Source organism: Platichthys flesus, chromosome 2 (assembly GCF_949316205.1).
Source record: "Platichthys flesus chromosome 2, fPlaFle2.1, whole genome shotgun sequence".
Lineage (NCBI taxonomy): Eukaryota > Metazoa > Chordata > Actinopteri > Pleuronectiformes > Pleuronectidae > Platichthys > Platichthys flesus.
Window position 1 is genome coordinate 13,469,725 of NC_084946.1, and position 112,406 is coordinate 13,582,130.

The window sequence follows — 112,406 nt, forward strand, 5'->3', positions numbered from 1 at the left end:
GAGAAGAAACAGAGAATTGGGTTTTGAAAGAGAAAAGGGGGAACAATATTTGAGGAGGCCACAACTAAAAGTGAGAGAAACCCCCTGATTCAGATGGAGCTGGTGTCGGAGAGCAGATGCGGGGGCAGGAAGAGGCCCACATTAAGCACCACACACAACATGAGACGGGCTTCACACATGTTTTCATTTAACCCTCTACAACATGGAAGGTCGATGGAGAGGAATGAAGAAAGTTGGATCCGCCCCCTTGGAAAAATCCTTGTCAGGGAGTTAAAGAAAACAAGTACTATAATAGCTTCAGTAATCATCTTTGGAAGATTTCCTATTGCACAGAGCTTTAGCATTAATAGGACAAAATGTTCTAGACCCATTAAATAACTGTATAGTTAAATTAAAAAGTGCCACTAAACCCGCTTATGCCCATGTTTGGTACAAAATCGTGCACATGCAGTTTTGGCTGAAGATCGAGTTGTCTGACTTTATTGGGAAGAGATTGATTCATCCTGAGTGATTCCTCCCGAAACCCTTATAGCAATATTATAAGTAAAGACTCACATCCCAAATAGTTTTACATATTCCAGGGTTGAAACACCGGGTAAATTTGTTGCATTCAAAAACACGTATGTCTCCATATCTGTCGTCCATTTATGTTTTTTAAGTTCACAGCAAAACAGGTATAACACCTCTGTTGCTTTTGTGCAACGGTCAGCATGTGGCATTGTTTGCTTTACGTCCAGAAAGGATAACTAACATTTTAAAATGTTTAGTAGTTTTGATCCAGTGAGCTTTGGTACCAAAATCCTCTGTGCAAATACTATGGAAATAGTATGTTTCAGCTCAGAGGGGTTGAATATACTGCACACAGATGGAAAAATCCCCCTCAGAGGCTCTGCATCTCACATCCCTGGTATTGGTGGAGAAGGAGGCTCCAGACTGCGGGTGAGGGGTGTGTGGTGCACTGGGCCGTGCCTGAATGAACAAAACGGGGTGCAGGAGGGCGGATTATGGGGTGGAAGCAACCAACAGAAAAAGAATGGAGAGGGGTGGAGAGGGGGGTGGCAGAATGGGAAGGAGAGAAGGGAGGGAATGAGAGATACTTTTGTGTGACTGCCGAAGTCCCCTCCACTCCTGAGCTCACTCTGAGAGAGACAGAGGGGACAAAGAGGGCCAGGCTACCTCTGATCAGGTAGGTGTGTGTGTGTGTTTGTGTGTGTGTCAACATGTGTCTCTCTGTCACTTCAGTGTCTTTCTGTGAAACCTCATAGGGGAAACATAAACACATGATGATAGAGACACATTTTGTGGGGCGCTTTTTCGTCTTCTGCCAAATCAGAGGGTCATTATTGGACGTTGTCCCACATTTCTGGCGCTACAGAGAGAAACATTTACAGAGGTGGTATTCATGGTCTGGTTTTTCCTTTTTTCTACGTTTCCTCTCTGGATTAAGACCCTTAAGAATGTGCCTCTCTGCAGGTTGTTTCCAAAACAAGGCCAGTGCCTTCACTGCTCGACCCCAAAGGTGTGAGACAGTATGCTTTTGCAGTTGAATTCTTTGACTTTGCTGCTGAATGATCATTAAATTGTTTCATTTGTCATGTACCTCTACATTATATAAGAGAAAGAACTTTGAAACAGAAAGACGTTTTTTTCCATCTCTTTACTCTGAATTGAGTCAAAATGTTTAAATTTGAACAAAATGATTATGGTTTGTGACTCTCTGTGTTTTTTCTAAATGTTCTTGCCATGTCTGTTTTTGTAGATTACATAAAGGTTCTGTGTGACTGCAACAATGTTCCCGGCGACCATCTTCTTCTTCTCTGCCCTGCTCCCGTTCTCGCTTTCCCATCCACGGGACCCCTTCGCTTGGCTGTATGGCCGCCAAGGAGATGCTTTCGCCTCCCTGCAGGGTGCCTCAGGAGGCCAGTGTCCTGAAGAGTGTGACTGTCCCCCCACCTTCCCAGTGGCCATGTACTGTGATGGGCGGGGCCTGACAGCCATGCCAAATGTTCCTGCCCATATCAAGTACTTGTACCTCCAGCACAATGCCATCACTTCTGTGCCTGAGTCGGCTCTGGTCAATGCAACCAGTCTGGTGTGGTTAATGATGCACTACAACCAGCTGACATCTGAAGCCATTGACAAGAAGGTAAATCTGCACCAGATTTACCTACCTCAGAACCAGAAACACATGAGCTGCAATGGAGAACGGCAGCTCTTTATGGATGTCAGATGGCTGGCAGCTGGTGAAGAGGCTGAGTAATTGCAGAGGGAACGTGACAGCTTTATGTTTGCATGTGTGAGGAGGAAAAATGGGGATTTTTATATGTTATTCTTTCATGTCTGATTCCCCCTTTGCTACAGTCGACATGCTGTGTCATACAGATTCTAAAGCACATAAATCTGGATCAGATTTTCATCTGAGGGAAAATGTGACAATGAAATGGAAACATATATCTTTGGCTGATGGTTGGACAGAGAGACAGACAGACAGACAGACAGACAGACAGACAGGCAGACAGGCAGACAGACAGACAGACAGACAGACAGACAGACAGACAGACAGACAGACAGACAGACAGACAGACAGACAGACAGACAGACAGACAGACAGACAGACAGACTGACGGACGTCCTGGAGGCAGGATGTCATGCTTATAGATTTGAGTGACGTGCGGTTCAGCCTGCCACACATTAACCCTCCCCTCCAGTGGCTGAGAGGATATGGAATATTTTTGACATGACCACAAAGTTCTTTTTTCTGTAATTTTTTATGAGGAGAACATATATTTAAATGGCTAAATGTGATGTTCGACTTTTTCAAACCTTTTGATGGTGAGTTTGGTTGAATTTACTTTGATGTCGCTCACCCTCTGCATCATATTTAGGTGTTTCTGAAGTTGGAGGGACTGGAGCGTTTCTATCTACAGCACAATAATCTAACCAGCATTCCTTCCAACCTCCCCCGCTCCCTGCGAGATCTGAGAATCAATCATAACAAGATTGAAAAGGTAAAAGTTTGCATGGGCTGATCTTCATGCAGAGCTCCTCTCTACATTTAGATTTTAAAGTTATCACACTGTTGCCTAGGTATCACCTGCAGACCTAGAGGGAATGGATAACCTCACTATCCTGTATCTCCATGATAATGCGCTCACAGACATGAGCACATCACTGAAGGCTCTGACCTCTCTCACACTGCTGGACATCAGTGGCAACAAGCTGACAAAGGTAAACCAATGTTTTAATATATGTCACATTAAATTTACAGACAAGATTCAGATTTCCAAGAGAATTTTCAAATGAATGATCCCAGGTCCCGGGCGCCCTCCCTGACCATCTGCACCAACTCTATCTGGAGTCTAACTCCATCGACTCAGTGCCAGAGGACTTCCTGGGTGGTCTGACACATCTGCAATATGTCAGGATGGGCCACAACCAGCTGACGGACAAGGGCATCCCACCCAACACCTTTAACGTGACAGGGCTGGTGGAGCTGGACCTGAGCTTCAACAAGCTGGAGAGAATCCCCATAGTCAGCACCACACTGCAGCACCTCTACCTGCAGGCAAACCAAATCAAAGGTAACATCCATGAAAATCCAAATGTAAATATCCCTTTCCCAATGTTTTATTAGATTATTTTTGGAATTCTACATAAAATAATTAGACTCAGGACATTAAGGTTGGAAATGTCCGAAATCAAACCCATTAAATGTGTTCAAAAGGTCCTGGCCCCAGAATTGTAGCTTTTATTATTTGTCACATGACATCACGATGACCAACATTTGCATAACTATGATCAGTAAAATAAATGCTAATCGGCACGCTCTCAACAAAGACGAGGAAAATCAACAATAGATGACTTAATTTCCTACAAGCACTTGAAGTTTTTGACCAATCACAACAAAATTGGTTAGCTGGCCAACCAGAGCAGACTGGGCTTTGTTGGAGGTGAAGACTTAAAGAGACAGGATCTCAAACCTAGCCTTTTAAACAGCGGCTGCAAAGTGGAGCTGCTGCAATGGACAGTATGATGAAGGCGTTGTTAAAATTTAGAAGTTAATATTTTGTCAGCATTAAACTCGTAAACCTGAATATGAGCATAATGTGTCACAATTGAAGGTTACAGTCATGAAAATTAAGAAATATTTGATAATGATTTTAAAAATAAACTTTATGAAAGCAGAATAATGACACTATATAATACTTTCGTGGTCTAATTTTGACTCGGACAAGTGTTGTGTTAACGCTGAGTTTTCTTTTTTATATCTGCATTATGTAATCATCTCTCACTCTGTTCTGTGGCTGTAGAGTTCACTCTGGGGAGTTTCTGCAGCTTCATGGATGTGACAAATTTCTCCAAACTGCGGACGGTGCGATTGGATGGAAACGAGATCGGACGTCAGGACATCCCCTCAGAGTCATCCATGTGCCTGCGGATGGCTTCCGACATCGAGGTCTAACTTTGTGAACAACACAGCTTGTGTGCAACATAATGTGCAACACATTCTTTTTGTGAGATGAGCAAAAAGCTAAGCGCAGCGGGATGATGTGATTTGACACCAGCATGAGAGGGAAGGAGCTCATATCTTCTATACAAAATCCTATGAAAAAAGACTGTTTGGGTAAACTTAATTTCAGACAAGCTTAAAAATGGCCTGGTCCCCTTTCAAAAAATATAAATCTAAATTTGACTTACATGCTTCAATTACGTCAATAAATATCAGAGTCTCATTATTTTCAATGAGCAACAAAATGAGACCTTGATTTTATAATCCATAAGTTGCTGTGAGGATCAATGATCTTTCTATGTTATGGTATATATAGTGTTTATATCTCTCTTTCTCTGTGTCTTGATTTGTGTTTTTCATTGCTTTTCTCTTATGATAAAAGTGTGTATCACGTATGATATGTTCATAAGCTGTCGCTGAATCCTATTACACAATACTGTCCGCAACATGACATGACCTTGTTTGAATGGTATGCATTATATCAAATATTAATTTCATTTGTTTAACACGTGCTGTGACTCCTTGTAGAGGACCCTGCTTTTGCACAGTGAAATCAGCTTTCCTTAGAAGATTAGAATCCATGTACAATTTGAAAATATCTCCATACAGTACTGTAGTGACTCACATACATAGGGTGCTATGATTATGGAGTTAATGTATGTATTGCATGGTTGATAACCATATTTATGTTTACAAGTCTGTCTTAGAATAAATAAAAGTAAAAAAGTACTCTTGCACTTTATGTTCAGTTTCCTGTATTTGCGCACCTTTGTGTGAGTATGTGTATGATTCACCATTATTATGGACTGTAGCGCAGCACAGGATAGAGCCACCGAGTGCTGTAACAATGAAGCTTTTGTTGAATGGAACTTTATCCAAACAATAAACCTGCTACGTATTGAGTTAAGGCTCAGGCAGGCACCGTGTCCTGCTGTTAAATACAACACATGCTCTTGTCTGAGAGGTTCATGAATGAATTTTTATTAATTCAACATATCCGGGTGATTAAAGATGTCGGTCACTTCCTGCTTCACATCCAGATTGTTCATAGTGTGGAATGTGACTAAAGTTACTCAGGGCAGTCGAGTACATGTTCATTGAGTGGTCATAAAGGATTTGGAGGATGCACAGTCGTAGGCGTAATAAAAGAAGCTTGAGACAAGAAAACCTCAAAGAATTGAAACCCTTTAACTCTTGTTATTTCATCTAATAAACAAAGCTGAATAGGATGTTGGCACAAAGTGGATAATAAAGGCAATGAGCCAGAGGAAGAAAAGGCTTACATTGTGTGGGCTAGTGGGTCAGAGTTCGGAAAGCCTTTTTTTTTAGATATTAGAAATCTAATATCTAAAAATAAAAATAATCTGGCTCTTCGTCACCTTCTATTCTCAATACTTTTTGTTCCCTACAGTCATGTCATTCTATCTGTGAGAGGCAACAAAGACTTGATGTCTATTGACTGTGAGGTGGCTGCACAGGCAAGTGATTCATAAGGCTGACCTGTCCCGCTAGAGACAGAGAGCTGACCTCAAGTCCATCTGGCTAAACTCTTAAAACAGATGTTCGGACTCAAAGGTATTTTCCTCATCCCATCCTCCCACATCCAAATCCAGCCACTCTACATCCCTCTGAATGGCCGCTATCTTCACATGGAGGATACGGATCTTCTGTCTTCCGCACTGATTTCTTAGAAGAATCCCGACTGATTCCTGCATGTGTTTGTGTAACCGGGGATTGAAACATCACCGTCAGCTGTTTTTGTAATCTGTGGACACGCCAGTCATCACAGCTAATGTATGTTATAGGTATACAGTGGTTAGTCTGTGGCTGAACGTCATTGACCAAAATGCCTCAGGAACTAAAAGACTTCTCACTTCACACCATTTAAAACTTAGACATCAGAAGTGTGGAATCAGGTTTGGTCTGATAGTGGAGTGGTTGGTGCCCACACTCGGCGGGCAGGTCCCCTTTTTGACTCCTGGTCAGCCAGTCCTAGAAATTGTGATATTGATCACAGTTAATCTAGTGATGCAAGCATTTGAATCACTTTTAAAATGTTAAAACCAGTCTTGCGGATCAAAATTATCTTTTCGAAATATTTGTTGAATCTTTATCACACAGCCAAAGTGAATAGGTAGCAGAAGACAAGGGGAGGAGGGAAAATGTATCAAAGGCTCAGATTTATCTTGTGGTTAATAGTAAGCACCTTAAATTACCACAAGGCCAGTAGAGGCCTATTGAATTATCAGAATCTGGTCCATAAGGCTAGATAAGGGCTAACACGTTCATGAGACAAAAAATAGCTTTTTGAGGTCACAGTGACCTTGACCCTTGACTTGAAAAATCAGGTCTTTCTTCAGTCCAAGTGAATGTTGGTGCCAAGTGTAATGAAATTCCTTACAGATATTCTTGATATATAACATTATCAAGACCTTTGACCTTCGGTTGCCAAAATCGAATGAGTTCATCTTTCATTCCAATTTTGAAGACATTCTCAAAGATGTTCTGAGATATCGTGTTCACAAGAATGACAATCTTGGATCACCCAAAAACATAATCCCTCGGGCCACTGGTTGTCGCCGGCATTGAAAAGTTTGTTCATATCCTACACTGTATGTTCTTATATAAAGTTACAGTTACAGACTTATTTGTTAACAATGCACAGAGCTTTTATTTCTGCAGAAAGGAAGAAAATCATGTCACAGTGTTATGACATCTGACTGTGATTACAGGCAACACACACCCAGACCCACACCAGCTCACCAGTATAGTCATTATACATAGATGTCACTAACCATAATGAGGTCTGTCCATTTTCAGTGGCTTTAGGGATCAGGTGTTACAACATGGTGACTGTCATCGGGCTAGTGACTCTCTGGGAAACATACACAGCATACATAACACACAGCCATCATTGTGTTGTGTTACTGGATACTACAGCTCCACTGCTTTATCTGGTTATCAATACTGATGATATGATGTAGTGAGTGAAGGTAATTCATTAATGTTATCAACAGGGAAATATTCTTTACTGCAGTGCATGAAATCATGATTTCATTTTTATTATAAGAGTTCATTTACTCACACGGTCAGGTCAGTGGTGTCGTCGGGGAGGTATCTGAGTAGATGATTGGTTGGAATACATCACTAATTTTCAGGGGGGAGGGGGCTTTAAAACCAGCCTTCGTGAGCTTTTTAAATTTCTTATACAGACCTTTAACACACAGGTGACAGGACATCATGAGGAAATACGGCTGGAACACTTTCAGGGATTTAATATACAGAAATCCTGCAAAGGTCAACCAGGTAAGATATGTCAGACTTACACTCCATCATTTAGTGCTTGCAAAATATTGCTTACTTTATTATTTAATATAGAGAAATACCTTGATTTGTGTTTTAATTATAAACAAAATGAACAAAATCTCAATTCAGTATTTAATTGAATTGAGGGGCCACTGTAGTTGAAATCCCTTAATAATAAAGGACTTGTTCACTTGCAGACATCGCCCCAATTCAGTTTGAATGTGATAAGTGGAAATGATGTAAAGAAGATTGTGTATCTTGAAGGTGTAATAAATCGGTTTAAATTAACTTTTGAAACCGATTGCCACTAAAATGTTCTTTACATTGTAAACTTGTCACTGAACAGGATCCACATGTTGATGATGGGGATGAGAACACAGAACGAGGGAACTGGGCCAGTAAGAGAGAATACATCCTCTCCACTATCGGCTATGCTGTTGGACTGGGAAATATCTGGAGATTTCCATATTTAGCCTACAAGAATGGAGGGGGTACGTAGATAATCAGTTCCTAGTCCATTCAGTATATGGCTCACTTTTAATGACATTGCTGTTATTATAAGTAACATAGAAAATGTTTCTCTCATTATGACTTTGCTCTATTGAGCAGGTGCCTTTCTCATCCCCTACTTTGTGATGTTGGTGGTGGCTGGAATCCCTCTCTTCTTACTGGAGAGTGCCCTGGGTCAATTCTGCAGCCAAGGTCCCATCAACACATGGAGAGCGGTGCCTCTCCTGCAGGGTGAGGCTGCTATGAAAGCTTTGTTAAAGCTCAGTCAAGTATATTGAAGATGTCAAACCTGAGGCATTTAAAGAGGATGCTGGTTAATGGTCAACTGTGTAAACCAAATACCAGGTCTTTTATGACCCCTGGCTTCAGATCAACAGCAGATGTAGGATATTTCTAAATCCGGGGCCGTAAAGGGGCCTCAATTTACACAGAGGGGACAATTATATTTCCCAAATCCCTGCATAATTCCTGATTCCGTAAGGTGCACATTCAGGTCATCTGTTGTTTACTGTTAACTTACAATCTAGCAGAGTTTGATGGGTTGAACCAGGACATCACCCTGTAGCAGACTTGTTGACTTGGTTGGAATATCAGTTGGCAGGAAGCAGATCCACAAGCTATGCCCTGACAGCATTATTTTTTTCACACAAACAGGACAAATTGAAAATGATATATTGACCAAAAAAACTTGGGTGGGAAAAGTGGGTGATGGTCCTCGATCTATAGGGAGTGTTTTGCTGGACACAGGAGACTCTCTATTCTGAAGTGCTGTTGTTCTCAGGGCCGTCAAATGCTCATTCGCTAAAAACTCACCCAAAAATAGTTAATGTTTTATAATTATATTTTTTTCACAAGAACTTTCTGAACAGCAACGGCTCCTTAAAACCTCTCTTCTGTACCTCTGCAGGTGTTGGCATTGCAATGGTCATGGTGACGCTGATAGTATCAATTTACTATAACGTCATCCTCACCTACAGCCTGTACTACATGTTCGCCTCCTTCCAGTATCCTTTGCCGTGGTCCAGCTGCCTCAGCTGGGCGGACAGTAACTGCAGCAGGACACCCACAGGTATAATCATTTCATTCTGACATGAAATAATGATGACAGAAATATAAATTCTGATGTGATTAAATATGTGAAATTGTCTGAGAAACACTAAAGAGCTTTATATCCATCCTGTGGTTTTTAGCAAGCTATTTACTGGTCCTCTTTCCTTTTCCAGTGTCTTGTAATGTAAGTGGTTTTCTAGTGGCCAACTGGACTCAGGAAAACATCACTTGTCCTTCAACTGACGTGATCACATTTCCAATGCAGAGTCCAAGTGAACAGTACTGGGAGTAAGAATCACAAAATCCAATGCAATCTAACACAAATACCTGCATTTGTCATGGTGTGGTTTCATGACAGTCAGATTTCTCTTGTTCCTCAGTCGTGTGGCTCTGCAGAGATCCAGTGGTCTGGATGAAACAGGACCAATTGTCTGGCATTTGGCCCTTTGTCTGCTGCTGAGCTCCATCCTTGTTGCTGCAGCGCTTTTTAAAGGCATCAAGTCTTCAGGAAAAGTAAGTCAGCTATTACTTCTTATTTCCTTATCCACAGAAACTCTTCTTACATTAATTTAGTTAAAGGGATAGTTCAACGAAAAATTCAAAATTCACTCACTACCTACTCACCACTGATGGAGGGGTGGGAAAAATTGTCCAGAAAAATTACAACATGACTCCATACTGCCAATGTGGTGTCTTCCAAGTGTCCACAATTCACTACATTCATATTCCACTCGAACCCAGGTCATTACACTTTGTTTTAAGCCTTAAAGTCCACTACCGGAAGTGGTAATGCTTGCAGATGTAGCCACACGATGGAGTTCCCGAGGGTACATGAACGCACCATGTGGAGTATATCAGAGGACATTTACGCTAAAAACATGGAGTGAATGATGCTGTTTCAAGTCAAATATGTATGATGGGGCTTCCGAACACTTGGATGACACCACACAAGCAGAATGGAGGTATGTTGTGTTTTTTCTGTTGTTTTATTATGTCTAAACAAGGGGTCCCGCTTATTTCAATTTTATTGGATTTTTCGATGAACCTTTAAGCAGTGGCAACATGCTACACCATATACTAAAGACCGGTTTCGGCAGTCCGTCTTGTTGCATTGTGGTAAACGTGCATCTTTTACACTGTGGCACTGGTATTGCTCTGTGGACAGATTACATGTTCAGTGTGTGGGTGTCAGACTTTTTTCTCTGCAGGTCATATATTTCACCTCTGTTTTACCTTATGTTCAGAATAATTACTGTAGAGGGAGCTAATGTTTATCCACATTTGCAATTTAATGCAAGCGAACCTTCACACTGCAACATGCTTTAACAAAACACTCCATGTACAATGCCTATATTTGTCATCACACTTAAACACTAACGTTATTGCATCATAGTACAACATTTTATAAGGTCTTCCAATTTACATTAATTTGCTTTAAACTCAGCACCAAGGACAGAAAATCAAAATAATTTCATTACATTTGTACAATGTTCAATCTTAGCTTTTGTCTCCACAGGTTGTCTACTTCACAGCTACATTTCCATATGTGGTGATTGTCATCCTGCTGATCAGAGGTGTGACTCTAGAGGGAGCTAGAGATGGCATAGAGTTCTACATTGGGTCACAATCTAATCTGACTAAACTCTCTGAAGCACAGGTGAGAACTGAACTATCATTGTTTAAATACAACGAATAAGAGAAGTCCTAATTTCCTCCAAAATATATTTTAACATGACTTTGTGTTCTTAGATCTGGAAAGATGCAGCAACTCAGATCTTCTACTCTCTCTCCATTGGCTGGGGGGGAGTCATGACTCTTGCTTCCTATAATAGCTTCAACAACAATGTGGTCAAGGATGCATTTGTAGTAACACTGACAAATGCAGGTGGGAGCAAACACAATTTGAAGGAAGCTTTAATTTAAAACCTGTGATTAATAAATAACCCATGATAACCCATCAATAAGATACATTATAAAAATCTAACAATACAATGCAACAGTCAGATACAACATGACGCCGCAGATACACATGTAAACTAAATCACATACGACAAAGTGGAATAATACCAAATGATCACAAGCTTTGGTGTTTCAAATTGCAATATATTATATCAGAGGTATTTCATGATCTAAAGATTTGTGTTATTTGTTCTTCCCAGGCACCAGTGTGTTGGCAGGCTTTGCCATATTTTCAATTTTGGGTCACATGGCTCACATCTACAAAATGCCTGTTGGACAGGTTGTGAAAGAAGGTCAGACCGACACACCTTGTTGTTGCCGTGGTAAAAATGTATTGTCAAGAAGAAGTGGCACTTGATGTGTTGTGTCTTTTTCTTCCTGCAGGGTTTGGCTTGGCATTCATAGCATATCCAGATGCTTTGTCTAAGCTTCCCATATCCCCGCTGTGGTCCATTCTATTCTTCTTCATGCTCCTGACTGTAGGTCTGGACTCACAGTTTGCAGGAATAGGTGGGATGTGATGCCGCCACGACACTCAGACCACTCCTCTTTCAGCAGGTGCTCACATCATGTGTCCTCACATCTCTTCTTGTCATTAGAGGTGATCACCACCTGCCTGTTAGACGCCTTCCCAAAACTCTTCAAAAACAAACACGCCTTACTGACGGTAACGACATGTACCATCCTCTATCTCCTTGGCCTGCCATGTGTCACACAGGTAAACCTCTCAGAGTCAACCTCTCTTTTTGCTACTCTTGTCTGACAAAGGTTAAGTTGATGTGCCCATTGTGTGTGTGTGTGTGACTGTGTGTATGCGTGTGTGTGTGAGATAGGCAGGAATATACTGGGTCACCCTAATCGACCAGTTTGTCGCCAGCTGGGTGCTGCTTATTTTGGCCCTCTTGGAGATCATTGGTGTTTGCTACATATATGGTAAATATGGTAATTGGAGACATTTGCAAATAAATGTGAATTAAAAAAATCTGCCTTAAGCTAAAACTGTGTTCTCATGCTTTACAGGAGGGAACCGTTTTATTAAAGACATTGAGATGATGATTGGAAAAAAGAGTTTCCTTTTCTGGTTGTGGTGGAGAGCGTGTTGGTTCTTCATCAGTCCCTGCATCATAGTGGTGAGTACTGTCGTACTGCACAGGCATAGATATCAGTCCTCTGAATATGCCCAATTATTTTCATCCATATCCAAGAAACATTTCCTGGGAAATAAGTGAAAAAAAAACCTCTAACAAAAAAAAATACAGCCAATCTTGAAAGTGAAAAAAATAATCCTGGATCTAACTTTGCTGGAAACATAATCTCCTTGGTGAAGCACTTAATAGCACTGCATTAAAAGCCACGTAAAGAAAGTTAGAAATGTGGCTGATATGCCACTCCATCACATTTGTTCATGTCTAATGAGTGAAATGTTTTGGCTTTGCTGTCTAGATGATCCTGGTGTGGTCTCTGATGACATTTACACCCCCCTCCTATGGGGCAGTCCAGTTCCCCGTCTGGGGCTTGGCTCTGGGCTGGTGCATTGTCCTGTTCATCCTGCTCAGTATTCCTGTCATCGCTGTGTACAAGCTGATGAAAGCAGAGGGAAGCCCCTGGAAGGTGTGTGTGATGATACCCGGAAAATAACAATTTAAATGTTGCTCGGCTGCAGATTGTTTCCATAAATGTCTGGAGGAGGTCTCTAGAAAAAACAACTCCTAATCATGAAATCTTCATCTCTTACATTCCACAGCGTCTGAAGTCATTGTGTTCTCCATCCAAAGAGTGGCATCCCTACCTGGCTGTCCATCGAGGAGAGCGCTACTCAGAAGAACGCAGCTGCCGCATGAAGAATCTCAAAAACATGCCGGAAGTAAACGTAAATGTGATCGCTAGCTCCTGGCTCTGATGTGTCTCTTTGTATTTTTACTGTCAACTTCTCCTATTTGGCAGAGGAGTGTATTCTGTGTAAAAGAGTGGATGTAAGTAAAACTGCTGTGAGTGATGTTTGACACCCCGAGTGGGAGAGAGTAATTAAAATGTAAACCCATCACAGATTAGCTGAAGTGTTCAAATCCTAACCTGTATATTAAGATTGAAGACATACATTCCCAAAAGTGAGGCCAATGTGTTTAGATCACTCCCTGGTGGCTGGCTGCATTAAAGGTCATACAAATATATTTTCTCAAAGATTGTTGATGTAATTCTAGTTAACTATGGTAGGTTTATTAACAATTATTTGATACTTTAAAAAATGAAACATCATGATTGACAGCTGAGACTGACTGGCACTTGGTCAAGTGTGTGTATCGCCAAACCTTGGCCCCGGGACTCTATCCCCCAATCACTACAGTACAGACTCTTTCTCCATAGATGGCAGCATTCATAACTGGAATATTTTTCATGTCTGGATAGTGGGAGGAAGTGAACATAAATTGTCCATCTTTATTTACAGTCTATGGTTCAAAAATTTGCTTGTTTTTCTCAACAGAAATAGTCGAGCATTAGCATCATATTGTTGTCTTCATCCCTGTTCAATATTCCACTTTGCAAATATTCACTGTTGTGTCATCTGAGGCTTGGTCAGTTACCGTCTGGATTACATTACCTGCTGGGACAGGTAGTTTACAACATGGCAGCGTGTGTGTGTGTGTGTTTGTGTGAGTGTGTGTGTTACACACACACACAAGTGTGTGTTAGTTGTCCTTGGTGGTTTACTTTTCAGCTGCATCAAAAATATTGAGTGTTCTATCAGTTATGATCATTTTGGTTTCAGTGATCACAGTTCTCTTATTATGTCCTTTAGTTTCTTGTTAACTAACTACATCCTTTGTATCTCACCTCTGATATTCTACACTGATTATCTCCTCTTTACCTGTCTGGTTTGTGGTGAAATTATTTAAATCAATAAGAAAAATATCAAAGGTAAACTGTTTTGAAACCCTTTCTCCAGGGGTTCTCAAATGTATTTTCCAAGGTTCATTTTTTATTCAAGGTCAGACCTCCTACAAATTGGAAATAATAAAAAGATATTATCTCAAGTTCAAGACATTTAAATATAATCAAACTTAATGCAGAAATGTTTTTGTTTGCCTGCCTTGCTTGAACCCATGCCACATACTGATCCAAATGTTCGTCAAGCTGCTGCAGTATAGGGTTGGTGCTCTCACTGCTGCATCGGTTGTTGCTCAAGTAAAGAATGTTATTTCACTTAACTTTGCACAGTCGTTGGTTCCTACAATGCCAAGCACTTGCGTGGGTCAGCATGGAGTCAAGGCTGAATTTACATTGATTTAATAAGATATAAAATTGGAAATTATTCAAAGTTTTTTCTTGAAGATCATTTTCATTATTATTGAATAATTTAATCACGTGAAAACATTAAATCATGGGATCATTAAAGTGTGTAGAATTCATGAGGGATCTTTTGGCAAATTAAACATAATATTAACACTGTGTACAATCACAAGAAACTAAGAATCATAACTCATGTAGAGCAGGTGCTGTTCCACTGAAGCTGCCATGTTGCACCACCATGTTTCTACAGTATCCCATAGTGGATAAAACAAACACTGGCTCTAGAGAGGAGCTTTCGTGTTTTTATGTCACCTGGAAGTTCTCCTACACCCTGATTCTATAACGATGACACCTCTCACCTCCACACGAGAGAAGAAAAACCAGTACAACTGGGACAGGAGCTGGAGCTGACGTGACTGTGATGGCTGTCTGCCCACCACTGTGCAGGAGACGTGGAGGGAGAGAGGGTCGAGACTAAGTCTAATCTCCCGACCTGATAGTATTTATTCAATCAATATATTTGTTTGACAGGAAGGCTGCACGCAAACAGGAGTATAATATTAATTTATTAATAATAATAAAATCCACCCCATGAAAAGGGCTAGGGCTATGTAACTGTGTGTGCAAGTGCCATGTTACCTACAATATGACATTCAAAATCTAGAAAATAGGAACATGACACAGACAGGACCATAACCAGTATGTAAATGTTGTCTTTTGTGTATTCACGCAGGAGAGTCAAAGCTGTAGGCATAAGGAGAGACTTCAATGATGATAAGGTATCGAGTGGATATCTGTTATCTATTCTGTATCTATTGATTTCATGGATGTACAAACACTCTCTTTCCATCAAAGGAGATTAGCCTCTGATTTTATTGTGTTTATTAGGTTTTTGTAGATGTGTGCGATTTATTTGCCATGCGTACACATTCGTAATCCATAAATTCCCAAATCTCCATTCCCAAATTTGCTCATCTAAACAACTGCAGAATCACCATTATTTATTAATGTACAGGCTGCAAAAGCTGTAAAAACCCACAAATTGTTACTGGGACTCGTCTGTGAGAGAGAGGTTTGTTCATTATTCCAGTATGTGAAGGTTCATATTTAAACAAGAACTTTTCAGTATGTGTGAACAGAGAAAGGATGTTTGATGAGCCTCTGGGCTGAGGTAAGCCGCTACAACAGGTGTTTGTGCGTGTGTTCGTGTGTGTGTGCGTGTGTGTTTTGTGATACAGTTGAGAGAAATGTTTTGTTAGCACCAATATAGCTGTAGGGACTTTTTTACATTGCACTTTACACCCAGAGTGCTTCAAAAGTACATCAGCAAATTTCTAATTAAATTTCTGAGAAGTAGAAGTTAACAATAAAAGTTTGTTTGTGTACAATATGCTATTAGTGATGTCGTCTGACATCGCTGAACAAATAAATCTTTACTTTTACCCTTTTTTAACCAGACAGGTTAAAAAAAAAAGCAACACTCGTAGGAGTAGTAAGTACTGCTGGGATGAACATTTGTGTTTAGATATCATGCACAAATATCTTAGGGCAGTGCAGTATAGAATAAATAAGTTTCCTACAGTTTTTTTTACATAAATTCAGAGAGCGACAGTGAAGGCACGTACGCAAACAGATGACAAAAAAACCTGTCTGTCACAGGAAGACAGAAATCCTGTTTTGTTGCAGTGAGATGAGACAAGTTTTTGGTTAGTTTTAATGTTCTTCTGCAGCACGGCTGAGGATCAATCAACATGTGGGATTGTTTTTCAAAAAAAATCCAAGACGACCCTATTCTTTCAGATCAGGTAGGATTGTAAACTGAGTAACTACACATGCAACCTACTTTAATGTGGACAGCAGTTTGTGTTTTTGTGTGTCATTTCTGGACTATTTATAGACTATATTTAGCACACAAAATGATCTGATAAAATAAGGTTGAACATTTGTGTGCGAATAATAATGCCGGGGTAACACTTTATACAATCATTAAATAGTTGCGTATTAGCATGCATTTTCGAAGCATAAGCAGTAATTCGGAAGTAATTGAGAGAAAACTGTTAATTAATGGCCTAGTAGTTGTAGAATAAGATCATGAAGCATAAGGTCCTAATAAGTGCTTTATAATAAAGAGCCAATATGCTACAAACATGCATGCTAATACGCAACTATTTAATGGTTAATATGTGTTCCCTCATATAAAGTGTTACTGTTGCCAAGTGGCAATTATTCAGTGTATGAAATTATGAACCGACAAAAAGTGAATTTTCCTGCAACATCTGGAGATGTGAATGCCACCTGTGTTGATGGATGTATTTATTGATCCACTGTTTGTCAAGGTTTTTGTTATTATCTGTATATTATTTCACAGTAGACAATTACAAATGTCACAGCAATTATGTATATCGGAAAAGAGCTATTTAAAATGTTTTATTTTAATTGCAAGTAAAAATTGCTCCTGTGCATAATGCAATTGATGCAAAGCAGAGCCCAGCACACACGACCAAACTATATAACAAACCATATTTGTATGGCTTATGTAAATTAAATATTTGGATTGTATTTACCTTTAATCAAGATTAAACAAACAAAATTTCCTACACAAGTTTGTTTAGGTATACAAAGTTTACATTCTGTCTAAAATAGCTACAATTCATCACACATCAAAGCTTTTTATAATCTAAACATTAAAACATTTTTGGGGGAAAAGTTTCAGCATTAGTTTGACAGTCATTCATTAGAACAACAATTTAATTCAATTTATTTTAGGGAGAATGTGCAGCAAGGGGGACAGTAGACAGAGGCCTACAATGAATCCTGATGAAATGGTGAAATAATGTTGAACAGGCTTACACGAAATTGGAGAGAATCCTTTTGTTTTAAGATAAAATCCCACCATACCACAAATAATATCATTATGTTGCCCTAAATATTTTGTTACAATTTCAAGACCTCAAGTTTACCCACTGTCACTATTGGTAGCAGAAATGAATCAATCAGCTCTATACATATACTGCTAAAGTTAAGGTAGTGTTTAATAATCACCATTATTTATTAATGTACAGGCTGGAAAAGCTGTAAAAACCCACAAATTGTTACTGGGACTCGTGTGTGAGAGAGAGGTTTGTTCATTATTCCAGTATGTGAAGGTTCATATTTAAACAAGAACTTTTCAGTATGTGTGAACAGAGAAAGGATGTTTGATGAGCCTCTGGGCTGAGGTAAGCTGCTACAACAGGTGTTTGTGCGTGTGTTTGTGTGTGTGTGCGTGTGTGTTTTGTGATACAGTTGAGAGAAATGTTTTGTTAGCACCAATATAGCTGTAGGGACTTTTGTACATTGCACTTTACACCCAGAGTGCTTCAAAAGTACATCAGCAAATTTCTAATAAAATTTCTGAGAAGTAGAAGTTAACAATAAAAGTTTGTTTGTGTACAATATGCTATTAGTGATGTTGTCTGACATCGCTGAACAAATAAATCTTTACTTTTACCCTTTTTTAACCAGACAGGTTAAAAAAAAAGCAACACTCGTAGGAGTAGTAAGTACTGATGGGATGAACATTTGTGTTTAGATATCATGCACAAATATCTTAGGGCAGTGCAGTATAGAATAAATAAGTTTCCTACAGTTTTTTTTACATAAATTCAGAGAGCGACAGTGAAGGCACGTACGCAAACAGATGACAAAAAAACCTGTCTGTCACAGGAAGACAGAAATCCTGTTTTGTTGCTGTGAGATGAGACAAGTTTTTGGTTAGTTTTAATGTTCTTCTGCAGCACGGCTGAGGATCAATCAAGACAATTACAAATGTCACAGCAATTATGTATATCGGAAAAGAGCTATTTCAAATTGTTTATTTTAATTGCAAGTAAAAATTGCTCCTGTGCATAATGCAATTGATGCAAAGCAGAGCCCAGCACACACGACCAAACTATATAACAAACCATATTTGTATGGCTTATGTAAATTAAATATTTGGATTGTATTTACCTTTAATCAAGATTAAACAAACAAAATTTGCTACACAAGTTTGTTTAGGTATACAAAGTTTACATTCTGTCTAAAATAGCTACAATTCATCACACATCAAAGCTTTTTATAATCTAAACATTAAAACATTTTTGGGGGAAAAGTTTCAGCATTAGTTTGACAGTCATTCATCAGAACAATTCAATTCAATTTATTTTAGGGAGAATGTGCAGCAAGGGGGACAGTAGACAGAGGCCTACAATGAATCCTGATGAAATGGTGAAATAATGTTGAACAGGCTTACATGAAATTGGAGAGAATCCTTTTGTTTTAAGATAAAATCCCACCATACCACAAATAATATCATTATGTTGCCCTAAATATTTTGTTACAATTTCAAGACCTCAAGTTTACCCACTGTCACTATTGGTAGCAGAAATGAATCAATCAGCTCTATACATATACTGCTAAAGTTAAGGTAGTGTTTAATAATCATTCTATACAGACATAAATTGTTTGCATTTTAGCATGTTGAAAGATAATTGGTTAACAACATATTTCCACACTCTAAACCCTTAGAATACTGTTCACCTCGACTTCAGACCACATATTTGTTTGTCATCTCTTTCTGATGCATCAAAAGCAAGGCACACATATGGGCCTGACCCACTTGATATAAAGCCCGACATGCCCATGGATAATCACATGGGTGAAAGTTCAATTTGCCACAGACACAACATGGCACTGACAGGAAAAAGTCAGTCTGAAACTAGCATCGACACTCGGTACCATGTTGCGTTGGGTGGAAGATAGAGCCCAATATTTTTTAACGTGTGAAACTCGGTTTTGAACAGGATTGTCCTCTGGATAATGGTGATGAGAATCCTGAGCGTGGGAACTGGACAAACAAGAGAGAATACATGCTCTCTTTGATCGGCTATGCTATTGGCCTGGGAAATATCTGGAGATTTCCCTATGTTGCCTACAAGAATGGAGGGGGTAATTATTTGGAATCAGTGTGAAGAAAGTCTCTCAAGCTAACAGCTTTTTAAGAATAAAATAATATGACGACTTTCTTTAACATTTTGACTAGGTGCCTTTCTCATTCCTTATTTCCTGATGTTGGCTTTATGTGGAATTCCTGTTTTCTTCCTGGAAAATGCCATTGGTCAGTTCTGCAGCCAGGGTCCAGTCAACATGTGGAGAGCTGTGCCGATGCTACAGGGTAAGCCTCAAACAAATACCTGTAGTGTTGAAGATTTTGTGGTGTCGGACATTTACTGTTGATAAACATGGAAATCCTGAAAATATTGTAAAAAAAATGTCTGCATCCAGTGAATGAGGTACACTTTATGCGCTATTGATAATTTAGTTGATTCCGTTTCAAACATTGACTTTGTAAATGAGATTGAACATTTTCATGGCAAGCTATTGTGTGAAATAGAGCAGGATGCTCTCATCACTGAGAGGGAGAAGAGAACCAACACTAGAGACACTCAGCCAACACAGGATGTGCAATCGCTACCCTATGCAGATGTAGAGGGCTCAGTAGGGTCAAATACAGTTTTTTTGTGCTGTAATCTGTTATCTTCCTTTTTCTGTTTGTTATCCAGGTCTTGGCCTCTCCGTAGTCATAGCAAACACATTGACGGCAATTTATTATAATGTCATCAGCTCCTACAGCCTGTTCTACTTCTTCGCCTCCTTCCAGTCTCCTTTGCCGTGGTCTAGCTGCTTCAGTTGGGCGGACAGTAACTGCAGCAGCACACCCAGAGGTAATGTTTTTATCTGTAGCCCTTGTGAAGCGTGAAGAGTTGTAATCTCCAAATTCTAGGGGGAGGGGGGGGGGGGGTGATACGATTATGTCATAGCCAGCGTTTATATAGTGATATTGGTTCGCTGAAACAAATCAGCGTATGTATACTGGATAGAATAAAGATTCATTGTGAAACTGTAGCCGGTCGTCTGCTCCTCCATTTGTGTTGCAGGATGCGTTTGCACTCACGTAGTGAAATGAATGAGGCCAAATGTTTAAACTCCGAATGTGGTCTGAGGGAAGGGATCGTAGGACACATTCAGGACACATTTTGTTATGTTTAGACTGGAACTCAGGATCGATGTTTCTACCAGGTCTCAACGAGGTCCTGGAGCCATATTAGGTCAACACTGCTTCTCAGGACATGTCTATTTTAAACAAGATGTTCACCAGTCTTTGTTTCTTTTTCAGTGTCTTGTAATGTAAGTGGTGTTCTAGTGGCCAACTGGACTCAGGAAAACATTACTTGTCCTTCAACGGACGTGATCACGGCTCCAGTGCAGAGTCCAAGTGAACAGTACTGGGAGTAAGAATCACAAACTCTAATGCAAACAAGCACAAATACATTTGTCATGACATGGTTTCATGACAAGTCAGATTTCTCTCTTCCTCAGTCGTGTGGCTCTGCAGAGATCCAGTGGTCTGGATGAAACAGGACCAATAGTTTGGCATTTGGCCCTTTGTCTTCTGCTGAGCTCCCTCCTTGTTGCTGCAGCGCTTTTTAAAGGCATCAAGTCTTCAGGAAAAGTAAGTCACCTACTACTTAATTTTTTCTTATACACAATTTGTGAAAATCGAATTCTTCATCGTTCACACACTTATTCTTAGAAGCAGTGGAACCATGCTTAATCATATGCTAAAGACTGGTCTGGGCTGTCATCCTTACTGCATTGTGCTAAATGTATCTCTTTCACACTGTGGCATATGCATTGCTCAGCTCGCATATTCAGTGAGAGATTTTAAGATGTTTTTCTCTGCAGGTTGTATATTTCACAGCTACATTTCCTTACGTGGTGATTTTGATCTTGCTGATCAGAGGTGTGACACTAGAGGGAGCTGCAGAAGGCATAGCTTACTATATTGGTTCAGGATCCAATTTCACTAAACTGACGGAACCAGAGGTTAGAATCCATTAATCACAATGTAAAACATTAAAACACTAAACATTTGCGATGTACGTCTTAAATCCCCATTATAGAGTATGTTGTATTTCAGGTCTGGAAGGATGCAGCAATTCAGACTTTATATTCCTTGTCCCTTGGAACGGGAGGTGTTCCGACCCTTGCATCCTATAACAATTTCCACAACAACATGCTTGGGGACTCAGTTGTTGCATGCCTTACTAACCATGGTAGGACAATTTTATTTCAGATGAAGCACTGATTTTAAAGCAAGGTCATTTATTTTTGCAGCTTTACTGAGAAAAATCTGGTAAGATTTGACTGTTAAGTAGGATTAGATAGTTGTCGATCGATAAGTATAGAAGTTGGGATGCTTTCCACTTAAGCATTCCCAAAGTGATAGTATCTATTGTGGCTAACCACATTCTACAGGAAAGTGTCTTTCAATCTCTGCTTTCATGTTCTGTAGTTAGATAACTGCCCTTCAAAAATTATGTAAATGAAACTTTTTTCACAATGTCATCTTTGGTTCAAATAGATTTACAATTTGTGTTTAACTTACTGTTTTTAATTCTTTAGTTTCCAGTGTGTATGCAGGCTTCGCCATATTTTCGATTTTGGGTCACATGTCTTACATCTATGGAAAACCTGTTGAAAGTGTGGTGAAGGAAGGTCAGATACCAATGATACTTCTCACTGTACTTATCAGATGTCAAATGGCTGCTGTATGTTCTCTGATGTTTTGTTTCTTCGTCTTTGCAGGGTTTTCCCTGGCATTCATTGCATATCCAGATGCTCTGGCTAAAATTCCCATTTCCCCCCTGTGGTCCGTACTGTTCTTTTCAATGCTTACAATAGTTGGCCTGGACACTCAGTTTGCAATGATAGGTGAGATTACAATTTGCCAGTGGAGGGGCTATGCTGTCATATCATGCTAACTGGCATAAATCTTGAATGTAAACTATAGGATCTGTGTTGAAGCAAACAACCAGTCTTTGCTACTCAGTTTACTCACTGATTTCCATCTCTCCTCTTTTTGTTAGAGGTGATCAGCAGCTGTTTAATTGATACCTTCCCTGAAACCCTTCGATCCAAACGTCCCTTTGTGAGTCTAGGGTCATGTATCTTCATCTTCCTCCTGGGCCTGCCATGTGTGACAACGGTAAAGCAGATCTGCCAACAGAGACTACTGTCCGAAATTATTCGGGCTGCAGCCTAAATATGCATAATTTTTGCTGAAACTTTGGACAAAAGCGTCAGCTGAATGACATGTAATGTAATGTAGTGCAGCCCATGAAAATTGTTCTTTCTCTCGTACTTTCTAAACGATCTCCAATCAGCACCAAACTTCACGTTTGATAAGAGTCCAGCCCTGAACACATCTCGATGCCAACATTCAGCCCTAGTCAACTCGACCCCTACTGGCATCAAGTAGTTAAATGTTGAAAGTTTAACTTTTACCTTGAAACAGGAAGTTCTTCCAACTTGACTACATATCCAATCCACACAAAACCTCACAAGAACAGATCTAGATCAAATGTTGTCCAAAGAGCCCTAAGATAGTTATAAATACATCCTGTGAACGTTGCTCTGTTGAACTCTGTTGCTGTAGCAACACAAACATGTTTGAAGTCTATCTTTTACAGTTGACCACATTTTTGGGAGGCTAAACATGCATGAGAACTCATGGAACTTGGCAAACACATTAGAAATGACATTTACTTCCAATATGGGTTTTGCATATGGTTTTTACATAATGGATCAATAGTGTGTGTGTGTTTGTGTGTTTGTGTGCGTGTGTGTGTGTGTGTGTGTGTGTTTGTGTTTAAATAGGCAGGAATATACTGGGTAACTCTAATCGACCATTTTGCTTCGTCCTGGCTGTTGCTTATTTTGGTTGTTATGGAGGTCCTTGGCTTCGCCTACATTTATGGTAAATATACCACATATATGGTTTATCTTCATGTCTGTCTGTGGAACCTATATTGCGTCAACGGCTCATCTTATTGTCTTTACACTTAGCATGTCTATGCCCAGAGAAGTGCAGTGTACAATTTGGTGCTTCAGTCTTCAGATAAACCACAGGATCGGTCAGTAATGGGTCAGACCTAACGTCAAAATTCCCACCAGTTTGTTTTGATAATAAGATTACTATAGCTCACCAAATTTAGATAATACAAACATTGACAGGTGCAGCAGGTGCACATTTGACACTTGTCTTCAAAGTAAAAGCATGTTTGTTTTGTTTGTTTCTTTCGAGCTGAATTGTACATGTGTATGTACCATACATATAAGTAGTAATTAAACAAACTCAGTTTAATCTTGTGAAAAACATTAACTATAAAATCATGAGTTACATAAATCAGATAGGATGAACACAAATATATCTAACTTCCCTCTGCACCATAGATGTTTTTAAAAAGCTCTTCACACAAACAATAAAAAGTGACAGTGTAGTGGAGAGGAATCACTACTGGCTCTAGACTAGAGCATTACCACATGCCAAGCTAACAGCCCTCTCCAAACATACAGGTTTAAAACTCCAACTGTACCGGTGCTGTAAATGTTAGCCATAGTCATATAGAAGTAACATTTAAATAAAATCAAATTTCAGGATATTCTCAGTGTCTGCGCATCCCATTTAAAGACCAAAACCAACAATGTGATTAGGTCGTATCAAAAGTTATTCCAAAAACAATATCAATACATTTGTGTGGTATTGAGCATGTGCCAAAATATTTCAAACAATGGTCAATCACAGATAAATCCCCAGTTTTTTTTCGAGGTAACAGGACATTACAATTTGGTCGCCGTTTTATTGTGACAAATCCACTTTACCCCCATGCATGTATCTGCTTTAACCTCAAGCAACGTAAGATGATGAAAAAAAACAACACCTTCCCACTTAGTCAGTCAGTTGATTTTTGCTGTAACTGTTTTTATTTGTCACTTGTAATACTTTCATCCATGAACAGTGTGGTCGATTTTCATTGGCAATGACGGTGGAGACCAAAACTCCCATGATGCTTGTGTTTGTTTCAGTTGCATAGCTAGCCTTTGCTAAACATGTGGGTTTTGGTATTTTTCTGGGATTTGTTTAAATTATGTAATCTATAGAATATAGAATATCCCCAGTTTTATGCTTTATCATTAGTTTATCAGTTGAGGATCATTACATTTATTCAGATTTTAGTCACAATAATAGAAAAATAATTGCATTGTTGAAACCTTGGCTAGCATTTGATTAAGTGCTTGATGGATGTGAATACAAGACAAACCTTTCCAATGCACTAAACTGTCTCCTTTGCGCATTTCTTCTCATGCATTTCAGGAGTAAACAATTTAATTAAAGACCTTGAGATGATGATTGGGAGGAAGAGCTTTTGCTTCTGGCTGTGGTGGAGAGCATTTTGGCTCTTGATCAGCCCCTTCTTCATTTTGGTGAGTAATGAGTACAAATTTAGTTTGAAACAAAGTTTATTTGGGAAACTATTCACGTAAAATATGAAATTCACTACTTCAATGTGACCTCAAAGAGGAAATTATTAATATTAGAAATTAATATAAGATTCAATGCTGCTCTGAAAGACTAACTTTTAATATCTTGCATCAGAACCAATGCTTTACATAGCATTACATTATTTCTGGTTTGTACTGAATAGGTCTGCACTCTCTTTTTATACCTCTACGCTGGCAGCAGTAAGCGGCTGGAGGAATTATGGTTTCATGTTGTCATCTTATTCTTGTGAACACGATATCTCAAGAACACCTTTAGGGAATCTCATCAAATTTGGTACTCAAGGACTCACGGATGAACTGATCAGATTTTGGTGGTCAAAAGGTTCAGGTCACCATTACCTCATTTTTATGACTGTGCACCATTAACAGTAAGTGGCCAGAGGCATTTTTGTCTGTCAGATTCTTCTGTACACAGTATTTCAAGAACACCTTACGAAATTTCATCAAATTAATAAAAAAATTCACTTGCACTCATTGTTGAAGTGATTATAATTCAAAGGTTGAGGTCACTGGTAAAGCTTTAGCTTAGTTCCAGTCCTGCCGCTCCAACAGGAAACAGTTTGTTAATATCAGAAACATCTACTCATTCCTTGCACCAATCGACCATGGCTTTCCTCAAGGCAATGTGCTTGGCCCCCTCCTCTTCACCATAAAGATACTACCACTTGGTCAGATCATTCATCACCACAGACTGAATTTCCACTCTTACAGAACCCTCCTCCTAACTTCCCCCACAGTCACTTATCTGACGCTGTGACAGTAATCCTGTATTACAGCCAATTTTCTTAAACTTAACAGCAGCTCTTGGTTGTGGCTACCAAGGTCCTCCTTCAGAGGTTGGCGGACTTGCTTCTCACTGTTGAGGGCTGTACCATCTACTCATTCATTTAAATCCCATTCTGTCACCAAAACTGCCTTCCACCACCTCAAAACCATCTCCAGACTCAAACCCTCACTCTCAGACTCTGTGGCGAAATGCTCATCCATGCATTCATCACCTCCCGCCATGACTACTGCAATGGAGTCCTGTCTGGGGTACCCAACAAAGCCCTGGACAACAGGCTCCAGTATGTGCAGAACTCATCTCTCACAGTTCTTACCTGTTCCAAAACCCTGGCAGCACATCAACACGACCCTCATCCATCTTCACTGTCTGCCAGTTAAATCCTGGATCACCTCCAAGCTCCTCCTGTTCACCTACATATTCCTCCAAGGCTTTACTCCATAATGCATATCTGACCAACCTAGACGCTTCAAGCCACCCAGGAGTCTGCTCACCGTCCCCCATACCGGACTGCAGACTTTTGGAGACAGAGCTTTTAGCTTGGCTGCCCCCACTCTCTTGAATGCTCTGCCAATAGAGATCTGCAATGCCAAATCCCAGAGGACATTCAGAAGCTAACCGAAACTAGAAAATGTTTAAAAACAAATGACCTGGTCTGATAAAATCTGTAACCTTAAATATGTCCTTCTTCCAAAAATGTGTGTCCTTGGGTCCCTTGAAAGGGGCTATAAAATAAATTAAGTTACTATTATTATTTTTAGTATTGGGAATGTATTATATTAAGAACACCTTGAGAGAATTTTTTCAAATTTAACATTATGTTCACTTAGACATAGCGGTTAAAGGTCACAGTGGCTTTACAAAACATGTTTTCTCAAGACTGTCTTTAGGGAATTTCATCAAATTTTGATTAGTTGTCATTTGGAGTCAAATATGAACTCCCTTTGTCGGTGTTGCCACCATGTACATCTTAATAAATAGGTTTGAATGTTACAGTCTATTAACTTTTCATTATTTTGTCTAGGTGATCTTCATCTGGTCTCTGATATACTATGTTCCCCCAACCTATGGAGGAGTCGAGTACCCAGACTGGAGCTTGGCTCTGGGTTGGTGCATGTCTGTGTTCAGCCTTATCTGGATCCCTCTTGTTATTGTGTATAGCTTGATGAGAGCAGAGGGAGGCCTCTTGGGGGTGCGTATTTTGTCTTTGTTAATTGTATGTTCGGTAAATTACAGTTTAAGAGTATACTTATATTCAGGGTTACTTCTAATTGTGTAATATTGTACTTTCCACAGCGTTTGAAGTCAGTGTGCACTCCCTCTGAGGATTGGCATCCATACCTTGAGATCCATCGAGGAGAAAGGTACTCAGAAGAAAGCTGTCGACAAAGGAAAGCATTGTCAACAAAGAACAAGCCGATATAACATGACATTGTTACTGCAATTGCAATTCTAATATTGATTTGTGTGTCATATTTTCTTGTGTTCAAGGTCATATTCAATTATGAAGTAGTAGTCAATATAAAATCCATCCAGACTGGGTGCAGTACTGGGCTTTGCAGCCCATTACTTCTCAAACTGAACTGAGCGGTTCTGTTCTATCAAATTACGTTTTCAGGTATTAAAGGGAAAATAGTTTACAATTTACAAACAATACATGCACATGTCAAAGCTTCATTCAGGAATGTAGTGCTAGTAGTTAAAATAAATAATCAGACCTTCAACACAGACATATATATCTCTTTTCTTCAAGTCAGGTTTGTAGTTAAAGCTAAAACTGTGTTATAATGTGATTACAAAACGGTCTCATTAGTTTCCTTTAGAGACAAGTGCTGCTATTGTCATTGTGTACAGGGATTCACTTGCAAGCATTGCTGTGATGGTAGGTGTATACCATTATTAGGCTCTGTTGGTTACAGAACATCTAGCTCAACAATTACATAAAGTTTAAAGTGGTTCAAATTTTCAACATGTCATATTTTTTGTCTTCACAATGTATCTTCACTAAATGTTTTTCATTGTTTAACGATAAGGTTCAACCTGTTTACAGACTGTCTACATATTTCAAGAGGTTATTGCAGCTTTTTAACTGTTCTGTTAATAATACATTCCTGCCTTTGCTGCAGATAGTCTTTTCCTCCTCATTCTTTTAAGTGCTTCATCTGCTGGACATTATGATCCTAAAAAGTACAGTTTCTGTTCCTCACTTTGTACTATTTTCATTACAGATCATATTTCTGAAAGTACAATTTAATTTCATTTAACAAAAATATACAGTATGAATGGGTTAATGTGCGACAACTCTCCAACATGACACTGCCTTGTAATAGGTAAAAGCAGTTTAATAATTCTCTGTACCAAAACATGTTTTGTTAATGTGTTAACCCTAAAACTTTATTGAAGATTAAGAGAAAGCTTTTGGAGGCATATATTTAGCAGAATGCAAAAGGTAACCCCTAACAATGAAACAAAAACATCTAACCCTACACCACAAACTATAATTTAGAAGATTCACAAGAGAATTACCTAATTATGTAATAGTTATGGATTCGCTCCATAGTGTACTACCTCAGGACTGATGTGCTACTGAATATAATGGCTTGTATAAGTTGTAAACCTGGTCTTGTGGTATTAGTCACAAACCTGAATGAAACCTGTGGTGCTGTCTTTGTTTTGACAACTTTCTGAATAATAAAGGCCTAATGTGAGAGTCTGTGGCAGCATTTACTTTCTCTTATAAACTGTAGTCATCCATTAAGGCATTACAAACTAATCAAAACTGATGGGTCCTGATAATTCACCTTGTCACCATATACTGAGGCCTGAGGCCTCTACAGCGGTCGCAGGTTCAGGAGAACTTTGTTTCGTGTCTTCCCTGTTCTCTCCCACCTTTACCCCTTAGATTCTGCCCTATCAATAAAGGCCATGGTTTCAAAAAATACAAAATAAAAATAAAATAAAGACTGACCATTCCTGTAAGAGGGGTAGGGGAGAGCGGGGTAATGTGAGACACCCCCTGTATCTAGGTAACGGGACACATTTGTGGTCATGTGACAATTATGTTTTCAAGCCCCTCCCATTCCCCCCTTGCCATGAAGGATAAGATGTAGCTGGTGGTGTGGTAAGTTAGCCTGGATGCCAGACGATCTTAGCCCCGCCCACAACATTTAAAGTCGGGAAGTTCGGTCTGGCATCGCTCCATATAGAAGAAACTATGCCCAAACAGAAGCTGTTCAGACCAATCAAATCCTCAGGGCGGGCTTTATACGATGATGGACAGATGATCAACAGTAACGTAATCAACCATGTGACTAAAGAGCGCTTGGGCCTCCGGTCTCTTTTCTCTGGTGCCTCAATTGAACACACTTCTTCAGCCTGGTCTCCTTCGTCGTCTGTCCATTTTTTAAACACGGGAATGTAGCGTTCCAACCGTGTTATTAAGTTCCTACAGTACCGACAAATGCAATATGATTTGTTTGATGTGTTGTGGAGTTGTAATCCTAAACGAAGAACTTGTTCGTATGTGCATTCACCTTTACGCCGGGTTCACGCCCCTCGATGAAGCGACGCCAAAGCAACGCGTAAGGGCAGCGCCAAGCCTTAAATAATAGCTGGCTCCCATCCACTCCACTTTTGTGCGGGTCACACCCCAAGGCTGAAGCGCTGCGCTGCACCAAGGCTGCCTAGCGCTGTGCAGTGATCGTTTCAGCGTCTAGTCTATTTTTGGCGTTTTTTTGCGAGTGTATCACGCCAGGAAACACACTGAAAAATTATTTTAAACGATATTGATGATATATTTTATATGATATAAATTATCAAATATGCATCCCATACTTTTAATTCCCCTTCTGTTACCAATTTTACCAATGACATTATTACATGTCCCCCTCTTCCCATTCACTACAGCCACACAGGCAGTCATAACGATAAAAAGAGAGAGGGGGGGGGGGGGGGGCTACATATTCTCCACATAGGCTTGAGTGGAGAATACGAAATTTACAACACCGGCAACATTTGTTACTGATTTTCTTCTTCTACTTCTTCCAGCGTGCGTGCAGTTGAGTTCTGTTGACAACATCTATGCAAGCGAAAGCACGTGTCAACCCTCGTCCTGCCTGGGGACCTGACATTTATCATGTGCCAAGCTTGTCCAATGCTGCTTACAAGTTTAATTTTTTTAAGTTAATCATTGATAAATAAACCTTTGCTAATTTGTAGTGGAATTGTTTTGATTGGAACAAACATGAAATACACAAAACCACAAGGGATGTGAAATTGCTTTAAATGCCTTATTTATTCAGGTTTAATGAGCAGGTGTTACACAGCTGTTCCTGAATTCCTGATGATTTAAGCCCAGTTGCAGCACTTGCAGCTGTCATCGAACACCAGGCCGACGGCACAGTGCTGGTTGTAGGTCTTTCCCTGGCTGCACTCATAGAAGTGGTTCTTGTTGGTTGGGTCTGGGAAGAGTCCATTGGACTTTCCGGCACAGAAGCCAGATCCTCCGCTGCTGCCGCCGCCGCTGCTGCCGCCGCCGCTGGGCTGAGCGGGCACGGCTGGTGTGACTGGAGGCAGGGGGTTAGGACGAGAAGCACAAGCTGAGGAGAGAAATAAAGTATAGGTCAAACATGGAAATATTCTCGTTGAGATTTTTTTTACAGACGGATGTGTTTTAAATGCGTACAAGCTCCAGTTCCCAGTCCACTCTTGATGGTGTTGATCAGAGGGTATCTTCCCTGGCCACAGAAAGTGCCACTGAAATCGTCCAGATCCAGACTCCACACCATGGCTCCACCGAAACCGCTCTGCTTCAGCCACTGAATCTGTAGAGCGGGTGAGAGGTTAAACCAAGTGTTAAAAACACAACATTTGGAGACATGAATGTGAATAATGATATTCAACTTCATACCTTGATTTGGAAGCTCTTCACATTGTCATATCCAACCCAGGTTCCCTGGCTGTAGGCGTATGGCACGTCCTGGGTGCTGTCCCAGGCCTGAGTGGCTCCCTGCTTCAGGAAAGTGCAGATCTGATGGCAGAGAGAACATTTACGTTAAGGATCCACACAAGATTTAAGTAAACGTTGTCCATGGAAGAAAACAAGAAGCACTAACCTCATAGTAGGCCCAAAAACCAGTCTGACGAGTGAAAGGTCCAGCAGGTCCAGGTCCACTGGCAGGAGCTCCCACAGCTGTGTTGGAGGAAGCCAGACGGAAGGTGTGGCCATAGGTGGGGAAACCAACCAGCAGCTTCTCAGCTGGGGCACCGTTGCTCTTCCAGTAGTTCATGGCATAGTCCTGCACATGAGAGAGTTCAGACCAGCATGAATGTCTCCTCCTTGATGTCATGTTTATTAATTTACAGCAAACAGAGACAAATAATGGTCGCTTCACCCACCACATTGAAGTAGATCATGGATCCCTGGTCAGAGGATCCTTTGTAAAGAGGACTGTTCTCTCCAACGTTGTGCTCCCAAGAACCGTGGAAGTCATAGGTCATGACGTGGAAGTAGTCCAGAACACTGGTCAACACACAAAACGATTCATGTTTAGCGCATTGTAGAACAATTGTGAGGGTGTGTAACGTTTGCATGCATATGCACACACTTACCTGCCAATCTGAGCGATCTGGTATCCAGAGTCAATGGTTCCCTTGCCAGCAGAGACAGCAGCAGTCAGCATCAGACGGGGACGGCTGGTCTTCTTGCCCTCAGCCTCAAAGGCACTCATCAGTTCCTTTAGATGGACAAAGAGAAAGAAACAGCACAGTTGCATGTTTTTAAAAAGTATAGATAAATCCATCTATTGATTGATAGGTCACACTCTTAACACTGCAGCACAGTTAGTTGCAGGTTTTGCCAGTGACATGTCACCACAATAGCATTGGTCTACAACCTGGATTCATCATAGACCATCAGTAAGACCCACCTGGACCAGAACGGTGTAGCGCTCCTTATCCTGAGCTGGAGAGCCACGAGAGCCGGGGTACTCCCAGTCAATATCTAGACCATCAAACTCATACTGACGCAGGAACGTGATCACGCTGGTGATGAAGGTCTGACGATTGGCAGGGGAGGAGACCATGGCTGTGAACCTGGAGGAGGTCAAGAAGACAGTCAGAGCGACGTTCCTGCAAGTGTCACAGAATTATTGATCCTTGTGACATCACTTACTTCGCAGTACCAAAGTTCCAGCCTCCGATGGCCAGCAGAGTCTTCAGGTTGCTGTTCCTGCAAACGAAAACAACATAAACTTAAAACTCTCTCATTATCAAAGTACTGTAATGTGTGTTTCCATGTGTTCTGGAGTCTCACTGTCACTACAGAGCATTTTTTACATTACTTGACATGTCATTTGGCTGACGCTTTTGTCCAATGCGACTTACAATTAGTACACTCAACATTCATGAGGGGCCATTTAGGGGTTAAGTATCTTGTCAAGGACACTTCGGCATGCAAATGAGAGAGAGTGGGGTTTGAACCGGCAACCTTCTTGTTGGAGAACCATCACTCTAACCACTAGGCGACACTGCCCCTAGCATTTGTGTTTACTTACTGGTTCTTCAGAGCCTGGAACTGTCCGTAGAGTTTCTCATCATCCCACTCGTAGGTCTTGATCATGTTGCCGTCCATTCCAGCGAAGGCATAGATGAGGTGGTCACAGAGACATGGGTCAATGTTGGTGGGGAAATACTTGCCTGCTCCAGGACGGTACTGTGCCCAGTTGGTGAAATAACAGGAGAGGATGTAGGATGACCCTGCGGCACATTGAACAATCACTCTTACATTAGGTTACAAACCTCAATACGCATGAGCAACACTGAGTGGAGAGAGGATATAATTACCTAGCTGCACGTGCAGCAGGAGTGCCAGTCCTGCAGAGAGAGGAAAACCGATTAGGAGAGAGGGAAGAGGCAGCGGGTTGATAAGTTAACATGAAGTTAAATTGTGTTATTACAAAGTTTGAAAGCTTTGAAAGGAGCTCAGCTTACCAACGCAGATGAGTAGCTTGCCCATGTTGTCTCTGTACAATGAGCTCAGGCTCCTCTGACTCTTTTATACTCCTCAGGTCCTCCTCCATATCTGCAAAATCGGTGAAGTTTGTTTGAAGAGGCCTGAAGACACAGCAAAAGTAAAAAGTCAAACTTGATATTTAATTTTTCAAGGCTGATAACCTTCATATGACTTTTTGATAATGATATGATCCGATATAAACTAATTATTTCCAAGGCTTTTAAAATTGGCATAACAGTGTCCTACTGTCTCACATGGCTTCATATTCAAATCAGGTTTTTCACTGTTTCACTTTCAATGGTTTACAGGTGTTTTAAAAATGCTATTTTCCATAATCGGTCCTCATGACGTAAGTTAATTACCAACCTTTTCCCTTGACACGAGTTGTTTGATAGCGATGTTTGTTGTTCTTAACTTCCCTGCTACACGCTTTATCACCCCCCACATGCAATCAGTCATGACTGATGTTTGCGTGTCCTTCCCTGCCCTTGGATGTGGATCAGCAGTTTGATGATATGCGATGTGGATTGTAAATTCAATCTCACACTGAAGGTGCCATCGCTCTGAATGCCCATTATCACACATTGAATGATTATTTTTAATGATGGGCATTAAAAGCTACCACTTAGTCTCCATCTGTTAAACTCCCAAAAATTTGAACTACAAAAGCTTGGAAGTTACTTTGTAGACTTATATAAAAGGAAAATGTAACTTTTTGGATGTTTTAATGTAAATTAATCAGGAGTGCTCAAAATTAAAAACAAATTAAATGTACGTAGGTCGAAATTAATGCTATTCGATGGAATGAGGCCCAAACCAAATAAAAACAAATCATCTGCATAAAGTGACACCTTATATTTGTCATCATCTTTGAATGTTTATTATGAAGAATAATTTGAGACTGGACAGGAATCTATGGTTCTTTCTAGATCGTATTTAGAAAAAATGATGATTTGAGTCCTATAGGAGGGCTTCAAGGTAAAAGGATCCCAACTAATCAGTTTAGTTGACCTTTTAAGTCCTGTTTACATGTGTTATATTATTTATATGAAGCTCCGAAACACTTAGAATAAAGCAGGAAGAGAGGAAAGGAAAGAAAATCGAAATTCCTGTTAAGCATATGCATATATACATTCTGTATAAATTATACTTTTGGGTAAAATTATTATGCAGGACATATTTGTATCTGTCTGAGTAAATTCGACAACAGCCCTGCTTCACATTCAGAGTTACATCACATCAGGGAACAGCTCATGTTGACACCCTTTCAAAGACAACACCCATGTTAATGAATTATATCATATCGGAGAGAGGCGTTAAACTTGGACTATGGGCAGAAAAGGTCTCTGGTTCGTCTTTGGTTCGACTCCACGGAGAAAAAACAAAAAGACGAACCTGGATTGATCTGTCCAAAAATCCAAGAGGATTCTCCCTACCCTGTCTAGTGCCCCTGAGCAAGGCACCCTACTCCCCCAACATCTGCTGCCTGGGCGCTGTACATTGTTGCTCACTGCTCTGTGTGTCCTGCACCAGGTGGGTTAAAAGCAGAGGTTAAATTTCTCTACAATTGCATGAGTGTGCCTGTGCATGTCTGTGCATGTGTTTGGGATAAATAAATGTATCTTAATCTTGATCTTAATCTTAATCTTTAATCTTAATCTTAATCTTAATCTTAATCTTAATCTTAATCTTAATATTCCAACCTGTGAAAAAAATGAAACATGGCATCAAGCGAAAACCCACTGTGTGAGTGTAAGGTTGACAGGTTGCATTTAAAGTTGTCTCTTTGGGGTTTTTACATTTTAAATTTGAGCAGAATTTATTTAAAGTTTACAGTTGGCGGTATAAATGATACATTTAATGGAAAGCTAATATTTAAAGTTATACATACAATGTTTTTGTGAGAAAGAGCAGAGTGTTTGATGCACTACCGAATCTTACCACCAGAGAGAGCGCGTGAGCTCTCTTATCGCTCAGATCCATTTGGTAGAAGATGTTCAAGAATCTGAGACAATTTATAATTTCCTCTGCAGTGATGTCTGCTTTTCAGCAAGGTCAAATCACTGCAGTACTCTGCAATCAACATAGCTCGTAGCCTCCGACACAACAGAGCTGGTTCTTCATCACTACGGAGAACTATTGACTCTTAATTTAACTTATTTAACCTCTTCACAGCCCCTCTGTCTCTTTCACCATGGCAACCATGTACAGGGAAACAGCAGATAAACAAAGACTTGTTGCCATCCTCACATCAGGCCACACACAGCGATGGGGAGACAGGATTTAGCTACTGAATAGCATCCATCTGTACAAAATGAAATACTGCAGAATAACACTGATAATACTCTATAATTAAAATACATCAGTTTTTCATTCCCAGCCATCACTCTGCTATCTGTGATGTTGTCTAGACTGTGTGAACTTGGTTGGAGCCGTTGTGCATAACAAGCCTCCTTTTGTCCTCGGTTTGACAAAAAGAAAACACTTAAACTGTAACGTATGATGTCACTCTGCACACATTTTAAAAATGCATTCAAAAAGTGAATGCAGTGCTAAATGTGAGAGGCACTCAGTGTTCATTTCCCTCTATCTGTCTCTGCTCCCTCCATCCTCACCCGTCACCCCTCCCACCAAATGCAGCCCGTTGCCATTAGATACTGCTGGGCTTGTCACCATGGCAGCAAATACTCAATCATTTTCTCTCTTCTTTGTGCACACATCCACGTTCAGCTGGAATGTGAAAGATTTGTCCCTGAGTCCTTGAGAGTTCCCAGGTTCAGCTGGGGAACAGTCCACCTGTGAACAGAATTCAAAAGCTGTGCCGGGGGAAGGGGAGGCTCCGTTTCACACTGACACGTTCACATGGCGACGCAACCTGTCGAAAGATATCGTGCGTTACTGTATATTCTATAAGAAGATATGATGTGTGTGTGTGTGTGTGTGTGTGTGTGTGTATGTGTGTATGTGTGTGTTTGTGTGAGTGTGCACGCAAGCATGTAACAAAGCTCCTTCTCATAAATGAATCACATTCCTAAGCTTGATTTGCTTCTTTTGAGCAATTATTATTATTATTATTGTTGTTATTGTTGTATTCTTAACATCACTGAGTGTGACTCAATGTTCTGTGGAAACACAAAGTCAGATATTTGGCACGCAACAGTGTTTGTATCCCCATTGTTGCAATCTCTTATATTTATTTTATATGAAACACAATGTGTACACATTGTAAGGAAACTTGAACAGATTAAACTGCAGAATCATACAAGATGCTGTCTCTTCAGCCCCGTCACGAGGTGAAAGTGCTAACGAGAGAGGTCTTTGACACTAGACCTGACTTGAATCTTCACGTCTTGTCGACGTCACACTTAGCTGACATCAGCTCATGGAGGATGAAGTGCACATGGGGAGAAAGAAAGGTGAGAAAGAGAGACAGAGGGACGACTTGACTTGACAGAGTGAGGAGTGAGAGATGATAGGATGTAGGCAGAGCGGATTTTTCTTTCGCCAATAAAAGCAACAGCCCCCCGAGTGTTGCCATGGCGACCTCCTCTCGCTCCCTTTCTTTCAGTGAGCTAGCACTTATCCTTGCTGCCTCTCAGTCGGCAGGGCATGTGGGTGTGTGTGCTTTTGTGTGCTGGCTCCTGAATGAATCAAGTAAATGAAGAGAAAAGCCATTAGAGGCCAAGTCTGACTGTTTCTCACACACTCAGACACACACACACACACACACACACACACACACTCACACACACATGCACATAATACACATTAATATAAGCCCTAAGGTTGCAGAAATATTTCAGACCACTGAGTTAGCCGACTTCTTCCTTCGTCTCTACGTACATTCTGCAGTGGCTCCTCGTGTCCTGTCCTCTACAACCACTCCAGTAATTGATTTTCAGTGACCACACACCCACTCAATACACACATTCTTCATACTTATACTGTCTGTAAATGTGAACTGCGATGAAAAGAAAAAAGATAAGGATGAATGGGACTGTATCAGTATTGTTTTTTTCATTAGTGTAAGGTCAACGATTGCGTAAGCAAACAAGGTGAATCATATGAAACCAAATGACCTCCAAAGCCACATGAGGAAGTAGTGTCCTCAAATTGAACTTAAACTGAACATTTTACTATTTACACTGCATCTACGAATAGTGAAACACAATACAATATTTTTGTAGTTCCAGTGCAAATAATTCACCAATATATTCTGCTTGTGTGACAATGTTTTCTTAATGGTTCTTAATAAAGTTCCCTTTGTGTTCTTGAATTGAAAGCACGTGCCGGTCACTCTTTATTAGCATAAATGTCAAATCCCAGCCAATGTCATGTCCACAGGCATGAGACTGCAGGACTGTGGTCAGACAACTTTGCAAAACTTAAAATGTGCACTGAAACCTGTCTTTTTTTTGTGATGCATTTTTCTTGCCATTTATTTTTAAGCCATAAATAATCCCAAACCATCCAATTCCATGAAATGAAAATATTATATATTATCAATACTTTAAATCCTTTACTATTATACATTTGTAAAATTAAAGAAACATAATAACTGCTTATTTGGCACCAATTTATTCTTCATCACTGACCAGAGGCTCCCCTCCTCACTATTCACAAGCTCTTTTAAATAATAAATGTATCTTTTTATTTCACCACTCAGTAATCAGAGAGGAGGAGATGTGGAAAAAGTTGTTGAAATTTAAGATTTTGTGTCGATCTAAACAGAAGTGATTCTACATGTTTACTCAGAATCCACCAACGCCAAATATGTATCTTTTAGGATGTGCAGGTAATGCAAATTTTAATGGAAAAAGTAAGTTGCTTTAAATTAGATCTGAGGATAGTGTTAAATCACTAAACTTAATTCCATGTGACTTCTCTGCACAACCATTACATATCACTGTTGTGATAAGTTTAGTGATATAACATGAACAATCCAATCTGTTTGATGACATCATAATATCACCATGGTGAAGGTTTGCTTGATTAAGAATCTGTGAGCGTTGTCATCATGGTTACAAACAATGCATTGTTTACATTGGTCACCTGAACACTCCAGAGACTTTCCTGTTGTTCTGAAAGCCTCAATTTCATACATTTTCACATGTGAGAAGCATTGGCTGTGTTTCCAAACTCTGCCACTCAATCAATAACCCCTACCTCAGTTGTAGTAAATGCACTCTATAGTGAGCTAATGGTTAAAAGAAAACACACTAGTTGCACATTTTCTCTGCACCAGGATAATGAGTGGTGAGTGTTTTCAGATTCAGCCAAACTATGGAAAATTACTCAATTCTGAGGACATTCACTGGAGTTCCTTTCTGAAAACGGCTTAACATTGACAAAGCAAGTTGTGGCTCATTCGCTGAAACACACTATTCAGTATTTTTTTTAATAATTGAAGTTGAAATAAAAACATTTGATCATAGAAAATGTGAGAATGTCTGACTCAAACCCATTTCTGAGTCATGTTTGGTAGCAAACTTACTGAGATGTAATGTGAAACACAGTTCAGTGAAGCTGTTTAAGCTGTCCACCCTCACATGTCATCATTTGACTTAAATATCTTGACACTGAGCCAAAACATTTGTAATTCACAGCTGTAACTGTATCTGCTATTTGCAGAGACGGACACTTTCATTTCCACGTGGTTTACAGTGTTAGTTTGAAGCAGTGAGCGTCTTTAACATCCAGGTTTGATTCCACAGAGGATTATGTTTAATGCTGCATACCTGATCTTTATTGTGTTAATGCTGTATTGCTGCAGCCTGGATCAACACACAGAGTAGAGTTATACCTCCATTCCAGTGCAGTCAAAGTGGATTCCACTATTTTCAGTGCAAAACCAAATTAATGGCATTTTCAAAACCGAGCAATGGTGGTCTCATTGAAAATGTATTCACGCTGAAGTATCACTGAGCCTCTCACTGTCTGTACACATACTGGACTAAACTTTCATTCATTAGTTACCACCACTTGCCACCATGTACAGAAAGTAAGGGAAACACTAACACACTATTGGAATCAGAGACATGAAATAAACAGCTGAAAACCCAGAGTCAGTTCAGCATCCACATTAACATTATTATCTTATTGCTTTCTCTTTCAAGCACCATTTAATAATAAGCCCCATGTCAATCTCATTGAAGCGTGAAAGGAAGTTAACATGGTACAAAATTGACATCGGAAATCCTGTGGTGAAGTTTGCACTGGAGAATTGTAATGGTGTTGAGTCAGGATTAGAGAAGATTCCACATTGAAATCTAACAGATACAACAATCACCAAGTCTGTTTAATGAAAAAGACAGCAGCAGTGTATTAATTATGTAGTGTAATGTAATAATATATTAATGGATTATTAAAAAACTGAAATAAAAAATGCTAAAATGCCATTAGGAGCCAGAGAAAAACTTATCATCCAGCAAAAATAGCACCATAACTTAGACAAAGCAATTTTCCTTTTGGCTTGTGACACAGGGAAAGACAACAAGTGAGAGAGTGAGGCACAAGCAGAAAGAGAGGAGGAGAGAGGAGAGGGACAGAAGCTCTGCTGCAGAACAGACCTCATCTCCTCTGTAGCTGGAGGGATAGAGGGATAGAGAGAGAGGGAGAGAGAGAGAGAGAGAGAGAGAGACAGAGAGAGAGAGAAAGACTGAGTCTGTGCCACTTTTTCTCTTCAGCCCCAGCGAGAGGGAGAGAGCGAGGGAAGTGATATTTCAGGAATCTTAAGAGATCCAGAAAAGCGAGTGACTGGCAGGGAGAGGAAGAATCACAGCATCCCTGCACATGAGGCTGACGGCGAATGGAGGAGGCAAGAGAGATGTAGTTGATGCTTCCAATGCGGTAAGACCAATGTGTTGATATCATTTTCTGAGAAAGCTGCAGCACTCACACAGAAATGCAGTTACATGCAGGACACCCGCTCTGAGTGAGAGCAGCAGAAGGTGGTGGTTGCAGGTGTGTGCTACAGACAGAGGAGCATGGAGGTCTGTGGTTGCAGATGCAGGAAAGTGCCTCGGTCTTTGTATTTTGTGTTTTTTCTCTTTTAATCAGCGCCTCTACCTCTGTCACACATCCCTCGCTTTCCGCCCTGTTGCAGTCTCTCTCAGTGTCATATACAGTAGCACAGCAAAAACAACCCTTATGCAATGGATCATCTCATGAAAAGATGTATTTCTCCTCCTTCCTCTATAATCTGTGGTCTATGCTCCTCTCTGGTTGCCTCATTAGGTTTAATTGGATAAAACTAAGTCAAATGGAGACGATGAACAGATGATGAACATTTCACTTTAACTTCTGCAGAATGTCTTCTACATGAATGTGTCTGATCCACAACATATCAGAGTTATTATTTTCTTTTTTCACTTTAGTAAGGGTCTGAAATCTTTCAAGCAACTGACCCAATGATGATTGCGCACAAGATTACATTTTGAGTATTTAAACCATGTAAAACGGACTCTTTTTTAAACCTAGAATTGCACAACTTGTTTCATTGCAAGAAGAAAGAAAGATCTTTACTGTAGAGCACATATAAAAATCGAAACGTTAAAAAGTAAAGATTTGGAATTTAGCGTCTTTATGGTTGTAAAGAATGACTTGAAGCCTCCTCATTCCATCTCACTTGTTTTTCTACTCTTCATTTCCTCTCTATCATGAATCATGTGTCCCTGATCGTTAAAGTACCAGACAGACTTGAAGGTCAACATCAACTCGAAGTTTGAGTTTCTTGTATAAGTCAAATGAGGAGTACACCAAATTACAAACAGGCCAAACAAATGCAACCAGATGAATGGAGTACTTGTATTTGATTATCTTCTCTTTAATTGGTCCCAGTTGAGGTTCAGAAATCACATATGCAGATATTTTGAGTGTGCGTGTGAGTGTCTAAAGGGAAATAGATAAATATATGTGTATGAGATAATAATGTTCAGAGACAAGAAATATCTGCCCAATAGAAACATTTATAGATCAGTTATTGATCCAGAAACTTGAACGATACATATCTTTTTTTTTTTTGCTCTGCAAAAAAGCTGGATTGAGAGGTTTGGGACATTTCTGTAAATTCCTCATTAATGCATATTTTGTTTAGTATAATATCTAAACAGACGTTCTGGTCGAGCTATGTTATGTGCTGAGAACATATCTATACCAAACGTAGTAATTGTAATGATTTTGTTGTTCACAGAGCAAAGACACAAGATGCTAAATTATTTGTAAAACACGGGGGTGGGGGGGGATTTGAAATTGAGGTGAGATTGATTTTAATATTAAAGGCCCGGTGTTTTGGACTTCAGGGTCCTTTTAGAAATGCTGAAAAGAATGAGCACTCTTCCATAGAGGGAGCCATATTGCACTGCAATGTTTCTACAGTAGCCAAGAGTGGACAAATCAAACCTTGGCTCTGCAGGATCCCTGTAAGGTTTTAATTAGGCCAGTGAAGGTGCCACTAAATCCTCCAAATTGAATCTTTAACAAAACTGAATGTGATTGATTGATTTTGATTAATTCTACAACTAACACATATTTAATTGAATTCCATTATTGATTCATCATTATTCAACAATTTAATTTTATGTCTTATTATTGCAGCAAACTGTTAAAATCTTTTTTAGAATTACCCAGTGTCAAGACAACATCTTTAAATGTCATGCTCTGAGATGTGAATTGCTGGAACCATAAATTGATTCATCAGTTCAATCGAGTGGACACAGAATCTATATACTGTAAACTAACAGAAACAACCTGAAAACCTTTTGTGTATCGGTATCATGCAGACAGTTTTTTTTTTTACCTTAGTTAAATTACATTTCCAATCGCTATTTTAACTTAACTCAAAAATTAACTTGCAGTGTTTAGGTAGCTGTTGCCATTTCAGATTGTGGATTAAGATCATTGCATTTAGTCTTGGTGTAACTATCCTGCAATAGCCGGCAGGGTTACAGCTGCGGATCACATACAGTCCAGTCACACTAAACTTCCATAGAAATCCTAAGAGTAAGAGGTAGAGTAATAACGTCCAGTTAGATCAGACAATATTCTCTGATTATCCACGGTGAAGCGACGAGGGAGGAGACGGAGCTGTGAAAGTAGCCGCCGTCGTATGCAGCTGTTATTTCAAACCACTTTTCTGAATTGTTCATATTTAAAGGCAACAAAAGTCCTTTCTGCACACCCATCGGTGCACAGCTCTGCTTTCCTGAAACTGCTCTCGCTTTTAAAAGACTGTGACAAAGGCGAGGTGCTTTACAAAGAAATGATGGCTCCATTATTGAGGGGGTTGCGTGAAAAGATGAGAGTGGAGATGAAAGTGAATGACTGATATGCGAGTAAGAAGAACCACAGGAAGCGAGAACTGCAGCTCCTGTGTTTTACTGTTACTGCACACACATTAAATTGACTCATTACACTGCACACAGACACACACAAAACAAAGTGCTCACTTTGTTTTTGCTCATACAATTCAACAGTGGTTTATAATATGACAAGTTGTCTTATTTCTCTAATGTGCTTCACTGAATCATCTGTCAGTTCCCTCTCCTTTCTTTTACTTTGGAAAACGAGCATCTCTCCTCACTTTGTCCTCATCACCTGACAGACGTCAACATCCTGCAGAGCTGTTCCGGGTTACTCATGAGAACTGCGGATGCTTCATATACTACCTTTCTTCCTAATGAGACCAAACTTCATCACAGACAGTGGACGGTTGTTTCAATATTATAAATAAAGACGGATGAAGGAGGAAAATGTAGTTTCTTGTGCAGCCTCATAGCTATAGTCATGATGAATGCAGCGTCACCTCAGTCCAGTCACTGTTGGCCATCAGTGTTCTTGTCAACGGATGCACAGATTGGACCAAAACAAAGTCCAAACTAAATCTCAAAACAGTAAGACAGTGAGCGAATGGGAGATCTGTTTCCATGGCAACTATGCATCAAGCCCTGCATGGCTTCTCAGTGTGTGTCAGTGGGTTTTTCCCACGCAATTGATTTTAGATACCAGAACAAATGACAGTCAATACTTTGTGCTCATTATCCAATGTTGTTGATATTTCTTTAAAAAAAAATGAATACAAGCCACAGTGGGTCATGCAGTTGTAATGCATCAAACAAAAGATGTGTGTGAGTGTGTGTATGGTTAATAAAGACATTTCAAAACCACTATATACCACAATATAGGTTATGCAAGTGCAGTTAGCATCCTGTAAAAAACACATGCATAGTGGTAATCGGATGAAAATATTAGGGCAAAATTCAGTGATATAAAGCAATTTAATAATCTTGTAAAAGCCATTATTTGTTAAAATAGGTTATACCTACCTAGTTTTGTAATCATCTTGTAACATGAATACTGAGCAGTATGTCACTCCGTGTAAATACTGATGTAACCCTTGTTTGTGATTGTGTGTGTGTGCAGAGGCAGATAATACAAAGACCCTTGGTTTTTATTTATATATAGTGTAAGTGAATGTTTTATTTATTTGACATACATATTAACCATATCTAATCTCCTGTAGACTAAAGGTAGAACTGCCAGATAACCGTATATCTCTTCATATCATTTACTATCATATATCATTTCCTCTCGTATCCTCTGTACTTTATTTCTTTCTGTATTCTTTTTCTAATCGGTGTTGAGAAGCTTGTACTTCTTGTACTAAAATGGCACTTAATAGAGCCTATACCTCTGCCAAGGCCCAGCATACCCCTTTAATTCAATGAATCTGCACCAAATTGCCTAAATTCAGATCTAAAAATGACTAATTTTTCATTCCATTTATTTTTCATTGGGAAATCAGAAATATTGTCAAAGAATGCTCTATCTCACAATCTATAGTGAAAAAGAAGGTCTTAGATTCAATTCCTAATCTGCATCAAAATTGTATGGGTTCCCCCCTGACCCATATTTCATCTTTCCACCAGGTTTTGTATTATTTTGTGAAGTAGTTTTGGCTATATCTTGCGAACTGAAAAACTAAAAACGTAAACATTTAGTTTGAAAACATTGAATTAAAAGGCAGGTTATAGTCTTTCGTTTTTTAATCTGAGTTTTTTTCTCCTCTTCTCTCCAACAGAACAGTAAGCTGCCACGCTGTGAGCTGTGAGTCCTGCACCTGGGCCAGGATGTGAGATCGATGGTGTGACAACAAAGGCCGTTATTGAGCTACAGCCATCGTGCATCCTCTGATCACCACAACACATAAAAACATTATTTGTGTAGTAAAGGAAAGAGACATTATGTCTATGTGCTGTTGATAATTGAATCCCTCTTGGCTTCCACTTAATGATTGATGACACTGCACCTCATCTTTTACAGTTTGCAGACACAACTTAAAGAACCCTGGTCCAAATGATTAATCTCAGCTCCTCATAACAAACTCATACGTCTAAATCAGCTTCTGTGTAACTGTGGGGATTATGAGGCCAACTTTAGAGCTTCTACAGTCCCAGTGTCTCCTGTGTGTGTTTGTTGGCGTGTGTGTGCCCACTGTTGTGGGCTCACTACCTCACACGCTGCCATGGCACGTCTCATGCCCGGTGCGGTGTGTGTGTCAGATCAAGCCGTGGTTCTCCCCTGATTCGGTCTACCATGAAGCTCCCACTGTGGACTGCAACGACCTGCTGTTGACCACGCTCCCCTTGCCTATACCCCCGAACACGCACACCCTGCGCCTGCAGAGCAACCTGCTCTCTGAGCTTGACACTGAGGTGTTGCACAGGCTCCCCAACCTCACCGACCTTGACCTTTCCCAGAATCGCTTCAGTCGTGTCAGGCCAATAACTCAGGGCTCTTCCCTGCCCTCTCTGCTGTCTCTTCATCTGGATGAAAACCATCTCAGTCACCTCCCTGAGTCCTCTTTCTCCTCACTGCCAGCTCTGCAAGAACTCTTTCTCAGCCACAACAACTTGCATTCAATCGCCCCTGGAGCCTTCATTGGTCTGGACTCTCTACTGCGTCTTCATATCAACAACAACAGACTCGCCACCATCAACCCTTTGTGGTTCAGGGCTTTGCCCAGCTTGGAAGTTCTCATGCTTGGGGGAAACCCAGTGGCGGCTCTTCCTGAAAAAGGCTTCCTGGCTCTAAAATCCCTCAGGAGTCTTGTGCTTGGGGGGATGGGTCTGAGAGGCCTGGCTGAGGAAGCGTTGGACGGGCTGGACGGCTTGGAGAGCCTCTCCTTCTATGATAACCTGTTGACCAAGGTCCCCACCAAGGCGCTGAGGAGAGTGCCCGGACTGAAGTTCCTCGACCTCAACAAGAACCGAATCAAACTGATCGAGACAGGAGATTTCCGAGATATGGTCCACCTGAAGGAGCTCGGCCTGAACAACATGGACGATCTTGTTTCTATTGAGGAAGCCGCTCTGGAGAATCTTCCTGAGCTCACCAAGCTGGAGATCACCAACAACCCTCGTCTGTCCTACATTCACCCAAAGGCTTTCCTCCAGCTAAGCAGGTTGGAGAGTCTCATGCTCAACTCCAACTCTCTCAGCGCTCTGCACCAGCACATCATGGTCTCTCTGCCCAGTCTGCAGGAAGTCAGCCTCCACTCCAACCCACTACGATGTGACTGCTTGTTTCACTGGGCGGCCTTGCAGAAAGACACACAAACGGATACAGTGGCAGCTCGCATGGTGCGTTTCATCCAACCACAGGCCACCTTGTGCTCTGAACCACCAGAGCTCAGAGCTCGCAGAGTGAGAGAGGTGTCTTCTAGGGAGATGTCAGCCTTCTGCCTCCCTATCATCCCTGCCAGCTCCCTCCCATCCTATATGGGAGTAAGAGAGGGAGGCAAACTGGTTTTGCACTGCAGAGGTCTTGCTGATCCACAGCCTGATATGTACTGGGTGACTCCCTCTGGGCTGAGACTTAGTCCTACACCCAGACTCGCAACCAAAGGTTTACAAACTCCGGCTCCCTGCCCCAGGCTGACACCCTCTGAGGGACTCAACCACACATCCTCCTCAAGCCATGCTAGAAATGATACTGCCTGTAACCCCTCCAAACACTACCGGCTACTTCCTGAGGGAACGCTGGAGATCAACAAGGTCACTCCCAGCGAGGCCGGATTATATACCTGTGTTGCTGAGAATGTGCTAGGAGCAGATACACGCAGCGTAACTGTGGGTGTGCACAGCAGAAAAAAGAACAGAAAAGGGGCCAAGTCCGCTAATCTGAAGGGATTTCCATTATTCAGAGTGGATGCGGGGTTGGAAGTGAGGGAGGTCGAACAACATTATGCTGTGTTGTCCTGGCTGAGTAGGCGCAACCTCCCTTCCACTCGCCTTTCCTGGCAAGCCATATACTCAAACGCCCACACTCCTATATACACTACACGCATCTTGGCTGGCACGCAGAGTTTCAACCTGACCCACCTGCAGGCACAGACCTTTTATCGCGTGTGCCTCCATTTAGGGACTGTCCACGATGTCAAGCATGCCAACAGGAGGTTGAGCGAGAGTGGTAATTCTCAGTGTGCCTCATTCAAGACGAAGGATATCCCAGAGCCCAAGCCCAGCCTGCAGCTCAGCCCGGAGCTGACTTCCACTGCAGTCACACTTCTGCTGCTCACGCTCATATTGCTGCTGCTTGCAGGTCAGAGCTGGGACACTCTGCCCAAGGAGGGGGCTCAAGAGATCCACAATACTCTTCTGCTGGAAATCAAAAGTCCCAAGGCTCTGATCATCAATCATAACACACAAGAGAGCAACGGACATCAGGCCAAGCAGAGTGAGAAACTGCTTTTACATGAGGATTGCTGAGATCATGTAAATTGGAACATGACATGAGTAAAACACGGACAAAAACACTGACACACACGCAGACAGGCAAGCTATCAATGTAAATAACAGGTAGAAGAAAGGAGTCAGAGATCAGAGAAATGCAGACAGAGATTTGTATTTATTTTATATAAAGTATATATTGACATTGTTTCTGTGTTATGTAAAGAAGGCCTAAACCCTTACTGGGGAAATAAAACGGGACAATCACACTCCTGCGGTGAACACAGGCGAAACAAATGAGTCTGGGCAGCTGATGATCACTGGACTGAAACGGAAGAAATCCAACCAAGGACAGATCTTTTACAGAGAAGAGCTGCTCAGACCTCCAGGGTGTTCTTAATGATTCCTGTGTACATGTTCTGCAGACTGAACCAAGCAGACAAAACTCTGCCTTCGGAAATGACACTGAGTGAAATTCCTGCTCGTTCTGGCCTTTGTAAATCAACGTGATTGATGTCAACAACCCTTTTGCTTCGCTTGTTCATATATGTATACAGTATATATACTCATCCAGAATAGCAGCCTAACATCCGAGCATAAACGTGATCCAGAATTGATTGTGTTATAGTCTATTTTCAGCTATTAAACAATAAATGAACAATAAAATCTTTTTAATATATAGTCTTACTGTTTCATATCTACTCCTTACCACAATCTGAGTTGAGATTTCACTAAAAACTAAAATGGCACTCAGTACAACGCATAAGTCCAAATGTTGACAAATTTGGACTTCTATATTTAAGAAAAGTGGGAAACCAATTTCACTTCCTAATCTGGATCTGCAGCTAAACCTTATGAGTTCCTATGGCTTTTGATGTTTTTACAACAGACAGGGGTGAAAACATAACCTCCTTGGCTGAGAATATGATCATTAACCAGCTGTTGATCACATCAGTGAACTGCACTAAACATAAAGCGAGGGATGACGGACATTAACTCCCATCATACAAATTGCATTATACTGATCATCTGCAGCAACAGCTCCTTCTTATCTGTATGCAGCTGATGTTGCTCCACTGTAGAAATATGTCCAATAAAAGCTCAGGATCCCCGACTCCTACTCATTAAACACAAGAGAAAGTGTGTCCCCCTGCTGGATAAGACCAGGAACTGAACAGACGCTGCAGTCAAGACAAAGCCAAGGTTCACATTTTTTAAATCTTAATATTATACTCACATGTTTTTAACAATTGTATAACAAATATAATCCTAGTACAGAGATGAATTCAGATCAGCCACATGTAATATTTCCTTTTTGTGCATTTACAGAGCTGAGTTGTAACACTGAGGAGAAATAGCCAGTAAATAATTTATTAAATTAAAACGATTTTGTACCTGATGTACATCAGGTACTTATACTTGAATTTTTTCATGTAAGCTTCTTTTTACCTTGAATCCACTATATTTCAGAGGGACATTTTATAATAAATTGTAGGTAAAATTACTTCCAATGAAAAAAATTAAGGTTTTACATAGTAAAATCTAAGTTGAGTTTATAATATGGGATTCGGGTTAGAGTAAAACTTCTTATATCAAAATGAATACCAAATCAGTTAGTTAATCCAATGATTTATTTATTTAATGTAATGACAGGGACCAGTCTGCCTTTACAATGACTGCTTTTATTGTGATGCTTTTGGCCATAAACTACCATGGCCTTTAAGTGCAAATCACAAATGCATAAACCTCAAACGGGAAAAGTAGGTACCTACAGTCGACAATGGTCATCGCTGATTGGATGAAGGAGCTGTATGTCTGTTAAACAGGAAGGACATGCTGACAGAAAATGTTTTGTTTTGATATTTATCATTTGTGGTGTTTTGTGATTTGACATTGTATTTTGCACTTCAGGGTTAGGGTTAACTCTATTAATATCTTTTGAAATACTTTATACTTGTGATGAAATACTTCTACATCTATTTTTACTTAATCCAAAGATCTAAACACTTCTTACAACACTGGTTCAGGTTCAGTTATTTGCCTTGAAAAAAGCAAATACTGAATTATCATCTAAATTTACTCTTCAGTTCTATTTATGAACAACCCTTCAATCACAGACTGAGCCTTTAATTTAAAAGGTGCATATAACAAAGTACCTGCTAATAAAAATGAACTTTCACCACTAGTTAGACTTTGTATTTATTCACACAAAACATAATACATCTCTTTCAATAAGGCAACACAATACTGTATATACATACAATTATCCATATGTATACAATATTTGATGTTGTTATTTCCCAACTAACAACAAGTCATTCTGAACTGTCACTAGCAAGTGTAAATAAATATTTTAGCGAGTCATGTAAAAGAGTACAAGATGCGAAAACTTCAAGTTGTACTGTCACGTCCGATGCAACAACTCTTTCCACACTGGAAACTTTGCTGAGTTTTCTGGATATATTTTAGCTGCGTTTTTATTTTTATTTTCAGAGAGCAGATAAAAGGTTGACTGACCTGCTGGAATATAAAGCAAACTTTTTAAGCAGTCGAAAAAACGAAAAGAAAACAATTTGAAATAAACAAATCAAACAAATATGCCTTTTCAATAACAGTAACTTCCATTTGTAATCTTTACATTAACACTGACATCATCATTAGGTGCTGGAGTGGGCGTCGTCCCTAAATGATATGAGGTGATTGTGGTTTGAAAATGTGAGTGATACGAAAACAATTTGACACAAAAAATAAATTCCAGTGTGAAATGTTCTTCCACAGTGACGTGCGTGCTGGATGGTTCGTACATGCTGATGCAAAGTGTCATGTTAGCTCAATACCCCTCCTCTTCACAGCTGATTAGATTGTACAATCACTTACAAAAATATACTTCTATTCTGCATTAACAGATGACAGCAGTGTTTAGTACCACAGTAAGTCGACAGGACATTGAGTGACTTGAATGAAATACGAAGGGAGTTTAGAACCAATGAAACTGGGAATAAAAAAAAAAGATATCAAGCTTTAAAACTCTAATCGAGACCACTGTATACAAAGTACAAGACTCTGACTGCTCATATGAGCCATACTAAATGTTCCTGATGCCCACGGCTCGTCCCTCTGTGGCTTTTGACCAGCTTCCATTCATTTGAGGGCAGTAAATCTGGCACATCGACTAAAAGAGGCCAACAGAACTGCTGCTTAGTCCCTTTGAATTCAGCTCTGCCTGCGCACAGTGCGATAAAAAGTCTAAATTTGAGCTTAGAGAAGGCTGATTAATTCAAACACCAGAGGCGTCAAACACTCTTGGAATGTGAAAGTAAGTTTGCTTCAAACAAAACCACTGTACAGCTGAATAATACCATGTAACTCTCTGTATTATATTTCCCCATATAACACTTTAGCAAGCGTATAAACAACTAATAAATGGTTTACAGCACACTATCATGTAGTTGTAGCACATATAAATCAAACAGTACATGAATGTTTGATATCTCATCTTTATGTAACTAAATCTTTAGTTTAATTCCTGCTGTTTATATGCGAAACACTTAATGAATGCATATACATATATATATATACCAATAAATAACAAATGTTGAAAACTGATATATACTGTGTTATCAAATGTTCATTATTTGTTAATGTTAATACACCTGTGTTAATATATGTATATTAATAAATGTTTCAAAAGAAAAGTTAAAGTTGTTACTAAAAACATTTATGAATGCTTAATATTCTCCTGCTATTGGCTACGACTGCGTTATATTGTGTGATTTTGTGTTTTACAGTAAACCATTCATATACTACTTATTAATGCTGATATGCAAAATATGTTGATAAGGCAATGCAGTGACTATGATTGGAAAAGAAAGGTTTGTATGTGTTGGATGTCAGAGGTTTAATCCTGACTTGTATCAGTTTTGTTACAATCTATCCACTCACATACAAACAAATACAAAACATACACACTTTTGATAAGCAGGCGCATCTTCATAACTCGTCACCTACTTGGATAGTTTCATTTCAGTGGGATATATTGACATGTTATTGAAAATGGCTACGAAAAGGTTACTCAATACTCTGAGCAGAAAAGTGAGTGAAACAAAGTGAGGCAGCATGAATGAGTAAACAGACACTAGAACAGTTACTGTATTTAGTTTAAAGTGAATATGTATTAGTCAGTTAAATGATCAGTTGATCAGCAGACAATTAAAAGATCTGTCGATAAGAATGTGAAGCAGTTTACAACTTTCTCCATGATCCATTAACATCCTTGGGAGAAGTTTTCTGTGAAAACCTAAAGAGCCTAACATGCCCTCTCCTGAGCGTCTTCTGTTCTTTTCCCCTACAGCACTTATCATTAAAAAGTACAGAGACATGTTGCTGGACCTCTCCGCACATCGCATTAGTGCAGTGAAAGTCAAATCTGGTCTAGAGCCTAAAATGTAGTTTACAGTCAAACTATAACGACGAGAGCAAGCATCAGCATCATTTATAATGATTATTTTTAATGGTACATTTAAACTGTTAGAAATATAGTTAGTTTATAGTTTTTCAGCTTCTTAAATATTACCCTGCTGGTTTTCATTAGATTTCATTACAGCGCACTGAAGATCTTTGGGCTTTGAAACGAAACAAGTACTCTCATTATATCAAATCGGGCTGTGGGGAAAGTGATTCCTATTTTCCCACGATTTTATAGATTCAATCTATCAATAGATTATTAATACATTAGTGAGTGTTAAACTGATAAATAAGATCCAATCACTAAATCTCTACCAGCTCCAGGAGAACTTCTCTGTAAAGGAACCCTGACCTCTGACCTCCCTCTGAAGCTATAAACACATTTCTTCTATATGATGAATCATACGGCATCAAGAACACAGAAACGAGGAGAAGGCTCCAATGTTGTGAAAAGTAAAATTCAAAAGTAGCCTTTTTCTGGGGGAAATACTTGAAGGTAAACTCGTCAACAGAGCAAGTATTCTCATCCTGAACAAACAAACACATGCAGTGCAAATGCACACTCGCGCCCACTCGCACACACACTCACACACACATCTCAGCTGTAGTTGTAGGTGAAGTTGTACGAGCTAGGCTCCTTCGGGACAGGGGGAGGCGCTTCCGGGATTGTGATGTTCTCAAGGTCAAGGAGGCGGAGCTTCATCTCCATGCTGATGAGAGTATCAAGGTCACTGCGCGTGAGGTCGCTGCCCATCTCTCTGCCCAGCAGCGCACACAGGCCATCGGTCCAGATGCAGTACTGCTCCAAACAACAACAACACCCAACACAATGCAAGAACACACATTAAGGATGAATAATTATTTGTCATAACATGTGTCGTGAGCTACAGTATAGAGAATACAACTGTGTGTCTGTCCATACGTTGATTTGTGTTTGTGTAGACATTTGGTTCTGACTGAGAAGATATTGTCCCCGTACACACCCAGTACCAAGACAAGTCCTGAGAGATGTGTGTGTGTGTGTGTGTGTGTGTTGACACGAGCAAGCAAAAGAGAGGTAGGCAGACGAGTCAGGAGAATCTGAATGAATCTTGTGCGGCTGTGAGATTTTACCAATTGAATCAAAGTATCGATCATTATGTGGTGATCAGTGTTGATATTGTGGCGGTGATTACAAATAAATCATCAAGAAGAGAAAAAATACGTTTGACTCGTATTGAAACTGATGACGTCAGCTGAGCATGCACTGTTTTATGGTGGATGATAATACTAATTCTAATAAATTCTGGCAATTATAGTTTACATACTTTAAGTCAATTTGCACGAATCGGAATCAGTTAATAAGTGTCTAAACTTATATCTAAACTTGAATCTAAGCGTGTCGTTTCTTTGGCTACGTTGGGTCAGATTGAGGATACATAGCTTGTTTACAGTATTTGCAACTGTCCAAACAAATCACACCAAGGGGGAAAAGGCGGTTTGACTTTACCAGACTAAAAATATCCCAACAACAGTGTAGCTGTAGTAGTGTAATAGTGTAGCTTTAAGCCTTAGAGTTGCAGAGCTTACCTCATACTTGTTTGGTGCAACAAAGTTGAGCGTCTCATCGGGATCGTAGAGGACAGAGAAGGCCAACTCCAGCACCTCCTGAGAGAGCGAGACAAAACTTTGTATCTACACTGGGTCACAGTAAAAGAATCGAGAGAACAACTCGAATGACGAGAAGAAAAAATAACAGTAACAATAATACTACCTTGTTTTGTTTGAGAGCACTTTTTTCTTTCATATGAGGGCAGTCTTTCCCAGTTACCACGGACTTGATATCTGATACGGGAACTATGAGGAATCCAAAAGATATAATTAATCCATGGTCTGTGTGACGTTGTGTTATAAAAGGTCTGAAAAATGAAGCCATGAAAAAGGGTGTGAATGTGTCTTACTCTTGTCACTGAGGAGTTCAAAAGCCACCTCACCCTGAGGCGACTCATCCAGGTCCCCGTAGTGCAGCACTTTGTGATTCAGAGAGAGTCTGCAGAACCAAAACTTCTCTACAATCGAGACAGGGAACACAAAGCTTAGCTGATAATCAACAGCTGCAGTAACAAGCACAGTGATGGCGGATGTATACCTTGCCTTCGGCGGTTCCCCAGCTTACGGAAGCAGCTTCCCTCACACAGCCGGTTGAATCGCTGTTGCTTGATGAGCTCTAAGATCTCGGGCTGAATTCTCTCCCGCAGCTCGCTGTGATACAAGCACAGCTTCAGCAACATAGACACACACACAAATGTGCACGACACTATACTATCTACAATTACACTTATAGAGCTGATTGTGGATTTGAGCAGAAGTCTGTTTCTAATGATGCAATACTCTAACCATTTAGTTAAAATCCACTGATGTGAATGTCCAGGGAGGATAGAAACAAACAGTTAAAGACTATAGCAGTTAAACACAGATTGTGTTGGAGACACAGACATACATGATAGGTGGAGACTGGAAGTCATCCTGGCTCATTCTCTCCGACTGCCGCAGACGCAGGATCTCTGAGTAGTTGAGGCCTCTCAGTTTATTCTTCAGCTGGTCTAAAGATGACGGCTTCATGGCCAGAGCTCTGGTGATCTGCTCACGCACCACCTGCATCACCTGGGTACGGTTAACACGCACGGGCGCACACAAGAAGGATTGAGGAAAAGACGTGATTAGTAACATTTTCAAATCTGCTTGCGATGGTTTTGAGTGAACCATGACAGTTCTTGAGCTGCAATTCACAGAACCCTTATTTTCCAATTTAGAAAGTAGAAATCTTTGCCTATCAAAAGGTATAATTATTTGAAATGTAAACTTCATTGCTGAAGAATATGAAGCACTTTCAGAAAGTTTTGCACACTTGATTATGATTAAATCTAATTTTAAATGGATATAATTGCCATTTACTTCCATCAATCAGCACGCAGATACCTATAATGACAGATTGAGAACATGTATTAACAATAGTTTGTAATTCAGACTTCAATTCAGTAATTTCTAAAAGTCTCTTGGGTAGCAATCACAGCTTTATTCTTAATAGGCAGGTCTATTCAAACCCTCTACACCAGGATTGAGAGAGTAGATCTCTTTCTTCCTGCCACATCCTATTTAGCTTAGATCGGATAAAGTGTCTGAATCAACGTCAGGTCCCTGTACAGATGTTCTGTGAGCTTTAAGTCTGAGCTTTGGCGAAGGCACTCAAGTGCCTGGACAGTCAGATCTATAAAGGGTTCCTTGAACTTCATGACTTCACGTTCGACTCACATTTAATATGGAACCTTATGTACACAGGTGCTTTACTAAACTATGTCCTAAACTATACTTAAAAATATGTCTTAACTACTCAATTGGACAAAGTTGGACTCCAGTCAAGTTCTCAAAAAAACTCAAGGAAAATGTATGCAAACATAGATGCACCTGAAATCAATTTGAAGTGTCTGACTACAGGTTAGAATTTCATTTTAAAAATCCAATCTACTGCACAGAGTGAATGGGTTCTGATTATCTTCCGGGGGCAGAGTGCTATATATCTGTGATGTTTGCGTTAACTCCCAAGTACACAATGAAAGTTAGGCTGGAGATTTAAACTCGTATATAAATATGAATATATTAAAGAAAATTGTGAGTTCTTTAATCCCCCACCTTGTTGAAGTCCTCGGCCGTGGCCCTCATCTCCTTCCAGGTTTTATTAAGCAGCTGAATGCAGACACAGAAGAACTCCTCCCACGCCCGGTCATGGGTAAAGAACATGGGGTGGTAGTCGTTGCAGCCCTCGTTAGCTAAGAAAAGAAACGATTTCAGTTGTATAATGAAAAAAATGGAGTGAAAGAAGAATCCTCCAACATATTTCAAAGATCGCAGTATAGAAGGAGACAGAAAACAAGGTCAGGGAGTTTTTCCTGGCCAGGAAATCGATCGGTGAACATTGCAGTTATGTGGTTTGTTTCTTTACCCTTCGGACACTAGACACGTGTTTATCCCATTTCGAGTCAACGATTTGATAGAAGAACAAGAGCTACATATCCTGTTACACACACATCTACTTACGTAACTCTCCAACCTGGAGGATCTCGCACAACATTCGAGTGAGTTCGATGGCGCACCGGCCAAAGGGACATTCGTGCTTGTCCTCTCGGCTACTGTTCTCCAGGACAATCTGTCAGGGGTGAGGGGACACGTTAGGTGTGGTTGACTTCTACGCCTTCGTGAGCTGTGAGAAGCGATGCCCTAGGCCAGAACTCACCCTGATGTACGTGTCCTGGTGAACTTTTGCCAGGTACAGCATGTTGTCCAGAGCCAGCATCCCTGGAGGAGTCTGGGTGAAATCCATCGCTGGGTTCACATGGTTCTTAACACAGAAATAATATGAAGAGACAATAAAGCTGTTAAAAACATACTTTTTTTTTCTGTTTAATCTTAAGAAAAGTGTTCTCTCCCCAAACAGAAGCAGCTGCGATATGGAGACTCACAGTGAAACCCAGCATCTTGTAGTCCTTGGTGTACATGGCCTTTCTCTTCTCTGTGCCTGTCGGGTCATTTTCTCCATCAAAGGCAATCCTACGCAGCTCAAAAATGATATCTCTCTGGGTCTGAGGCAAAACAAGAGGACATAACATTAACAGACAGTTGTTTGAATTGAACGGCAGAAAAACATTAAGTGTGAAGCAAACAAATTTGGATGGCAGGACACATTTTGGGCAGGGGGGGGGGGGTGCAGGAATCAGTTTTAAGAGGATTAATCAGCATTAAGAAAAGAAACAGAAATTAAAAAAAATTCTTTACCTGGTCATTAGGATCCATTTTGGTCATCATTCTCTCTTCTAATAGGTTAAAGGTCAACACCTGCAGCACATACAGCTGGTGTGCCATTTCAGCTTTAATTGGTCGATTTCCTCTTATAACATGCTAGAAAAGGAGAACTTGAGTTAGGAACAGAATCTCTACATAGGTTGCAATTTGTGCACCAACAACCTATGAATAATTCAAAGAGCACTCATACCAATATACCTCTAGAATGTAAAATTAAAAGCTTGATTGATTGTTCTTCAACGAGCTGAAGAGCATGTGCAATTGTCGGTCAAGGAAATGTTAAATGATTTTTTTAATTCTGCCTTTTAACAGGCGATAACAGAGACAGTGGGAGCATCCAGCAGTTAACCAGGTCTAATTAAATCATCCGTCAGAGCATGCAGGGCTGCAGAAATGTTTCTGGCTCCAGGACTCAGGAGTGCAGCGTCTTCCTCACTAATATTTGCAGCCACATCCAGATGAGTTGGTGCCAAAAGGAATTATATTCAGAGCAGACTCTGTTCCACTTCATGGATCTTCATGCCATATCACATTTGCTGGTTTTGTGTCACAGCTCCCCGAGTGAGTACAGCTCTATCGCCTTCTCTGCTTTGTATCAGGGCTGAAACTTTCAGACCTCCAATGACCAAAAACCCCAAGAAGGCTGAAGAGACGTAATCTGTGTTTTTATAAAGTTTTCCAGAGTTTTAGTAGTGACTAGATTCAAAGTGTCTTAAAATTGACACCCGTGTATTTCACAGCTGTCTGGAAGCTTAACAGCCACTGGAGCAGAGCATCAACTTCATACTCACGTTGAGGATGATGGATCGCAAGTGTTTCTGGGCCAAAGTGCTCGCCATTTCCTGAGAGGAAGAGATACAATAATCCAACACACAGGTCAGAAGAAGCAGGAAGGGAGGAGCAGAAAAGTAGAAAGACCTCACTTTAAATCTACCAACAGAAAATCTGAATTTAAAGCGATTACTGAAATGTAGCAACATCCTGAAGCTATATTTCTATCTCTCGTTTGAACTCTGAGCTCCCTCCCTGATACATGGCAACAGGGTCTTACTTCAATATGTCAACACAGTCTGTCTGCTGCTGGGGCAAGCTATGGTTCTTTCTCAATTTGCATGGATTACACAGCGGCTGTTCATGACTCAGAAACACCAGGAGAGAGTGAGGGAGGAGAAGGAATGTGGGTGGAGAGGACGGTATGAGATGCTGCGGGATGTGTACTCACAGTGAGGTGCTGCTCCAGTGGGTTAGTATACTCCTCCTAAGGGTTGGAGGGAGGGAGGAGGGACATGGGAGTAACAGCAATGGAAACAAAAAGTGCACACACGAACCATGAGATACAGGGATACATCACTGGCACAGCATGCAACAGAATACAGACATAGAACAGCACTACGTCGAATAAGAACGCAAAGCCACCTTACATGCTTTAAACAACCATCTGAGGAGAAGGGGACCTTTTTATCAATATTTTAATAATCATGGAGCCACGGGGCCTCGACTACGAAGTAACTTCTGGTTTAACACACACACTCATCTCTCCTCTCTGCTGTGGCAGCAGAAAAAGTCTGACATCACTAATGTAAACAAAGTAAAAATTAAACAGGCTACTAAGCAGTATGTACATTCCTCAAATTATTCACAGTTAATATTTAATATTCTTTTAAGATCAGGCTTCTTTGCCTTTCTACTTCTATGACCATCATTTCATTTATATTTCACTGTGTTGAAAGTCCCTATTAAAGGTCGCTATTACCGATTCAACCTGCGTTACTTCTTATATTATATCAAGAACTTTACTCTTAGTTCAGACAATGTCACCTCGGTCACATGAACGTGCTTGTAGCTGGATAAGAGAAGCCAGCGTTTCCTAAGACTGTTGATAACCAGCTTCATAGCACAGGAAATCATGTAAACAGGTGGTAGGTTAAGAGAAGCTGGATAATGAAAAAGTATTCTGGTAAAGGCCTCTGATAAGTTGGGGTTTATATGAAGACTCAAAAGTGGAGAGACCAAACAGCTATCTGCAATTTCTTGTTCCCAAAGTTTTGACCGAACTGGAAAAGAAACCCATTAAATTTTGCTAAAGAATCCAGAGAGTGGGGCCTTTTTTCAGCATCTCCCATAATTATATTTGCAGCTTGATGAAAAGACTACTATTTATAAGTGTGTGAAATTTGCTGTAAACACAAATGAAAATCGGGATCCAGTGAATTTAAATGTGGTTTCACGAGGGGACTGTTCGGGCTTTGGCGGAGGAATGTACTCTTGGAATGTGATTTTAGTTACCATATGTGTTTGTCTGTTAAATACTTTAACTGCTTAAACTGTGATACTGCGATTGTTGGACAGGTCTCTCTTGTAAAGGAGTGTATTAATCTCAATGGGACTAAGCTGGTAAAATAAAGGCTGAAATTAATACATAGATAAATTATACATTGCTTCAAAACTTTCAGATCAATTTTCACACATCACTTCTTTGACAATTATATAAGTGAGAAGAAAGTATTTAACAGTAACCTGTGTATTGATTGGGCTGTAAACTGACTCAACTGAGCCAGACAGTATGTGCTGTATTTAACTCACTAGAACTGACTCAGATCACCCTCCAGTGGTCAAGAGCAGCAACATGAAAAGACAGCTGTACTTCTTAGTTAAATTTTAAATTACGGAAACAAATATTTTTACCAGAATAATTTTTCAACCTAATTTCCCATATATTTTATGTCAAATGGTGGTCGACACTCACTGAGGTCAAAACAGCTTTCACAGTGAATCCGAATGACAAATAACAGATGCCTATTTCATCCACTTGGAATAGTGGGGGCTCGATAAAGAGGCTGGAGCTGATTATTAAAAATTAACATTCAACGCGGTACACATTCATAAATAGAGTTGTTGTTTTCTCTTAAGTGTACACACACTGCATAATGTCAACACTTAATGAAATACAATAATTCAGTCTACATTATCATTCCTTTTAAAGTAGTAGTAGTGAAGTGTTGTCTTTTAAATCTTAGGACTTAAGACTTAAGACTTCAATGAGTAAAAAAACTAAACTGATCGTCAGTGAAATCATAAATGGCTCGTCTCTAGTGAGGAGAAAACATGGTTGCCATGGTAACACAAAGTACAGTTGGCAGGTTAGAGCAAACAGAGGATTAACGGTCTGTCGATTTACTCAACAACAGCTCATCTAAAAAACGTTATAGTCAATGCAGCACATTCATGTTTCATCAGTATTACACCTGCAGAGTTTGAGGTTGAGTGGTTGTTGAGAAAATCCAAACAGAGACAAACAGACAGAAAATCCTCCATTGATATTTAGATCAGATATAACATCTTTTAGAAATAGCATACACACTGACACACACGGAGACAAAACAGCATGAAACAGGATGAGGCACTGCAGTACGTTAGGGCACTAACTGAGCTGGGATAAGAGTGAGCACAGCTCAGGGGGGTGAGACACTAGTGTTCAGTGACAGCTTTTAAAAAGCCCTCACTCCTTTAGTTTTTGTACATTTGTTTTGTGTTTCAAAGATATTTCAGATACAGAAAACGCTTTGTTTTTGCATCTCTTACATCAAGATGGACAATCGCGACATAATGTGAATATAGACTTCCACCATTCAACATTAGGTTGCTGTATGTGGATGGTGTTTTTAATGATAACTGACTTTTGAATTCATCTCCTTCTGACTGTTTGACTAGTATTACACACTCTACATTGTAAAGTGAGTGAAAGACCATGGCATTAAGGTAAATCCTTGACTTTAACAGAACTAATGAATCCCCTCTGAACTCTTTCTTCGTATAGGCTACTGTAGCTGCTTTCAGACATGCACAGAAGGCCGACATTCCTCAAATTATTTGGGGGAGCAGTAAATGAAAATCGAATGTCAGAGCCAGTTGTGACGGACAATTTCCGGTGACTTTTCCTGCCAGCACCCTTATAAAATGTCAGTGTGAGCCCCTCTGAATGTTCTGGACATTTTCCTGTTGTTGTGAACCGACTGACGTAAACAATCTCCTTCTGCCGTCTTCATATGACAAAGGCAAACTCCAGAAAATGTCCTGACCCAATTTGGCTATTTGCCATGTCTGAAAATGGCTTATGGTACTCGGTCAGTTATGGCCGGAGGGCTGCTGTGAACTATTACTATCACTACAGCAAAACAAATGTAAAAACCTAAAAGGAAGCGGAGTTCTACTTAGAGAGAGTGTGTCATTACAGCAATGACTGTCAGACAGAATCCACAACGTGTCAGCTGGCAGACAGACATCTACCCATGAGATTAGCCTCAACTAACCTACTGCTGCACACAGGAGCAACCAGGGTGAGGCAACTCTCTGGTTCCGATAATAAATAGGACTACTATGACTAAATGTAAAATGATTATGCATGGGTGGCTTTTTTAATGTAATGTGCAACTTGAACAGTATTAGTATTCCAGTCAAGTCTATCTATAAAGTGTACTCAAGTCATTTTCTCTGTGACTGCTGTTCACTGACCTGTCGTCTGTCCTCTGGCGCCTTCAGGAAAAGTGCATTGATGAGAGCGATGGCGTACGTCTGGATCTCCTGGTTGGACCTGAAAGATCATTCAGCATCATAACAACCAGTTAGAAGCATCGTGGTCCACAAATCTCCACAGATCTCAGGCTCACAACTAACCTACATCACACTTATTCTTACTCTTTCACTATAACTATTGCCATAGACTGAATATTAAGATGGCTGAGATGACAGCCAATACATCTTTATTCCTCCTCGTCCATGTTAGAGGATGGGAGATGGACCAAAGTAAAAGACAGGATATTTTGATATAACAGGAGGAAGTGGAGACACCTCGTCCATCTTAATTACCAGCCTATGAATATTTCTGAGGTGAGTGCAGGATTTTTAGACACCACTCTAACACTCAATTTTACGTTAAATGTTTCGTGGACATTTCTTTATTACCATAAAAAATACTCAAACAAAAAATTCATTTATCACACTAACAAACAATGTCTAAGTAACTGAAACGTTATAGTTTCATTTAAGTGGACACTGACACGATCCCAGATGAGATGTTTAATCATTAGGATTATTGCATGCTCTTTATTTTTTAATCAAGCTCACATTTATTGCTGCCTTAAATGCTGACTAGAAAACAATAAACGTGTCTTAATCCACAGCTGAAAGTAGTACAGACACATCTGCTGAAACTTGGTTCAAGTTGGTTTTGGTCTTTTCAGTGGATTTTGTGACAAGAGAATAAAAATAGACTGGGTTCATCTAAGAATCCTGAACGCACCCCTTAAAAAAATGGCAAGAGCATCTATCAACAGCAATTTTTATTAAATTTTATTTTTTATAGCCACATTCACTCCTCGGCCCTAATATCAGAGTGCGGAAAGCCCCTGTGCATGTGTGTGTGCTCACACTTGCAGGTGCCCGATGAGCTGTCCCACGGTGATCTCCTGGGCCACTCGGTGGTAGAGGCTGTGGCTGTTGAGGACCATGCTCTCCAGGATCGCCAGAGAACGCTGAAGGATGGACACATCCACCATTGGCTGGTTCACATAACCCGCAATCTGAGTTGGAGGAAGAGGAGATGCGTTAAAGGTGTAATCCAGTGAATGTCAAAAGTCAGAGTCTGAGCTCATTCAGTGTTTGCGCAAGTTTATGCGATCCTTAAAAGTCAAAAAGTGTTTCTAAAGAAAAAGAAAATGTATCAGTAAAAAAAGGCCCCACTCATTTCCATCACGCAGGACAAGAGGAAAGTAAAGTAAATAAAAAAGGAATAAAAGGGAGATTTGTCAAGCAATGTCTCTGTGAAAGTCGAATGAGTCAGATGGATGACTCTAATGTTGGAGCAGGTACCTGTTTGATGAAGGACAGAGAGATGAGGTCCCAGGACACAATGCCATGATCCATTAGCTCCAGAAAGGCAGTGAGAGTGAAGGCCAGCATTTCCCCGAAGCTGAAGGAGGTGAAGAACGGTTTGTCATTAACTGTTCACATAAGCTCACCTCTTCTAAATTCATAATAACTTTGTGTAAAAGGTTCCATTGGAAGTTTAATTTACAGATTGAATTAATATCACGTTGTCATCACAAAACAAAACAGACGCTGTGCTCACTGGGTGCCGCTCTCGACAAGACGTGCCAGAGTCCCGATGCCTTCCATGTTGATGAACTCTGCGGCAAAGGTTGGATCTGCAGACAGCTTGGCGAGCTCTTTCAGAGCCTCGAGGCGTGCGTCGATGCCGTGGGACTGGATCCTCTCCAGGAGCTGACGAGCAGCACGCCCCTGATATCCAGATAGAAAAAACTGAAACCTCACATCCATGATGAATTTACAACTGAATGATGTTTTTGATGCTGTGCCTCGGCTCAAAAGCACTCATGACAGGTTAGCTGATGAATTTGTGCCTTTACAGAGGAAAAGCTAGTGATTCATCTTTTTAATTGTGTGACTTGAATCACATCAAGTCACACAATTCTTTTGTTAACAGCAGTGTGTGTTCATTTAGTTTTAGGGTTACTCTCTGTACAGTTCATCTGCCTGGTCACTCTGATGCATCAGGTATTTAGATAAACAACTGTGCTTAAGACATCATCAGTCTCCAGAAAACCTTCATTCAATCTCCCTGAAAGATTTTCCTCAAACAGTGTGTCGTAAAAGGTAACTCATAACGTCACATTTTAGAGATTCAAAAATCGTTCACAGACCTGCACAAACGTAGAATTTGATTTGATGTGTGCAAACCCTGTGTAGTTACTACACAATATGAATTAGAGAACGAGCACTTCAGTTACTAGATTATTCTCCTGTTGAAAAGGAAAGTTTGAAACTGAACAGGACTATGAAGGAGGTTCACTCACAGGAGAAATGGCTAATCGAAGGATGGTCCCGTTTTTGATTTCACCACGGCTCTAAAAAGGTAATAGAGAAGGAATTTATGTACAAGATCAACAGCGATTAACAAAGATATCAACACAAGTTTAGGGAGAAAACAGTGGCGCTAACCTGCTCAGTGATATAAAGCTGAGGGCCGTCAGCATAACGCAGGGCAAACTGCTCTGCGCCTGACAAAGACCAGCTGAGGACAAACGCAGAGAGAAAAAGGTATAACTCATTGCAAGTGTATCTATCACAAACTCAGAGGAACATAATGCAGCAGTTTTAAAATGCAGCATAGTACACATGAACAAAAGGTTGCGGAGAGTCAGCTTCCTCCCTGCAGCAGTCGTATTTACACAAGCCGTGAGCAGAGAGATTGTGGAGGAGAATTATTCCGTGGGTGTGTAACAGTGAAGTGCAAAGAATTTTCAGTTTCCAGAATCATCAGAAGATGACATATCTCCACCCACAGAACTCGACAGAGCAGATGAGGTGGTGCTAACACAGTAATCTGAAGTCGTGAGACAGTATTTTCCCCCAATAATAAAGAACACACACAAATCAGAAAGGTACAGGTCAAAGTTAGGTTATATTGTTTTGATTTTATTAGCTGAGTGTTCTAGTTTTCATCGGCTCATCACCAGTTTTCAAATAAGTCATCAGATTTAGGGAGCTATGCGGAATTGACCAATGCAACTTTTGCCCTAATAATAATAATAATAATAATAACCAAACTGACTGCTTTTTTGGTTAAATCTACATAAAATCTCATACATATAATTTGTTCAAGAGACAGAGGGTAGCCAAAGGCAATGACACGTTGAAGATTTTAACAATATTCAGTCAATGGTGATTGAACAAAAAAAAAAGTAAGATAAAGACACAACTACTGCCCAGTGGTTGTATGCCTCCACCAACCAGTGCAGATTCTGTGCATATATTTATACATCCTTTTTTTTCAGATTCATATAAATGTCACTATGACCTCTGAAAACTAAAACATGATCACTTTTATCTTTGACTCCCTTAAGCTGATCTTAATATATCATGTTCAAGAAAAACATAAACATACTTTGTGATGCCACAATGACCTTGACCTTTGACCCGAGGCTACAAAAATCTATTAATCTTTGGATTAATCTTTGAGTCAAAGTAAATATTTGTGCAAAAAGGATTCCTTGATGGTGTTCAAGAGATATCACCTTCACGCGGAGAAAATGTGCCTTGTGAGGTCACTGTGAGCTTGACCTTTGACGGCCAAGATCTAACAATTTCATCCTTTAGTCAAAGTGAATATTTGTACCAAATGTGAGGAAATTCCCTCAAGGCATTTTGGAGAGATATCCTGTTCTCAGGAATGTGACTTACAGACGTACAGACCTACCAACAACCTGAAAACATAGTACCTTACCCATCACACACTTCTCGTATTATTGAGGACAAAGGTCTTTTCTGCAAACAGAAAGAAAAGAAGAAAATGACAATATTAAATAGTTGAAATAACACATCAATCTCTGATTAAATGTTTGATTGACATATCGACACTTCACAAGTTTGTTGCACAACCATATCTAACTATAAATGGAGGAACCTCTGTCTGACTGTTTATCAACAACCCTATTGCTGAGGGCCTCGTTCAACTTTAGATTGAGGTTTTCTTTCTAGCAAAACAAAAGCTGCTAGAAAAAACAACAGCAGACATAACATAATCTTCAATAAACAAAAATAGACCCATTCAACCATGAACTGTTCTTCTATAGTTTCCAGTGGTGGTAACCTTTTTATTTATTTGGAACTGAGTTACAACCTACAACCCTCATGCTCCAAGTTTACAGGCACTAGTACATAAAAAAAAAAAAACATATATCTCTCCTGATGTGTTTGTTGTCATGACAACCACAGCACACTTGACCGTATTCTGCATAACTATAGCACAGCTCGGCAACACTCATGTCCTCAATTGTAGTGCAGAAGTTTTATTTTATCTTACATTCTACACAAATACCGACCTGGTCCATCTCTATGAGCTGAGCATTAGCACCTGGCCATTCAATAGCCACCTTCACGATGTCAGCAGGGGGCGGCATGGCTGTTACTGTAAAACCCTGAAGAAGGAAAGAAGTGATATGTGTTACATCTTCATCTCCACTGTGTCAGGATACCGTGTTTTCTGATCATTGATTAACTTGAGGATTATATGAAGGAGAGTTTATACATCACCTAGGGGAGAAGTGTTGAGGGGTCAGTCACTCTCACAGCTCTGCTGTATCCACCACTGTGTCAGCTCCTGTGTCAACACACAAACCAACATGGTGGTCATGTCAGTGCAAAAACCAAATCACTCAAGTTTGCTACATCTCTGCACTTCCTCTAATCTGAACTGAATCTGTTCGTGAAGGGATCAATAAGCATGACAAAATCCACCCAAACACACATTCACACATAGACATCTAGACTAAGTTAAGCCTTCTGCAGACTGGACTCTGGGTCTGCTGTGTTTCTATGGACCTGGGAAATATTCATAATGTTTTGCACTTAATCGCTAAAACTTAACCCCTATTTGCACCTCTTCACAAACTCTTTAGGTGTGTTCGCCATTTCACATTTATCTTTCAGACGTATGTTATCATAATTCGAATTAATTTCCCTGTCAACAATCTACTTTCAACGCCACATAAGACCGACACAAACACAGATGATAATCTTAGATGAAAAACTTAAGTAACATGTATATGTACTGAATATCATATTACATAAAATAACATGAAACTGCAGCACAGAAAAGACAGAGATTACATTCAAGCTAATTACAAACAGTTTTATCATCAGATATTTAGTTTCTCTGGTAAAACTGACAAATCCATTAAAACATCAGGATATACAATCTGCTTATTGTTGTGACTATATTTGGAATATCATTAACCTCAGATTTATTACGTTCCCTGCTGCTCTTAAAATTTAGCTTTTTTGGCAATGAAAAGATTAAGACAGACATTAAGACAAACTCCATGTATATATCCAAAACCTGAGCAGAGATGTTCACAAATTAGAATCAAATGAGAAGTAACCTTCTAGCTATCTGCTCAAACTTTCATGATGAGCCTATACTAGACATTCAAGTGTATTACTTTTCACTTTAGAGAGGCAAACTGCTATACTTTTTCTGTTAGGCTTCAACTTTACTACTACATTTCACTGGGGCACTGTTTTATCAATCTTATTTGATTATTTGCAGCAACAGCTCTGACAAAAAGAGTCAGAACAACACAGCCGGATGCAGTGTGTGAAAACAGAGAGATCCCTCAGCTCTGACATGGAGGAAGAATAACCAAGTTGTCTGACAGACTCTGCTGCTTTTGGGAGGAAGGTGGCAAAGAAGAAAAGATGCTACTACTCTCCATATGGCTCTTTGCAGTCAAGCTGCTTTCAGAACACAAAACACTCTGTGTGGCTCACAGCTGCTCATTTGAAAAGAAATCTTAATCATTACCAGATTGTTACAGGTCAAATAAACCCTCTGAATCTAACCAACAGCCTGAGCCAGAGCCTTTAGTCTAGAGATTTACCAATTACAGTGAATTCCAGCAGCAGAACCTTTTGCACCTGTTTGTTTTCTCCATTACTCTCTGGAGGAAATTGCATCTGTATACGTTTATTATTGTAGTGCAGACACTGGGTCCTCACAACAAAGATATCTCTAAAGGTAATAAAAAATAAGCCGTTGTAAGAATATAACTATCTGTGCAACTATACACTGCATTATCATTGAAAATCGTTCCCACTGAGACTGAGATAAGGTGACGTACATGAGCTGAACATCATCCACAACAGATTGAGGTGGATTCTGCTGCTGAGAGAGTCAGAGTGAAAGCTGCCAGCTGATTTCAGATTCCAAGCAGCCATCTGATGGAGAGAGACTGCATATCCTTACCTAACGTTCTGTCAGCCTGACCTGCTGAAAATGTCCCTGTTTCTGTTCAAATTTGCAATTTACATCACAGACAACTGGTGGAAAACTCACAGAATGTTGCACAGACATTTAGTACAATCTTATTATTTATGCAGCACATTTATTTGATTGTGGAGCTGGAGACAGTGTGTCCATATGATCCTGAAGGGAAAAAAGGATTTTCTATAAGTATAATTAATTATTAAACACATTCATTGGAGTCTCAAGAAACTGCAAAAAAACACTCAAGCAGATCCAGGTTTTTTCCCCCACTTTCTGTAACAGCAACCAAATTTCTGCACCTTAGCTCCGCATGTGCCCAATAACTTATTGTTTTTTCTACCGGTATATATATATTGTTTTCTAGTTATATATATTGTTGTTTTATATCTGATGCACCAACCTCACAGAGTCAATTTCCTGCATGTGAAAATACACTTGGCCAATAAAATTATTCTGACGTTTCTCAACATCTCACAGTTTTTTTAGAGAACAATTCATGGATGATGAAAGAAATCAGGAATTTTAAAGGGACTGATATTTGTGAGTGTGAAATGTGTCTCTAGTTAATTAAAATGTGGGTTCATAAGGGGACTGCTAGGCCTTTGCGCAGGCATGAGCTCAACTGAGTGCCATTCTAGCTAATAATGAAAACACTCATTTGAGACCGCAAATGCATTTTGACATCAGGATCCACCCAAAGTATTTCAAATCGGATCAGAGAATAAAACTGAAAATGACAGTCTGACTCAACATCTTCACCAAACTAAACCATTATAAAACGTTTTTGTATTGACAGTTTAACATTTAGCTACTTAGAATGTTTCAGATTTCCTATACGAGAGCTAGATAGTCATTAGTTATGACTGAGATTTATTTGTGTGTCCCAATGGAATTGTGATGGTGCACCAACGTCCCAATGTAAATCCACAATAATTGCTGTAAGATAAACTGGTCTTAACGTGTGTTGAGAGGTTCAGTGTGTAGAATTTAGTGACACCTAGTGGTGGAGTTGCATGTTGCAGCTGAACACCCCGCACCTCCCCTTCCAAACATGAAGGAGAACCTGTGGTGGCCTTCAGTTGTCAAGAGGACCAGCTCCTGATGTAAACATAAAGTATTTAACTATAAAGGACCAATTCCAGATTGAAGCAAACCACCATTTGCACAATTGAGATGAAACACACTAGTGAAACCTCACTAGGATTATTTTATATTCAATAGATCCCTTTCAGCCACATCCTACACACTGGGCTCCTGCTGTATGGCATCACAGTGTGAATGTGACGCTCTCTCTCTCTCTCGCTCTCTCTCTCTCTCTCTCTCTCTCCTCCACACCGTCTCTCGTGGTGGCAGCTATGGGTGGTAGCTTAGCAACAGCTGAATAGAAATGCCCCAGTGTGATCCGAGGAGCCTCTTCTCACAAAGACCCCCCAACTTCTTCTTGTCGCCGCCACCAGCTCCTCTCACACCACCACCCGGATGCTTTCGACGCCATTTTAAACCTGCCTCACGCCGTGGTGTGGTGCGTGCGTGCGGGGCTGGTTCGAACAACACGCTCCCGCTCCGTGGATGAAGCCCCAACTTTTCTGATAGCACGTTAGCTTGTTGAATATGCGGAGTGGCGCCCCCTCTGGCGGCGCGACGCTCATTAGGAGAAATGGCTGCTCCATTAGTGGATATAAAAACAACTGTTTTCCTTTATCCTGTCCACACGTGTATCACACATTCACTGTGGGGGTGACAGTTTGAGTCTGTTAGTGTTTTACATGAATCGATCATCCTGTGTGTCGCCTGCTGTTATGATCCGTTAACGTTAGCTATCCCCTCACACTACCACACTTCTCCTGTGGATGAAGCGTTAACGCGGACTTCTCTAGATGTATTATTGATTATGGGTGATGGATCGGGCTCCGGAGCTATGGCAGCTCCACACAATGATGAGGCGGAGGCTCCGTGGTCAGCCTCAAACTGGATCAATCATAGCTGCTGCTAATGGCGCTGCGCTGGACAGATGCTAACAGGGACAGACAGCTCCGTCTCCTCCCGGTGAAAGTCACATTAAACAGCATCACACTCACTCGTCGTTGCAGCCAGCGGCAGCGTCGATCCCCACCAGGCGGCTAATGGTTTCCAGTCATCCAGTCCGGTCCAGCGTCTGCTCCTCCATTGCAGTGCAGCCACAGCCTGTCTGCTTCACATCATGTCCCGACTCTGTCTGGATCTGTGCTCCGATCAGCTGTGGGGCTCAACGCTACTGTTAATGTCGATGCTCTGTTTCACTCCCCCTGTGGTGGACGGGCCATCGATGGTGATGATGATGCCCTCAGTGTCCCGCCCTCCCCGGTGAAATAGTTTTGGAGAGGAGTCTAATTTCCACGCCCTGTAGGCGGGACGCAATGTAAATATGTCACCTGCATCATTTGTGCACCCACGGACTGACACCTTTGTCCTGTCACTGGGCTGCAGCTGGGAGCCATCTGTCCTTCTGCACCGATTGACCTGTTAAGGTGCAGCAGGAGATGATCAATATCTTCAACAGCCTGTATTCAAGAGTTCCCTTGAGACATGCTACACACAGATGTGGAAGCCTGCAGTGCATTGAGAGTGTTGAGACATTGTGTCTGTGTCATTCAAGTCCATTGAATGTATCACAGCTGTACACGACTCAGAGAAAAAGGAACTGGGATGACACTCAGTAGAGCACAAAACTCCACCAAGATACCACTGTCCCCATCATCTCAGTCAAGCTGAACCAAGTCCAACTCACTTGTGGATATCAGTTCTCTAAATGTGTAGGATTTTTTTCATCAAGATTGTTGGGAAATTGGTGGAATGGCTTCTTCCACCAGGTTTCGTCTAAATCTGCACTGTAGTTTGTGTGTAGTTCTGCTGCCAAAGCCCAATAGTCCCTTTGAATTCAATCAAGCTGAATAAAGTGCACACATTTATAGATATCAGTTCCATAATACAGATGTCTTTTTTATTTCATCAACCTCCATGAATTATTCAGAAAAAGGCAAAACAAATTAAAAACAGTCCTATCTTACAATGTTAAAGAAAGAGAAAGAAAAAAGCTTCCTCAATCTATCCTCTGATCCGGACCTGTACGAAAAAGTTTATGAGATCTTCCCTGACCAGTAACACAAACTTTCACCAAGTTTCATAAAAAATATTGTCAGTAGTTTCATATGTTCATTCATTTTAAGGCCTAGCAACTTTATACTGGTTTATTCTGGAATTTCAGGGATTTTTCGGAGGTAAACTCTCACTCACGTTCTGCTCACAAAAAGGATGAAATCAACGGTTTAATTTTCAGAATGCTTGATTTTCATAATTAAAAATCTTGACTATTCCAGATCCCTTTTATGTGGCTTCGTTGGGTCCATTGTTTTGAGACGAAATTCATTCATTCAAGAAAAGCAGTAGTGACTCATCTCCTGCCTGTTATATGACTTTAATGTGTATCGTTCGATGAGTCACAGAAAAACAGCATCTATTGGAAGCAAAGGATGCATCATCAATAATTATCAGCTCATCGGAACAAGCAAGTTTCTTATTGATCCGAGAATAAAATGGCTAAAATCGTGCATCTCAAAATGTATGAGACGCCTGTGTACAAATACGTGTCTCTTTGACTAAAAGCACCTCATTTTCAGGCTGTTAAATTAATATACCATTTTAGAACACCCATTTAATATCTGGTAAACACGCTAAATTTGTCTCAAATGATATAATATAATCAATCTCCCCCAAACATTGAAAACAGATGACACCGACAGCAAAACAATTGCGATCACAGCACAATACGTTTTTATTCGACACAGAAACCATGTGTACAGGAAAAATATCCACAGCTTCGACTGAGCATGTAATACTGGCTCACCTCGAGGGACGGCTGCTGGTGAAAACTTGAAGGGGGGGGGGGGTAAGCAGACAACTGCAATTCAATTCACTAGGGAAACGACGTTTGGAAATCAAAGGACATCTGGATGTGTTTAGTTCCGTGTTACACCTCAAAAATAGTATTTCTGACATGACAGTTTCTTCAACAAGCTAGTGGACATACCCGCTCTCAAATGTTCGACAGGCAGACACTGAGCTGAACTGTTGCTCTGGGAAATTATGGTTCAGAATTATATTCAGGCTATGTGGCAAGAAAATGCTTAAGTTATTTTTGTAATTATTATCTTATATCGAGACATATTGGATGCATTTCATTCCATTACACATTCGTCAATTTAAACCCCAATAGGACATTCATCAAAAGTAAAAGTACAGCATTTGAGAAGTAACAAGCTCTTTTACATATTTCAGTCCCTTTTAAACTCAGACATCACGGCACAATCTTCTATTTATTTCCTGGCAATTTATCTGTCATATACCATCAGAAGATAAAAAGAAGAAAACAAAACTACTGACATAACGCTTCAGTATTAAAAAGTAAAGTTGAGGGTAACGATGTATAATTTGTCATAGATGATTTACTGACATGTACAACTCACTGTATCGCACACACACACGCAAACTGACATCGATATTAACAAAAAGCAAACACAGCTGTTTAAGGCATGTTAACACACGAGCAAACATGAACACATGAACGCAAGCAAATGTTCCAGGAGTGATACGTTTTGATATCATTGTTTTGCCACTGATGAAACACACCAACACTAGAGACCAAACATTGCTGCTTTGCTGTCACACGCTTGAATGGGTCACAGCAATCTGAACCTGTTTCAACTAGGTCAACATCAAAACCGTACTGGGAGGTGAAGACAAGAAAAACAAAAACATGGCCACAACTGGATACTTATCAGACTTCTTAAGAGGTAGGAAATGGTTATGGAATGAAGTTGGCAGGAGTTTTCCCTCACTGGTCACAACCTGTGATGATAACATGTAATATGTCTTCTTACAAGGCCTGTTGAGGAGCACATGTAGAAGTACGACAATAATCCAGCAGCTCGATAACAGTGGCACACTAAAGACTGACTACTGGCCAATGAGCCAACACACCAAGCCTCAAAGACTTGAAGTATGCCAATATCTTCTCTGATATTAATCATTAACTTTAGAATCTACAGTTCAAATTCGAAATAATTTACACAAATCAAATCCAGAACGGATGAATCCAAGTCTGAGCAGTTTGTTGTATTAATGAAACTGAGCTTCTGCAGGGTGTTACATATACAAATGAAACTTTACAGGAGGATAAAAGACACTCGGTTAACAAGGATCTAAGGCCACACAGAGAAGTTGCGTGCCGCAAAACTTGTCTCGTTCTAATTCCTGACAGCCAATTTCAATTTCACATTCATGTGACTGAGGATGCACCAGTACTACTTGATTTAATTCATTCATAACAAGCGCTTGGAGAGCGTACCATCTAATTATCCAGCATATAATGAGCCGTATTATCATCACTAAACAATTCAGATGTCAGCATAGGTGTGAAGATAACTGTGACACCAACTCCTCACGATAAGTAACAAACAAGGTGCAGTGACACTGGACACGACGGTGGAGAGCAGCTCACACTGAGTTGTTGACATTTGCAATGGCCTGTCAGGTTCGCTGAGGTCACACGTTACAGGTTCAGCTGTCACAAACCCATTCAGATAACAATCTGCACTTCCACTCTATGACAAGGTTAAACACAGCTTGCATTAAGTACATAGAGTATATACATCAAACCTGCTATGAGTGTTTTTTATATGAAACTTACTATATAAAATATTTCAACACTGATTTAAAATATTTAAATGTTTGTGTCTTCAACTTAAAATGACGACTGAATGACGACTGAAACAACTGCTCATGACCAACAAGTTTCTTTTAAAAACAGTATTTCTGTCAGCTTTAATATGAGATAAAGTCAAACAAACAAACAAAAATCCTCCTCCTAATTTCAGCTGTGAAGTCAAATAGAAAGTTTGTGATGAATTACAAACTGCAGCAAGAATACTTAAACTGTCATCGTGGATCTTTGTTATCAATGCATCTGAATAGGAAGTACAAGTAAGTGTTGAGCTGTTGTCCATGATGAACCGTGAGGATGAAAAAAAGTATACAATCAACAGTATCACAATATTGTAGTATCCAGTCAAAATGAATTTCAAAAAGGAATTTGTATGTAACTCACTACATACATCAATTTAGATCAAATGTGTAAATTTTTGAATATTTTGTTGAAAGACGCCAGAGCGAAATATCTATTTACCCAAAAGCAATATCTATAATAATGTCAACATCCCGGGAGAGAAGTTTCTGGTCTTATAATAAGACTAAATGACAGAATGATCAAACCCCCTTGACTATTTGCACATTTTAATAAAAACAAAAAAATAAAAAGAACAAAAATGCATACTATTAACTCACAGATAATACACAAAGGCCTAACATATGATTTATAGGATTATTTCATTCTGATTTATACATTTGATTAATGGTAGCCAATTTGTCTCAGTTTAATTGTTCTTATAACATTTTATGATTACGATGTGTATTTTGTTATGCTTTTCAAAATCGAAATTTACAAAAAACAAAATGTGTAAAAGGTCAAGGGTCCATCATTTAATTCTAATCAGTGTTGAGTCAATCATTCTGTATTTACAAGGAATCATATTTACAATCTCATATTTTCCATCTCATGCATCATTTTTATGTGGTGAATTGAAGACCAGTATCATTAAACCCATAAAACATTATGAACACCATCTAGTTTGCCATTTATAGTTATACAATTAAGGAGTTCAGGCAGTAAATTGATAACCATATCTACACTGATATATCGCAATTCCCCGTGATGAAGGTAATTTACAATAGTATACATGACTGAAGTTAATATAGTTATATTTTTCCAAAAGATTTTAGTGATGAGCTTTATTTAACCCAGGGCTTTCTTCATTGTTTCTTAGGTTCATAATAAATACAATTTTGAATGGACTGACAAGAACTAAGTGGACACAGACAGCTCTTTCCCTGAAAGTGCCAGTGAGATGAACAGGGAGAGAGGGAGAAGGAGAAGGCCAGAAAAGGGGGAAACATGTGAGAGGTATGGTTGTTAGGTCACTACCAGTCTGCATTATCCCAGGCGTCCTCAGCGGGTTTTGTGGGACTCTTCGTCTTTGTCTTACCATCGGCGTTCTCCCAGTTGTTGTCCCAAGCCTCCCAGCCCTCCTCCGTGCTGTGTTTGTTGTTGGATGCTGCTTCCCAACTGTCAGAGCTCTTCTTTGCAGAGTTATCTGCCATGGTCCAGCTGTCACTGCTAGGAGACTTCTTGGCCTTTAAGGAGTTGCTGCTGCCAAAGGTTTCCCAGAAGTCCTTTGAGACAGGCTGGCTAGAACTGCCCTGATACCCCTCTGTGGCATCCATGTTCTGATAGCTTTCTCCAGTAGACCTGAGCACAGTCCAAACATGAAGAAATGCTTCAACTGTTCATGGTTAAGAAAATTAACCCTTGTAATACAAAGGATTTTGTAAGTGGTAGTTTTTATAATGTAAGAAATGTTGTCATACCCATCTTCTGGATTTCCAGAGAAGAGGTTGGTCAATTTTGAACCAGCTCCCTGGAACTAACAAATTAAAATAAAAAGAGTCAATATCATTTATATGAAGTTTTCTTAAAAAGTAATGCCTTTGTAAGAAAAGAATGAATGCATAATTTATACGCAGACAACTGAAGTCAGAAGCAAACATTTTAAATAATTATCATAAATAAACAATTATTATTAAATATACAATCAGCTTGAAACTTTAGTGTAGTAACTTAAGACATAGAGTTTATAAGACTGCTAAGAAATATACATTAATTTATATCATTATACAAATATATAGTATGTATTTTCCAACATTGTACTCACCACCACAATAATAATGGCAGCAACAAAAAAGAGATTACATTACATTAGTATGGTTCATTGTACATCCATCATTAGACAAAACCAGTCTCCTTTGGGGGTTAGGATATCGAGAGACACACAACTGGTCTTAGAGACCCTGGTGTCACATGGGAGCTACCGCTCGTCGCTCAGGAGACTGGTTTTGCCGGTAACATGGCAGACCTCTGCCCATCCTACCTTGGTTGCCAGCCCAGTGATGCTGACAGTCATTTCATCTAGCAATTTGCCATCTTTCACCTGGATTAATGCAAATGATTATTAAAAACTACAAAAAACAACAGTCTTCATACAAATAAGTCAGAAACAACATGTTGTTGATCAAATGTTCTGTTTGATTGTGAAAGGGATTACGTTTGTTTAGTTAGGTGGATAATCAGCGGGAATTGAATTTGAAAAAAGGTTACTCAGCTCAAGAGAAAAAATATGCAGCTGCTACTGTTTAGCAAGAGAGTAAGAAGACTGTTGCAGAAGCACACTTAAGAAAACTTAAATCACCAATGTCAACTGTACATTAGACGACATAATATTTTTGTTAAATATCAGTTTCTCTCAGTCACTGGCCTTTCCTTCCATCAAACCTTATACCAATTAAAATTTTTAAATTAAGAGTATCTTCTTCTCATCCAGGAGCTTCTCACTTAACAGCAACAGTTCGAGCAGCAACGTGGAAGCATTTCTATGGAGAACACTCACCGTGACATTAGTTGGTTCATGCAGATTGACAAGAGCAAAGCATATTTTGACACAGAAGCTCAAACACAGTGCATCTAAAAAGCCAGTGAGCAACTGATTGTCAAGTGAGGAGCTCCAGGGGTGTGTTTAGAGAATTCAATAATAATATCTCACCCAGGCAGCTTGGCTGCAAAGCCTTAGAGATATTTCACTCAATGATCTTGCCAGGTGGATGAAAAGGAAAATAAGTCTGGATAAGATCTTTGTTTTAAATATAATTTTCCTTGTTATGCGAGTGTGGACAGTTGAAATGTCAACTGTATTGATATCATGACCATAGTTGATGCCATGATCTGTTTAAATCTTAAGGTCTCATTTTATGTTACAACCAAACCGACCTTAACTGACATTTTAAATCATGTTATAAACATTGAAATGGGAACAGGAAGAGGTAGTTTTTTTCTGCAAACCGAAACAAAGGGCCTTGAAATGGAGCAAATCTGAACTAAGACTTTGGCTCCTCAAATAATATACTCCAGTGTCTGTGATGATGAGAGTAACTTCCCACTGACTCACACCTATTCACATATTAAAGGGTTCACAGCTGCATTTCTTCAGCAGATGTCATGAGTGACTGAGGGAAGACAAAGGTTTGATCTTTTTTCTGCAGCTTTAAAATAGCAGCTTTTATCGTTTAGTGCACACTGACATGAAACAGGGGAAACTACAGGAGACAAGCAGTGTAGAAAATAGCACATTCACATCTGAAGCTGTTTTTTTATCTAAAGCGCTGCAACCCACCACCAAATCAACAACTTCAAACATCAATGTTACCTTTTCTTGGGTAGGTTTGATAATATTCTCATTTACTGTCTGTCCTAACTCTGTGGCCTAGTTGGAAGTCAGAGGGGAGAATTGCCTTGAATGAGACACAGTTTAACATTCACAGCAGCGTAAGAGACGTTTGTCCTGCAGCCGGTAAAGCGACCCCTCATTCCCATTCACCATGACACTTAACAAGCACTAGAGGGTGTAATGGTTCAACAATAAACTTGCATCAGTGTGAACTTCGTTGATGAGGCAACACTGCATTAAGCTGGATATCTGTGCAGTTTCACTTAAGCATTATAGCCTTTAAAATTCGACATCTGCAGTTTCAAATATTTGAAAAATTTACTTTACACTCTGCCTCCTAACATTATGAAATAATGATATATGGTTACCAAAATCCTACTCAAAGTTGCAACTTCGATTGATGACTTAATTGAATCCATTACACCTCTATGATACAATGTTTGCAGTCAACAAAAAACTGTCATGCAAAAACAGATAACCCGTTTTTGATGGATGTGAGTGAACAACATTTCTATATTAAGATATAGGGATTACAGGTAATCACCATCTCATAATATATGTTATCCCAACCAACTGTCAACTTCACAGGTTATCCATAAACTCAAAGAACAGGTACCAAGACTGACACAACGCCTTGCATTAGTATATCCAAGCTGAAGCACGTGAAGAGGACATTCAAAATGCTTGTTTTACTGATGAAAAACTGACAAAAATAAAGAACATGGGTAATATGTGTTTTCAACAAAATAACACGACATGGAAAAAGCAACATGCACCTATATGATCTGCTTTACCGGTTCTGGGGGCGCTTTATAGCCCTTTAACTACTCCACAGAGGGCATTATAGATATAAAGAGATATTATTCACAGTTATTAGACCTTCAAGTAACCTTTGTTGACAGATTTTATCAAGAATATTTGCATTTCTGAATGTCAACTCTTAAGTAAGAGGGGACTGTTTATTATTACACACAGAAAACCTTTACTATCCGTAAATATCGTGGGTGAATGGGACTTAGACTCAGTTTTACCTTTAAAGTTGCTTGGTTTGCCAGTTTACTCGTCTGTTCAAAGTGAAAAAAAAGAAATAATTATTGATTATATGTTTGTTTTTTTGTTACTCCAGGGTTGAAGACATGGGATCAGCATTTATTGATTAAATACACTTACATTATCTTTCGCAATAGAAGCAATCTTGCTAGCCCCAACAGTGAAACTGCTCCAGCCCTGTTAAAGAAAGATAGAAACTGTCAGAGCGGATGAAAAATAAAAACAAAAGGAACAACTCAGCCAAAAGACCTACCGAATAAAGAGAAGACATGGCATTGTTCAGGAAGTCTTCCTCTTTCCTCTCCGGGGTCACAGTGTTGCCAAAGCCAACATACCGATTCTCTTGATTGCCGCTGTAACCTCCTCCACTGAAGTATTAAAATTATTCAGAAAAAACATGTAATTTACAGAAAATAAGAGAAGAGAGAATAATAAGGGAAATGTCAGGAGTGCGATGGTCTAACCTCTGATACGAATTAACATCGTCACTCAGCCAATCTTCAAAAGCTTTGTCGTTAGATTTAGCAGAGTTTTGTCCAGGTCCTCCCGAGCTGAACAAAAGAAATATGAAGTCACCGTTTCGGTGGCTGTTCTGTGTCTGATATTAAGCACAGTTTGACATTCTTTATAATTCCCTCATGCTTACCGGTGAGAGGATGAAAGGCTCATCTTGGGTTGAGCTGATGTCCAGTTTCTGGCAGGTGATGTCTCAATGGACCACTCCTTACCCTCAGCTAAAGTTGCAACCTGTCATATATGGCATTCAATTATTTACAGTGAATACGTAATTACAACTAGGATTTTAAAATCAAGTTCCTTCTGACACTGCAAATTGATCCATTCCGGTTTTATGAAATTTTGCTAAAACGAGAACCTTTGAAGCCCAAAATAATAGGTCCCCCTTCAAAACATCTGTTGTCTTCATTCAGTAAAGAAACTGAAGATCCACATCTATCTGAAGGACCTTTGCGTATGCACAGCTCACCTTGTCCCTGAAGAGCGCAGCAGCTCTGCTGTTGTATTTCTCCTGTAGATTCCAATTGGGATTATAATCGTCTTGGCTTTCGAGAAACAGGCGGTATTTCCCGTTTCCTCCTTCTTTCATCTTCTCCAGCTCGATATCTTTCCACTTGTCCATGGTAACAGAACGCACAAAACTGAGCAGAAGAGATCAGCATTATTTAATTACCAGGCTGTAATAGGTCAGCGGAGATGAAAAGCAGGTATTCTGAAACCACTGGGGCTGTTGCAGCTGTTGCTAAATCTAGTGCTTACATCGATGAGAACAAACAGTACACACACAACTCATCCAGCCACTACTATTTGTGCACCTTGTAAGAATGGGTTTATCTAAAAGCTCAGTGTATTCTGTTAAGTTTTATTGAATAGCTTGATGAATAAAACTGACTTGCAAAGACCAGACTGATAATGTTATATCTAGCTGGTTATTTGAATCTTATCAGATTCCAAACATCACAGGTTAACACTATTTCACCGATCTTACCTGAGATGCACTCCCAGGCCTCTGTGCTTTCCAGAGCACTCAAGACAAATCCAGATGCCATAGGTCACACTAACCCACTGAGGGTTGAAAGCCCCGCATTCAAAACACAACTGAGGAGCAAACAATTGATTGGTTTTATTTTGATAATGCCGCAAAACATTTCAGCTTTGTACGTAAATAAAGATGCAGACCAAAAACATATTCACTGCAGGTTAAATTCCATCTAGAATTACACTCATGATTAATTTAACCAAGGAGTAACAAGGGAACCTTTGAGGGATGTGCACAGGTGCAACATAGCAGGTCTCTGAAACACCTATCTGTTACAGAATGTGAATAATAAGCGTGACAGTGAGGTGAGACAGAATTCATCCGAGGACTTACATTGTTCTCATCCTGGGTTCTCACTTCCTTCAGAACTCTTCTGGTCCTTGGACTTGCCATTTTGACCTAAAGCTGAACAGCAGAGAGACAAAGTGATCTAATGGTGTCATCTAGAACAAACATGGACCTCCTTCACAGAGAGAAAACTTGTCTATGATGAAATATGCTTCGTCGGGAAAGTGGATCAAAGCTGTGGGCTACCACCAGTGTAAAGGACCATAAGCTGCAGTACAGCTTTTGGAAATGGTATCATGATATAATGTTTAATGTTAAAATAATTAATCTGGCTTTATATTAGATCAGAAATAAATATTGCTGACTGATGGGGGGGGGGGGGGATCTAAGGGAAAATAACTATGAGAATTATATTTAACAACTGTTTACATCATTGTTTAATCTGTATATTATTTCTGGTCGATTTATTATTTCTTTGGTTGCTATGATGTCAAAAAACTAATGACAACTGGCATTACAGAATTAATTAAATTGATAAAATGAGAAGAAAAGGAGAATAACCACAAGTCTTCACCTTCAAGAAGCTGGAACCGGTTAATAATTGGCTCTGGATGAAATCCTTTATTTTGAATGATTTTCTTTGGCAAGCCAATAAATGACTGAACCAGCTGATATATCAGTAATAGACTAAACAGAAGTCAATGTTTTTGAAGTATCACGGGGTCTGCTGTACACACTGTACTGCTGCAGGTACAAGGTGTATTTCCATTTGAACACAGTGATTCAAACACAACTGGGGCGAGGGATAAATCTGAGCTTTCTGAGCATTGGCCATATGTTACTGGGCTCAAACCAGTTGGTGGATATTAAGTAAAATGGTGTCATGTTTAAGTTGAGAAAGATTTATAATCTACTATTATCTTTTACAGTCAGTAGAGTCTTCAAGCTTCCCCTCCGTGTAAACAGCTGTAATTGTATGAATAGTGAAGAAACAACCATGAGGATTCGATAACTTCTGTTTCTAGAACAAATTAAATCAGTGAAAAATGTCACAGAACTGCAGTCGTGTCAAATCTCAGAGACTCGTAACAAACAGAGCGTCGCACGCACCCTGTTGTGTGTCTGAACACGACACGTCTACACACTACACACACACAGACTCGATGATTTGTCGCCTCACACGCTGATGACATGGGGATCTCGGATGAGACATCACGACTAAATGTGACTCGAAATGGCAGAGAGGGGACGATGCTAGCAGCGTTAGCCGCAGAGCAGGCTAACATCTCTGTTACCTGTGAGCGATGAAAGAGCCGACGATGCGTTCACGGACTCTGCGGCTCCGCTGGTGGAATCTACGAGGAGGTTTTTCTTCTGTCGCGGGGACACGATGGATGTCGTACGGCCACAGAAGAGTGTTTCAACACGGTCTGCTAAACGCCGGTAGCCATGTTCCTGTTTGCCTACGTTGGCAGTGCACAGCACTATGGGAGCCCGTCCTTCTCTTCCTCCTCTTCCTCCTCCTACTCGCAGCCTTTTTCCTGTTCTCCTCCCCTCTGCTGCCTCCGCTGTCTCGGAGTGTGAACAATAACGTGAAGCTGAGGCGAGTTAAAGGGATGGTTCACCTAAAAACGAATATTCAATCATATCTACACACCACCATGTCGATGGAGGGATGGGGTGAGATTTTGAGTCCACAAAACACTTTTGGAGTTTCAGTTACCCCTGAATCTCCAAAAGTCTCTATTTAAATATGCACTAAAACAGGGGTCTTCAAAGTTTTATATATATTCATATATATATATATAAACTGGGCCTAGTGCCATATATAAACATAGCTACCCTGTTATGTGCATTCCATTCTAAGCTATTCAATTATTACACAGGGTTATATATTCATTTTTGTCATTTAAACATGTGCACGGAACAGGGTGGCCATGCCACTGCCATTTATAAACATACATCTTGCATACAACACTGAGCTATTAAAGTAATTCACAGATTCATGTTTTTATTTTAAACATACATGTAGAAGAGACAGTGAATCCTCAAGCCATTTGGTTGATTAGACCAAAAATGGTCTAATCAACCAAACATTTTGTGACCCCCCTCCCCCCCCCCCCCCCCCCTGCAGTACCTCCGCGGACCCCCTGTTGAAGACCTGTGCACTAGAAGACTAATTTATCCATTATTATGTAAAATACTAAACCACTGAAAGCTCTTTATTATTACTTATTATTCTATTCCATATATGATGACCAATGAATGAGGCTGGCGCATTCAGTAACCACTGGACAAGTATCATTTATAGTGGGAAACCGATATATAACAGATAAACAAAAAAGTTGTATTTAAAAAAAAACATTTATTTCAAATCAAATGAATAACACACCGCTTATCACATCATGTGTTTTTCCTATGAATAACATGTTTTAAAAAACATCCAGCTCAAAATCAATATATATTTTAAACACTTTAAAATAGTTTTAGTGACATTAACTCAAAAAGGAAATGATTCATAGAAAAACCCTGAACGCTCCCACAAGCAGCCATGAAGACTAATGCTATCTACTAATTGACTTTGCTATTTATTGTCTTCATAGGCAGCCCTTTTTCCTCACAGTTTACTGGGATCTTGAGAAATACGCTCTCAAAGTCTGATGGCATGTCAAAGAAAACCTCATCATCGAAACAGTCCTCGTCAGCTGGGGATGCCATGCAAGGCAACTTCAGGACCAAGCCGGTGAGCAGCCCACCCACTGCAGCAGCTGCTATGGTAGCGAAAATAGCTGCAACCTGGTAGAGAGCTTGTTCCTGCGCAGTACGACCCAAGCCCGGCTTCAGTCCGGGAATCAACCTCTGCAGCTCCAGCAACTTTGGATCTCCTGCAGGTGGAGCACGATGGGAGAAGATCTGGTACATGCTTGGCCCGTATGTTTCCTCATTGGCTAAGAGGATCGCACAGATTCCTGCTGTGGATGATATCAGGCCAGTGATCCCATGGAGATTGTGAATTCCACACTGGTCTTGGATCCTCAAACGTTGGGCTAAAAAGGGAGTCAGGTATCTGTAGCCAAGAAAACAGGCAGTACAGCCCATGATGCCCAGGGCGTATGCAGCGACAGGAGAAATCATCATGTCTACAGAAGCACCAACAGTCACACCACCTGCCAAAGTCACATTTTGAATGTCAGCCATTGTGAGCTTTCCTCTCTTGTTAAACACTGCAGAGAGGGCGAAAGCCGTCATCGTGGATGAGGTCAGACCTATAAAAGTGTGGAGAACTGCTCTGTGTTGATCATCACCCTTTAGGGTCAGAGCAGAGTTGAATGATGGCCAAAACACCCAAAGAAACAGGGTTCCCATGACAGATAGGATATCAGAATGATAAGTGGTGGTCTCTTTAGGATGTCCATTATTGAGGCTCGGGCGGAACAGAATAAAGGTCACTCCAAGACCAAAGTAGCAGGCAAACAAGTGAATAAGAATAGAGCCTCCAGCATCATTGATTCTAATGTATTTCAATACAGCCCACTCTGTCACAGCAAAGACAGGGATCTCCAGCAATGCCATAACCAGGAGCTGAACAGGACTGGTCTTTCCGAGCACAGCTCCAAACGAGATGAGCACCACAGCACAGGCAAACTCCGCGTTCAGCAGGTTGATCACCCCCAGGTGAATTTGACCATTGTAATAAAACTGGAAGAAACCTTGAATCAGGATGGCCCACTGGATGGAAAATGTAGCTGTTAGAAAGTTGAAGACCATTCCACTGAAGCCGTAGAATCGGAAAAAGGCGAGTAGGCAGCCAAAACCTATGAAGATCATCACCTGCACGTCGGCAAAGTAGGGATAGTCCCGATACATAGAGTTCTCCATTGGGTTGGTCTCATTGTTCTGCAGCTTCGCATTGGCATTATCATCATAAGTGACAAAGAAAAAATACATAACCATGATGACAACCTCCAACACCAGCACGAGCACCGGCAGGCGCACTCTCAAACTTGTAGAGACATTCATGATGCACAACTCACAGTCCAGAGAGAAGCTCCCCCAGCAGCAGCAGCACTCCTTTTATGCTTCTGTTTCATCAGATAAGAACAGCTAATGGCAGTGGCAGAAGAGCCTAACCTTTACACATACATGGTTATTTATTTATTTATTTCCAATAACCAATAACTGCACCTTAGCAGTGCACGTGCCCATAACCTATTGTTCTTACTGTTTATATTGTTGTCTTATGTCTGATTTTTGTTTTATGTCAAATGCACCAACCACACCAAGGAAATTTCCTGTATGTGTAAATAAACTTGGCAATTCAAAGAATTCTGATTCTGATTCTGAATTAACACTGCAGCACCAAAAGTGAAGGCTGACAACTTGAATCCCTCAGATTCCTTGAAATTAGTCAAAAAGTGACATTTCTGAAGGTAGATTTTAAGAGGATGAATGAAAGGTAAATGTTAATGAATGAATTAATGAAATAATTAATAAAGATGGAAAGATTGATTTACTCATGTTTTATTTTGGACGAATGAAATCTTTTGCTGATACCATAGAGCAGGGGTCACTAACAGGCAGACCCAGAGGCCGTCCCGTACGGACCCGGACCTACAGCCAGAACAGAAGGTTGTGATTTAAAACCTGACGGGGTATCCCACGTGATACTACTCAGCCAATCAAGTATGTGCATACCAGGCGGGTAACATTGCTACTCTACAGTGCAGTCAGAGGAGAGAGTAAGAGGCAAGTTACACATGAAAAGACGGTAGAAAGAAAAAGAAAGATAGCGATACAGGTGGATAAAACAAGGGAGAGATACAAACGCCTGAGCCGGAGAAAGGGAGAGAAACAGAGGAGTGAGACGGAGAAAATTAGAGAAACAAAGAAGTGAGATGGAGCAAATTAGAGAAACAGGAGTGAGCCGGAGAAAGGGAGAGAAACAGAGGAGCGAGACGGAGAAAGGGACAGAAACAGAAAAAAAAAAGTGGCGGAGTGGGATATAAGAGGGGAAGAAAGTGATTCTAAAACTGTTGAATTGTTAAGATGTGTTGAGATTTATTAAATGTATAGTTTGATTTGACAGTCAGGTAGTGAGTACATGCAGATGTTGATACAACTACTAGGCATTATGATTTTCCGGACCTTTGCTTCAATACATTTTTGTATTGGCTGCGATGCTGCCAATACAAGTTCCTTTTTGAATTATAGTCAATAAAATTATTTTAAAGTGTTTCAAATATATATGGATTTTCATAGATTCACAATATACTGCTTGTATTTGTGTATGTGAAATGGAAATTGACTGTTATTCATAGAAAAAATACATAATGTGATATGCGGTGTGTTATTCATTTTATTTGAAATAAATGCTGTTTTTTTGTTAATACAATTGTTTATTATTTATGATATCTGTTATATATCAGTTTCCCACTGTAAATAACACTTATCCAGTGCATACTGTGTGTGTCAGCCTCATTCATTGCTCATCATGTATAGAATAGATAATAAGTAATAATAACGAGCTTTTAGTGGTTAAGTATTTTACATGATCATGTTTTTATTAGTCTTCTATGGTATATTTAAAAAGGGACTCAACCAAAGCTACAAAAATTAAGCAGAAGAAAGGCAAAATGCTGCATTTTTACCAACACAGGATTGAGGATTACTGTAACACTCTCTGTTGACACTATGTGTTCTGTTACACTCAAATCGGTTGTCAGCTTCCAGTAGCTTTAGATACTTGTCGCAAGGCAACAGAACAGCATTTCAATTAAACTACAACTAATACAGAGTTATATTTACAATACTGTAGACTTTCTCTAAAGATTGTCTGCTTTTCAATAAGGTTCTGTCAACAGTGACCACTGACCTGTCACGCATATTAATTGATGGATTATATAATTTACGATGTCCCTGTTGACATCATAAAACACATAACCATGATAACCCTCACTTTGCACCCGGATCTAACTAATTCCTTTTCTTTGTAGACTCCTTTCTTGTGCAAAAATGTATTGTTATTTATTTTATGCATGTATTTGAAACCTCTGACCTTTGAATACATTACTTGGTGTCTGTTGTAAAGCAACTCCAATTACAATAATTCATGTCTTTTCTCTGTTATGTTGTCAGTGTTATATCTCTGTGTTATATCTCGTTATATTGACATGTCATATCTCCATGTGATTATTATTACATTTGCCTTACCATACATGTGTCACTTGCATGGATTTATAACCACTTTTACGTAATAATCACCAAAGATGCCAGAGTGCTCTGTTTATCTCAAGGTTAACAACCCAGGTCTATGACGACCAATTAGTTCATAAATAGTTACGAATTACAGTAAAATAGACGACCACTGACCCAACTAGACTTAGAATCAGACCAACTATACTTAATACTTTTTAACAGTCAGCCAGTTTTCAATACTTGTTGCTGCAACATATATTAATGGGCATTTGAAAGGTATTGGTACCCTCGCTCCACTTGTACAGCACTGCCAAAGTTTGTGCTTTGCCAAAAGTCCTGCCAACCTCTCTGAAGAGTGAGCTTTTGATTCTGGTCCTCAGTCCACAGAGTTTGTGGATTTACCCCAAAAGTTTACATTGCAAGCAAGTTAACATAAAAGTGCTTGTGCTTCCTCTAAATGCTTTACTAGAATCAAAAGCATGTCAATAAAAAGTTTATTGTGTCAATAGCATAATAAGCAATAAAGAGTTGATGAATACTGATATTTATGCTCTGTCAGGAGGACAGCATCCACATGAATGCTATTTGTAACAGAGGTTGAAGGACAACAAGTGTTATCTTATCATGCAGGTTCCATGGAAATTATCAATTCTGATTCTAAGTTGCTGACACATACAGATCTTGGATGTGGCTTTGATCCTCCTCCTCATGGGAAAAATCCTTTTTTGAAAATGGTGTCTATACAGATAATTTTGAGGAAATAATAGACACATACAGTGTTGTCCAAAAGGCTGGGATTCAGGGAAATTGGTCTCAGACCCTGATATATATAAAGACAATGGTCTGATGGGTTAGTTTGATTAGCTTTATTAATGAAACCACACCATTGTAAGTTGTACTTATAAATCTAACGTCTAAGAAGATTCCAGTTCAGATTCTGACTGATTGTGTTGGCTGTGATTGACCTTACCTTCCGCTGTCTGCAATGCTGTAACACCTTCTTTTTAACACTCATGGTCACTTGAACGATGTAGACATTTTTAGAGGCCCTACTCCCAGCAAAAACATGACTCCACAGCCACTGCTGTATAGCACATGAAAGGGCCTCTGCAGACAGTTGGGTATTTGAGTGGTTGAGTAGTCCATGCGTGAGTGTGTGTGTGTTGGAGGGGTGTGATCAAAGTTCATTTGTTGGGGGCAACTCAATCTAAATATTAATTAGTAGGGGCGAACATTTGAGTGTGTAAGGAAGGGGTTAATAACCTCATTGCACTTCTCTGTTGATTAAGAAGTGATACTCTGGTACAGCCTGTGTGTGTGTGTGTTTGTGTGTGTGTGTGTGTGTGTGTGTGTGTGTGTTTGTGTTTGTTTGTGTGTGTGTGTTTGTGGATAAAATATCTCAACAAAACACTTTTCTCTATGGAAATATTTCTTATTTAATAATAGGGAGTCAATCAGAAAATGATATACACATCATATGATATAATAGGACGAGTGACTTTAGAAATGATACAAAGCTTATACTGTTCAAAAAACAATTATCGATAATAACTGTAGGTATCAACTGTGTTATCTCTAGGACGTTAGAAGATACCGTCACTGTCTGACTGATAGGGGTATAGTCAGTGTAAGCACAGGATATGTCTCAGCCTTACAATGTTTATCACTCATTATGCAATCTGGCACCTTAAGGTGCCGCCCAGAGAACTGAAGCTCAATGCTAGCATGATCACTACAATGCTAATGGATGCTAATGCTAATAGAGGTGAAATGTCTGTGTGTATGCGTCCCAGTATATATCCCAGGAGATAAGACAACAGACACAGGCTGATGGCCTCTGTTTACAGTCCTTGTTGGGGAAATCTGCCATAAAGCAGGTCACCGATCATTTTTTACATTTACTCCCCTCTAGGCGAGAGATTTCTAACAGACCAGAGACCAGAGAAATCAAGGTAAAGTGATCCACTTACTTTTTCTACTTCAAAACTACATAACAACACATGTTGTATTAGTTAAAATCCTGACAGCTAGATTGACAGCCACACGTTCCAAAACTAATATCGGACTAGTGACAGAATCATGGGGATTGGTCAATTAAGCACATTTATGATTATTATGATTCATGTGATCTCTTGCACACCCTAGCTTACCTGCACATTGTTTCTCTGTCCAATTGGCAGGGACAGGGATATTGTTTTTCCCTGCGTATTCAAATGCCAGTTCACAGCACTTAACTGGAGCAAGGCCATGGAACTGGCCAGCTAGTTGTTTCAAGTGTTTGGCAAGCTCCTCCTCCATCTCATCTGTGAATATTCTCTTTTCTTTGCCTCAGCTACTTTACCCCAGGCTACTGAATTTACTTTCCCTTTCTCTTTTTTCTTTATGAATCTTTTGAGGGTGGTCTTATCAATATTTCTATCCCTTCCAGCTTTTCTTAAGGACTTCTTTCCTTGCATGACCTCAGCGACTGCACTCTCCATCTCTGCGAGGGGTGTTTGGGCCCAGGTTGTCTTCCTGGTGTATAGTTTCTTGGCATTATTGCTTTTCTACAATGTTTATTACATTTAAAATAAAACATATGTAATGTAATATTGCACTTAATTATGTTTAAGATCAAACTTAACTTGTGCTTCGTGTCTCACATTACCCGATTTCCCACATTACCCCGCTCTCCCCTACGACTGTTCTGTTGAAGGAAAGTGTGACAATTGTCCTGTATGTATTCATTTTTACAAAAGGTTATTATCATCCACATTGATTTTATTGCTTGAACTGTTATCACTACCATGGTAGATATTGTTTGGTGATGGAATTTACAAAGTAAAGAACAAACTTACCTTTTTCCAAGAATTTAAATGTGTGTATAATAATACATTTGTTGGTATCGGTTGAGGTAATGAGAGAGGCGCAGTGAAAGAGTAAAAAACATAAGCAAGAAGTAAGCAGTTTTTAATTAATGTATGTTGAAGTAAATTAGATTTTACAGAGCCTGACAACTGAATTATTGAACAAAACTAATATGATAGAGTCAAACACAGTTTACATTTTATTTTAAATCATTGTTATTATAATTTCTTTTATATCAGTAATGTTATCAGGTGGAAATGCATCAAGGATTCTGTGATTTGGCAGGTTTAAACATTAACATATCAGATGTGCATGACCTTAATTGAACCTTAGAAGAGATAAGGATGAGGCAAAGCAGAGAAACATCCCTGACTTCATTGACAGAGGAAGTACAAAACTCAAAAATAAATTTCACTTATTGATATCTGAATTTTGAATAAGGATTGATGTATAGGCAGAGTTTAAGTTCAATAATCCATGAGTATCATTTCACTAAAGAATACATTACCCAAACACAAGCTGTATTTCTCTTGATTTAAATAGAACTCAAAAATAAGCTTAAAAATAACTGCATTGACTGATTGTTCTCTAGTAAAACCAATACCAGTGGGTTGCATGAGAGATATGTGTGCATGTGCACCATCAACTCACAAGTCATTTTTGATATGATGACAAACAGTGCTCTCTAGTGGCTACAGGTCACCTTACAAAAAGACCATTTGTTGCATGTAAGCATCTGTAACTTTTTTTTCAGAGATGGTTGGCATAGTCCTCTCCGGTGTCTGCAGTGACGACCATTTTGGTGCGCTGAGTTTGGACAGAAGCGTATAAATCAGACATGGTGGAGACAACATCTGTGATGCCTTCATCTTCTTTCTCTGGCTCCAGGGCCACCTCAGACTCCAACTGAGCTACATCTGAGTACATCTGTGTCTGTGGAGAGCTGCGACCAGACTGTTGCCGTGGAGGTTTCAGACTCAGATTGGCATAGAAGTCCTGAGGTTTGGTCTTGAGGGAGAGACAAAAAACAAAACTATATCATTGTGTGTGTGTGTGTGTTTGTGTGCGTGTGTGTGTGTGTGTGTGTGTGTGTGTGTGTGCATGTGTGTGTATGTGTGCATGTGTGTGTACTCGCATGAGATTAACTTGGGAACTAACCAACTACCTGGGGAATGCTATTAACATTATGACATATATGCAGGGATGGAACATTTTGATGCAAAAAGAGAAATAAACCAAGGCATATTTACGCAGTAAGGGTGCCTTGGTTTAATTCCCTTTTCTTATGATAGATGCATAGTTTAAAAACTGACTTGATAATCCTACTGTTTCTCTGACTTAAAAGTACCAAATGTGTATCATAAAACTTCTGGTGCCCACAAATGGCAACAAATTTTAAGGTTTAAACTTTTTGCATCGCCCTGCACAAATTGGTGGTAATTAAGCCATGTCGGCAGGCACAAGACACTTGTGTACGTTTGAGAAAATTTTAATCCAAAATCATCTTGTCTTGTCATTAAAACGTTTTTTTTAATCTTTTTTTTTTTTTCTTGTTGCTGCTTCCATTTTTTCCCCTGCTGCTTCTCTTTATCACATATGACAACTGCTATTCACAACTGTTGTGAATAGCAGTTTCAGAACATGATGAGAACAAAAAGTGATGGTTTATTTTTGTAAAAGGGTTTCAGGTCTGAACCAGTGAGTTAGAACTCACTCTCTGTCGGTCCCTCACAGACGAGTGTGGAAGATCATCTTCTCTGAATGAAGGCCCATCTATGGAAAACATCATTAGCAGATGCAAATGAGTAAAAGGCAAATACTCACAAATATATTAAGATGTACACATGCTCACACACAATGTACTTACCTGTTTGTATGTTTCCATAAATAGGATTTTCTTCCATCTGCCTCTCACTCCGACTTAAGATTGATATACAGAGAGGAGAGATGGGGATTTTAAACCTCCAGTTCTTAACATTTAGATAATTTCATGATTTACTTTACATACCTTTTTCTTCCACCGGTCCCTTTTCCTGGAACAATACATTCACCGTCAAATACAGACACTTAATTTGTTTGAACAGGATTTTTAAAAAGCTAATAATATAATTACCTCTGCAACATTGAGATACACAGAAGAAAATATTCACAGATAGTGAGACTGCCAGGAGTGCACCAATACCTCCAAATAGCCACTGTCTTTGACACAGTAAAAGAATGTCACAGGAGCCTTGAGAAAATGGAGAGAAAGAACTTTATTTATTATGGAACATTTGACATTTTTAAGTATCCCCTCCAGATGTGAGTGTTGTGCAGGTCACATATTTGGCAATGAATGGCTTCTATATTAAGAAAATCACATTTATGTGTTTGTGTGTAACACAACCAGTTATCAGCTGTTGCAGTCTATGTGACTTACTCAGTCTAATCAGTGAGAGCTTTTGTAAATGTGAAGCTGCATATGGCCCAGGGCTGGAATAAGTTAACTGGAGATCAAAGATCCTCCATCCAGTTGTGAAAAGGAGGCTAGGATTCAATCAATTGGGTGGTTGTTTGAATAACTCAAAGGATCAGATAGAAATGCCCTTGAGGAACGTGTAAATAATTTCCCGGTTCTGTACACTAGCAGTAAACATTTCTATTATTAAATTATCTTATTTTTTATTAAGCCTTGAATAAGATTTGTTGAAAAGAACTATTAACATCCAAACGGTTTCCATCCCTGCTGGGAAAACAAGGCACCAGAGTAAATCATGAGAAAAAGCCTAGCAGCAGTTCCCTTAAGCAAAACCTTTACACTCTCTTGTGTGGACCTGCTCAAGCATCAACTGCAGAAGATGTGGTTTTCCTCAGGCGCCCAACTGCATGAATATTTGAACTGTGGGATTGCAGAGCTCACAAGCTTCTTGGTGCAAGAATACATTCTCAGCAGAGCATGCTGGATGCATTTGCTACCCTGCAACACATTTGCAAAACCTTGTTTCAGTCGGGCACACTGTGGTAGATTAATGTTTCACTGAATCTATAGCACGCCTGAGTAGAATCAAATATTCAGTCAATACACCATGTATTTACCACAGAATCAATTGAAAGATGTCTTGTGCAACATAGAAATTTTAACTATCAGCTTGACATGGTTTCTTTGGTATCTTCAAATTATTTAATTTAGTTTTAAAGTTAGAGGTTAAAGTTGTACGGACCCATCTGTTTTAATATTTTACCCTTGAAAAGGTCCAGTCTGGGTAATGAGTTCAAACATGCTTTAATGATTATATTATTGTGGTTTAATTAGTATGTAAATATATAGAATAGTTGATGCTCTGTAAACCCTATCTGGGATTGTCTTTTCAGATTAAAACATAGGTAAACAAATTTACAATGCAAACATAACACATTTTATTGATATCTGTATTGATATATAACTTATTATCATTTGTTGGTCTGTCACTTCATTATAATGTGAACCGTTTCCCTGCATGATTTTATTAAGTAAATCATTAGATCACATTGTTTCCATGACTTCACATTAAGAGCCATGGTGATGGGTAATTATGAAGTCGTCACCCTGGCATATACAGACAAACTAAGTTATATTTAATGGAACTCCAACAAATATGGAATTAATAAAAGAGGTCATACACAAACTTAATTTCTGCCTTATTTTATATGTTCACTTTGCACTTATGGGGTTTTCTGACAAATTAGTCCCACAGTTTGGTTTCTTTCAGCTTGGTTCAACATCTTTTATAACCAATAACTATAACCATTATTTAAAAAAAACTAATGTGACAAATGAGGAGGTTAAAAATAACATGACTGAGAAAGGGGATGTTAAATGAATCCAGAGAAGTGTCAGCCAATGTCTACAATTTTTGCTGTCATGCCAAGAATACACTGTTTTAGCTATCTCATAATTTTCATAATGCAATTTGTGGCCACACGATTTGTGCATCACACAGCTGTTTTACCTATTGTGAAGTCAAAAAAGTGCATAAGTGGTGCTTTCAAGATGGTTGTATAATGGATGACAATGTTGGTTTAACTGGAACCACACGCCACTCTGTCTGCTTTAGTTTGTAATTTGTCAGAGGTCCAATGTGTTCTTTTGGCAGATGAAGAGCTGGCAAAATGGGAAAGTAAATGGACAGATGATTGGTAGCTAAACATAAACAGATTAATGAATCCCCATTTACGTTCTCCTTTCACCATTCCTTTCTCATGTGAATTTGTTGCTTGGTTCTCGATCTTGGTGCAAACCGTCGCTCTCTTTAACATTGTAAAGTCTTGATTAATACTGTGTAAGCGCCTTAGATAATTTAGGTAGTGATTCAAGATGAGAATACAATTCAATAGATTCCCTCACACAATCTAAACTTCAATGTTGGACCATCTCCTGGTATTGATCTTCTACTGACCTCAAATGTAAATTTTGTCTCAAGAACACGTTACTGAATGTTGCGATTGCAGGTTTTGTTGTATTATATTTTATGTAAAATTGCTAAAGTATTCCCTCTGCCAGATAATAGCATAATACTGATCCCTTTTCATTGACATGTAAAATGCAAATGTGATACTTACCCTTTACTTCTCATGTCCACTCTTACCTCAAACATTTTAATTTCACAGCGTTGAGTCTTCATTCAAAACTTACCATTCGGTTGTGTGTAATTGCAAAAGAATCCCATCGAACAAATATGTGTTAAGCAAGGACTGTTCTCTCTGCTTCTACCCGTATCTTCCTCTTTCTGCACTGTGTCCTTGAAGTCTAAATAGCATCTATTGTGTGTTCTCATATTGTGATGCTTTTCAGGGGAGGAGACAGGTTTTTTCTAGGGACTGTTGACACACAACAGGATGTGTGCTTTTGCAGAAAACCACAAACTTTTGTTAGATTGATACAAACCTCCAAGGCAACAGGTAGTGAGCCTACAACGGTGCTAACCTCCACTTGTTAAAGAGAAGAACAATGTTAAGCAATATGAGCACAGAAAGCAGTTTTATTTTAATTAATACTTGTGAATATGTGCATGTGAATATTTCTGTTTTATGAAAACAGATACTTTCTTTTCAGCTCCAAATATACATGGAAATAGGACACACAGGTTTATATATATATATATATATATATATATATATATATATTTATGAAATAAAACTAAAGCATTATCACATCATTTTCTTGTTCCAACTGTTTGCACAACAGTCAGCTGTGAACTGTGAGGACAAGAATACACCTGAGACAGTGACTGAAACTGAGACACACAGATGTTGTTTCTCTAATCAGATACTTCCGTCAGTTCACTTACATGTACTTGACTCTGTACCACATTGTGTACTTACTGGTGTGCGTGAATTCTGTCCGAGAAATGTTGTCCCATGCAGCCAAACGGTTTCAGTGAATCATACACATCCCACCCACCGACACTAGATGAGTGGGTTCCTGCAAGGTGACTGGGTGATGAATAGTTCGAGCCAAGCCCACCTTTACATCATGAAATTCCAACAGTTATATTAAGTGGTGAATCTGCACAAGTAAGAAGTAAATTTTAATTTTTTTAAGGAATATCCCTTACTCCTTATGTAGATATGAATGTCAATAATGAAAATGTTGAGTTTTACTGCTCACTGGTTATGTCAGAGTTCACCTTTATTCTGCAGGTGTTGTCCCTTGTTCTGCTCTGTGCAGCTCTGTGCACAGTTCATCCTCCGTTAGGAATCTGAGCTTCAAATTATTCCCGGAAAAAAAATATATATATTTTAGCCCAAGTGAGCTACAGTGATATCTTGAGGTTGTGACTCACTTAAAAGTACAGAAGTATGATTAGCAAAACGAATTGAACTGTATCGAATGTAAAAATACTCATAATGCAGCAGAGTTACAGTGTTACAAATTACAGATGCAGGTAAGCAGCTTTATTGTAGTTAATAAAAAAAAATTGTACTGATTGGTATTTTACTTTTGTAAAAATGCAGTTTTTTGAATTGTATCTAAAATCTATAGTAGTTTAAGTATAGATATCATTTTTTAATGTAGCACAATTGGTATTGTAAAAGTACAATTGTAGTGTTTAAAAACTTTAAGAAGTTTCTCCTCATCGTATGTATTTACACCACAGGAGGAAAATAAACAAATGCGGCTCCAGAGGAGAACATTAAGGCTAAAAATGTGAATAGCAGTATCAGAACATGAAACAATGGTGTAAGTGACCTTGTTTCGAGTTGAATTTTAATTTCGGGGCAAGTGTTTTGTGGACTCAAACACTTCACTCATCCCTCCATCAGCGTAGCAGTAAAGGCCAATGTATGCTTCTCCGTTTTGACGGACACGGACAGATAGGACCGCCTTTCCAACGTGGAACGCCCTCTCCGGGCCTCTCCGCGGCTCCTCGGAGAGCTTTTCGTGCAGCTCTCATTTTTCTAACTACACGTCGAAATGGCGGAGAGCCCACGGATAGCCCTTGGCTGTGATTGGTCCGCTAACGCCAGCATTTCGGAATGGAAACTTCCTGTTCCATTCCCTACATCACAATAAACCAAAATCACAACTACGACTTTATAATTAATTTGACAAGTGTGTTAAGCCAGCGGCGTTGTCCGGCTGACGGTGGCTGGTTAGAGCACCTACGGCATGTGTGTACGGTCACATACGGTTATAACGAACTTTCATAACGGGACTAGCGGGCTAACCACCATGCTATCTGCATTGGGAACAGCGCAAAACCCGCTGACTTAAATCCCACGGCTGTCATGACGCTGTTTCTCAAACACCCTCAGGTTAGAAGCAAACACTTGGTAGTAGTTAGTATCGGGTGTCCCTGCTGACTTTGTGTGGAAGCTGGGTGGAAGTTAGCTGCCTCCGTGTAGCTTCAAGCTGTTGCAGCTGTTGAATTAGCAACGCAGTTTGGAAACAAGACCGGGGAACCGCTGCGGTAAGACACGATAACATCAGCATTTTGACCCGCTGGGTGTCACTTTATTCAGCAAAAACTGTCACGTCATCAACATCCTTTTTCTGTTAGCTGCCATCGTTCACTGTGTGTGAGGAGCCGGGAGGACGTAAATAAACCAGCGTGGACTTCTTCTATATACCTCAAAAGGTAGGCTTCTCTAAGCTCGACTTCAGTTGCACCATCTACTGTTTTGGCGGTGAGTTGTTTTCACAAGCAAAAGGCTGGTAGAACTATATATCAAAAAGGGTCCGTCCGCTCCGTCTGTCCGTCAGTCGGCAACGGACACGGAGAAGCATACTGAGGCCTTGAGTCCATAATGGGTGAATTTTCATTTTGGGGTGAACTATCTCTTTAAGAGAGTGGGACCTCCCAGCAGTGCTGCACACAAACCTCCCAGCCCCGGGCCCCGCCCTCCTCTCCCCTAGTCCCTCCCTCCGCCCGGCCCGAGTCCTCTGCCCTGCTGAACGCTGATGTGTTACTAACTCCAGCTACAAGTCCAACAAGATGTTCACCCTGGGATCCAAGCTGCTCCTGCTGCTCCTCCTGGCCTTCCCCTGCGGACTCATCTCCATCGGTAGGTCGCGTGTGGAAGAGTGTGGGGCGCGAGTTGGGTCCCGTCGCGTCTCTTTGCGAACAGTTCCCAAGTTTAGGTTCTGTGCGGACGTATTGACGTGGCACAGTCTCACAGCAGCGCGCACGCAGCTTCACGGCTCCTCTAACCTGGATGTGATTTGTCCACATCGCGCACGGCGGAGGAGAAGAGTCGGAGCTCGTCGCTTTTTGTTTCGAAGGGAATGGAAGTGATCGAGCTGCCGAAGTTAGAATATACGTTTAACTCCATGATCTGTAGAATCCAGTGTGTTTCTTCAAACCGTGCGCGTGTGTGTGTGGTGCAGAAACAGTTAGCTGCTGCCTCTCACAGGGACACGTCACCATAGATATGATCGTATGTCTCCCTTCTCGCTGCCACACATTAGCATGACGAATGGTTATTGTTCTGCTCAGATTAGTTTGATAAACAAGTGATCCAGGTTATAACAGTCGGGATAAATTCAAATAACCTGGCCACAATGGAAATATACCATCAAAACCAGTCTGAGTCCTCCATTCATTTCCAATCACATCAATTCTTAAAAGCAGAACTAACCACTGGAACTGACTGGTTTTGATTAAGCTTTGGACAATAGCTGAATGATTATATTGGACTGGTGTGTGATGGGTCAACTCTATCAACAAAACAAGATATTTAACACACATTTTGATTGTGTTTAATACAGTTGGTAAACGATGGTATTTTGGAGGCCTGTATATTGAGGTTTGAACAACATATTTACATACAAAGTTTTGAGAGAGAAGATCATTCATAATGTGGCTATGTTGATCATATTTGATGTCCATTTTCACTCACGTGTCAAGGTCCAACAAGAACTACCAGTGAAATTATGCTATTAATGAATCCATTCATTAAAGTCCTGATATGATAATAACCGCTGTCCTAAATGGTATTTCCACTCATCATAATATAGGGCTGAGGGCGATGTGGCACAAAAATAAATATCAAGATAAAAATCTTCACATTAGTTGTTTTCAATAATCATCAGGATAAATCTCAAATTACATATCTTTGATATATAAAATCAGATTTTTGCTCGTGAGTTATGGTTGTGGTTTTAAACTCGTCTTTATAAGCAGAGATTGACAAACACTTGAGGTAGATCAATTGTGTGTTATACCTCCTGTGTATATTGAACCTTTTGTAATGTTGTATAATTGTTGATATAGTTATATGTATATGATTTTATTGCACAGTCCTTTCTTAATATGCTTAAGATTATTGTTGTGCATTTGACAATAAAAATCTTGAATCATGAATCTAATATCAATATTATTTCACCGTACGACCATCACTCATGCCGTCATGTCCTCTGATCCGCGCAGGCCAAGTCTCCGCAGAGCCAGACTCTGCTGAGGACACCGTCGAGGATGCAGATGCTGCCGTAGATGAGGAGGAGGACGATGAAGAGGTTCTCGTTGAGGAAGATCAGATACAAGCAACAGTGTGTATATCTCTGATCATGCAGCAGTGGGACAAATTTTTTGTAATATCAGGTGGTTATGTTACAATGTCATGTTCATCCTCAGGAGGCTGAAGAGGAGGAGTCTGATGAAGGCGCAGATAAACTGGCAACTGTTCACCCTGATGCCGACACAACCATCCTCTTCACGACAGGAGAAGGTTGGTCCAGGTCTCATTTCTTGGGGTTTCACTGTGTGTAAAACAACAACCTACAAAGCTTTGTTACCACACCTTATAACTGATGTTTTAGCTGTATTTGATATTTAATCATATGCATCTTCTGTTTTAGAGTTCTTTGCCAATGAGATCGTGAAGTTCCTGGTTGGTTTCAGCAACAAGGGGAGTCAGGAGTTCGCGGTCCAGTCATTGGAGGCCTCTTTCCGTTATCCCCAGGACTTCCAGTTCTACATTCAGAATGTAAGTTTGATTTCAGATAAAACCACCTGCAGCTTATCACTTCATTAGGACTTGGATGTGGAGAAAAATTCTTTAAAAATGCATTAACGAGTTGGTTAAATAGAACTCTGAGATTGTAAAAAGGGAAGAATGTGTGTTTATGATATTTAGGTGTTATTCCTCTAAATAAAATCCATAACATTTATATCTCAGCTCATGTATAAGTTCGCATCTGTTTACTTGTTGCCTGCCCTGTCACCGAACACAATGAATACAATACTGACAAATATTACGTTACCATTTACCACACTAAAGCTCAGTTTTTAATGTTGTGTGTGTGTTTTCAGTTCACAGCTCTGCCCCTGAACACAGCCGTGCAGCCCCAGTCTCAGGCCTCCTTTGAGTACTCGTTCATCCCAGCTCAGCAGATGGCCGGTCGTCCATTCGGTCTTGTTATCCTCCTCAACTATCTTGACAATGAGGTAAAAACAAATCAGAAAAAATATTTTATTCTTCATTAAAAAGGTTTGTAGGTGGTTGGCCACAACAAATTTACCTGAAAATCAAAACTTGAAGATGCCATAATCAGTATAATATACTCTGGATCTTCGTGCTTTATTGAACTGGGATTGGCTTGCTCTTCACTCTCTTTATTTTATCCCTACTGAGAATTGACTGTTGTTTTTTTAGTAATAATGACTGAATCATATGCCAATTTTTATTTTTGAGGAGATGTTTCAAGAAGGTTCCTGAAAGTTTAAGGTATTTTCTCACAAATTTTTTTCTTCAGGGTAACGTGTTCCAGACTGCCATCTATAACCAGACTGTCACCATCATTGAGAGAGAGGAGGGACTGGATGGAGAAACGTAAGGCCGAGTTATATCCTATCATGTGCATTCTTATCAATGAAACGGTCGATGTAGCTTCTTGTCCCATTTATATTCTTTCATGGCCAAAATGGAGAGAAGAGCTAATTATATGTAGATAATGTGTAAAGCTAATTATTTTTGCCTAGTTCTCTTACTTATTTGCAGTGTCTCATGAGGCTACATGCAGCTCATTACGGCTCCCTAATACAAACTCCCCCAGAACATTGCAGCACATGCAAGGCCCTGTAAAAGGAGGTGTGAAATTGGCACGAAGAGATAAGTGGTCCGAATGGTGCTGCTGGTGCAAGACGCAGGAACTGTCGCCAGAAAATTCGGCAAGGACGGGGAAAAAAACTGTTTTCCATCCTAAAATATCATATCTGGGGCCAATTGATCTACATTAGATTTCATGCACAAAGTTTGCCAAGTGGTGGTTTTGAAGTTGCTACTGAAGGCAGCCATTTGGTGGAATAGTGCTCTGACTAAATTTGCATCCATTATTTAGGAGGCAAACTGGAGAAGGTTGATGGGAAGTGATAGAACTGTTTTCAAACCATCCTCCTGAGGTCATTAAAACTGTGCTTGTCTAAAATGTGTACTGAAATAAGCTGTAAAAGAAAAAAATATTGTTCTGGAGGTATGTACTCAGACAGTACATACCTCCAGAACAGCACAGCGGTCCCCTTATGAAACCACATTTTGTAGTTTTGGGATAATCATGCTGACACACAAACAACAAATGTAGACAAGATATCTTCTTCTTTTTGCAGGGTGTTCCTGTACGTGTTCCTTGCTGGCCTGGTCGCCCTGATGGTCTTTGGAATATACCAAGTCCTGGAGACGAGGACGGTATGTGTTTGTTTTCAATAAACTGTTGAATTTCATATGTTAAGATATGTGTGTTTGTTCTATACATGGACATTAACTCATCCGCCCTACAAACCGTTGCTTTAAACAGAGAAACATTAAGATTGAAGCAGGCTAATGTGTGGAGATAAGAAGTTGTCTTTGATACTGTTTTTTGCAGAAAAAGAGACTCCCTGTGAAAATAGAGAAGGGCACTGGTGGGATGAGTGATGTGGACATCAGCTGGATTCCTCAGGAGACTCTTAATGTCATGAGTATGTTCATATTTGTCCCCAACTGTCACAAATAATAACAATAGGCTCATATTACTGTTACACACAAAGAGCTGATCATCACTTCCTGTCTTGCAGACAAGGCTTCCCCGAAAACATCTCCAAGGAAACGAACCAAGAGGGCCGCTGGAACTGATCAATAAAGCTGTCCATGTTTCCATCCGTCATCATAGGGTCCATCAGGCTTTCAATTCATCTCCTCACCACAGTAACCTGATCCCCATTCACAATGGATCAACATTTCTGGAGCCTGACCAGTTTGTTTGCGAAGTTCCTGTCGATTTCAGTCTCTCAGTCGGATGTTCCTGTTGGTGTCACAAGCAGCGTCATGGACGCTACAGCTCTGCTCAAAGTATTTAGACACTAACAGGACGGAACTTCAGTTCATTTTTTAATGTGTGTGTGTATAAGGGTTAACCATGTGGTCATTCAAAATCATGGAAAAACAAAAGGGATTTGGTACAGCTTGAGCCCAAAACAAGCTGAATAGAATGCATCCATGTGGATGCTGTGACATGATAACAATTAAATGTTAATGTCATTATTCAAAGACTTGTCAAAATTATGATATATGTTATGACCTGAAAGCATCCACATATCTTTAAACCACCATTGTGCCTGACCTGCACTGTGATTTTGATAAAAAATGCAGTTGATTACAACGACTACCCACTATTCCCCCTCTGCTGTTAACATCTAGTTACATGGCCTGAGGTCTGGGCCCTTTAGGTTCAATGTGATGTTTGTATTATGTTGGGAAAATGGCAGCTGCAAGAACAACAAGCATTAAACAGTGTTTTCTCCAGGTATCTGCAGCTCCTTTTCATCTCCAGCCTAAGAGGCTCAGCAGAGCATCTTTACCAGATGCAGTCTTTCAGATTGTATTCAAGTATTTGTGATGAAACAATAAAGGGGTGAAGAAAGTTATTTTTTGTATTCCTGTTTGTTGCTCTCTTTGAAACCTAATCTCTCAATTACTCTCTGCTGCTGAAGTCTGCATTCTGTCACGGGTTGTGCGTCATGCAGTAATGTTACTATCATCAGAGCTTCAGTAAATGGACAGCTATGCACATATAGCGTCAAGCTAGGAAATTAGGATGGAAATGCCCTGAGTCACAGAGATATCTCAAACCCCTTAGTTGAAGCTTTATCTTTGGGTTCATTAATTACTAATTCTGGTATGTGCTCTGTATAATAATAGTAAGTAGTGTAATTACTTAAATAATATAAAATAATAATGAAAAGAGATATTGTTCAATTGCCATAGTCCAAATAATTGATTCCAAACATGTAATCTAAATGTCCTTCAGGATTAATAAGATGTCTATCTATCTATCTATCTTTCCAGCCGCACATACTTGTACACATGTATTTTGGGAAAGGTTAATATATTCTGATGTTTTTTTATGAGGAAGCAGCATCACTTTAAATTTGTTTTTAACCATCAAAAAATATGTCAGACGCAATTAAAGATTTAAAACATGTCTTTAAGTCCCGAGAGCGGAATCCTGCTATTAGATCTTAGCAGCAGCTTAGTGGAATAAAATGGAGATCCCACTAAGAGAAGGCACGAGAGGTGAAAATCTATAACACGAGCATGAATGCTATATAATAACGTGCCGGATGGAGGCGAGCACCGCGTGGGTCCCGGCGGTGAGGTGGGAGTGTTGCGGGGTTGTGCGGTGCAGGCTGCTGCTGCTGCTCGGGGAGGTGTGGGAGCTGTCCGGTGCTGAGGGGGGAGAGGATGAGCTCAGCGCCCGCCAGGGGGCAGGTAACGTCAGCACCAGTCGGCCGGGGCAGGGAGAGACTGCGCGCACACACACACACACACACACACACACACACACACACACACCAAGTATTTTTTATCAGCGCTCCGTCACTGACACACACATGAAGAATGGGCAGATGATCATCCCTGTGTGACTCAACGCAGCTTCTCCTTCCTCTTTTGCCGCTCGCCCTGACATGGGATGATATGGGATTTTACATGTCGACGAAGATCGGGGGGATTCTCGCGTTTGCTCTGGGTAAGATATTTCCTGATTGTCCGTAAGAGAAAACTGCCTGACATCGCTTCATCTCCCTGCATCTGAAATAGCACTGTGGTCTTCATGCTTCTCCATCTGTATTTTGCACAATGGCGATAAGATCTGCACCGTGGTGGCCAGCTGCTGGTAGAACAGCCCCTTCCACCATAGATAACGGCATGGGTGGTCCCACTTGGGTGTTGGTGTGCAAGCTTGTATGCAACATAAAACAAATAACTCATAAATTGATCCCTCCCTAAATGTCACTTTTACTAATGTTTGGTGCTTTAATCGTGCTGATTTTGCATTGTCCTTGTGGAAACTCTGTGTTTTGGCATTTGAATCAGAAATAGCTCTAAACAAATAATTGAATTCCATGTGGGAGAAATGTGTGAGGTGCAGTGATCACGATCTGTGACTCAATCTGTTTCACAGAAACTAAAAACTGTAAAATATGATGAAATATTAAAAAAAGACGTTTATCGGAAAATGTATTAATTGGTATAAAAGTTGCATGATCATGACCAGTGAGGCATTGAGAAGGAAGAGATTGAAAATACTCAGCATATAGGAAAAATACCAAATGGCCTGTGAGGAGTCAAAGCAAAGAGTTCTGGCAACTTTGTCCATTTGTCAGCAACAAAGTGCCACTGATTCATTTTACAAACTTCATTAAAAATCATAGTTTCACAGGCTTATAAAATCTGTTCACTTGTCACCTGGTTCTGTTTTTCAGTGTTCCTGTCCGTCTCTGTGTCAGGAGACTCAGCAGACGTCAAGTGTGAAAAGGTCTACAGGGACTTTTCCTTCTGTGTCCTGGAGCTAGGAGAGAGCATGGACAACTATCAGGAGAACGTGACCAGTGAGAGTGGAGTGGCGGCCGTGTGCAGGTGAGAATAACTCTATCAGTGTGTGAACAGCATGGACATCTCTGTAATGAACATCAAATAGATCCTGAAGGTTTTGATTCGATCCAAACCTTTCTGATTAATCCACTTTCAAAGAGGGCGAGAACTGCCATGATGGGCTGGAATAAAAACAGACACAAGCACTGATCTGAATCACTTGTGCATAAGATTGTCTGTCAGTTCAGTTTGTATGAAACAGCACAACATTGATTGGAATAATATAGAGAGAGACAGATGTGCATAACCTCAGAGGCAGAATAGAGAAATGAGTGGTGCTGAGACACTGAGCTATTGTGCTAAATAATTTATGACTTCGCTGCAGCTGTAATGAAATTCCAGGGACACATTTTGTCATTGTAACTGCACGTTGTCTACAGCCCCAGCACCGAATATTGAAGATAAAGATTTACACATAAGCCCTCAGTTGAAAACTGCCCATTTCCAATATCATGTGTAATATTGTTTCACTCGGATGCAGTTGCCATGGCAATTAAAGCTCAGCTTGACTTGCTTGAAGCCACTGTAACCATCCGAGCCCATCAATAGATTATTGGCAAGCAAATGAATCCACAACAGCCAGAGCATGTCTGGATGCTTGTATAGCCATGCAGGATGATCTGTGAGTAAAACTGGCAGATGTAGCGTTGGTGTGATGATCCTTTGTTTGCCACAGCCACTGGGAAGCCTTCCACACATGTGCTCTCACAGCGCTTGCCGACTGTCAGGAGGAAGTCAGCTCCATCTGGGAGACGCTGAGGCAGGACTCCAGGAAGATGCGCTTCCAGGGAAGTCTGTTCGACCTGTGTAGCCCCAGCTCTGCTCCCAGCATATGTCCAAATCTCGCGGCACTTACTCTGCCACTGCTGCTGATCGTGACTTGGCCGAGCTGGCCCACTGTATAGATGGGATCGGGGCGATGGTGAGTGTGAGGAGAGGGGAGAGGGAAGGAGGGCCTCACATTCCCCCTGGGTTCAGTTCTCCTGAGTTCAAACTTAAAGCCAAGGATTTAAGAGAGACAAATGTTTTAACAAGGATTATTTTGACACAGAGCCACGGAAGCCTTTGGCAAGCCAATCAATACTTGCTGTGATGAATAATGTTTGAAATCCTCTCAAATACTTCAGCTTGATCTCTACTTATGTCTAGACGCTGGTGCAGCGGTGGGGAAAATTACCTTTCTGCCAATTTATCAGTTCAGGCACACTAAAGCAAAATTCCAAGTACTGTAGGGATTTCACATTCAATGAAAACCCGAGTATGACAGCTCTGTCTCTCGATCAACACTACACAATAGGTGGACAAAATAATGTGGATACCTGTATCACCAAAAGCAAACAGAAATGCAACAGCATATTTGTGAAGATTATAAAGCAATGACAAGTTTTAGCAGCATCAAAATTTGTGTGTTGTATACACATTTCATTCCTGCTCCTCAACCTGAATGTGTGTACTTGCTCTATGTAACTTTGGTGATCATGTATGAGTAAGATCAGTGTGGAACTGACTGAATTTCCCTAAGAAGTCATTAAAAAACAGTGTTTATCTCAGACATTCAGCGAGGAATCTTAAAAAATATCAAGAATCTAAACAGAGTTTGGTGTTTGTTACAGCGGCAGCTCCTCTGTTTCAGGAAGCCAGAGATCGTGGGTAACGTCCACTGTTCAGTTGTGTTTCAGTTCAGTGAGTGGCACACAAAAGCCATTTAACTCACTTGGACATGGAGCACAACGGAATGAATCAGCACATGTGGCTGAAGAGGACGCTGTTGCTCAGTAAAAGTTACATAGTGTTGCTTTAACACTGAGGTGTTTCTTAAGAAGTATTTGTTGAGCACTAGTTCTCATCATATTACACTGATGGTGTCCTGTGAATGTGTCTACTCCCTGTACCATGTGTTTTATGGTTTTATCACAACAGACAAAGAAATAGTTAATCATTTTGGTAGTTAGCTGAGAACATCTACTCCACTGTCACATATATACATTAAACATAAGCTAATACTAGCAGGTACATACAATTTTGTCGAGGATGAAAATGAGAAATAAAATGTGAATTAGTAAGTGTTAAGGGCTTTTGTAGGCAGACATTGTGATCTGTGGAGGAAGCTATCTGTCAGTGCTATCTGTCAGTTTTAGTATGAGAGATTTAGCCACTGATTCGTCTAATTCTCTGCAAACAAGCAAATAAAATACATTGCTATAGTTTCTCTATAATGTTAAACAGTGAACACAGCCAGTCCATAAAGATGTTATTAGCTAACACAGTACAGGAAAACATTTAAAGGGACCCATAAGCAATAGCAATGTTTCTGCAAATCTCAGCTCTCGGTCTAAAAATCACAAAACTGTATTCATTTGTTGTTGGTGTGAAAACCAAATCACCCATCATTGTGAGAGAATGACAGCAAAGCTAGCAACTGCAATGTTCAAATACATAACACGTGAAATGTCCCTTTAACGTGTTTCTAGCTGTATTGCACATGTATGGAAGAGACAATCAAGCCCCTTGTTTGAAACCTTTGACCCCTTCTCTCCATCGACATGTCAGCCCACTGTGGCTGATGTGGCACGGCTGCTACAAAGACACCAAAAACCCACGTTCACTCCTCCAGCTCCTCCCTCTCTCGCTCGCTCAGAGCCACGCCCCACACCTTGGGTCACTCTTATGATTGATCATCAAAATCCTGACCTGTTGATGTCTGTGACAAAAGGGAAATATGGAGCGTGAATGTTCAGTGTTTTTTGTTGTTTCAGATGTCTGTTACATCTTGTTGGAAACTTCTCACCTGTGTTAAACACACACAACATAAGCAGATCTTTACCTCAGATTACTGCAAAAACACAGTATGGTAAACAGTATGCAGATAGAATCCAACCCTGTGTTTACTATCACAGAGATTAGATTTTCAAAGAAGATTCTGTATAATTCAGCAAAATTATGATTAAAACTTCCCAAATTATCATATTTTAATATTCATGCAGCTTGTTTACTTAAATTTATGCACCTATAATTAACTTTGAATGAAGTCAAATTATATGCAATAGCGAAATAGCAGCTGCCATAATATGTTTTTTTAAACCATAAAATTGGTTTTGTATATGAGTTGTATTTTGATTAATCTATCTATGAATTATGATCTCATAAAATGCAGATTCAATACTGCTTCATTTATCCATTTCATGCCTTTAATTTGGTGAAACTTGGGCTTGATTTTACTACAAATCCTCAAACAGCAAAAGCAGCAAAGAGAAAGAAAAGTGTGGGGTCTCATAGAAAGAAAAAGGATAATAGGTGCTGAGGTTAGCAGCAATATGACTGGCAGCATCCACCACTGATTAAACTGATGTCTCAAATAAACACTGTTAGCACAAATAGCTGTGATGGTCCATATGATGTTAGTATTTAGGAAAATGTGTGACTCATCTTCTCATGCGGCAGTAGTCACTGAGATTTAGAGCAAATAAAAAATTGATTAAGCAATAGCATTCATCTTGGTTTCTTCAAAACTGTCACCACTTGCACATTTATTTTAATTGTCCTAGGCATAATCAAAATAGATAATTTCCATGATCCTGAATATTATTCGTCACCAATTTTGATCATAAATGCATGGGTTTTTGTGGCAGTTCCTTCCTCGGACACGGCGTACAGTGGTATTGATCTGTGCATGAAGTTACGCTAGCTCCTCAGTGTATCTGCCTTCTTTCTTATGCACATTCAGACACCCACCCCCGCACCCATCACATTAGCATGTTTGTTGTAGTCATTTTTTTTTTTCATGTTTCACAAGTGGTAGCATTATTATCATCCATTGTGTATCCGGTGGTGAGAGTACAAACCAGTTGTGGTGTCCTCCGAGCATGAGCAATATGTACGGTCACTTCTTTAAAGAGGTCTCTTTAACATCTTTGTATGCTGTTTAAGAAAGCATGAAAATGACTGTGTTATCATGAGCATTACACAACAATTATCCCTGAAATCAGTTTAAACATGGAGAGAATTGTTGAATGTAAAATTAAGTCAGTACCCGTACCCGTGTGATGTTTTCAAGTTGACCGATAGAAAAGCACACCATTTACAAACTGCATAAAGCAATATATGGCAAAGTAATGTTTGTAATAATAAAGCACCATGTTTAAAACAATACGTGTGTGATCTTCTCTTCAGCAAAACTATTGGATGGGAAAGACGGAGAGACACAAGGTGGTAAAGCAGCAAAACTATTGGATGGGAAAGACGGAGAGACACAAGGTGGTAAAGCAGTGGCGTATTTAATCGATGCAGTAAGTCCTCGGCTCTACAACCTCATTTACAAGTGAGCTTCTGTTTCTAGTCGTCCCTGAAGCAAAGCGTTGCTAATGAGGATCGGCCAGCAGTTTTTCACTCGTTAGCGCTCTCCCATCTGCTCCTTTCCACCTGGACACTTCCTACGGTGGCGGTGGTGGGAGGAAATGAGAGGTCAGAGCCCGAGGTGGAGAACCTGAGGAGGAGCACAGACACGCTCTTGTTGTGACCCTCATTAGAAGATCCATCTTTGATGTCTGAAGCATAATGGCCAATCATTGTTTTTCTCCTGCAGATTCCTGACTGACATATTTACCGTTCTCTTCAATCAATCCAAACCGGCAGGGTTTTATTAAACAGCGTATCCACAGAGGTACTTGCATGGTGCAAGTGTGCGAGAAAAAAAGTCTTAATGCTTCTGCAAACACAGTTCAAATAGTCAGAGGAAAATATTTACAATTTAACTATAATATTTCTGTCTAGTAACAAGCCAGGGAATATAATTATATGAATAGGTCCAGTTCACAAGTTTTGTGTGTTTAAATAAAAACTTAAGTTATACTAAAAAATAATAAAATGGTGGCATTGGGAATACCTTCACTGCGATGGCTACAAATAATCAAATACCGACAATGGCTTAGAAAGAGCAGTCGTGAGTTTGAACAATTCTTAAAGGAATAGTTTTGAGTATGTGCTTGTTTGCTTCCTTGCTTATAGCTGCCTTCAGATAGATACCACTCTCATGTCTGTAGCCTAAAAGAAAAACAGGAAGGAGAGGGTTTCTTTGCTCTGTGCAGAGGTAATAAAATCCAACTACTAGCACCTCTTAAAGCTCATTGATTAACATGGTATGTCTCATCTACTTTAATTGTACGATAACATCTAAAATAAAGGAGTGCCATGGCTGTGAGTTCCTCATCAGATTAAACCTATGAGAAACTAGAAGGGCGCCCAGACAATGCATTGCTGTGCAAAAGCTAAAGCTCTATACTGCTATGTTAAATCATGTGAACAACATTCCTGGATCAGCCCGTTTATCTGGATCCACTTCAAAGGTTATGACTTCTTCAATGATTCATGCCCCACCCCTGCACAAGCTAATTTGAGATTTGTTTTGTAGTACTGCTGCCGTCAGAAGAACAAACAAACAATGCAAAGATTATAGTGTCAGAGGTAATATGTGACAGTGAGCTTAGGAGGGGCTGGTGTCAGTTTTAAAACATGCTCAGAATGTTGACCTGCTTAAAGATAACTGCCTTGACCTCAAATAGACAAGAAAGCTAATTTACCAAAATGTCAAATTGGAAACTTGATTTTAATTCAAGAGACCACATATTCCACACTAATGAAGTAATTTCGAGTCTTAAAAGCTGATGCTTAAGATAAAGCTGATTTTCCAGAAATCATCAGTGCTGCACATTTCAGGTGTTTTCATGTCACATCCCCACAAACAGTGGCTGTATGTTTGGAAACACGGCTGGTGGCTGAAAACTGTCCCCCAAGTGGCCACCTTATCTGCATAATACACCATGACATGAAGAGAGTGATGCAAACAAGCTGTGCAAAATACTGTACTGAAAGTCTAGAACAAACAGAATGTACAAAGTTCATCCAGATAGGTAGAAAGAAGCCTGATTTTACTGGTGATATGTTAAAGGAGAAAACTCTCCGACACATAATGTTGACTGCGATTACTGAATTCAAAAAACCTCAGTTTGAACATTGAACTTTTATCCAACATCTGGATTTTTTACATCCAGTGACTGTATAAGACAAAAAAGATATAACTGATAACTTTGCACTTACATCTCTAAATTGCTGTGAGATGTAACAAACAAAATACCCTGTGACAGGATGGTCATGATGTCCGTTGGCTGCCCCGGCAACACAGCAGAGAGGAAAGAAGACAAATGTCTGGTTTGGACAGTTGTCTCACGCCCCTTTTTATAATCAGATCTTTCTTTTCAATGCATTTGAAAAAGAAAAAATACTTTTAATTTCAAAAGGTTTTAAAATAAGGAAAAGGAATGATCGTGCTAATGTTCTTAGTTTTGAGAGGAAAAGTTACCAGTTGTCAAAGAAAAAAATTCTAACAGTTGTTAGTTTCACAGAAAGTGACGTCCTCTTTCAGGCATAGTATTATGTATCTTAATATGTTAGAGTTGACACTGTCCAACATTTAAAGGGCGAGAATAAATAGATCAGTTCATCCAATGTATCCGTTTAAGAGGAAATGACAATCTAACAGATGCAGGGTCTTCTTTTACCAAAAGTGGAAAGACGTCCATTGAACGAGTCCGTTGAGGGTTAGCCATCCACACATTTTCAGCATGGTGTCGACAAAAATTCACAGGTTAGACTTGGGTCCACTGTTGACTGGAATGGCCCTGAGCTCAGTTCGCATGCACAAGTACTCTCCAGTTACAGCCATCAAGGCCATGCAGGCTATATTGACGAGCCACCAGGACAGGGCAGCTGGAAAATGAGCGTTATAGATCCAGCAGCCGATCATGTGGAAGAAATGCACGGTGACTGTGAAGTCCAGACACTGTTTCCCTCGACGTATGAAGAACCACAGACCAAGGGCGCTGCAAGAACAAGGAGACCGAAAGGTTGTGTTGTCAGTCATGTTTGTTTTTTGTTTCTGGTACGATTCTTGTGTTGAACCTCAAAATGAAAAAGGTCAAATCTTGCCACACAACAAATCAAAAGAAATGATTTTTACCCCCTTTTAAGGTAATTGACTAACAGTGTATATTTCAGTGTGAATAAATCCTTTGTAACATTTACAGTGTTTGTATTACAAGATCCTTGAACCACAACATACGGCTCTTGTCTTTATAGAAAAAACTGTAGAAATTGCTCACCTGGTGAGAGAGTTTAAGATGAACGCCATCATTGACAGCCTTCCTTGTATTGATGCAAAGCCAAGCACCTGTCACAACAGAGCAAACATTTAAGCACAGTTTTAGAAGTGAACAATTGTGACACAAAAAACAGGTTCCACAGACAGAACATCTAACACAGTGACTCACTTCGTAGCTGAAGATCTGGTCCAGTGATCGACTAGAATGCACCAGACTGTCCACTCCCGCCAACCACAGGCCCAAGAAGCTGTAGTAGATGCACTGCATCAGCACAATCTGGCCCACGATGAGAACTGGGTCCCAGATGTAGCTACGGAAGTGACTGGCCATTGTGCTACCTGTACAGGTGCGAAGGACGATAACAGCTGGCCTAAAATGTTACCAGCCCAGCCATTCAGTGAGACCTGTGTGTGCGAATGCAAAATCTGAAATGAAAAGAAATGACATTGTAAAATCCATTAGTACCTTTCATTCGTGGGTTTTGAATTTTATGACAATAGTTTGATCAAACACTGAAATGGGACAGTTATGCAGGACGACAGTTAATTCTCAAAGCCACATATATTGCTGTGCAGTGTTAAACATTTATTTGACAATCTTAACAGACAAAAGAAGAACATCAATAAGTGCGCACAATTCAGGCAATGGCCGAGTCTGAAATAATTTTTCAAAACATCATGCTGGAGCTCACCATGACCTCTACAATACAAATGTAATAAACACCTTTAGCTTGTAATTATTGTGCAACACTTGGTTAGATATAAAACGGTGATCCTGGATCTGTGTAACAAACCCCTCATTAGTTTAAGCAATACAAAACGTCCCAAGAGACCAGAGTCATAAACTATTAACCACTGAAAGATCAATTGACTAGAGATGTTTTCAATTCTGTACCTTTTTTATGTTCAATATGTCATAATAATAGGGTGGCAGAGAGAGCTAAAATTAAGAAAGTCAGAATACATCTTCATCCATCGGAAAAGACAACACGTGGGAATTGCGAAAAAGACACCAAAAATATTTCCTGGTAACAAAAAAAGTGAAAAACCTGCCGGTAGTTCAATTCTTGTGTCACCACATTGATGAAGTTGATTTCTTAATTCGCACGTGTTTTTTCTATTTGCATAGGTTTTCTTAATTGCAGTGGGTTAAGCTCTCTCCGCTCTAAAGCAAGGATGGATCTTTACTATAAAAGTCCAAATAATAATGCATTTTTGAAGCTGATAATGACTTCAGCATTTAGTTCTGTGTTGTTGCACATTAATATTTGTTTTACTGTATGCACATGTGTAAAGGTGTATGGTGGTGAACAGACTACGACTACAGGACAGTGCAGTGCTAACAGTTTAAGTCACTGTAGATGTTTACGGTCCTATCCAACACACAGGTTGGTGTCTCATCCCAAATGTGTTATAATCCATTGTGTATATGAAGACACACAACAGGAGAGCTGCGATTAACTTCTGCTGATGACAACCACAGCTCGTGTTATTGTATTAGATCAGCAACAGCGTGTGTCATAATGATGTTAGAATTACACACAGTTCATTTCATTAGATTCAGGTAAACTTGAGGAGCACACAGCTAGCACCGAGCAACCAGCTAGCTTAGTTACTTTACAACTACACACATTCAACGTCTGGCCAAAGCGAAAATAAATCAGATACGCAGTGTTAACGAAGTTGCCCGGGTCTTTTACATACGATAAACAAAATGGCATTCAGTTAATTTAACCACAAAGAACCAATAGATTCAACAGTGGGTGTAAACAGCAGCTAAGTTAGCGGTGGCTCAACTACACGGAGACTGACCAACAGGTAGCATCGTGCTAGCTTGTGTGCTAAGTCTGGTCCCAGGAGCAGCGGATACACACCTGACACCTGGGCTACAGGGACTTCAGGGCCAAGTGTTCACCACAAGCCTCACGTGTCCTTCCTGTCTCCACACTGACACCGACATCGAGCTCGGCCTTGTTGTCTTCAACTGCTGGACCTGGCTAACAACACGGAAGTCCCGGTGGCGACCCCGGAAAGAAAACTTTAACGACCTAAACTATTTTCAAAGTAGAATACCATTGATAAAGAAAACAACAATCTGTGTGGGATTTTTCCTGTTGATTCATCTTTTGAAAAAGGACAAACGGTCTCGTAATTTATAACAAAACACCTGCATGTATGATGCCACACGACACAGTCACGGTTTCTTCTTTCCTTTTATTTTGAAATGGTTTCCCTTTTAAATGTGTGGGTGGTTGTAGCAGTAGCTTCATTGAAATGGAATGAAATTTAAGTTAATAAATGATCGTGATTGAAGAAGATGAAGGTTCTCCTCGAGTATACGTAAATGTATTTATTTTACCTGATGTGTGTTTTCTTCTGCACTTTTCCTACTGTTCCCAAATGCTGATAATAGTTTTGCGTGTCATTTTGATTATGACAGGCCTCAATTGTTTGTGATATATTTGGAGTTGAACAATAACTACAAAAATATTTTTCATGTCTTATTATTTAGGTTCAACACAATTATTATGTGTAGCTTTTTATTGGTTGTGAGAGCAAAATAATGACAAAATTTAACTTTCTCAAACACACAAGGATGAAATTTGTTATTGTGTTGATTAAATAACATAAAATGAAATACATTTGACTAGACTTCACTCATGAGATAAAAAAAATCAGGAACTTTCTCTCTCATTTTTGAAGGGCCTCCTCCTTTAGTGGTAAGAAATATTTTGTAAATATGCCCTCAAATTTATCCAGTTGGCTGTTTTGTGTACTGTGTATGTACTGCTGGTAAAGGTTGAGACAT

At 39.9% G+C, this 112,406-nt stretch overlaps 11 protein-coding genes across 17 annotated transcripts; 6 read left to right on the forward strand and 5 right to left on the reverse strand.

Annotated features, from left to right (window-relative positions):
* The first annotated feature begins 1,772 nt into the window (after positions 1–1,772).
* fmoda (fibromodulin a) lies at positions 1,773–5,222 on the forward strand. Its single transcript, XM_062398728.1, has 5 exons — positions 1,773–2,146; positions 2,886–3,008; positions 3,088–3,228; positions 3,314–3,581; positions 4,311–5,222. The coding sequence occupies exons 1-5, from the start codon at positions 1,790–1,792 to the stop codon at positions 4,460–4,462; spliced, it is 1,041 nt and encodes a 346-aa protein (XP_062254712.1). The 5' UTR covers positions 1,773–1,789; the 3' UTR covers positions 4,463–5,222.
* Positions 5,223–7,745: 2,523 nt separating this feature from the next.
* Positions 7,746–13,504, forward strand: slc6a14 (solute carrier family 6 member 14). The gene is made up of 15 exons (XM_062398694.1): positions 7,746–7,816; positions 8,163–8,307; positions 8,426–8,557; positions 9,234–9,395; positions 9,550–9,664; positions 9,757–9,889; positions 10,893–11,033; positions 11,126–11,261; positions 11,536–11,628; positions 11,720–11,845; positions 11,935–12,053; positions 12,169–12,268; positions 12,356–12,465; positions 12,779–12,946; positions 13,080–13,504. The coding sequence occupies exons 1-15, from the start codon at positions 7,751–7,753 to the stop codon at positions 13,233–13,235; spliced, it is 1,902 nt and encodes a 633-aa protein (XP_062254678.1). The 5' UTR covers positions 7,746–7,750; the 3' UTR covers positions 13,236–13,504.
* Positions 13,505–16,374: 2,870 nt separating this feature from the next.
* Positions 16,375–27,257, forward strand: LOC133964544 (sodium- and chloride-dependent neutral and basic amino acid transporter B(0+)-like). The gene is made up of 15 exons (XM_062398707.1): positions 16,375–16,428; positions 19,447–19,591; positions 19,686–19,817; positions 20,206–20,367; positions 20,820–20,934; positions 21,023–21,155; positions 21,389–21,529; positions 21,624–21,759; positions 22,109–22,201; positions 22,292–22,417; positions 22,573–22,691; positions 23,363–23,462; positions 24,861–24,970; positions 26,857–27,024; positions 27,129–27,257. The coding sequence occupies exons 1-15, from the start codon at positions 16,375–16,377 to the stop codon at positions 27,255–27,257; spliced, it is 1,863 nt and encodes a 620-aa protein (XP_062254691.1).
* Positions 27,258–30,147: 2,890 nt separating this feature from the next.
* LOC133960575 (acidic mammalian chitinase-like) lies at positions 30,148–33,419 on the reverse strand. The gene is made up of 12 exons (XM_062395294.1): positions 33,390–33,419; positions 32,823–32,883; positions 32,676–32,705; positions 32,387–32,588; positions 32,005–32,061; positions 31,760–31,925; positions 31,443–31,567; positions 31,230–31,353; positions 30,947–31,129; positions 30,742–30,861; positions 30,517–30,655; positions 30,148–30,430 (listed from the first exon to the last, which is right to left on the reverse strand). Exons 1-12 carry the CDS (start codon positions 33,417–33,419, stop codon positions 30,180–30,182), a joined length of 1,488 nt encoding a protein of 495 aa, XP_062251278.1. The 3' UTR covers positions 30,148–30,179.
* Positions 33,420–39,558: 6,139 nt separating this feature from the next.
* On the forward strand, positions 39,559–48,611 carry LOC133964570 (leucine-rich repeat neuronal protein 2-like). Its single transcript, XM_062398739.1, has 2 exons — positions 39,559–39,693; positions 43,922–48,611. Exon 2 carries the CDS (start codon positions 44,265–44,267, stop codon positions 46,608–46,610), a length of 2,346 nt encoding a protein of 781 aa, XP_062254723.1. The 5' UTR covers positions 39,559–39,693; positions 43,922–44,264; the 3' UTR covers positions 46,611–48,611.
* Positions 48,612–48,754: 143 nt separating this feature from the next.
* On the reverse strand, positions 48,755–69,036 carry elmo2 (engulfment and cell motility 2). Of its 4 annotated transcripts, none has more exons than XM_062398759.1 (23): positions 68,793–69,036; positions 64,983–65,049; positions 64,772–64,867; positions 64,174–64,214; positions 62,889–62,961; positions 62,744–62,794; positions 61,999–62,168; positions 61,740–61,839; positions 61,305–61,450; positions 60,384–60,462; positions 57,094–57,129; positions 56,663–56,713; positions 55,845–55,967; positions 55,532–55,651; positions 55,306–55,410; positions 55,110–55,218; positions 54,705–54,841; positions 53,515–53,678; positions 53,164–53,276; positions 52,976–53,083; positions 52,789–52,871; positions 52,605–52,682; positions 48,755–51,834 (listed from the first exon to the last, which is right to left on the reverse strand). In XM_062398759.1, exons 3-23 carry the CDS (start codon positions 64,847–64,849, stop codon positions 51,634–51,636), a joined length of 2,166 nt encoding a protein of 721 aa, XP_062254743.1. In that variant the 5' UTR covers positions 64,850–64,867; positions 64,983–65,049; positions 68,793–69,036; the 3' UTR covers positions 48,755–51,633. The 4 variants fall into 4 exon arrangements, with proteins under 4 accessions (XP_062254743.1, XP_062254735.1, XP_062254751.1 ...); XM_062398751.1 differs by having other exon boundaries at positions 61,299–61,450; XM_062398767.1 differs by lacking the exon at positions 57,094–57,129 and having other exon boundaries at positions 61,299–61,450.
* A 1,465-nt stretch (positions 69,037–70,501) lies between these two features.
* On the reverse strand, positions 70,502–80,576 carry arfgap1 (ADP-ribosylation factor GTPase activating protein 1). Of its 4 annotated transcripts, XM_062398785.1 has the most exons (13): positions 80,331–80,575; positions 79,081–79,152; positions 78,697–78,806; positions 78,178–78,349; positions 77,839–77,939; positions 77,657–77,743; positions 77,446–77,560; positions 77,313–77,369; positions 77,174–77,206; positions 76,122–76,178; positions 74,793–74,852; positions 74,233–74,288; positions 70,502–74,113 (listed from the first exon to the last, which is right to left on the reverse strand). In XM_062398785.1, the coding sequence occupies exons 2-13, from the start codon at positions 79,138–79,140 to the stop codon at positions 73,786–73,788; spliced, it is 1,236 nt and encodes a 411-aa protein (XP_062254769.1). In that variant the 5' UTR covers positions 79,141–79,152; positions 80,331–80,575; the 3' UTR covers positions 70,502–73,785. The 4 variants fall into 4 exon arrangements, with proteins under 4 accessions (XP_062254769.1, XP_062254784.1, XP_062254776.1 ...); XM_062398800.1 differs by lacking the exon at positions 74,793–74,852 and having other exon boundaries at positions 74,233–74,282; positions 80,331–80,576; XM_062398792.1 differs by lacking the exon at positions 76,122–76,178.
* An 809-nt stretch (positions 80,577–81,385) lies between these two features.
* On the reverse strand, positions 81,386–83,091 carry rh50 (Rh50-like protein). Its single transcript, XM_062411296.1, has one exon. It carries the CDS (start codon positions 83,053–83,055, stop codon positions 81,607–81,609), a length of 1,449 nt encoding a protein of 482 aa, XP_062267280.1. The 5' UTR covers positions 83,056–83,091; the 3' UTR covers positions 81,386–81,606.
* Positions 83,092–95,450: 12,359 nt separating this feature from the next.
* On the forward strand, positions 95,451–100,436 carry LOC133964630 (translocon-associated protein subunit alpha-like). The gene is made up of 9 exons (XM_062398822.1): positions 95,451–95,601; positions 96,966–97,084; positions 97,170–97,263; positions 97,394–97,521; positions 97,848–97,982; positions 98,291–98,367; positions 99,141–99,219; positions 99,398–99,491; positions 99,588–100,436. The coding sequence occupies exons 1-9, from the start codon at positions 95,532–95,534 to the stop codon at positions 99,650–99,652; spliced, it is 861 nt and encodes a 286-aa protein (XP_062254806.1). The 5' UTR covers positions 95,451–95,531; the 3' UTR covers positions 99,653–100,436.
* Positions 100,437–101,333: 897 nt separating this feature from the next.
* LOC133964644 (neuritin-like) lies at positions 101,334–106,575 on the forward strand. Its single transcript, XM_062398847.1, has 3 exons — positions 101,334–101,539; positions 102,276–102,429; positions 103,121–106,575. The coding sequence occupies exons 1-3, from the start codon at positions 101,488–101,490 to the stop codon at positions 103,347–103,349; spliced, it is 435 nt and encodes a 144-aa protein (XP_062254831.1). The 5' UTR covers positions 101,334–101,487; the 3' UTR covers positions 103,350–106,575.
* Positions 106,576–108,286: 1,711 nt separating this feature from the next.
* Positions 108,287–111,622, reverse strand: sys1 (SYS1 golgi trafficking protein). Its single transcript, XM_062398860.1, has 4 exons — positions 111,472–111,622; positions 109,767–110,023; positions 109,599–109,666; positions 108,287–109,319 (listed from the first exon to the last, which is right to left on the reverse strand). Exons 2-4 carry the CDS (start codon positions 109,926–109,928, stop codon positions 109,079–109,081), a joined length of 471 nt encoding a protein of 156 aa, XP_062254844.1. The 5' UTR covers positions 109,929–110,023; positions 111,472–111,622; the 3' UTR covers positions 108,287–109,078.
* Between the last annotated feature and the right edge of the window lie 784 nt (positions 111,623–112,406).

What these genes read in the sequence shown, in the direction of transcription:
- fmoda (XM_062398728.1), top strand. Translation starts at nt 1,790, where the DNA reads ATGTTCCCGGCGACCATCTTCTTCTTCTCTGCCCTGCTCCCGTTCTCG. An exon ending in GTGGCAACAAGCTGACAAAG is followed by an intron (nt 3,229 to 3,313) that starts GTAAACCAATGT and finishes GAATGATCCCAG; the next exon opens with GTCCCGGGCGCCCTCCCTGA. An exon ending in GCAGGCAAACCAAATCAAAG is followed by an intron (nt 3,582 to 4,310) that starts GTAACATCCATG and finishes CTGTGGCTGTAG; the next exon opens with AGTTCACTCTGGGGAGTTTC.
- slc6a14 (XM_062398694.1), top strand. Translation starts at nt 7,751, where the DNA reads ATGAGGAAATACGGCTGGAACACTTTCAGGGATTTAATATACAGAAAT. An exon ending in AGTAACACTGACAAATGCAG is followed by an intron (nt 11,262 to 11,535) that starts GTGGGAGCAAAC and finishes TGTTCTTCCCAG; the next exon opens with GCACCAGTGTGTTGGCAGGC. An exon ending in TGGTGTTTGCTACATATATG is followed by an intron (nt 12,269 to 12,355) that starts GTAAATATGGTA and finishes CATGCTTTACAG; the next exon opens with GAGGGAACCGTTTTATTAAA.
- LOC133964544 (XM_062398707.1), top strand. Translation starts at nt 16,375, where the DNA reads ATGTGGGATTGTTTTTCAAAAAAAATCCAAGACGACCCTATTCTTTCA. An exon ending in CTGCAGCAGCACACCCAGAG is followed by an intron (nt 20,368 to 20,819) that starts GTAATGTTTTTA and finishes TTTCTTTTTCAG; the next exon opens with TGTCTTGTAATGTAAGTGGT. An exon ending in GCATCAAGTCTTCAGGAAAA is followed by an intron (nt 21,156 to 21,388) that starts GTAAGTCACCTA and finishes TTTTCTCTGCAG; the next exon opens with GTTGTATATTTCACAGCTAC.
- LOC133960575 (XM_062395294.1), bottom strand. Translation starts at nt 33,419, where the DNA reads ATGGGCATTCAGAGCGATGGCACCTTCAGT. An exon ending in TTCCAGGCTCTGAAGAACCA is followed by an intron (nt 32,062 to 32,386) that starts GTAAGTAAACAC and finishes TTTCGTTTGCAG; the next exon opens with GAACAGCAACCTGAAGACTC. An exon ending in CAGATCGCTCAGATTGGCAG is followed by an intron (nt 31,354 to 31,442) that starts GTAAGTGTGTGC and finishes TGTGTTGACCAG; the next exon opens with TGTTCTGGACTACTTCCACG.
- LOC133964570 (XM_062398739.1), top strand. Translation starts at nt 44,265, where the DNA reads ATGAGGCCAACTTTAGAGCTTCTACAGTCCCAGTGTCTCCTGTGTGTG.
- elmo2 (XM_062398751.1), bottom strand. Translation starts at nt 64,849, where the DNA reads ATGCCGCCCCCTGCTGACATCGTGAAGGTGGCTATTGAATGGCCAGGT. An exon ending in TGCGATCCATCATCCTCAAC is followed by an intron (nt 55,968 to 56,662) that starts GTGAGTATGAAG and finishes CTCCTTTTCTAG; the next exon opens with CATGTTATAAGAGGAAATCG. An exon ending in GGGGAACCGCCGAAGGCAAG is followed by an intron (nt 53,084 to 53,163) that starts GTATACATCCGC and finishes TCTCGATTGTAG; the next exon opens with AGAAGTTTTGGTTCTGCAGA.
- arfgap1 (XM_062398785.1), bottom strand. Translation starts at nt 79,140, where the DNA reads ATGGCAAGTCCAAGGACCAGAAGAGTTCTGAAGGAAGTGAGAACCCAG. An exon ending in AGCCTTTCATCCTCTCACCG is followed by an intron (nt 77,744 to 77,838) that starts GTAAGCATGAGG and finishes TCTTTTGTTCAG; the next exon opens with CTCGGGAGGACCTGGACAAA. An exon ending in GATGTTAATTCGTATCAGAG is followed by an intron (nt 77,561 to 77,656) that starts GTTAGACCATCG and finishes TTAATACTTCAG; the next exon opens with TGGAGGAGGTTACAGCGGCA.
- rh50 (XM_062411296.1), bottom strand. Translation starts at nt 83,055, where the DNA reads ATGAATGTCTCTACAAGTTTGAGAGTGCGCCTGCCGGTGCTCGTGCTG.
- LOC133964630 (XM_062398822.1), top strand. Translation starts at nt 95,532, where the DNA reads ATGTTCACCCTGGGATCCAAGCTGCTCCTGCTGCTCCTCCTGGCCTTC. An exon ending in CTGCGGACTCATCTCCATCG is followed by an intron (nt 95,602 to 96,965) that starts GTAGGTCGCGTG and finishes TGATCCGCGCAG; the next exon opens with GCCAAGTCTCCGCAGAGCCA. An exon ending in CCTCTTCACGACAGGAGAAG is followed by an intron (nt 97,264 to 97,393) that starts GTTGGTCCAGGT and finishes CTTCTGTTTTAG; the next exon opens with AGTTCTTTGCCAATGAGATC.
- LOC133964644 (XM_062398847.1), top strand. Translation starts at nt 101,488, where the DNA reads ATGGGATTTTACATGTCGACGAAGATCGGGGGGATTCTCGCGTTTGCT. An exon ending in GATTCTCGCGTTTGCTCTGG is followed by an intron (nt 101,540 to 102,275) that starts GTAAGATATTTC and finishes TCTGTTTTTCAG; the next exon opens with TGTTCCTGTCCGTCTCTGTG. An exon ending in GGAGTGGCGGCCGTGTGCAG is followed by an intron (nt 102,430 to 103,120) that starts GTGAGAATAACT and finishes TGTTTGCCACAG; the next exon opens with CCACTGGGAAGCCTTCCACA.
- sys1 (XM_062398860.1), bottom strand. Translation starts at nt 109,928, where the DNA reads ATGGCCAGTCACTTCCGTAGCTACATCTGGGACCCAGTTCTCATCGTG. An exon ending in ACCAGATCTTCAGCTACGAA is followed by an intron (nt 109,667 to 109,766) that starts GTGAGTCACTGT and finishes CTGTTGTGACAG; the next exon opens with GTGCTTGGCTTTGCATCAAT. An exon ending in ATCTTAAACTCTCTCACCAG is followed by an intron (nt 109,320 to 109,598) that starts GTGAGCAATTTC and finishes TTGTTCTTGCAG; the next exon opens with CGCCCTTGGTCTGTGGTTCT.